Below are 144179 nucleotides of genomic sequence, written 5' to 3'. Positions count from 1 at the left end.
TGAATTCCAGGCAACATTTCCCCTCATGCTTTCAAGATAGTCCTGTCTCTGGAAACACATTAAGTCACAAGGTAAACATTCTTGTCCCTAATTGGTTTTAACAGAGTCAAATATCCATCTCGGAAATTGTATAGATGAAATACACTGAATGACTTACACTGGTTATGTCAACTTGGAAGACGTTTTCGAATGCGATTAATACTTAAATTGGTGAACCTTGAATAAGCAGATTGTCCTCATAATGTAGGTGGGCCTCATCCAATCAGTTGAAGACCTGAATAGAACAAAATAATTGGCCTCTCAGAGCAAGAAAGACTCCTTCAGTTGACTGCCTTTGGTCTTCATCTTCACCATCGGTCTCCTGGGTCTCCAAGCTGCCAGCCCACACTGAAGATTTTGGGCTTCCCAGCCTCCATCATCACATGAGCCAGGCACTTATAATAACCCCATCTATCTATCCATCTATCTATCATCTATCTATCTACATCATCTATCTATCATCTATCACCTATCTGTCTATCTACCTATTTGTCAGCTATCTATCTATCCTACTGTGTCTCTAGAGAACTCTGACTAGTACAACCACTGAGTGGCTCCTTATAAGACAATGAACAAATATCCACTGAGACTTAGCAATTTTCTATGACCTTTGGTCTCATTTCTGAGACCAAGTGACTGGCTTTGAATCTCAGTTCAGCTTTTTGTTAGCCATACAACCAGTAAGTTACCTGACCCCTCTGTTCCTTATTTTCTCCTTCTCTGTTCCTCATTTAAAGATAATAGCGCCTACCTCACAGCGTTGTTGTGGTGATAAGAAAATAAAGAAATACATGTTAAATGATTTAAACAGGGCCAAGAACATAGAAATTATTCTATTATGGTACTAAATATTATTATTATCTTCATCATCATCATCATCACCTCATTTGATCCCTACTTCTTCCTCCCCATTTACTAGGTTTCCAGTTTTTCCATATTATATTATCCAGGACTCTCAACTGAACTTTCCTGGCCTAGTTTTTTCAGGCTCCTTCTGGCTCTTCTATCAGAACTTACTCATGCCAAGAAGTTATTCATCAATGCATTCTTTCTATAATTTACAAAGCTGAACAGACAGCCTAGAATCACAGATTTTTAGAACTCATGGAGATCACCTAGTCCCACAGTTTGCAAAGTAGGGTGTACAGGAACCTTAATATCTTGATTCAATCCTGAGGGGAAAGTATTCAGAGTTATATTTTTAGTGTAAAATTTAAGAAAAAAACAAGCTCATTATTTAATGAATGGATTCACAATAGTATATATATGACTTACCATAAATATGTATTAGGCTGTAAATACTCCAAGATTTTTTTTAACTAATAGAATAGTATAATCAAAAAAGTTGAGAGATCAGTGATCTGACCTATTCCTCTTACTTCACAGAGGAGGCAAGTGACTCCAGAGAATGGAGCAACTTACCCAAGATCTCAACTGTGAGTAGAAAAACCTGGCTGTCCATGGGAGACAGTGTGAGATGCCCAGAGCTAAATTACTTAACCCCACTGGATCTCAGTTTCCTCATCTTTAAAGGGGAAATCATGAACCCTACCGAAGAAAACTGTTACGAGTGTTAAATTGAATGAGAGCATATTTAAAGAGGGTAGTAGAGTGCTCGGTCCAATTTAAAGGCTTGATTAATGTTAGCTCTCCTCCTTCAGTGTCTGAGTAGAGGTATTTCTGTGGGAAACAATAGTGCTTTTCAAAAACTGGAATAAATAGCACTGTGGTATTTGTTGCTAATAAAGATAAATGTCACTAAGTAAAAATTTTCCAATTCAAGGTATTTTTTAAAGGATGCAAAGACTATAATAATAATAATAAACCTATCTACCACAGTAGACTCGTAGCTCAGGGATGTAGGAGTAAGGGGCTCCTTTGCTACCCTCCCTCCAAATCAACCCATATGGGTCAACACCGTTGTTGGTACCAGGATTCTCTATTGAGGAGTCTAAGAACAGTAATCTGTTTGGAAAGGGAAGCCAGGAACTTGACCTAAAGCTGGTTATATAGAAAGCACACTGTTTACTTAATGTGTGTCTATTTGGGGTCGTATTTTAAGGGGGGTTTTCTATTGCTCCACCCCCACCCCAGCCATCACTGGTTGTTGCCACTCATTGTCACACACGCCTGTATTCTTAGCCTGGCAGTCCTCCCATTCCTTCTCAAAATCCTATGCAAAAAATAGTAAATCTCCTTCATATTCCTATGTGCTCTAAATAGCTGCTATACTATGCGAACTCTCCACTTGCAACTTAATAAGTCTTCCCATCCCTAAATCAAAACTAATTAGCTTTGTTTTTCAAATTGCTGACACTGGCGGTCTTCGCTATAACAAACCTCTGTGTGATTAGTGATATAACGGCTGGTGCTGAGCTTGGGCAAATATTTATAGAGTAATCATATTGGATAGGGTTGAATAACCTCTTGGATTAACTGAGAGCTTCTGCCAGGCAGAGCTGCAAAAGTGTGCTAATTTAACGGTACAGTCCGTTGTTCCGTCCGCTGATACAACCTCTACGACAATGATACAAATATAATCAGGGATATTAGGGCGCAGTATGACTCCTTTATTGGCACTCTTGGCAATAATGTGCCAGAAGAATCCAAATATCACTTTGCATATATAAATTATGTGGTAGGTAAATGGAAGTTCATACAGGGAGAAGATTAGACATCTACACACCTAACACCACGATGAGCCTGAGGTAAGTAGTCACTGGATAAATAATAGTACTAATATACATTATTAGTACATGAGATACCAGAGGAACAATTTTGCTTTTATTTACTTTCAGGAACAGTAAACAGGTCCTAATGAGGCAAGCCAGTTTTAATGCTGAAGGTGGATTTCTTCTATATCAAGCTGAATTGATATGAACTCCAACTTCTCACAGACACAGTGAGTAAATCTGAAAATATACAGTTAATTCTTAACATGCAGTCCTTAACCTGCAGTCTGAAAGGAGACTCGGACCTTGGGAAGCGAGAGGTGAAGGCAGTAGTTTTTAAAGGGCATGTGGTTAAGCAGTGGCCAAACAGACTAGAAATCCCATTTTACACACCCTACCCAGTGCTTTCCCAGCCTGGGCATAGAGACCTAGTATAGCAAATTACTGTAATATTGACATCCAAATGACTTTAGGAAGCTGGGTCTTTTTCTTAATTTTTAGTTTAATAAAGATTATATATTTGCTATGTATAGGTACAAAGACACAGAGCTTTTTATTTGCATAGATTAATGGCAATTGCACCATTTTAAAAATACAGCTTAGTTATCTGCCTTAGATACTCCACGTGGTTGGCTACATTTAGATGTGAGGAAGAGGCAGAGTAATTCTTAAAGAGTTCTATGTTTCTTACAACTGACTTGACTGACAGTCCTTAAGTGCTATTTCTTTCAAAGCAAATATGATTCACAGCCCTTAGGTAGAGTGTGTGCACAGGCTGGAAATATTGATCTGTCCACATCCCAGAAACATTAAGACACAATAGAAAGAATTTTTAACTTAATTCTGAATAATGCAATAGGAAAAACATAGGAACAGTACACAATCGACAATGGTAATGTATCTGTAATGTTTTATAATGTCAAGGATTTAATTTAAACTCGAGAAAAAGAAACTGTGTTTCCAGCCCGAACTCACCCCCTTCAGCTTAACTGTGACAGTTCTAAGAACAGCAGGTGCCTAAAGAAACTTATTTAAAGATATAAATCATGTGAATTATTTAGTTATTGAGGACAAGGTACCCACCTTGTAAGTCACTCTAGTCACCAGCTCAAAATTTACAAATGAGAGGCAGTTTGATAAGTCTTCCCTTTGGAGTTTGCTAATAGTGGAACAAAAATATGCTCCCAATTGCTCCACGGCAACACTGGCCAGAGGTAAATAGAGGAAGAGGCAGTTGCGAAAGGCGGCAGGGGACCCAGAGGTCCCATTTGGTAGATGCTCCCTCCCTGGTGCTTCCTGAACTACTTGGAAACCACTTTTGCTATTTTCCCCCTGTCAGCCTTCTTGCTACAATCATTTCTGGTTCCCACAGAAGGCAGCAGAGAAGAATCAATACTGCTGTGGGTTACAAAACATGAAGTTTTCTCAATTTTGGCTTCAATGGCTCTCCCAGCCCCACAGAAGTGCCCACAGCTGGATTCTTCCTTCCAGCAGTGGTTCAATGACAGTGTTGCAGGCTACAATGCTGTCACTACCTGAAGAGTAGCATTTTCAATTTTTTTTTTGAAGTTAAGCTTTCTACAAATAGCTCTGTTTCCATTTAATAAATGTATATAATGCTTTCCTAGGGCAATAACGATTGGCTTCCACAATTACATTATTTGGGGAGCAAATGTCAATGGATGAGAGAAAAATGGGCTAAAGGCAGAGAGAGCTGGTGAGCATGGGAGGAAAAGGACTGACAGGTCTCTGAAGGACATCTCCTGCCTGCTGAGTTCTCCTCTTCTCGCCCCCCACCTCCCACCGCAAATCATCGCCACTGTCTCTCACCCACTCCTTTCTCAGAATCTCTCTGGAGTCTGCAATACTGTGCTTATCTCTTGTCACATAGATCAGAGTTATTGCTTGGAAAATTGTCCACTTAGCCTTCATCTGTAGGCTAAGACTTGCCTCCTACAGTGAAATCAGCCCAGTCCTTAGGCAGAGGGATTTTAAGCATTCATATTTAAGTTTTATCTTGGTGTTAAATCAATTTGTTTGCTATCATGACCCTGTGACTAGTGCAGCCAAGTCTCCCCAGGGCTGGGTTCGGGCCCTGAGCCATCTTTATCGCTAGTCCTTCACCTAATTTGCAGCCCATCCCTGCAACTAGGTTCTTGACATTCACTACCGAATATCTGAATACCTGTCTCTTTAGATTGTTGCCAGTTCTCTCTACAGGGATGGGGTCTCTGTAGACTCTGTAACTACCTGCTCTGTCTCTGCTTAAGGTGATACATGAGGTTTCCTCTAAGCTTGATTCATATCGAAGCTGTTTTTCCCACTTGGAGTCATCTCCCAATTTCAGATTCCCTTTCTATATTCACATTGTTGTCTTCCCAAAGCTAGATCAATAATTTAGTTATAAGACTATAGAAGATCTGAGAGTGTCTGTGGACTCTTGGACCTGACCTTCTCTGGTCTGGTTCAGTTCCACAAGTATAATACATGTAATAAGTAATAAGAAGCATGAATGCTAATAGTAACTTCTATTTGTTGAATTACTTACAAGGTACTTAGCACTGTGATGTTAAGTATTATTTTAATATCCACAACCATCTTTTAATTTATACAGAGCTGCTAGCCTGGTGACAGGCATAAGGACATCTCTTTCCCAATTATGGAAATACTGTAATACTTTCTCATGGGTTAGTAAATAGCCATGGCCTCAGTCTTCCAAGTGCCCCCCCATCAGACTCCCCAGCTCCCAGGTTCTCTTGCCATCAGCTGCCCTCTCCAGGAATGGGAATTAAAAAGTCGATGCCTTGGACATATATACACTACCAAACGTAAGGTAGATAGCTAGTGGGAAGCAGCCGCATAGCACAGGGAGATCAGCTCCAGGTGCTTTGTGACCACCTGGAGGGGTGGGATAGGGAGGGTGGGAGGGAGGGAGACGCAAGAGGGAAGAGATATGGGAACATATGTATATGTATAACTGATTCACTTTGTTATAAAGCAGAAACTAACACACCATTGTAAAATAATTATACTCCAATAAAGATGTAAAAAATAAAAAATAAATAAATAAATAAAAATAAAAGAATGGCAAAATAAATGCTTCATCTGTAACTTAAAAAAAAAACCAAAATTAACAAACCATTATTCATCAATGTGGCAAAGAAAAAGTGTTCTGATTTTTACTTCAGAAATAAAATTGGATAAAGAAAGCAGTTATAAAGTTATCTAAACAGAATACTTCCACCTTGCCATTCATGCTCCTTCTAAAGCAAAAATGAATCAGTCATTTCTTTCTCGGCTCTAAAATTCATATCAAACAAAGGGAGGGCTACTGGATAGTAAGATTGGGAAAAAGCTCAACCAAATCTCTGTATGTTCTCTAAGAAAACTGCTTCATTACCTTATTTTCCTCCTTTCTATGTCAAACATAATCAGACAAACCAATGGCAATTTCTCATTTTTCATTTGTAGCCATGTGGTATAAAAAAAGTGATATATTTTGAGTTGTTCTGCAACAGTTAAATCTTGGGCAAATAAAATATTTTACTGAAAAAAAAATTTTTTTAATTAAAAGTAAATAAATAAAAAGTCGATGCCTGGCATCTCATTGGTGGCTGCCATGCCATCCTGGTTGCCTAATATTTTTAATATCAGTCCCTGTATGTACTGTCCTTAATCTACAAATTAGAAAAATGAGGCTCAGAGAAGTTTGCTTGCCAAGGCCACACAATAAGGAAATGAGAAAGCAGAGACTCAAGTCCATGTCTCTCTGTCTTCATAGACCATTTTCTTCCTCCCATACCCATAGCTCATAGACACAGAGAGATGGTTCTCAAACTTGTCTGATAGTAAAAGTAAGCTTTTGTCAAAGTTATAGATTCCTGGGTTCTTCCCTTTGGAGATTCTGACCCAAATCAACCTAGTGTTGGGCTAGAATCTACACGTTCAAGGTGATTCATATGGTTATTCAAGCTTTGGTAACACTGCACTACAGTATTTTTTCCAGAATACAATTTGAGACGGACTAGAATTATGGTGATATCTGCGTGTCTTAAGTGAGCACATAAAGCCTTTAATACCATTCCTGAATCATAGAAAATGCTTTTGAACAGAACAGGATATGTGTTTCAGGTAGCAGGCTAGTCGCTGCTTGTTTTAGGTAAGGTGGTGCAGTCCAGAAGTACAGTCATTCTTTGTCATCTCTGGAAGCATCATTAGAGATAACCGATAATTAGAATGAAGCAAGATCACAGTTTACCTTCTCCCAAGCGGTTAGTGCTGAGAGTGGGGAGTGTGTGCTCTGGTCTCAGAACACATTTCTCATTAAAAAAATCCAAAAAAAAAAAAAAAATTACAGTTTACAAATAGGTCAAGTGAAAAGGACATAGAAGGAGAGCTAAAACAAAAACAATTCCGTGAAAACTGGAGAGGGGACACTGCGTTTACTAAGAAAAACATCCTGGTTCTAAAAATTATCAATTTACCCCAGTAGCATTCTAAAATCTGCTCCGCATTCACCTGTGAATAAAGAACTTAGGGGAACTTAAATGCATGTGTTTATCTGTGGTGGCCATTGGTGTTTCCCCCCGTGTTTGTCACCGTTCTGTAGCCATGTTTTTTCCGGTAATGTCTGACAATGTGGTTTGTCACGTAAAGCCTCTTCAGTAGCTTCTCCCTCCTGACATCCTGTCTCTCATTTCTGCTGTTAGCAAAAGCTCATCGTGAAACATAAAAAGATGTCCAGAGAAAAGGCAAGAATCACATATTAACTGCACACGGCAGGATTAGGTTGCAATTCTCTTTCTCAGGGAAAGGCTTAGAAAGAAACAGGAAGAAAAAGAGCAAAATAGATGAGCGGTTGTCTCCAGTCTTCTCTTATAATGAGAACTGATTCATTAAATATTTCTGAGGACGGCAGAAATCTAACTCAGTAGAACCTCCTAGATGCTCTTCCTGACATGTAAATCATCGATGATCAGGAGAAACCTACGGTGGAGCTGAAATTTACTACCACAGGACACGGCCCAAGCTGGGTTGGTTCTCTTCCAAGTGACAAACCCTGCCAAACGCTTAAACACCTGCCACAGTTAACAGTACACAAACTCCTTTAGACAACTGAGAAACAGCTCATCGGATAAACCAATAAGTAAAATAAAGTGCAAAATGTACCCTCAGCAGAGGCTGATAAAATAAAACGTTTAAATAAATTTAACTGAATACTTGCAAATGGCACATCCGACAATGAGAAGAATGCACAGTGGTGAAAGCCATGGAGAGAAAAACAATATTGAGCCATTTTTCTATAATTCTAGAAAGCTGAACCCATATCTAACTGCACCCTCATCATCTACAAATAATGTAACTTTCCACTCTAGAGTGAAGAAAAATGAAATAAAATAGAATAACAAAGCTTAAAATTACATGGTACAAGGGACTTGGAATAGGAACCCTGTCTTCCCTTATTTATTTGGGTGAACAATAAAGCTTTTCTTCGTTTACTTGTTAGGTTTTTTTTTTTCCTCCAGTACTTAACACCTGTATGAAAGTTCCTGACTTAAGAGGCAGGGCTTAGCTAATGAGGTGTGTCAACACGACTGGAAGCCCATTTCTAAATGAAAATTGCACTGTGCTGTGAGTACAATCCCTTCGGGTTGAAGAGAGCATTTATAAAGCAGCAGGGGTGGTAGCCCGGGCTTTCTCTGTAAGAAGGGGCTGGTAGGGTTGCCACAGCTAGCGGAGAGAGACGCTGAACTAGAGCTATGGGCTAAAGTGATGATTCTCCTCCAAATGAGTCATATTTCTCCAGGTTACCTTCATAGATAGCGAGCAAAGGCAGATATAATCCCTCTCCTAATTGTAAACCAGCACCAGACTAATTATATTTCCATTTACCCCAGATACTCTAAAATCATAGGCTTTCTGTTTGCTAATTCCTCTTATTCATGGCTTTATGGCTCCAGAGGTGGCTTTGGGGAGTACGAATTGAAAAACAGTGAAGCCAGTTAGTTCCACATAGACATTAACTATGAAAAAGTAATGGAATGAAGGAGAAAAGGGGGAGAGAAGAAAAAGCCTCGTATTTAGTTCAGACTGATTTCAGTCAAGACTGCAGAAGGATTTGAGGCCTTGCCACATATGCATGGGAGTCAAGGTCACAGCTGCAAGAGGACAAAGCAATGTTACAGACACCCAGCCTGTGTTTCTTATCCGGTAAACAGAGCCATTCTGTGATGAGCTCCACTCCCTTTGACTTAGAATGTGTTTTATCTGTATCCTAGTTTTTATTTAACATCTATGTAATTATGAGTATTTTTATGTCAACTCATTAACATTAGCTTGGGAGGGACCCATGCCCCAAAGCTCTTGGGATAATGCAGAAAATCATACAATGTTGGAAGCTGACAAGTAGGATAAATTCCTCTTATTCATGAATAAGAGGAAACAAATTCATTCAAGTCTTTCAATACTGTTACCCCCATGCTCCTTTCCTCAGTACTCACCCTGTATGATGCATGTGGTTCGAGTCTTGGACCTTTTTTAAAAAGTTTATTGTATTGAAGTGTAGTTGATTTATAATGCTGTATTAGTTTCTGCTATACACCAAGTGATTCAGTTTTATATATATATATAAATTTTCATGGTCTTTTCCATTATGGTTTATTACAGGATATTGAATAGAGTTCCCTGTGCTGTACGGTAAGACCTCATTGTTTATCTAGTCTATGTATAATAGTTTGAATCTACTAATCCCAAACTTCCGGTCTATCCCTCCCCCACTCCCCCCACCTTTGACAGCCACAAGTCTGTTCTCTGTCTGTGACCTTAGACCTTTCTTATCTAGGTCAGGAAACATTGAGGAATTGAATTTAAATTCAAAGGTTGCCTGGTAAATGCCGTTGGCCCTCCGTACCCACAGGCTCCACATCCACGGATTCAACTAACTGCAGGTTGAAAATAATTGGAAAAAACTCCAGAAAGTTTTAAAAAGCAAAATTTGAATTTGCTGCGTGCTGGCAACTATTCACATGGCATTTACATTGTATTGACTACTATTTACGTAGCATTTACATTCTATTAGGTTTTATAAGTAATCTAGAGATGATTTAATGTATACAGGAGGATGTGCGTATTATGTGTTAATATTTCACCATTTTATATAAGGGCCTTGAACATGTGGGAGTTTTTGGTATTGCCGGGCTGTCCTGGAACCAGTCTCCCGTGGATACCAAGGAATGACTGCTTGGAATCAGAGAAATGGAAATTGTGTATTCCCAAGAGATGATATTTTCATCAAGCTATGAAGACTCATGAGTCATTCTTCTCCACTGAAGGGTTCTTCTTGCCAATTTTCTCATATATTTGTGTTCTCTAGTCAAGTTACCCTCTTTCTTTTGAATGTCGTTCTTTCCCTGGGAACACATTCATTTATCCTACTTTTTTTTCTGGATGCTATAAAAATCTTATCATTTGTATTTATTATCACCATGTTCCCCATTTTTGTTTAATCATCATTTTTTCCTGCCTATCTCTAGAATATTCTCCCAACTAACTTGTTGTTTTTTTTTTTTTTTTTTTTGCGGTACGCGGGCCTCTCACCGCTGTGGCCTCTCCCATTGCGGAGCACAGGCTCCGGACGTGCAGGCTCAGCGGCCATGGCTCACCAGCCCAGCCGCTCCGCGGCATGTGGGATCTTCCTGGACCGGGGCACAAACCCATGTCCCCTGCATCGGCAGGCGGACTCTCAATCACTGCGCCACCAGGGACGCCCCCTAACTTGTTGATTTTTAAGGTCTAGCTTAAGACCTTTCTTTCTTCACCTACCCTGCTGATATTCTGATTCAGTCTGATACACAACCATCACATGTAAGGCAGTGAATTAACTACTAAGTGGATATGAACGTTTGTGAGATATGGTCCTGGCTTTCATCATTCAGTATCAGTGTCACATTGATGAGCCTGTTATACTACTTTAGAGAATCATAGAGTAGGGTAACCATGTGCACTAGGTTGCTGCATTCACATCCTGCCCTAACATTTGTTAACTGTGTGATCTTGAACATCAATTTACTGAACTCCTTTGTGACTGTTTCCTCATCTATAAAATAGGAATTTTAATAACAGCTTCACTTGGTGGGGTTACAGTGAAAGTTAAATGAATTAACGTGCTTACATTTCTTAGAACAATCACTGGCAAACAAAACACACAAACAAAAACAATGTGTTTGCAATTATTATGCACTACTTTCTCAACTGTTAAAACCTTCATATTTACTTCTTTTCTACTACCCGTAGGCACAGAGACATCTAGTATATTATCATCTTGTGGGTGGTCTTCACCGTCACCTCCTTTTCTGACTCTGTTAGTCATGGAGACATGGATGGTCAATAATACTTCCTCGCGTTCATTCGTTCAGTCATTTGCTCACTAAAAAATATTTATTGAGTCCTTGCTCTATGCCAGGCTCATTTAACTTTGGAGATACAACAATAAACAAGATAGGAATAAGCCACCTGACCTCATGAAGCTCTTATAGAAGAGAGAGGCTTATACAAATGAAATTAAAAAGAAACAAGAAAATTACAAGAAAATTGTGATATAAAGGCTACAAAGAAAATGAAAGGGGTGATTATTTGTGAACACAAACTTGTGATTCATCATGAGCAGGGAGAGAGCATTTCAGGCTAATGAGACCAGTGAAAAGGCCCAAGAAAGAAAACCACCAAGAAAGAAGCGAAAAGCCTTGATATTTTAAGAAGTAGAATAAGATCCTGTGGCTGTTAATGATATGGGAGACGTGACAGAAATCTACTAATGGGAGACGTTGGAAGCCCTGGTTAGGAGTTTGGATTTTACTCTTATCAAAACAAAAATCAACTGAACGGTTCTTTTTTCTTAAAATTAGAGTGGAGTTGATTTACGATCTCTGTGTTGAGGGTAGAACAGATTGTAGGGGGAAAAAATGCAAACTGGAGTCCCATCGGGAGGTCACTGCCATTGTCAAGGCCATGTAGATGGTGAGAGATGGACAATTTAAGGTGTATTTTGGAGGTAAAGCAGACCATCTACCTGCCAAGTAAATGGGTGAGACCTTCACTGGGAAACCACTCTCTCAGGAAGCCAAGAAGCGAAGCAGGTAGATGGCACTTCCACAGGGTGGGTGGGGGGCAGGGGTCATTTGGAATCATTCTGTTTAATTAAATTATAAGAATACAAATTAAGACAAAAAATGTATCCCAAATCTAAATTTACTAACAAATGATCCAAAAGCCCTTTTCCGGACAGAATTATAAAGTAGGTAATGTTTGTCTTTGGCTTTACGATTCATACTTTAAAAAATATTGTTAATAATTTTTGAGAGCTTAGTATAAACGAAATGCCCTTCATTCATTTCTCCATTTAATTCACATAACAACCCTTTAGGCATTTACTATGATTATGTCCAATTTTATAGATGTGGTAAAATTGCATCTCAGTGAAGTAACTTTTCCAAGATGAATGAGCCAGACACAAGACAGCTAGGATTCAACCCAAGTGACTGACACAAGAATCTTAATTGAACCACTATTTTACAACCTTGATGACATCACGTAACTGTCTCACTCTTTTTCTGTCACACACACACACACTCTCTCTCTCTCTCTCTCTCTCTCTCTCTTCCCTCAGAGAGAATCTATTACTTTCAGTCTCTCCAAATCCACTAATGACCTCCGGAGTTTTGATAAATTACACCTTTCATTTCAATAGTAGAACCACTAATTGTGAAAATCAAGCTTGAGCAAGGCAGTAGAAGAGATACTTCCTGAAACAGAGCAGGCTTACGGGGGCCTCTGCTGTGGATAAGTGTGGCCTTAGCACGGAAAGGATAAATGATAGATGATTTGTAAGAAATAAAGGACAGGAGTGTTAAAATGTTTTAGGGCAGGGGACATTCAAATAAATGCTATTGGATGATTTATCTTCCAAAAGGTGTTATATTTACTGCTGAAACATACCTCCATGTCTGCCAGAAATGTGGCCATAAAAAAATCTATGTGGGGCTTCCCTGGTGGCGCAGTGGTTGAGAGTCCACCTGCTGATGCAGGCGACACGGGTTCGTGCCCCGGTCCGGGAGGATCCCACATGCCGCGGAGCGGCTGGGCCTGTGAGCCGTGGCCGCTGAGCCTGCGCGTCCGGAGCCTATACTCCGCAACGGGAGAGGCCACAACAGTGAGAGGCCCGCGTACCGCAAAAAAAAAAAAAAAAAAAAAAATCTATGTGTACAAAAAATTTACACTGTAGCGAGCTGACCTCCACCTTTCATTTACTGAAGCCACCACCTTAGCTGCGAGAACGCATTTCCAACTTCCTCTTAGACTTCAACACCTGGATGTCCCCCAGCACCTCAAGCAGGATTTATTGAAAATTCAGCTCGTTACCTTCTCTCCAGACATTTAATATTTGAAATCTTAGTTAACACGTCATTTCAGCAGTTGCCAATACCATCAACTTCAAAGGTTTCATAATTGACTCCCTTACTCTCCCTCAGCTGTCCAATTCCAATCCAAAGCAATAGCATATACAGACATTTCTTCTCTCAAATTAGCTCACACATCTACACTTCTTTACCATCTGCACTGTGACTCACGTAGTTCAAGTCTTCCACATGCCTCAAGTGCAATATCTCAGACTAGTTTTCTCAAAATCAGAATTGAGGACAAAGCCAAAGTGCTAACACTTAATACTGAGGGGAAAGAAAAAGCGAGGTGGAGAAGAAGGAAAAGGAAGCACAAGGTGATCTGTTTCCGAACTGGCACCGTTTCTCAAGGAAATCCAGGTGCTTCCTCAGTTCCACAGGATAGAATGGAAACACGGTTAGGAAGAATCTATGGGAGAAGAAGTATAAGCAGATTTTCTTCAGATCCTGTCTTCCATCTCTTATTGGTCAAAGTCTCCTCCTCTGGGCTTTAACTTTCTTACACTTCCATCTTGGTTTCTGGGTCCCTCTGGGCAACTACTGAAGAAGCTGGAATCTCCAAGTACCCTCTCAAGTAGGAACTAAGCACTAGAGCTACTCTGGCTCCCCAGTTGCAGCGTGTAGCATGGAGGTTGTGCCGAAGCCCAGCCCTCACCTCCTGGGGAAGGTATAAACAATTGGAGGTTTGGGACCATAAGGTTACTCAGAACGTAGCACGAAATGGTGTGAGCAGTCGCTAGCAGCAATCTGGACAGAAAAGAAGGCAAATCACTGAGACTGGGGTGGAGAGGCAAGTCTGGGATTACACAAACCGAATCTGTTAAAGTTTATTCGGTGATACTCAGTTCTGCTCACAATCTAATAACCTCTAATAAAGTACAGGTCTTAGATGTACAGAAGATGTCCCCACTTCTTCCCCAGAGGGAGGTACAAATCCAGTCATCTAAGATCGTGCTTGTTACCGTCTCCTAAAAGAGCTTAAAGAAGGTTAGCAGCCCAAGCTACATTCCCAGCTGCTTAATGACATTTAACATATATTTCTCTCTTCTATCCATTTTAGATTTTCCTCTCCCTTGGCCAGAACTCCAGCTGGTCTGTATTTCTTACCTAGTGAGTGACCTAGCCCTCCTTTCTGGAAGTGTCTGAGCTATAGCTTCCTTGTCCTTGACAGGCTGCGATCGCTACCATAGTCTGTTCAAAATTATCAGAGGGCACAGAGAACCAAGAGAAGATCCAGTGAATATCGTCCATTCCGGACATGTCCCTTCCTGCCTTACTTCTGTAGTAGAAGCTCTGGCTCCTGAGAGTAAAGAGTACCATTTACCTTGACCTTTAGAGTAACTCCTTTTTGCCTTCGGATTTATTGGCACAGAAACCCCAGAGGGACCAAACAGTATTTACAGCTGCCAGTTCTAACATCATAGAGCCTACATTTTTCTAGGATAAGAGGTAAATGAGAGAAAGAAATGCAGTGCAAATAGATAAATCCTTCTTCTGTCCTTTCATTCTTCATCCTAAACATTCTTGCTGTAAGGGACATGGCTCCATATACTGGTTTTTAACACCTCAAATATACTGCCCTAACCCCTCAAAGATTCCTCTAAGCTGATGCGTTAACTGAGGCTTCAATGGCTGTTCCACATTTTGTCAAGCTGCCTACTTATGCGCCATGGGGAAGACACAAGTATTTCATGGGAATGAGCCCAGCGCTGTGCCTCCTTTGCCCAACAATGGCTCTCTTAGCCCAGGGCAATATTGTGTGTTGACCAGGTCAACGGTCAAGGCTTTCTGTAGAGGATTAAAATGCATGCTGCCATGGGCATTGCAGGCAGGAAAAACAAACCTCTACAGTTGACCATTGAACAGCACAGGTTTGAACCGCATGGGGCCACTGACATGTGGGTTTTTTTTTCAATGAATTCATACTACAGTATTACGTGATGTGAGGTTGTGTAAATCCACAAATATGGAACCACAGATACCAGTGGTTGACTGTAAAGTTATATGTGGATTTTCGACTGCATGGGGGTCAGCACCGTATTGTTCAAGGGTCAACTGTATTAGTTTTCTATTGCAGCTCTAACCAATCATCAGTCACCTAAAACAACACAAATTGTCTTACAGTTCTGTAGATCAGAAATCTGCCGTGGATCTCAGTGGGCTAAGATCAAGGTGTTGGCAGGGTGCATTCCTTTCTGGAGATTCTAGCCGGGGTTGGGGGGCTCTTTCCTTGCCTTTTCCAGTTTCTAGAGGTTACCCACAGTTCATGGCTGCCTTCCTCCATCTTCCAAGCCATCGATGTGGAGCCGAGTCCTTACACCATCATCTCTCTGGTTCTCTCTTCCAATCCTCTCTTCTACTTCTGCGGACTATTAGAATTAACATTGGGTCCACCTAGAAAACCCAGGAAAATCTCTCTATCTTAAGGTCAGCTCATTAGCAACTTTAATTCCACCTGCAGCTTTAATTCTCACTTGCCATGTAACCTAACATATTCAGAGGTTTCAGGGATTAGGGTATAGACATGTTTGGGGGAAGGCATAGCATGGTCCTGCCTCCATACCTACATCCAGAATAATGTACTTGGTTGAACCACATGAAATTGTCATCTATGTAAGACAAAAATGGTCATATATTGACAAATTCATCTGCTTCAATCTATTATCCGTTCTGGTAAGGATAAATTACTGCCTCCTCCAAGATGAAAGATGTTCGATGTCACTGACCTGCCACCATGTGGCTGACTCTTCTCTCCAAAAAAATAGTGGCATACAAGGGCTGTTAGTCATGGCTGCTAGTGGATTGTACATTCAACAGTGCCGGTGCTCAGGTCTGGTCCTGACTGTATCACTTCCATCCTATGACTATTTGCTGCTGTGTCCATTTAACACTTTGAGGCATGAGATCCAGAAACACTCAATTCATGAGAGGTAGCTCTGGTCCCATTCTCATTCGCTGTCCCGTAATCAGCAACTCAGTCTCTATGAGGGCTCTGAAACATCCAGGGAGTTATTTTTAAAAAGAGAGAGTAGCCTCACTCTAGAACCCTAAAGGTCTACACTGCTACTCTTCTCCTGTGGAATCCTTATTCACCATGACGTTTACCTCTAGCACTGTTGAAAATAGTGGGTCAGATGGTCTAAATGGCAGGGTAGCTTGTCTGCAGCCTGCACCTCTGACATGCCATCCTTGCACTGTGCCCAGACAAGAACTGGCAGATTTCCAAATCACCTTGATAAATAAGTAATGCATGCTGCATTCCAAATCCAAAAAGACCCATCAAGTACTGGGCCTCTTTCTTAGCGATAAGAGGTACAAGGTACATTCTTCTTAGTGATAAGAGGTACAAGTCATTTATTAATAGTTTTCCCAACATGTCCCAAACCAGTAGGTCCCTAAATGCTTCAGTGATGTGTCAAGCCCCTGAATCTTCCTGGGGTTTATCTTTTTCCCTTTGTCACATATGTGCTTTATGAAAGCATCCAGGCCACTTGCCACCTCTTGTTCACCAGGTGCAGTTAACATGACATCATCAACATAGATGAGCTGCATGACAGCCTGAAAGAATGTTACAATAATCCAGTTCCCTGTGTTATGACAGAAAGGGCGAGAGTTGTGAAGCCCTGTATTAAACAATGAAGGGTATACATCAGTGGGGATCTAAAAGCATTCATCAAATCAATAGCTGCACGCCACATACCAGAGGCTATGCTGATCTATTGCGGTAAAGAACTTTCATGTGGAGCCACTGCTATTGGGGGTCCCAGTTCATGGTAATCCTGTCATGATCTATATGGTTATTGCAGAAGCCAGATGAGTGAACTGAGCAGGCAGGGGTTAGGACAGAATTCCACTATCCCTGTATCCTTCAACTCTTGAATGAAAGCTCTAAACTCTGCAGTCCCTCCTGGGATGCAACGTTGCTTCTGATTATAGGGACTTCCACTTGGTCCTTCCAATCGTAATGGACCTTACTCCACAGATCAGAGAACCAATGAGAGGGTTCTTCCCACAGCTAAGCATATCTATCCCAACTATACCTTAGCGGGGTGGGGAAACAACCACAGGTTTTATTCACGGACCCACAAAACCGACTAGGAAACCGGCAATTCAATTTTCACCTGCCTTCCATAAACCCCCATTCAAACTAAGGGATTATAATCGAACTTCACATCACATCACATATCTAAGATCCTTGAAAACGTTTTGTATTCCCCTTGCACTGTTCTCTGATAAATGGGCACACGATCTTTTCGGAAGGTTCAGAGGAGTATTTACTGGATATACTCTTGGTGGTGTTGCGAGGTCTTTCCTCAAGGTGATGCAGTCTCCACTTCAATCAATGGGATCTATGTCTATAAAATGACTTAGGTTTGGAAACTGAATGAGGGCTTCAATCTTCCATTATGGCAACTAACTTCTACTTGCCAGCTCTATCTTACTTTTATTTTTTACTACATAAATTGAGCAATACCTCCGTTAGCTGTTCCTATATCTCATTCTCAGGATTACCATGACCTATTTGCCTTTACCACAGATCCCTGCAGGAAAAGGAACCCTGATTGTCATGACTGATTTGCTACATTTACTTCCTATTCTGTAATTAAATTCATCTTATCTCTGATTGTTAAGCGCTGTCACTTGGCTCCTGACATTCTGAAATCGCAGCATCCTTACAGATAGCAGGGAATCTAGTCCCATGGCCTATTTTACTGTCAACCACCAGCTTGCAGAGAACAGCCACCAGTAAGTTTCTCCAAGATTTTGGTGTCCTCTCCAATGAAGTCCTTATTACCTTAGTGAAGGGAATACCCTCATGTTTACTCCCCTGCCCAGTCTTTCCCAGGGACCAAAGTCAAATGGTGGATCTTACCTAACAAAACCACTCTAACAATCCACCTCCCTCAACCTTCCCTCACTTTCCTCAAAATGCCAAGGAAGTTCTGGCCTCTCCACTTCATTTACTATAGTCCATTATCATGTCCAAGCTTCTAGGAGTCATCCTGGTAAAATCCCGGAACCAGCCTCAGGTGGTCTTGATTCAACATTGAATCCTGAGTCACTGCTGAGTGCCCACCAAGTCAATGGATTTTTTTCCATATTCAGATATCTATTCCATATCTCAAGTCATTTATATTATCCTAATCCCTGCTAGATAATAGTAACAAGTTCTTGTGGTCTTTGTCTTTCTGAAATAGGACTCTTACTTCCCCACCGAGGCTGTGTTGAGACTCTATCCGGGTATTGGGCTACCAGCATTAGAGGGGTGGTGATCGCACATCTTGAGAAGAGCAAGCATTCTCTCACATGGCAACCTTTTACCTGAGGTCACTGAATGGTCTTTGGACAAACGGAGGCTGTTCTCTAAAAAAGAAAGAAGGGGCTTCTTCTGCCACCCAGAAGCGTTTACAGGAACTGTTGGGCTTACCGTTCTCAGGCTTGTCTACTCAAATATCTCAGGGGCCCACTCTTTCCCTATCGGACATCTAACTTTGACTAGGACCCCTAACAAGGCTGTTTATTTAGTTGTCTTCTTTGCAGCGCTGCTTTATAATAAGATCTTAGGCCTGATTTACAGCACATTCTGTCATGTGGCTACATGAGGTAAGAATCTCCTTTCAAGCTGCCTGTGGCTTTAACAGTGGGTTTTAGCTTGGCAAGTAGGTGCCCTAAGCCTCTCAAAGGTAGCTGTCCTACACAACAGTCCTTATGATTATCAATGCTCCAGTGTAACAGCCACTTCCTTTCCCAAGACATTGCTTTGCAGATGCATCCTTTTTCCAATTAACTATAGGGGTGTCAATCACTGTGATGCCACTGGATGCTAAGGATCCTTTTACCTTCAGACCAGTGGGCAATTCAACTTCAAAATTCCATTCCAAAAGTCTGCTTTCTGGTATCACTCCTCATAGAGTTGTCTCAGCCTATCCCAGAGATTAAGAAAAAAATATGCATGCTGGTGTTTCATTTTGGTTTTGGGAAGACAAGGCAGGAGAGTCATAAGAAAGTGAAGCAAGAGATGAAACAAAGCAAATATAAGGTGAGCTGTTTACAGTATCTATCACCAACAACAGAAAGTCACAGAAAACCTGCAGCAGGGCTTCCCTGGTGGCGCAGTGGTTGAGAGTCTGCCTGCTAATGCAGGGGACACGGGTTCGAGCCCTGATCTGGGAGGATCCCGCATGCTGCGGAGCGTCTGGGCCCGTGAGCCACAACTACTGAGCCCACGCATCTGGAGCCTGTGCTCCGCAACAAGAGAGACCGCGACAGTCAGAGGCCCGGGCACCGCGATGAAGAGTGGCCCCCGCTTGCCACAACTAGAGAAAGCCCTCGCACAGAAACGAAGACGCAACACAGCCAAAATAAATTAATTAATTTTTTTTAAAAAGTAAAAAAAAAAAACCTGCAGCAAACTTGCAAGATTGAATAATACCTCTGCTCAGAGCCTGTCAAAAAGAGGAAGCAGTGTATCTGCCAACTCCTCCCTGTCTAATGTCTTGAACTGGACAAAACCCTATGTGTTAACTGCCTATCCTTCTGGGTTGTGTTACCTGCCCCACACTGGGCAGCTGCAAGTCAAATCTCCCGGTGTAGTTGGTTCCCATTGCAGTAGGTGCAATGCAGCTTAAGCCAAAAGAACAAGTCCTTGCTCCAGGGGAGGCTGAGCCAACTGGTGGTGTTAGGAAATGAGATGACTGGGGCTGTGGCAGAGGCTCATGAGTCTGATAGCGGCATGGGCGGGGCTGCTAAGGGCCAGGATCTAGCACAACAGCCATTTCAACAGCCTCCTATGACCTCTTCTCAAGTCTATCCTTGAGGTCAGAGTTATTTTTTCTCAAACATAACAATCACCCACAAGTTTTTCTGAAATATTAAAACCTCTTTATGCCTTGCAGCCTGCTCAAGACTTTTTCCTAATCTATCGATTTTCCCCAATCTTTTTGTAATCTACTTTTATTGAGTGCAAGGTGTTGTTCCTTCCACCTGGAATTCCTCCCCGTCACCAACCTGCCTGTATCTGATGGATTCCAACTCTTTGATCAAGGCCTCTTACAAATGATAGCTTCCCAATAAAACCTTCTAGGACACCCAGGCAGAAGACATCATTTCCTATTCTGTGTTTCCTAGTAACTTAGCCTAGACCTTAAGACCCAAGTCAAGTGACATCTATTCAGAAAAAGATAGCTGTGACTTAGTAGAAAGGGCACAGGACCTGGGTGGTCTGGGTTGGAATCTGTATTGGTTTGCCATCAACTGGGTGGCTTAAACAACAGAAATTTGTTGTCTCATAATTCTGGAAGCTAGAAGTCCAAACTCAAGGTGTCCATAGGGCTGGCTCCTGTGACAAAGGCTCTGTGCCATGCCCTCATCTCCATTCTGGTGGTTTGCTGGCAATCTTGGGAATTCCTTGGCTTGTAGAAGCACCACCTCAATCTCTGCCTTCTCCACATGGCATTTTCCCTACGTGTGTGCCTGTCTCTAAATTTCCTTTTTGTAAGGAAACCTATCAGGCTAGATTAAGGGCCCATCCTACTCCAGTATGACCTCATCTTAACTAATTACATTGGACATAATCCTCTTTCCAGAGGGTCATATTCTGAGTTCCTGAGAGTGGGTACTGCAGCATATGACTTTAGGGGGACACAGTTCAACTTGTAACAGAATCCCAGGGACTTTAGGAAAGTCTCATACATTTTCTGGGCCTCATTCTTTTTATTAAAAAAATAGGAATAATGTACAGATATGAGACCTAGATTAAATGAAGACCAATGGCAATATTTAAAAGCTGCTGGGGGCTTCCCTGGTGACGCAGTGGTTAAGAATTCGCCTGCCAATGCAGGGGACACGGGTTCGAGCCCTGGTCCAGGAAGATCCCACATGCTGCCAAGCAACTAAGCCCATAAGTCACCACTACTGAAGCCCTCGTGCCTACAGCCCGTGCTCCATAACAAGAGAATCCACTGCAATGAGAAGCCCACGTACTGCAACGAAGACCCAACACAGCCAAAAATAAATAAGTTTAATTAATTAAAATAAATAAATAAAAGCTGCTAGATGGAATAGCAGAGAAAGAGAAGGGAGCAAAACAGAAGGAATTTTGCTTAATTATTAGAAAAGAGTGTCTGCATCTGGACAACTCACCATTTTAGAGTAGGACGTGGGGTTAAAAGATTAGTCAGCAAAACATAGAGCAAGAGTATGAGATACATGAAGAGTTCAGAGTAATGAGTTCCTCACTCACAAGGAGTGTTTCTTTAAATAGCGAGGGGAGAGAATGCAAAATCTAGAGCAACAAAGTAAGAAAATTAGAGCACATCACATGATCTCTCTGCGTCTCAGTTTCCACATCTGAAAAAATGCTTATCCCCCCACAGATATGAGAAGAGCACCTTGAGAGGGAAACGATTGCTGGAAATATGTCAGCGAATGTAGATTAGCACCATTTATTCAAATGCACGTGCTGTTCCTTTCATACTCATCTATTTTCTTCATACTTATTTTTCACTATACAAGTACTGACTTCAAACTTTCTACCTGTATCCACAGATATTCTTCTCTACTCCTAAATAATTTTCTTTTTAAAAAAACAGACAGTATTTCTTTGTAAAATTTGTATTATGGAAGTAGGAGACAAAAATCTTGAGAGTCAAATTCGTTCTCAGAAATCGCTGGCATTGAAAATACTTTGTATTCATTCATTGAAACTGTTGGAAAAATTGTACATTGGAATCCCCAACAAAGGCATTTTGCACTATTCACAATGTTTAAATGAGGCTGTCAATCTCATCACACAATAAATAAGGAGGTTGTAATGGTTTTGTACAGTCGCAGCTACTAATGCTTTTGGCAGAGATTTCCTAATCTTGATTTAAATATTTAGAAGACCCTCAAACGTGCGCATGCGTGTACACACACACACACACACACACACACACACACACACACACACACGCACACACACACATACACACACGACAGAGAGAATAAGAGAGAGAGATTCTTCCAACAGTCCTCCAAGGGATCACAACTCAACATCTCTCTACACTTCACTTGCCCCTTGGATTTTCAAGTCTCTCACAATCAACTCCACGAAGCACTCAGTTTTGTTCTTTGTCATCATTATTTATGGTCTTAGATTATGCTAGTTGCTGTAAGAGGAGTGAGAGACCAAAAGTTGAATACAATAAGAATTGCTTGAATCTCTTACAATCAAAGAGATTGAAAATATATATGTACATAAATAATTATAAGACAGAAGACACCATAGAGAGAAATAAATTAAGATGTGTATTCAGATGAGTGAAGGAGGGCGAGGAACACCTTCATAGAGGAGCAGCATTCGGAAAGGGCTTTTAGCAGTGAGCAGTATTTTTAGAAAAGATACAGAGACAATAAAGAAGTCAAGCTTGATTAAGTTGAGTATATTTGTGGAGTAGGAAGAGGTGAAGTTATGTGGTTGAAACACATAAAATGCTATTTTTATAAGTCAAAATTTTATGTTGGGGCCAAGCTATAGAAGATCTCAAATGTCAAAATAAGGAGTCTGAGTTTATTTTCTCAAAAAATTGGGAGACTTTGGGAGGAGAGCATAAATGTGCATTATTTTTTAAAAGATTTGCTTGATAATTTCAGCTTAAGCTGAAAATAGGAAGAGCAGTTGTGAAGCTCTGCAGTACTGGGTACCAACTAAGCCAAAGTTCCACCAGAATTCATGCCATTCAACAAATATCTCCTCTTTCCTGCACCTACTTTCTATCCCCTGTACATTCCTATTTAGTCAACATCCTTCACCAATTCCTTTGGCCTCACCTTCTCTCCCTGTCCAGTCATAAGTCTTCTTGCCTCTTCACCTGGTTAGGCAAAGCCCAGCTCAGCAGGGAGATAGGGTCCATCTGTCTGAACTTGCAGTAACAGCTATCATGATGCTTATTCCATTCTACCAGCATATCTGTTTGCATGTCTCTCACTTTCCCATTTCATCACGCTCATCTGAAGGGCAATCGTAATGCATTATGTATGTACCTAGGGCAAAGCAGGGCAGCTGGCACATACCAGATGCTCCATAAATATAGTTCAGTGAATACATTTCCCACCATATCAACTTAGGGAAAAAAAATTGGTCGCTATATTAAAACCTTCCAAGACCTACTACTCAACATTCTGGATAGCGTGCCAATAGTTTGTGAGCCTTATGGTCTGGGTTTTCTGGGCTATCCTCAAACCAAAATAGTTTATAATTTTCTGAAAAACTTTAATCCCTATGATATCATTTCATAGAGCCATATTTAATGCATTTTTTCAATTTTCCTTAGGGCTTATCAAATGCAATTCTGGTCACATATAGGTGCCCAATAATATGTTTATTGATTGATTAGATAAACATTTCAGGAATTTTAATTACCAATCAACCAAATAAGTACGTTATATTTTTCAAACCATGTGTCCTACTTTCGTGTCAAAAACAACTACTGTATTTATAATTTATTCTAGATAAATAAGCACTTAGATACCAAGTGTTATGTTTCTTTCAACGTTCTTGAGATGTGAATGCAACTAGTTCTAGCTCTAAAGACCAGTCTAAGCCCCGTTTGCAAACCTCCCAACAAATTTGACTCTAAAAGCTTTGAAGAGAGATATTTTTACTGAAGGTTTGTTGGCAAAACAAGGAGATTTGTTACCTTACACATTACAGAGCACGAGTTTCTGAAAAATTTATTGTTTCTTTTCCACCCCAAAGATCCACCCCTTAGAGCAACTTCTCTCTTTTCTACCCCACCCACAACCCTCTCATATGAGACTCAGTCATTTTGGGTTTTCTCACTCCATTCTCTGACCATTTTTCCCAGCCTCCTACCCCTTGTTTAGAAAGTTTTCCTACAGGGGTTTTCCCCTCTTCTTAAGTAAAGTAATTCAGCCTCTCTTGGCTTATTCAATATTCCTCTCCAAAACCAACTAAGCAGCAAAGATGCTTCTTCCTGGTGTGGATGGGGATAAAAACAAGAATTTCAGAGACGTATTTAATATTTCCCTTATAATATTGTCTCCTAGAAGCACATTTAATACCTCTTTTAAATTTTCCTTAGGGCTGGTCAGACACAGTCCTGGGCACATTTAGGTAATCAATAAATATGTGTTTATTGATTTGTTAAATACACATTCCAGAAATTTGAATTATCGGTCCCTCAGAAGCATTTTACAATATTAATCTAACAGATAGTCCTTGGACACCTACTATGTGTGACACCATACTGGGTGCCAAGGGAGCCTCGGATGGCATGAGGAGAGTGCCAGAATCCCAGAAGAAGTTCCCACCACGTCAGCCTATTTAACCCACTAACAAAATAAACTTGGAAATTGACCTGAAGAAGTGATCTACAAGTCTCTTTAGGCTCATAATCTTCCAAGGCTCATTATACAATTTCACATTAGAGTTTTCAGCTCTTTAGATCAAAAAGTAATAGACCCACCCAAAACAAGCTAAGAACATAAGCAATATTTCGACCACTGTAGGAAGACTCACGCCCCTCTCAGCTCTCTGACTGAACCAGAAAGCCTAACCTGCTTGCATCCTTTCACACTGGAAAGCGTCCTCTGTACATTAGGACAACCTAATGTTAACCAACATTGTCCATTAAACCTAGTTCATGTTCACTAGCAAGGAAATCATTTTTAATGGAAAGAATTCCATTATAATGTTTTGTAATGGGCCATTTATTAGTATACAAGAGGGTCAGAAGAACTGATTAGAGACTATTTGAGCAAGTGTAAGTAACATGGTTTTCCCAGGTTGCCAATTGGGACTCCAAATCCCAGAGCAGAATACTTGGCTGCAGATATAGTATCCGATTTTACATACCTGTGGGATTATTTGAGTGCCCCCCAGCTCAATTTAAATGTCAGGTTGTGGAAATTTGCTTCAGTAAAGCAAGTTTAAGTCATATCCGTCCTTTTGATTTTTATAGGATCTGAGCATCTAAAAGCCTGCTTCGCTTTGTTTTTTTAAATTAGCTCCATGGCATTCTTTTTTTCATTTTATGTACTTCAGTATAAACACTGAAAAGCAGAAACTTTTCTTTTTTATACAGTCCTGCATTCAGGACAGTAATTATCTGAATTGTTTAATTCCCGCTCCCTTCCTGTATGCATGTAACACAGTTTACCAAAATTTCCTCAATATGAGATCTTCCTAACAGTTTCTTTTTTCAGCAGTTGTGAGGGAAGCTGTCTGGGGAGAGGGAGTAGTTTTGGAATCTGATAGCAAAGTCCCTGAGGATATGAAAACTTGCTCAAAATGCATTGTACAACCGCCTCAGGCAAGGAAGGTATACCCAAGCTCTGAACATCTGGCTTGCAACTATTATTTACATAATGAACTCATTCTTTCCCACCCTCAATATTTACCTCTGGATCCTCTGCTCTCTCCCTCAGGGAACACTCCAGAAAGCAGCTGAGCCATCCTAAGCCAACGTGGGCCAGCTGGTAGCCAGCCTGGCCTCCACTTACCCACTTCACTCTTCAAGTTCAGGTACAAGCTTTGCTTCCTACCTTTATCTTTTATGACTTCCACTTTCATCGTTTCCATCTAAGGTATTCTTTTTTCTGAATGTATTAATTTTTCCTTCAAGCCACAACAAAAACTCTCTTCTTTTCTTCTTTTTTTAAACAATTCTTTAACTAGGATATTTACTGTCTCTGTTTAATTTTGAACCAGAACTTCAACTCATAGAAAACAAGTTTAAAAGTCATGCTTATGAGAAACTTACATAAAAGAAATGTTTAAGTCAACTTAAAAACAAATAAAGAAATAAAGCCAAAATTTTCTCCCAGATTAATCTATAAAAACAATGGAATACACAAACACAGTGGAACAACATGACAACCTGATTCTGAAGTTAAGACATGTTAGCAAAGAAACAGGACTCTCCAAGATAATCTTGGTTAAAAAGAGCAAGGAGGAGTGGGAGATTTGTGTCCTACCTGCCACCATCATTTTTATTAAAGCTCTAATAAGACAATGTGGCATGTGAATTGGGTTAGGTAGACAGAATAATGAAAAGAATAGAGAGGTCTAAATTAATCTCACACAAATAATATGAAGCAGAAATTTGAGATCAGTGTGGGGAGTAATGATTATTCAATTAATGGGTCTGAGACAATTGGTTATCTACCAGAAAATTGAATGTTTGCTTTTTAACCCAGGTCATATCCAAAAATTAGTTATCAGTTATAGATTTAAAATAAATGTGAAAGGTAAAAACTATAGATATTATAGAATAAAATTTAGAATATCTTTACAAAGTCAGACTACAGAGGCTTTCTTAAGCAGTAATAAAACTGGCAAACCATAAAGTAAAAGGTAGATATATCATTACATTGAAACTAAAAACTTGCATTCATCAAAAGGTATAAGAAGTTAAAAAGACGAATCACAAATCACAAATCACTGATGTAGAATCGATAAGAAAAAGATAACCCAATAGAAAAATGAGCAAAAATGTAAATGGGCATTTCACAGCAAAGGCAACACAAATAGCCCTAAGCATATGAAAAGATGCCTATCCTTACTGGCAATCAGAAAAATACAAAATAAAGCCACAGTGAGAAATGATTACAGTAAGTTCCCTACATATGAACAAGTTCTGTTCCGAGAGAGAGCTCGTAAGTCCAATTTGTTCATAAGTCCAACAAAGTTAGCCTAGATACCCAACTAACACAATTGGCTATATTGTACTGTACTGTAGTAGGTTTATAATACTTTTCACACAAATAATACATAAAAAACAGACACAAAAAATAAAGAAAACATTTTTAATCTTCCAGTACAGTACCTTGAAAAGCACACTAGTACAGTCCAACAGCTGGCATACAGGGGCACATCCGCATCTTTGAAAGTTTGCAACTTGAAGGTTTGTATGTAGGCGATTTACTGTAATTAATTTTGTTAAAAATTAAAACGATGATACATTTAAAAATTTAAATTAAATTTAAATTACATTTAAAAATTTAAATTAAAATTAAATTACATTTAAAAATTAAAATTCAATCAAAACAAGGTGAAATTTTAACATACAGGTGGTGATGATTTCAAGTGTAACAGCCACCTGGAAAAAAGTTTATCCAGACAATAGTAAGAAAAATTGAACATAGACATATCCTATGACTCAGCAATTCCATTCTTATGCTACAGGCTGAATGTTTGTGTCTACCCCCAAATTCATATGTTGAAACCTAACCCCCAAGGTGATGATATTAAAAGGTGGTGGGGGGGCTCTTTGGGAGATGATTAGGTCATGAGGGTGGAGCCCTCAGGGATTAGTGCCTTTATAAAAGCAGCCTGAAAAACCTCCCTTTATCCCTTCTGCCATGTGAGGACATGGAGAAAAAGTGGTCATCTGGGAGGTGAGTCCTCATTAGATACCTCATCAGGTATAAGCTGGTGCTTGATCTCGGGCTTCAGAACAGTGAGAAATAAATGTTTGTTCATAAGCCAGTCAGTTTATTGTATTTTTTGTTATAGTGGCCCAAAGAGACTAAGACAGAAAATACCATAGGGAAACTCTAATCTATGAGGCAAGGAGAACTGTATAAGAATATTCTTAATAGCCCCAAACAGGAAGTGACCTTAATGTCCATCAGTAAGACCATGGATAAACCATCCTGTATTCACACAATAAAATAAGACATAGGAGTGAAAGTTATGAATTACTATTACATGCATCACACGAGGCTACTGGCCCAAAGAGCATGACACGTGCCCCAGAGTACTGTGTATGTCCTCCAGGTTAAGACTGGATTAACAGTATTACAACCATATTCCAGCACGTGGGAAAGGGGAAGGACAAGATGAAAAGACAAGCAATTTCCTCAAGGAAGTGACAAAGAAGTCGCACCCATCACTTCTAATCATACTACCTTGGCAAGAATTTAGTCACATGACTATACAGTAGCTGCAAGGGAGACTGGAAAACATAATCTCTAGCTAGGCATCCATGTGCCCTTTTGAACTCAGGTGAAAGTTCTCTTCCTACAGAAAAGGAGTAATATGATATTGTAGGTAGAGGTGTAGCCCCCTGTATCAATATCTACCCAATTTCATTCCCTTCACTCTCTCCCTGGAGATAACTTCTATCCTGAATTTGCTGTTTATCATCCCCATTCATATGTGTGTACCCACGACAATTATTGACTTTTTAGTTTTTAACCCTTAGAGGCAAGGTATCATCCTGGATGTATCATTTTGCATGTTTTTCTCATACGTCCTTATATTTCTGAGATCTTTCCTTGTTAATACGTGTAGCTCTAGTTCACCCAGCTTGCCCACTATATAGTGATCACATGTGAATGTAATCCAAGCTACTTACTAATTCTCCTGTTGGTGAAAATTAGGTTGCTTTCAATTTTTCTCCAAAGTCCAAAGCTCAGAGAAAGGTGTGAGTGATAGTCCAGGTTGGAGATACCCATGTCCTGAGCTATGTGTTGTGTCTGTACTATGAAAATTAAGAAGACAGGGGAGTCAAGATGGCCACGTGGGAAGACACGGAGTTAGCATCTCCCCACAACTAGGGCTCCTTCCAGCCACTTGTGGGGAACTATGACACCCAAAGAGAAGGGAGGAACCCCAAAGTGAACTGGTAGGACATAGGAGGACTGAGTGGGGAGGAGAGGTGGAAACCAGACAGGATCAGTGCCCCCGAGGCCAGGGAGATCAGGAGAGGCAGGTGGGAGGGACTCTCTGGGAAGAGCAGGAGAGGAGCAGAGGGCAATTGCCTGGCCCACTCGGGCCGGGAAGCCTGCTGAGCTCCCAAGCCAGTACCCCCGCCACAAAGGCCCATCCAGGCCACGTGGGTCCTGGGGGCATAGGAGGGAGGCCAGGGAGATCAGGAGAGGGAGAGAAGCAGAGAGGGCGATTGCCCACCCACTCGGGCATGGGGAGTCTGCTGAGCTCTCAGGCTGGTCCCATGCCCTCCAAAGCCCCCTGCAGGCCACATAGGTCCTTGGGGGCATAGGAGGGAGGCCGTGGAGATCAGGAGATGCAGGCAGGAGGGGCCCTCCCAGACGGGAGGAGCATTTTCCCCACCCAGTCAAGTCCAGGAAACCTAATGGGCTCCCAGGTCCCCTGCCCTCTGAGACCAGGGGTGGGGGGCACGCCTGGGCCCCTTCTGTTCCTGGAGCCTAAGGGCCACAGCCCCCAGGGCCTTTTCCACCCCTGTGGGTCCTAAGCATTGGCCCAACCCACCACCCAAACCTCGCCCTTGCTTAGGCCCTGCCCTCCACAGCCAAGGCCTTCCCCCCTCCCCCCACCATTTGTTTCTTTTCCCGCCTCCTCTTTTCTACTATTGTGGTACTGATGTACCTTCCGTTTGTTGATTCATCTATATATTTTTTTTTTTTTTTGCAGTATGCGGGCCTCTCACTGTTGTGGCCCCTCCCGTTGCGGAGCACAGGCTCCGGACGCGCAGGCTCAGCGGCCATGGCTCACGGGCCCAGCCGCTCCGCGGCATGTGGGATCTTCCCGGACCGGGGCACGAACCCGCGTCCCCTGCATCGGCAGGCGGACTTTCAACCACTGCGCCACCAGGGAAGCCCTATATTTTTATTTTTATATTCCTCCTAATATATCTGTTAGTTTCCTAGTCTAATTTTATTTTTTACTTTGTTATTGATGTGTTTTTGTTTTTTGGGGTTTTTTTTGCCACCCCCAGGTGGCTTGCAGGATCTTGGTTCATGAGCCCCAGGTCAGGCTGAAGCTCCTGCAGTGGGAGCTGCCAGTCTGGACCATTAGACTAACAGAGAACCTCAGATCCCAGGGAATATTCATCAGAGTGAGGTCTCACAGAGTTCCTCATCTCAGCACCAAGACCCAGCTCTACCCAAACCTCAGTGTTAGAAACCTCAGGACAAGCAACCAGTAAGACAGGAACACAATCCCACTCATTAAAAAAAGAAAAAAAATGAGACAGCAAAAAAATATATCACAGATGAAGGAGCAAGGTAAACCTACAAGACCAAATAAATGAAAAGTAAATAGGTAATCTACCTGAAAAAGAATTCAGAGTAATGATAGTAAAGATGATCCAGAATCTCAGAAATAGAATGGAGGCAAAGATTGAGAAAATACAAGAAATGTTTAACAAAGATATAGAAGAACTAAAGAACAACACACGTATGAACAACACAATAACTGAAATGAAAATTACACTAGAATGAATCAATAACAGAATAACTCACGCAGAAGAACGAATACGCAAGCTAGAAGACAAAATGGTGGAAATAACTGCCAAGGAGCAGAATAAAGAAAAAAGAATGAAAAGAATTGAAGACAATCTCAGAGACTTCTGGGACACTAAATGCACCAACATTCAAATTACAGGGGCCCCAGAAGAAGAAGAGAAAAAGAAAGGGTCTGAGAAAACATTTGAAGAGATTATAGTAGAAAACTTACCTGAGAAAGTAAATAGTCACCCAAGTCCAGGAAGCACAGAGAGTCCCATACAGGATAAACCCTAGGGAAAACACACAAAGATACATATTAATCAACCTAACAAAAATTAAATTCAAAGAAAAAATATTAAAAGCAGCAAGGGAAAAACAAAAATTAACATATAAAGGATCCCCATAAGGTTATCAGCTGATTTTTCAGCAGAAACTATGCAGGCCAGAAGGCAGTGGCGGGACATATTTAAAGCGATGAAAGAGAAAAACCTACAACCAAGATTACTCTACCTAGCAAGGATCTCATTCAGATTCGATGGAGAAGTCAAACGCTTTTCAGACAAGCAAAAGCTAAGAGAATTCAGTACCACCAAACCAGCTTTACAACAAATGTTAAAGAAACTTCTCCAACTGGGAAACACAAAAGAAGAAAAGGACACACAAAAATAAACCCAAAACAATTAACAAAATGGTAATAGGAACATACATATCGATAATAACCTTGAATGTAAATGGATTAAGTGTCCTAACCAAAGGACACAGATGGGCTGAATGGATACAAAAGCAAGACCCATATACAAGCTGTCTACAAGAGACCCACTTCAGACCTAGGGACACATACACACTGAAAGTGAAGGGATGGAAAAAGATATTCCATTCCAATGGAAATCAAAAGAAAGCTGGAGTAGCAATACTTGTATCAGATAAAATAGACTTTAAAACAAAGACTCTTACAAGAGATAAGGAGGGACACTACATAATGATTGAAGGATCAATCCAAGAAGAAGATAAAACAATTATAAATGTTTATGCACCCAAGATAGAGTACCTCAACACATAAGGCAAATGCTAACAACCATGAAAGGAGAAATCGACAGTAACACAATAATAATAGGAGACTTTCACACCCCATTTACACCAATGGACAGATGATCCAAACAGAAAATAAATAAGGAAACACAAGCTTTAAATGACACAATAGACCAGATAGATCTAATTGATGTTTATAGAACATTCCACCCAAAAGTGGCAGAATACACTTTCTTCTCAATTGCACATGGAACATTCTCCAGGATAGGTCACGTCTTGGGTCATGAATCAAGCCTCGGAAAATTTTTAAAAATTGAAATCTTGTCAAGCATCTTTTCTGACCACAACGCTATGAGATTGGAAATAAAATACAGGAAAAAAAGACTGCAAAAAACACAAATATATGGAGGCTAAACAGTACACTACTAAATAACCAAGAGATCACGGCAGAAATCAAAGAAGAAATTTAAAAATACGTAGAAACAAATGACAACAAAAACATGATGACCCAAAACCTATGGAATGCAGCAAAAGAAGTTCTAAGAGGGAAGTTTATAGCAATACAATCTCACCTCAAGAAACAAGAAAAATCTCAAATAAACTATACAATACTACACTTAAAACAACTAAAGAAAGAAGAACAAAGAAAACCCAAAGTCAGTAGAAGGAAAGAAATCATAAAGACTGGAGCAGAAATAAATGAAATAGAAATGAAGAAAACAACAGCAAAGATCAATAAAACTAAAAGCTGCTTCTTTGAGAAGATAAACGAAATTGATAAACCCTTAGCCAGACTCATCAAGAAAAAAAGGGAGAAGATACAAATCAATAAAATTAGAAGTGAAAAAGGAGAAATCACAACTGACACTGCAGAAATAGAAAGGATTATAAGAGACTACTACAAACAACTATATGCCAAGAAAATGGACAACCATGAAGAAATGGACAAATTCTTGGAAAGGTACAATTTTCCAAGACTGAACCAGGAAGAATTAGAAAATATAAACAGACCTATCACAACTAGTGAAATTGAAACCATAATGAAAAATCTTCCAACAAACAAAAGTCCAGGACCAGACGGCTTCACAGGCAAATTCTATCAAACATTTAGAGAAGAGCTAACACCTACCCTTCTCAAACTCTTCCAAAAAATTGCAGAGGGAGAAACACTCCCGATATTCATTCTACAAAGCCACCATCACCCTGATACCGAAACCAGAAAAAGATATCACAAAAGAAGAAAATTATAGACCAATATAACTGATGAACATAGATGCAAAAATCCTGAAAAGAATGCTAGCAAACAGAATCCAACAGCACATTAAAAGGATCGTACACCATGATCAAGTGGGATGTATCCCAGGGATGCAAGGATTCTTCAATATATGCAAATCAATCAATGTGTCACATCATATTAACAAATTGAAGAATAAAAACCATATGATCATCTCAATAGATGCAGAGAAAACTTTTGACAAAATTCAACACTCATTCATGAAAAAAACTCCCAGAAAATGGCATAGAGGGAACCTACCTAAACATAATAAAGGCCATATATGACAAACCCACAACCAACATCGTTCTCGATGGTGAAAAACTAAAAGCATTTCCACTAAGATCAGGAACAACACAAGGATGTCCACTCTCGCCCCTCTTATTCAACATAGTTTTGGAACTCCTAGCCATAGCAATCAGAGAAGAAAAAGAAATAAAAGGAATACAAATTGGAAAATAAGAAGTAAAGCTGACACTGCTTGCCAATGACATGATACTATACATGGAAAGTCCTAAAGATGCCACCAGAAAACTACTAGAACTAACCAATGAATTTGGTAAGGATACAAATTTAATGCACAGAAATTTTTTGCATTCCTATACATTAACAATGAAAGATCAGAAAGAGAAATTAAGGAAACATTCCCATTCACCATTACAACAAAAAGAATAAAATACCTAGGAATAAACATACCTGAGGAGGTAAAATACCTGTACTCAGAAAAACTGTAAGACACTGATGAAAGAAATCAAAGATGATACCAACAGATGGAGAGATATACCATGTTCTTGGATTGGAAGAATCAATATTGTGAATTGACTATACTACCCAAAGCAATCTACAGATTCAGTGCAATCCCTAGGAAATTACCAGTGACATTTTTTACAGAACTAGAACAATCTTAAAATTTGTATGGAGACACAAAAGACCCCAAATAGCCAAAGCAATCTTGAAGGAAAAAAATGGAGCTGGAGGAATCAGACACCCTGACTTCAGACTATACTACAAACCTACAGTAATCAAGACAATATGGTACCAGCACAAAAACCGAAATAAAAATCAATGGAACAGGATCGAAAGCCCAGAGATAAACCCATGCACCTATGGTCAACTAGTCTATGACAAAGGAGGCAAGGATACACAGTGGAGAAAAGACAGCCTCTTCAGTAAGTGGTGCTGTGAAAACTGGACAGCTACATGTAAAAGAATGAAATTAGAACACTCCCTAACACCATACACAAAAATAAACTCAAAATGGATTAAAGACCTAAATGTAAGACTGGACACTATAAAACTCTTAGAGGAAAACACAGGCAGAACACTCTATGACATAAATCACAACAAGATCCTTTTTGACTTACCTCCTAGAGAAATGGAAATAAAAACAAAAATAAACAAATGGGACCTAATGAAACTTCAAAGCTTTTGCACAGCAAAGGAAACCATAAACAAGACGAAAAGACAACCCTCAGAATGGGAGAAAATATTTGCAAATGAAACAACAGACAAAGGATTAATCTCCAAAATATACAAACAGCCCATGGAGCCCAATATCAAAATAACAAACAATCCAGTTAAAAAATGGGCGGAAGACCTAAATAGAAATTTCACCAAGGAAGATATACAGATGGCCAAGAGGCACATGAAAAGATGCTCAACATCACTAATTATTAGAGAAATGCAAATCAAAACTACAATGAGGTATCACTTCACAGTGGTCAGAATGGTCATTATCAAAAAATCTAGAAACAATAAATGCTGGAAAGGGTGTGGTGAAAAGGGAACCCTCCCGCACTGTTGGTGGGAATGTAAATTGATACAACCACTATGGAAAACAGTATGGAGGTTCCTTAAAAAACTAAAAATAGAACTACCATATTACCCAGCAATCCCACTACTGGGCATATACCCTGAGAAAACAATAATTCAAAAAGAGACGTACCACAGTGTTCATCGCAGCACTATTTACAATGGCCAGGACATGGAACCTAAGTAAATATCCATTGACAGATGAATGGATAAAGAATATGTAGCACATATATACAATGGAATGTTACTCAGCCATAAAAAGAAATGAAATTGAGTTATTAGTAGTGAGGTGGATGGACCCAGAGTCTGTCTTACAAAGTGAAGTAAGTCAGAAAGAGAAAAACAAATACCATACGCTAACGCATACATATGGAATCTAAAAAAAAAAATTTAAATGGTACTGATGAACCTAGTTGCAGGGCAGGAATAAAGAGGCAGACATAGAAAATGGGCTTGAGGACATGGTGTGGGAGGGCAAAGCTGGGACGAAGTGAGAGTAGCATCGACATATATACACTACGGAATGTAAAATAGTTGGCTGGTGGGAAGCAGCAGCATAGCACAGGGAGATCTGCTCGGTGCTTTGTGATGACCCAGAGGGGTGGGATAGGGAGGATGGGAGGGAGGGCATATGGGGACATGTGTGTGCATATGGCTGATTCGCTTTGTCGTGCAACAGAAACTAACAGTATTGTGAAGCAATTACACTCCAATAAAGATCTATTTAAAAAAAAAAGAAGAGCCGATCTGGGAGATTTTTTTTTTGTCTCCTCCAAGCATGAATCAGCACTGATTGGTTTAAATACCTGTTGTGCTTTCCAGCCACTTCCTGCTTTGAATCTTGGGCTTGAATATAGTTGACAAAGGTAGCACTAATTAATTAATGCTACTTTATTTTGCACACCTGGAGTAGGGTCTCTTGGATATTAATGCAGATTTATGTAAAAATAACCAAATTAATACTGCTCTGGCACTTCTTTTAATGGGACTAGAGCCTAGTTCTAGATAGAAATAAGTTAACCATCTGCCTTTAGGAACTATTTTTTTCAACCACATTTGATTTTGATCTGTCTCATAAAGTTATTTTTAAAAATTAGAAAATCTCTCAAAACATAATATACAGCTCAAATGCTAAGGCAACAAAGAACATATTTTTGGAAAAACAAATCAGACAGTAAAAAAAGATTGGATTATTTTTACTGAATCATAACATAGCTTGAAACACAATCTAGAAATCCTTGTCAACACCAACTTTTTTATAGCCAATCTGTTCAAGACTGCAATTCTTGTAGCACCTCATCTTCTCCTGGGTTCCTACAGGACCTCGATCAAGCTGGCTTCCTGTAGGTTTAGCCAGGACTAGCAAGAAACCACTCATGAGGCTGGCACCCTCCTGTTCAACCTTCATATCACATCTACATCCTGAATCCAAAGTCTCCACTGCCTTTGTTACTTAGGCAACAAAGTAAGATGTACAGTAATACAAGACAAATGATAAAGCTTTGGGACCTCAAAAGTTAGCCCGGAAAATGATGGAAGCTTGGGAGACTGGATCCATTCAAATGGCATAAAGCTCCTTTCACTTTTCGCTCAATACTTCTGCCCACACATAACACACACACACACACACACACACATCACACTTTGCTTGCTCTAAGAACTTCAAGAATATTATTGACCAATTGATTGTAAACAAGAGGGAGAAAAAAGGCTTCCAGAATATATGAAATAACTTTTTCGTATGATACATTTGTATACTATTGACACAAACAGACAAGATTGAGGTGCCCCAAATAATATTTGAGGATATAGAAAGACACTTTGGAAAAAAAGTTTAAAGCATTTTATAGGTCAAGGGAGAGCTCTTAAGGGATGTGACCAATCACTAAGTGGATAAAAATATTAGTGGCAGTAGCATCTTGAACTTACATAGAACTTTTTATTTATTGTCATTTATGGTATTTTATTAATAATTAAGCATACAGTATACCTTGATTTCCTATCTCCATAAAATGCATGTTAAATTCATACCAGATGCTCACCTACATTTTCCAACACACCCTCAATGATTTGTGTAGTAGAATAGTCTTCTTCAGAAAAGAGAAGGGGAGACATAAACCAAAATTTTATTGAGTGTCTACCATATGCCAACTCATACTACATGCATTATTTCATTTAATCCCCACAGCAGTCATATGAGTATCATATTATTATTCCCAATTTATAAATGAGAAATCAGGGATTTAGAAAGGCAAATAACTTTTTAAATGTTTCACAGCTACAAGGGAGAAGAATCGGTATTTGAATGGAAGTCCATCTGGCTTCAAATCCCAGCAAGTTTTCTTTCCCCTGTGTTAAATCCTCCCTAATCAATGTAGTATGTAACTGTGAAAAAGTAGAATAGGAAAATTCTCCCCTCTCCCCACTGTAGGGGATGAAATTTTGGCAACCCAAATTGTGTTTCTTTGGCATGAGGATTAATTTAGGCCGATTATTTTTAAGGCCCAAAAGACTCAGGAAGAAATGTTGACCTTCCCTCTAACTGCCTAAAAGAATGCAAACAGAGGACCTGTTACAGGAAGGGAGATGTCACCGCGGATAACGATAGTATGAACTAGGTGCATAGACAGGGAGGAATCTAGCAAAGCCTGTTTGTTAAAATTCCTCTCTGTGTCCCATGATCTCTGCATGGCCCATGGAACATTTGAAAACACCTGCTTTTCCATCTCCATGTGAATTGCCTTCCTCCCCTTTGAGGTCCCAAACCACTGCCCCCAACATCCTCTTCTGTCTTTAGCTGAAAATGGTACTCAAGGTGAAGTCTTCTGCCACTCTGGTGAGTTAGTTTTCTTGGGTCGGTCTCAGGTATACATGTTATTAAACCTTTGATTTTCTCTTGTTAATCTGTCTCATATCAATTTAATCTTTAGACCAATCAGAAGAACCTAGAGAGGCAGAGTAAAATTCTTCCTCCCTGACACCATAATCTAATATCAAGGATGATCTTAATGGAGAAACTGACATCAAGCCACAGTAAAGCCTGTCAGTAGTGAAAGCCTTTTGGAAAACTTCTTGGAATACCAATCCCTAGGGGTAGTCAGGCAACATGGCTTTTGCCTCCTCCTTCTAAGTCATTGACAGCTTATGTCTTTCACTAAAATGCTGCTGATTGCAAGTGACTTCCAAATCCAAACAAGCATTTTAGGTCTGTTTAATAGATCAATACAGTAATTCACTCCTGGGCCCCTGAAATCATTTGTTTGGACCTGATGTCTATGTCATCAGATTGAGGTGTATACATTAGCACGTGCAGGGATTACACAAATAACTTGCATTGAAAGATGTTAAACCAATTTAGATTGTGTGAAGGAGGTAGGATTTAACTCATTTCCAAGTGACTGGGATTAAATGGATCATTATAAAGGCAATGCCTTCAACGAGAATCACAGAGGAAAATAAACCTTTTGGCCAAAGAATACACTCCATCATGTATAGATGCTTCAGAATTCCACTGAGCAGAGGCTAGAAAGAAAACAGTCAAGAAAACCTAATATAGGTTGAAGAGGCTTTTTTCTTCTCTTTTTTTCTTCTTTTTTTTAATCACTTCTATTTGACAGTGAAAGAATCTCCCAAGGGAAATAGTAGACGACCTGTTGCTTGATTCACTTAAAACTCAGTGGACAAAACACCAGAGGGGAGCAATTTTGCCTCAACTCCCCAGAGGAACAGGGTCTATGTGGAACTAATAATAATTTTCCATCTCTAATTTTGATGACACGAAAAACACAGTATGTGCTTATTTGATCCAGTGTTGGGTTGGATTCTAGCAGCAACATTTCATATCAACTGAAGTCTGTTAATTACGTGTGCTGGGACACCAGCCAAAAGACCATTACAATAGTCCAAAGGGAATAAAATAAAAAGTTTTAACATGGATCCTTCTATCAGGAACAGAGGATTGGCAGTGGAAGGAAAATTTCATTACAGCTGAGGTGTGACTCATTTGTCAGATGTTGAAGTAAAAGAGGATTCTCCATGACAGAAACAAAAGAGATACCTTGAAAAGAGTTAAAGGAAGTTGTTTGCTGATCAGTAAATGACTTGGGTATGTCCATTGGTACAATGCTGGTAACAGTGAGGTCATATAAGCATTTGTTCATTCATTTATTCAATCATTCAAAAAATAGTTTTATCACCAAGTACTTTGCCAGATGCTATCAGTTTGAAAAAGAATAATACTCCATCCATGTCTGCAAGATAGAAGGACAAAGTGGGGAAAATAGATATAAATAGAAATGATAAGTGATATTTGAAGCACAGTGTTACAGAAGCACAGAGAAAAAGCATGTCACTTTCCATGGACTGAAGTGTAGGGACATCTTCCTAGAGGTCAGGAAACCTGACATAATCTTGAAATATGAATAAAACTTAGCCAACTGGAGAAGATAGTATTCATGAAAGAGGAGACAGCATGGGCCAGAGGAAAGAAACTAAGGCCAGAGTTGTGGTGGGAACTGTAAGTAATTTGGTGTTGATGAAGCAGAGAGAGTTGCTGAAGGATGAGAAACAGAGAGAGGCCAGATTACGGTGAGCACTGTGTCTTCTCAAGGAGCAAGGGCTTCATTCTGGGGAGTGACACAGTAAACAGAGGATCACGGCAGCTGAACAGAGAGGGGATCACGGCAGCTGAACAGAGAGGGGATTATAACGTCACCAAAGTGGAGACAGGATGACCTGTGGGAAGTCTCTTACAGTAATTACAGCTAGGCATCGCGAGGGAACACTGAATAAGGAACACTAAGGGTAGAAAAGAGGAGACAATCTGAAAAATATCTGAAAGCAAAGTGGGTACAGCCATTGACTGGATGTGAAGGCTAGTGAAAGAAGCCTCAGAAGCTTAAATGAGAAAGGGGAAGGCAGGATAATGAAAGGTAACAAGAGACTTAGCCAGGACAGAGGCTGAAAGAAACCATCATAAAGAGCTGTAGGGAGTCATCCTGAGTTCCTAAGTAATCCTGGTAAACCACGCCACCTTCCTGGGCTCGCATCCTTATTTCTACTTGTAGTACTTGCTTTGATGTCATTTAATAACACATCCAGATCTATCACATTTGGTTTTCCGTTTTTGTTTTTTTTTTTTTACTAGATAACATATATCTGTATGCTACACGTGGAAGTGCCTACACACATTTTGGTTGATTGAATTTGAATCTAAATGTTCTAGTACCCCCTGTGCCTTGCCTTCTTCCAAATAAGATGCCAAGCTCGTTTCAGAATGCCCTGTTAGGCCCATCGTTTCTTCCTCTTTTCTTTATTTTTCTATTAGTGTCTCTAACAGACTGAAGCATGACTGAAAGTTACTATCCAATCTGACCATCCGGCAGCACAATTCTGATATGAATCAGCATTTTCATTATATAAATCTCAATTTTCCGTTCAAATGACCAGTATATAAGGCATTACGCTTCCTGCCATTTGGAATCTCTGACTCATTCAGCGCTTACCTGTATGAGCGAGAAAAATGATAAAAATCAAAACATCATTTTGGTAACTGTTCAGACAGATGAGACTCTAACGTGGCCTTTCTATTTCTAATTTTTACTAATCTGCCCTGACACATAATTTTTTTCATTCATTTAATAAGTATTTATTGAGCACTATTTTGAGGCCCTTGAATGTTTCTGTGGGGCGGGGGAGGGGAAGAGCAAAATCCTGCTGTTATAAAATTCAGTTCTACTATAGGGAAACGTTCAATTAAATGTGTGTGTGTGTGTGTGTGTGTGTGTGTGTGTGTGTGTGTGTGTGGTGTATATGAAGAGGAGTGGGTAGATGGATAGAGAGATAGATAAATTAACAACTTGAGCAGAGTAAGGCATATTAGATGAAGGGGTGCCTAGGATGTGGGACTTGCAATGTTAAAACCAGGAAGGTTCCAGGCAAACCAGGACAAGTTGGTCCCCAGAGTGTAGAGTGGGGACCAGTAAGCAATTTTAAAGAGGAAGCTCAGCGTAGGCCTAATTGAGAAGATGGTATCAGAGCAAAGCCCTGATGGAGGTGAGGAAGGTGGATCCGTGGTTATCTGGGGGAAAAGCATTCTAGACAGAGGAAAGGGCTGAGGAAAAGGCCCTACGATGAGGACATGTTTGGTGTGTATGGATATAGTGGAAATATGTACCCCAGACAGCAAAATTAAAAGAGTGAAGTTGTAATCCAACGAGCAGTCCTCAAATGCAGTATCTTCTACTTCTTAGCTCTGATATTGACCTCTCCAAACTCTCAAGGGGCATACTTTCACATTATTGGAAATATAAAAACAATAAGTTTAAATAGCTAGAGAATGGATAACATTACGTTTGTGCTGAATCAACAAACCAGAAGAACTTGAACCCCCAATTCATTGTAGCCGTTCTTTAATATCCTTTGAGTCATTTAGACTTTGTCAATATAAACAAGCCCAACATGAAACCAATCAATATAATTTTTCTTCTGCATATTTCTGCCTTTGCCTTAATAATAAAACATGAGTGTGGGACTCCTAAAACATTCCATAAGTATTTGGTACAACCATAGTAACCCCAGCCTTTCTCCGTACCAAGACTAAGTCAGTATTTCACAAGAAAGACAGGAACTTGCACGTTCACTTTATTTTAGTTCTTGTTGACAGCGTAACTGGATAATTCACACTGAAGAACATCTTTAGCTGAGAAGGACTTTATATGGATTTGTTAGAGCTCCTGTTTCAGCAAACCATGCAATTGCATTAAATTTCATATTCATTTTGCATGTCGTGGGCAGAGTTTACCTGTTCAGCTAGAGTGGACCCTTCAAATAAAACTGGATTTACAGACCCCAAGTCTTTCCCCGCTGGTCATTTTCTACTCAAGGATACATTTTGGCCTAACATGTACCACATCACAACAGAAGCCCCTTTCTTTTCATTTTTTACTACATCCTAAGCAATTTCTCCAACGATTTCCTCAGAGTTATCTGCAGATGGGAAAGGCAATTCACAATGCAATAAAATTTATAGCTCATAAAATTATGAATAAGCCAAACGTTAAAAAAGAAAAGTTAAACTAGGTTTAAAATGATTTTTATAATATCCACCACATGAATTGACACAGAGAATGAACTGCAAATGTAAGGGAAGGCAACAACTGAATGTTCTGTGCTATCTGGGTGTTAAATGAGGACTGTTGGCACAACACAAAGAGATTCAGGAAATAGTCACTGATTTCTCTCAGTAGAGGTGGCCAAAGTAAGGTACAAAGTAGGTTTTTAAAAAAAAAAAAAGATTAACTGGGTATGACTATAAGCAAAAGCCCCAAAAGGAGGAATTTGGAAATTAGATGATGAAATGAAGTGAGTCAACCCAAATCATCAGTGTGGTTTTTGTTGTGGTTAAAAAGAATAAAAATGCAAAAGGAAACAAAGAATTAAACCATCCAAACTCTTTTTTCTCTGAGTAGTAGAAGTTCTTTTTAAAAAGAAGTATTAGAAGACTTACTAATATTCAGAATAAGCTCAGTTTTCCACTTCACTTGCCTACCTAACATAGATACCCTTGGAGAAAATGGCATTAGAATTTAGATTGAGGAAAACAGATATGATCAATATCTAATCCAGAATTGTCAAGTCCCCACAGGGTTGAGTCTTTGGTGGTCTTCTCTTCCCACTATACACACCTTTTCTGGATGACCTCATCTATTCTGTTGGCTCCAATGATTATACACACATTGATGATTCCCAGGTCACCATCATTATGGCTCATATTCTCATGTCCATATTTCTGCATCTGAATATCTGAATGTTTCTTGGTAACTTCAACCATATGCCCCAATTCAAGCTAAATGTACTTTTTCTTCCGTATTTTCCATCCCAGTTAAATGTCATTCACCCAAGTGTGTGTGGGGACCCGGGGAGGGAGGGGATGAAGTTACCTTCCATACATCCCTCTGGGGCCAGCATCCGTGGCCCATTCCATCCAATTAGCACACTTAGGCATCAATATCTAGGACATGTCTATTCGTTTATCTCTTCCTATCCATTTCCAGTATTACTTTTTCTTAGGTTCATTCGGGCCTTTTGCCTACTTTGCTCTGTATCACTGGAGATTGACCTCTGAAAACTCTGTTTCTGAAGCTCCCTTACCAATTGGATTCTACTTCAGTTTGATCAGTTGGGGGACGGGGGTTGTGCACATGTGGAGAAATGGAGGCCTGAGAAGGGTGACAGTCCAGGAATACCCAGCCACACAGGGACCAAAATACTCCATGTTTACCAGGCTGCAGGGTTTTGCTCACACTGTTTCTCTACGTAGAGTTCACTTTTTCACCTTTTCCACAAGGCAAATTCCCACTTTCTTCACAGCCAACTCAAATACCATCTGATTGTCCCCTCACCTCAGGGGAATAAATCCCTCCTCTTATACAGCTGTCTTATATAGGCATTAAGGAACATGCTCTGAGCCCTTTGAAAACACGTTCAGTACAGCACTTAATGTGCCAATGAAACTGGTTCCTCATCAAAAATACCACTACCTTGTTTATTATTAAATTACATAGGTACAGTTTATTTCTTATCTAACTTGACATTTGACTCTTCAGTTCTTCCAAAATCTCCTGGGCAATCCCACCCCGGCTGCCACTCCCATTTCCTTCCTACATTCCCACATAAGCAACTCTTTTTCTGACTTAAATATTGAAATCCGTCTACCTGCCTTGTTTTGCCTTTGTTTTACTCTCCCCACCCTCCCTGAATGGCTTCAACCACTCTTATGTTTCCTTTTAGCCTCGGTAAATACATGACTCTTAATCTATAGCTCTGGTCCAGGTTTGTCTCCTCCGCTTCAGATACGAATACACTGGACGTCTATTTCAGTATGTCCCTCAGGCTTCTCAAAAGCAATGTATCAAAACTTAGTCCATTATCTTCTTCATTCCCACATAACCCTCCCGCTACAGAACCCTTCCACTCATCTGTGTCTCAGCAAATAGCACTGTGGAATTTCTCCAGCCAGAAACCTGAGAGTCAAGATTGATTTTCCCTCCCCTAGCACAGATATTTAAATCCATCAGAAATTTTTGTAATGTTTTCCTCCTCCATGACTCACTAATCCGTACCCTGCCTTCTACCCTCATTAAAACACCCATAAATAGGCTGTCATCATTTATCACACGGATCACGCCTTTACTAGCCGGTTTCTATGGCCTCCTATTCATTCTTCCCATGGCTGCTGGAAAGATGCCCTTTGTGGCTCTTTAGAATATAGTTCTGACTCCATCAACCCACAGCTGGAAATTCTGATGGCTTTCTCCTGAGTTCAGCGTAAAATCTAAGCTCCATATCATGACACAAGACCCTCCACGATTTTGCCCCATCTCACTCATCTCTCACCCCTCCTTCTCTTCACACTGTGCCCTCGTACTATCAAAATATCTGCAGTTCTCAGACTCTCAATCTGGTTTCACACTGGACTGCTGTGGCCCACTCCACCCTCTTCCCAGAATGTACTTCCCTTCCTTCTTGACCTGGATTACCCTTTGCACCTCGAGATTCCACAGAGGCATTACCTCTTCCAGGAAGTCTCTTCTGTACAATCTCCTTCAGGTGCAATTCACCTGTTATTCCATGATGCCCTGTGCATATTTCTATGAAAATAACTGTCACTGTCTCCTAATTGTATTTTTATTTGGTCTCTACCATCAGACTATGAATTTCTTGAAGGCCAAATCTCTGTCTTTTTCTCTGGGCTCCCCCTACTTATTACAGCTTTCTAGCACACAACAGATATAAAATAAATATTTTTTGAATGAAGGAGGTAATCTTACCATAGTTTATGTATATGTATAAAGCATATCTATAATATTTATTTCTATGAAAATAACTGTCACTGTCTCCTAATTGTATTTTTATTTGGTCTCTACCATCAGACTATGAATTTCTTGAAGGCCAAATCTCTGTCTTTTTCTCTGGGCTCCCCCTACTTATTACAGTTTTCTAAATATTTTTTGAATGAAGGAGGTAATCTTACCATAGTTATATGTATATGTATAAAGCATATCTATAATACACTTACTGGAGGAAATTGAAAATTAAAGATGACTTTATTCACCTTTGAATCCCTAGCATTCTAGCAGAGTGCCTGACACACAACATGTGCCTAATAAGTGTTGAATTTTCATTGGTCTTAAATGGCCTAGATGGATTGATTTCGGTGCCTCAGTTCATTGGAAAATCATGCCAACCCTCTGCTCTCTTTTCCTATGCACATTACTGAGTAGGTAAGTTGTCAGTCTGTCATTTGAGGATGTATATTGGGCAAAGCACTGTGAAAAGCTTAAAAGGTTTGGTCTTTGTTCTCTTGAGATTTTTACAATGTAAATACATACATAGATGCATATATAAGCTTTGTATCAGAGTCCATCACATGGACAAGATAGACAGGATCTTACTAGCCCTGTAAAATATTACACCACAGCCCCTGTGCTCCATGGATTCAGAGATAACATTGTTCCCATTTGTATATGCTGCTTTGCAATTCAAAAACTCTCTAAAATCCAATATCAAGAGCTAGGAAAAGAGTCAGAAAAAGACATCTCACTCTATGAGATAACTCGCTCTAATTTCCTCATTAGTGAACACGACATCGTCATAAAGAATATCTGCCAACAATCTGATATAAAAACGTACATGCATCATGAAAAATAATTGCTGTTCAATTACTACTGAATTATAAAGCCGTCATACAGGTGCAATAATGCAAGAGCTTTGAAAGTATGAAAAACTGCTTAGCTTAGGTAATTACATGTGTTTGAATAAAGTCCTCAGAATAAAATTTGCAGAGCTTGAAGAAACAAATCAGAATCAAAGTGCCATTTATAATTATATATTTTTAAATTTTCTCTTTTTTCTCCTGCATAAATTTTGAAAGGACAGGGATAATTTTTTAACTCTTGGGTCCAGGGAGTGAGAGAGAGATAAGTAGCTCTTCCTTTGCTTTTTACCTTCCCACCTCTCAAATTGGATCCACAGGGACAGTACTACCAAGATAGAAATCTAGCTATAACCATGGTTATTGCATCTTTTAAAATAGTTAAATCTTACTTATGCCCTGTGCAGTTTACATATATGAAAAGTAAAATTTATAGAAAGGCAATTCTATTACTACTGTGAAAAGGATATATTTCTTGTAAACTTCCAGGGTTTTCAGCAAGGGAAATTAGAATCAGAAAACTAGACAGCGCCTTAAGTATCATGTAATCCAAAGCCGTTGGTCACTATATAAGGAAACTGAGGTCCTGAGAAGATAAGTTTATTGTACAAATGTGTGTAGTGAGTAGGAGAACTGGGTCTAAAAGCATTTCTACAATATTATGGACTTCATTAAGCACAAACTTTACAGGTCCAGGTCAATTTCTAATTTTCAAGATACTCAACCTTCAGAGCTCTAAGACAGATTTTTTACCCAATTACAATGCTATAGAAATAAAATTGGACTGGCAACAAAGGGGCATGAATTTTATTGCAGGACAGGCTGTTAATTAGTTAAGTTAGCTTAGGCAAATCACTTCACCTCTCAGACCTTCAGGTGTAAAACACTGTAAAACAAGGAGCTTGGCCAAAATGTCCTCTTCCGGATTTAAAATTGTATAATTTTGACATTAGGTGCTAGTTGATCTAAAATGATGAATTTTAAAAATTAGAGGCCACCAGTCCTACCCGTGTACCCACATCTCCAATCCTCCCTCACCCTACGGTAAGATGCCTTCCTTAAGCAAGCCATCATTCTTTCAAAACACATCTGTTAGTTTATGACCAAGCTCATATTCTAAGGGAATGATTGGTTTAAAAGTGGGTGCTTTAACATTCATCAACATTTTAAGTTTTCAAGGCCAGTACTATAGAGGTTAATGATTTCCTTCTACGTATCTTCCCTAAAATTGGTGCAGGCAAAACCCCAAACTGAGGTGAGTGACAAGAAATTAGTTTTACCTTCACACTGATTAACATAGTATGTGATTCATCTGCTTACTTTTTTCTTTTAGTGAAGATATAATCTAGTGTTAAAAATAACAGCCAAATTGTTTAGTTTACTCCAAGAAATAAAAAAAGTGATTCAAAACATTAAAATTAAAATCAAAATACGTGGATGGACCTAGAGACTGTCATACAGAGTGAAGTAAGTCAGAAAGAGAAAAACAACTATCGTATGTTAACACATATATGTGGTATCTAAAAAAATGGTATAGATGATCTTATTTGCAAAGCAGGAATAGAGACACAGATGTAGAGAACAAATGTATGGATACCAAGGAGGAAAGCAGGGGGGTAGGATAAATTGGGACATGGGGATTGACATATATACACTATTGATACTATGTATAAAATAGATAACTAATGAGAACTTACTGTAAAGTACAAGGAACTCTATTTAATGCTCTGTGGTGACCTAAATGGGAAGGAAATCCAAAAAAGAGGAGATATATGTATACGTATAGTTGATTCACATTTCTGTACAGTAGAAACTAACACAACATTGTAAAACAACTATACTCCAATAAAATTTTTTTAAATAAAATAAAATAAAAGGATATGGAGCGAGTAGAACAAATACAAAAATAAAATAACATAAAGGCTATTCAGCTATTTAAAAAAACCAAAATAGGGCTTCCCTGGTGGCACAGTGGTTGAGAGTCCGCCTGCCGATTCAGAGGACACGGGTTTGTGCCCCGGTCCGGGAGGAGCCCACATGCCACGGAGCGGCTGGGCCCGTGAGCCATAAAAAAAAAAAAAAAAAAAAAAAAAAAAAAAAAAATCAAAATAGATTACTGTTTTGTGATTAATTTCAAAACAACTAAAACAAATCCATTTTGTTACCTTCATAAAAACTTTAAGCTTTTCTGAAGGTTATTGTTCTGGGGTATGTTTAGCAGAGACTATGGTCTCCTATAGTCTTCTCTAGGTGTTTTTCAAAGGTATTAGATAGCGCCCCATAAATTCTCATGAAATCCACATGGTATTCAGTGGAGCCGATTAAATAGTAACGTTTTAAGATGCTTTTGCCTTGGAATGTTTAACATCATTACAGAAAGTGTCATTGGGGTTGTTTCACTTCCACTCAAAGCAGGAAGTAACTCTTCCCACGTACACTCAAAGGGTTTTTGATTCACCTCTTTCATCACCGATTGGATATTCCACAGGTGCCTCAAATTCAATATGTCAAATGGTAAAGATGACTTCGCCCCAGCTCTGTTCCTTAGTGTTGAATAGCACCTCTATCCACTGCAACGTCTCTTCTAGGTCCTACTCATCATCCTTGATACTCTTACTTCTTTATACCACACATCCAATTAGTCCTAAGGACTCGGCCTCCAATTTCCTAGCAAATCCTAACATTTCTTTTTTCCATTCATTCTTTCCTAGATTACTACACTAGTACTTTGGGTAGTGGTGGTAGTAAAAGAAGTAGCTAGGAATTATTGAGTCTTGTCAATACCTCTTAATTTGTGCCCACACTTCTGATCATGAGTGGAAAAAAATGATTTCGTATGAAAGACTTTAGTCCTTTATACCCTGCTTTATAGTAGAAATTCATTCTATTTGACAGGTCCAACATATAAAAGAGGAATGACTTCAGGACTCAGTTAAATTTTCCATCTTATAAAGCCATTTATGATCTAGGTTTTTTCTTATCTCTTTAGCTTCCTCACTCTTTTCTCCCACACCCCTGGAGCTCCCCAACCCAGGCCTTTTGAATCTGCTTCTGCCTTGAACCATTAAAAACAACTTCTTTTGGTCCTTAAAGAGTAAAGTGCTCTGTATTATGGAGCGCATGCCCTCTGTTAGGAAGAAGCCTCACCTTATACATTTTCCCAGGGCTGAATTCTGTCCCTCTAAGGGATCCAAGCATGGGTATTGCTTCCATGGAAATCTTTCTGTAGACTACTGAGGTTGGGAAACAGGCACTGCTATAGGCTCTGCTGCACTTTCTTCTTCCTCCACCATAGCATGTAACTCACTGGACTGTAGGTCTTGCTTAATTGTTGCTATTTCTCACTATGTGGTAAGCCCCATCCAGCCAAGGTTGCTATTTTGTCATCATGGGCTCCCCAGGGCCTGGCTGCTACTAGGTGCTCAACAAATACTGTTAGTACTCAGATAGGGTCCACTGGTGCATAATAATGCTGTTGTTTCCTTCACAATACCCTGAGAACATCTAATCCTAAACTAATCTTTCATTTATTCACTCAAGAAGTCAATTAGTCATTTATTCATTCAAAATGTTTTCATATATAGGCATCAAGTGGCTTCTACCCAAGTATTAGAGTCAACATCCTGGTAGCAGATTTAAAAACAAAAAACAAACTGGGCTTCCCTGGTGGCGCAGTGGTTGAGAGTCCGCCTGCCGATGGAGGCGACACGGGTTCGTGCCCCGGTCTGGGAAGATCCCACGTGCCGCGGAGCGGCTGGGCCCGTGAGCCATGGCTGCTGAGCCTGCGCGTCCGGAGCCTGTGCTCCGCAACGGGAGAGGCCACAACAGTGAGAGGCCCGCATACCACACACACACACACACAAAACTAAATGAGAAACACTTCTTGTAGAGCTCTGTGCGAGTGAATGTTATTTGTGTCTGGGTATATCACAGCCACCCTCAGACACTAGACACAAACTGAAATAACATTCCAGGCACTGTTCTAGGCAGTGGGGTATAAAGATAAATGTGAAACCGCCCCTACTCTCAACACATGGTCAGTGAAGAAAATGCAAACTAATTGAAAATTATGTATTAAGAGAGATGTACACAATGTCTTAAGAACACAGAGAAGACTATCTTTGAGAAACAAAAACTTTGAAAAATTTGTTTTTACTGCAGTATAGTTGATTCACAATGTTGTGTCAGTTTCTGGTATACAGCAAACTGATTCAGTTATACATACAAATATTCTTTTTCATATTCTTTTCCATTATGGTTTATTATAGGATATTAAATATAGTTCCCTGTGCTATACAGTAGGACTTTGTTGTTTATCCATTTTATATAGAGTAGTTTGTGTCTGTTAATCCAAAACTCCTAATTTATCCCTCCCCCTTTTCCCTTTGGTAACCATAAGTTTGTTTTCTATGTCTATGAATCTGTTTCTGTTTTGTAAATAAATTCATTTGTATCATATTTTAGATTCCACATATAAGTGATATCATATGGTATTTGTCTTTCTCTTTCTGACTTAACTTCACTTAGTATGATAATCTCTAGGTCCATCCATGTTGCTGCAAATGGCATTATTACATTCTTTTTTATGGCTGAGTAGTATTCCATTGTATATATATACCACATCTTTATTCATCTGTCTGTAAATGGACATTTAGTTTATTTCCATATCTTGGCTACTGTAAACAGTGCTGCTATGAACATTGGGGTGCATGTATCTTTTCATATTAGAATTTTGTCTGGATATGTATTTTTTCTGCCCAGGAGTGAGACTGCTGGATCAGATGGTAGTTCTATTTTTAGTTTTTAAAGAAACCTCCATACTGTTCTCCACAGTGGCTGCACTAATTTACATTCCCACCAGCAGTGTAGGAGGGTTCCCTTTTCTCCACACCCACTCCAGCATTTGTTATTTGTAGACATTTTAATGACGGCCAGAGAATCAAAAGAACTTTTACTGGGAGTGTGATACTTATGCTGGAGCTTAAAAAATGAAGAGGTTCCCTGAGTGAATGGAAAATGAAAGTATTCCAGGCAAAAGAGACAGCATGTGAAAAAGCATGAAGAGATAAAAGAGCACACCACAGCTGTGCAACTGTGAGTATGTGATCCCGCTCCGTGGCAGAACTGCAAGGGGAGATTCTTGTTACAAGTCAGGAACTTGATCATAAAGGACTCTGTGCCAGCAAAGAATTTGTAATGGGATTCCACAGTCTAAAGGAGTTGTTCTCAAACCTTAAGCAGAAGATCAAATTGATCAAATTCAGATTAAAAAAAATCTCCAGGGCCTTTATGGAGATTTAAATACAGAAGTGTTTTCCAATATCTTGGAATTGGAAACGATTTTAGGTGATATGTGGATTGAGCATTAAATAACATGGAATCCTGTGAAAAGTGGTTGCTTATGCATTATCTTCCAATCTTTTTTTATCACATGAAAGAAAAAGCATCTTATGACTGTAGGCTCCGGAGTCAGGTCACATAGGTTCAAGTCCCTGCTCTCCTATATATTAATTATCTTGAATAAGTTATTTACATTCTGTGCCTTAGTTTCCATTACTATAATAGAGGTTTCATAAAAATAGTATTTACCGCCTAAGATGGTTTCAAAGATAAGTGAATGAATGCTTAGAACAGAGCATGACCCAAAAAGCACTTAATAAATGTTAACTGTTATTTTTAATTAGCATTATAATATTTACTTTTACCTTCTATTTATGGCAAGTGATTCCATTTACGGTAATCATTTTAAATTTCCTTGTTAAACAGGCTTACTTTATTTTTGAAAGTAAATCATTTTAAATGACTATTAAGTAATTAGTATCAATATGGCAAAACTCAGGACAGTCAGAGGGGCAAGAGAGTACACAAACTGATGACAGTGATGTACAAATGACTGAGGTTTGACGTAGAAGGAGGCAATGTTGGAGCAGTGGTGCAAGGAGAAAGGTTAAGAGCTCAAGCTAACATAAAGTAGAAATGGTGAAGGAAAAACAAGGATTTGTGAAATATTTAACAGGTTGGATTGACAGCACTCCCTGCCCCCAAAGTCGAGGATAGTACCTGCCACATGGTAGGTACTCAATAAAAACTTTCTGGGAAAAGGTAGATAAGGAAGAAATAAAGAGTCGAAGACATAGTCTAGTTTGAATATTTGAGTCATGAACTAGAAAGTCGAGCAAGAGACCAAGGATCTGGAAAGAAGATAATGAGTTAAGCTTAGAATGGGACGAGTTTGCCTTTTCAGTAGAAATCTAGATGGAGAGGTCCATGCATTTACCAGGAACCCAGGAGAATGTCTCAGTTAAACATACAGAACTGAGAGCTATCGATTCCCTATTCTTAAGCTTGTCTTTCTCTTTCGTTCTTGTTCAAAGCAGGAAGAAAAACAGGGGCACTATGGGTGGTGTCTGTAGAAGTCAGGATTCTCCAGAGAAAGAGAACCAATAGGAAGTGCAAATATATAGTAAGAGTCTCATTTCAAGGAATTGGCTCACATGATTATGGAGATTTGTTGGGTCTAAAATCTGATCGAGGGGGCTGGCGGGCTGGAGACTCAGAAAAGATTTAGAGTTCGAGTCCATAGGTAGTCTGCTGGAAAATCTGGAAGAGCTGATGCTGCAGGTGAAGTTCAAAGGCAATCTGCTAGAGAATTCTTCTTCCTCCGGGGGAATTAGCCTTTTGCTCTACTCAGATCTTCAGTTGACTGGATGAAGCAAGCTGCTTTACTCAAAGTTACTGATTTAAATGTATTAATAAATCACATCCAAAAACATTGTCACACAAACATCCAGAATAATGTTTGACCAAATATCTGGGTACAGTGGCTCAGCCAAGTTGGCACAGAAGATTAACTACTACAGTGTACATGCTATAACTCATTCCCACCTTACTTACTTTATACAAATACACCTTCTATGTAGACTTCAACGCAACAGCAAGATTGATAATAATCATTGCACAGAAGAGGGAAAACCCCTTAGGAGTGCAATGGCCTTCGTTCTTAGTTATCCTGAGAGAAAGGAGAATGATGGTACATTTTCTATGTTCTTGAGACTGTATGAGTAATGATCTGTGGGGGGCGGAAGTAAATCTCCTCCACACTTGACAGAAGGATCGAGGTATAGATATTATACAACTGCCGGAGCCTCTTTATAATAGAGGAGTAGGGGTTAACACAGAATGTCGTTTCCCAAAACGAATCCATAGCCCAATGTGTACATTTCCAGTTCCACTTTACAACCAGACGACAAAGCACAAATTGCCCTCCAAGTCTTTGATGCACAGTTTTTAATAGTTAAATTATAGTAAGACCAACCCCCATGTTCTTGACATTGTTTTCAAATCAGCTACGAAACCTCATAGTCAATGGAATTAAATGGAATCGATAGGCCTAAAAGAACAAATATCTTCCACTGACCTTTGTGCATAACATTTACGGAGAATTATTGAGCTAGAAAAATCTTCCCTTAAAAACACTTACTAAGGGACTTCCCTGGTGGCGCAGTGGTTAAGAATCCGCCTGCCAATGCAGGGACACGGGTTTGAGCCCTTGTCCAGGATCCCACATACCGCAGAGCAACTAAGCCCGTGTGCCACAACTAATGAGCCTGCACTCGAGAGCCCACGAGCCATAACTACTGAAGCCCGTCTCCCTAGAGTCCGTGCTCCGCCACAAGAGAAGCCACTGCAGTGAGAAGCCCGCGCACCGCAACAAAGAGTAGTCACCGCTCTCTGCAACTAGAGAGAAAGCCCATGCACAGCAACGAAGACCCAATGCAGCCAAAATAAATAAATAAATAAATAAATCTATTTGAAAAACATTGTCTAAAGAAAAACAACATTTATTAAGTGTTTAGAGGACCTATGAAAAGTTATCCTGTAAGTACATATAAAATTTGAAAGTATTACAGCAACACGCTGTAAAATCATTTTGGAAGACACTACAGTTTTCTCAAAATTCATAATCAACTTGGAGATATTTTATAGAAATGCTTTTTAATCCTGCATTGTTAAAAATAGCCTCCTTAAAAGCAAGGCTTGGGCTTCCCTGGTGGCGCAGCGGTTGAGAGTCCGCCTGCCGATGCAGGGGACGTGGGTTCGTGCCCCGGACCAGGAAGATCCCACACGGAGCGGCTGGGCCCATGAGCCATGGCTGCTGAGCCTGCGCATCCAGAGCCTGTGCTTCGCAACGGGAGAGGCCACAACAGTGAGAGGCCCACGTACCGCAAAAAAAAAAAAAAAAAAAAAAAAAAAAAAAGCAGGGCTTACATTTCTGGTATGTTCCCAATGCAACCCTTATGGGATCAGAAGCATTCAGGTTCTGGGTGCTCAGTAAAAGTCATGGGTAGTCATTAGGTCATCAAATAAGCTTCTGACTAATTTTTTCTAATAAATAAGATACATATTTCAATGCCTACAAGTATGGTCAACATCATTACCCCATATGTTGACATGACTTTTGTCTTTCCAATGAAAAATTCTAGTGATAAGTATAGTTTTTACATTCCAAAAATAATACAGGCTTTTTAATTTTAAAAAATGCCTGAAATTTGCATTGTAATTTGACATTATATATCAAGATGTCTAAAAACTTTCCCACACTTTAACCCAGTAATATTGTTTCTGAAAAACTAGCCTAAAGATATAATCTGGGAATGGGAAGCTTTAAGCACAAATATTCATTAAAGTATTGCTGATAAAGTTGTCTTTTCTTTTAAATGTGGTTTCATGGTCCAAAGTTAAAGAAAGACTGACTTATAACTGATCTGAGACAAATGTAACTAACCCAAAATGGAGGAATAGTTAAGTGAGCCATGTATCTATCTATTAAAGCAACCACAAAAATTCATGTTTATAAAAAGTTCACAATGGCATGTTAAAGTGCTTATAACATTACTTACAAAAGGAGTAGAAAACATATTATACAGTAATTTTATACAATTTAAATATTTAAAGCCTACTAATAAAAACTAGCCATGAGGGGACAACATCAAAAGAAATGCTTCAAAAACATTCAGTTTGTTTTTTTCTTCTATTTTGAGACATTTTCCAGATTGTATCTAATGTGCATACCTGTTTCTATAATGGAGGGAAAATATCACTTTATTAAGGATGGCACGGAGTGGGAGGGGCAGAGAACAAGCCCGAGGGTGTTGGGGGTAGGATAGGGTTGCATAAAGCTAAAGTATGCCTAAGTTCTCACTTAAGGGCTCATGTGTGTTAATAAAGGTGGTATGCAGTATATCCTGCCAAGTGTTATTCTCAAGTGAAGTTGGAACTTGTCCTTTAAGCTCATTCTGAGCTTGGTATTGAGAAATACCAATAAGAAAGAGGTGCTTTGCTATTGTTTCAACACTACTCAGCAAATACTGTTGCTGTCCCAGAATAACCACCCTCACACGACAGGTCCCCACCACGTGTGTCACGTTCTTGGGCAAGGATGCACAGAAGTCAAACACAATCATCACCAGGCCCCAGGAAGAGGCGGTGCTGCCCTGCTTGGGAAATCACACTGCAGGAGACCTTTGTCAGATACTGGCTAAATATATCAGCTAGTGGCTGGGGACCAACTTTCCCTTCCATTTGCAGCAAATAAAAACAAAGTATCACTGAAGACTCTTTGTAAGTCACAGAAACCTAATGGGGATAAGTTAAACCAAAATTGATTGGAAATTGAGTCCTTTATAGAAGGAAAAACTAATCATGTGTCCTTAAAGGATAAGGACCATGGTGGCACTGAGTTCTCCATCAGGGCCACGTGGGCGATCCCTTTTTGGTAAGGCCATCTGACTCAGCTTCTACCATTTCTAATCTTGTCATTCCACTTATGATAAAAATTCCTGTGGAGAAACAGCAAAAGTACTATCTTAGACCATGTGCTGATCCCCTTGGCCAGAAGAAAGCCCCACCAAGATCTCAAGTATAGATGGATGTCATTCCCCAAAGGTAGGATGACTACAGGTTGGGGTTTGCCCTAGACCATCCCAGTGTGTATCTGTTTTTTAGGAATAACTATAAGTAGCATCACTTTCACTCACAAACGTGTCCAAGTTTCGATAATAAATTGCATGATCACTCTATACAAAGGAAAAACAGGGCATTGTTACCAAAGGGGGGAGAAGTGATGCTGAATGGATGAAAATAGCCGCCATTATGAGACTCTTAGAAGAGGTCAACACAAAGTGTTTTGCACCCAATCTCTCAGGTTAAAGATAAGAATTAGCATCAAAAGCTTTTATCAGTCTTTTGCTTTCGACTCCAACATGAAAATAACATTCCTATACTCCCCCCCATGTTTTGAATTATGACTTTGACCCAATAATTCCATTCCGTTGTCCTTGCTGCTAAACACCTAACTGTTAAAATGTTCCCTTTTACGGCTGCTTTTTTTTTTTATTTTAGTATATATATTTTATAATATTGTGTTTCAGGTGTACAGCAAAGTTATTCAGTTATACATATATATTTTTACAGATTCTTTTCCATTATAGGTTATTACAAGCTATTGAATATAGCTGTGCTATACAGCAAAACCTTGCTGTTTATTTTATATATAGTAGTGTGTATCTGTTAATCCTAAGCTCCTAATTTATCCCTTTGGTAAATTTATCTCTTATTTCCCCTTTGGTAACCATAAGTTTGTTCCTATGTGAGTGTATTTCTGTTTTGTGAATAAATTCATTTGTATTATTTTTTTAGATTCCACATATAAGTGATATCATATAATTGTCTTTCTCTGACTTGGGCAGAAGATCTAAATAGACATTTTCCCAAAGAAGACATACAGATAGCCAAAACGCACATGAAAAGATGTTCAACACTGCTAATTATTAGAGAACTGCAAATCAAAACTACAATGAGCTATCACCTCACACTGGTCAGAATGACCATCACCAAAAAGTCTACAAATATTAAATGCTGGAGAGGGTATGAGGAAAAGGAACTGCTACACTGTTGGTGGGAATGAAAATTGGTGCAGCCACTATGGAAAACAATATGGGTTCCTTAAAAAAGTAAAATAGAGTTACCATATGATCCAGCAACCCCACTCCTTGGTGTATGTTCAGAAATGACAAAAACCCTATTTGAAAAGATACCTGCATCCCAATGTTCATGGAAGCACTATTTACAATAGACAAGACACGGAAGCAACCTAAGTGTCCATCGACAGATGAATGGATAAAGAAGATGTGGTATATATAATATATACACAATGGAAATTAGTCAGTCATAAAAAAGAATGAATTATCATACGGCTGCTTTTTCAGCTTAATTTGTGCTCTTCTGCTTTCCGAAACAGAATGTTAACATCCCTTCACCCAGCTGAAGGGTCAGGGTGATACCAGATCCAATATTGCCCAAAGCATGTGTGGGATAGTTGCTGTACCGCTGTTGCTGACTAATAAAGAGTCAAATAGTGCCTTTCACTCTGATTTCCTCCGAGAGGCTGTTCTACAAGCCTGGGGTCAACTTAAAGGAAGACGGGTTTTGTTTAATATTTTCTCTTTTCATTAGTGCACTTAAATTACTTTCTTGCAAACTCTGCTTGTTACCTAAATGTACTAGCACTTTTGTTACCTAATTAGCTTTCTTATCAGAATTCCAACCAAAAATAACAAGAAATTTAATAATGATAAGATATCCTGCCCCCTCAAAACAGATTTCCTTTCACGCTTTATCTCTTGATACTGTTCTGGCTTGTTTAATTAAAGTATCAGAAATTATTAGACTCAAATTATTTCTTGATCTAGTGCTCAAATTCTCCTGAAAAACTGCTTCTTCTGCCTCCGTATTTAAACTTTATCAGTGTGAGGCAGATGAGTTTCCACACGTATGCAACTGGATTCATGTAATTCAATATAAATTTGGAGGAAGAGCCTAATTTAGCCTCTAAGTAATTAGACGAACAAATCAGATTTGGCTACACTGAGCTACCATGGTTTAAATACTCATGTCTCTTTTCTTGTGCTCTTCGATCATCAAAATGACCAACACTAACGTGCAAAAAAAACGTATGAAACTTAGCATGGAGTTGTGAAATTCAAAGCAAAGATCTTATTTATTTTTTCATTAGAGGAGTGGGGGAAAAATCACCAAGTTCAAACCACGAGCATAAGTAGTCTTCAAGGAGGGTAGTCATGTCTGTTACAGGCTTTAAAAACACCGATGAGAAAGTACCCTTAAATCACAGCATTGAGAAGGAGAAAACTATAAGACATATTGGTTATTTGTCTTCATCATACTCTGTGAAAAAATTTCAAGTTGGAACCTGTTTGCTTCTGGTGGAGCTGTGTGAGAGGTTCACTTTCTTTGAAGTCGTCTGCAATATGATCCCCTTTTGCACCGTCAAGCTTGGCTATCACAATTACCAGGCCGCCATTTTGAACTTGTGTTTTATTGGAACGTCAATCCTTACCCCGGTGTTTGCAGGATGGCTTGCTGATGTATGTCTAGGAAGAAACAAACTGGTACAGGTTTGCTTATTTCTGCATTTTCTAGGTGAGTGTCCACTTCTGACTGGATTGTTTTACAACTTATTTTAGTGGATTTTTATTAGAACGTTTGATTTATGCTATACCCGCTTTGGTTTTAGCATAAGATGTAATAAATGAGCTAAGAATGTTGCTTCAATTTAGTTTATTCTCTGTATTATTTGAGGGATACTACTAAGTGTGTGTGTGTGTGTGTGTGTGTGTGTGTTAGAGGATGCTTTGATACTACTATCATTGCACTGATTATATTTTATAATTATCTCTTCAAATGTCTGTTTTCTATACTCTGCAGAATTCCCTCCTTTCCCCCCTTCCTACCACAAGCCAAAATTTGTGACAAATTCTATGTGAAATATGAAGTTCATTTGCTTCACAACTAAAGTGAAGTGTGCTAAAAAGTTGTTTTGAAGTACATGTAGAAACGTTTTCATCAAAAGGTGGTCTTTTAATTAGTCATATAATAATTAAGATTGCACTTGAAGACATGATTTCCATATTATGAAGTATGGCTACATGCTAAAAAATGAATGAATTTAACGCTACACTGTGCTTCTTTACATAACAAAAAAGAAATAGATCTACAAAAGTTTGGGAGTGACGTGATTGCAAGCAATGTTGGGGAAATATCAAATTTGTTTGATATGGAATAGAGATCAAGTTGATGAACAGTCTAGAAATTTAGGCTGGGAAGTTCAGGTTGCTCTTCTAGACAAGAAGGAGTTACTGAAGATATGAACACATTTGTGAAATGCTTCAATAAACAGGACTGACAATCACAGTGAGAGGTTAGAGAGAGAACAGAAAATCTCAGGATGTTGGTCTAGGTGATGGAGAACTGTCAATCCAGGAAAGAACATAAAACCATAAAAACTCGTCAACTATGTAAGGTCACAAATATGATGGAAGGACAGAAATTAACTCCAAGTTCTGAGCTGAGGAACTTAGGTAGGCAGTTCATCAAAACTGACCAGTGCAGCAGAAAGGCAGTTTTGGGGGACAGGGGAGGTGAATGAGGAAGTGATGGGTATCAGCTACTCAACCTACACACAATTCCAATCAGATGGTAAAGTACCATTCACTGAATCGATCAGAGCATGATTCAAACTTGTAAGCTTCTTCATTGTTTCAGTTCCATGAAATAAAAACTAAGTCACTGCATGGCAAATATTTGTTCACCATTCCATAAGTGTTTCTCATTGACTACTCTGTGCTAGACATTGTTCCAGGATCTGGAACCCAACACAGGAGAAAGCAGTCTCTTTTCTTATGAAGTTGACTTTCTGATGTGGGGAGAGGGAAAATCAAGTAATAAATAGCTATCATGTTGGGTGGTAATGTGTGATAATGAAAAAAAAGCTGGGGAAGGGGACAGGATGGACTAGAGAGTGACAAGGTGGCTCTTCTGTGTCAGGGAATGTTTTCTGATGAGAAGACATTTAAGCATGATTTACTCTTCTTCACTTGGTAGCAAGCCATGTCAGTAGCATTAGGTAACTTCTTGTTTAACGTGGTGATTCCCATCAGTCTAAATTCCTGTGTGAGTCATCAGACTAGGACTGAAGTCCCAACTTAGAATTTGGCAAACAGAAGGCAAGTCAATTCCATGACCATTCAGTTTCCTACTCAAAGTTGTTTCCTGGTGTCCCCCACTCATGGATGTCATAAAATTCCAACCAGTCACTAAGTATCAGAGGTTCCATCAAAAAATGTGTCTTCTGTCTGTATTGCTACAACCTTAGCTCAAAAATGCAGCCTTCATCTTCTTGACCATTACAGTGGCCTGCTTACTGGCTGTCAGTCATCAGTGTGACCCCAATGCTGCTTCTACCAAAAAACACTGACTTCCTAAAAGAATAAATCTATACATTGGCTCTATTATCTAAAATGTAAAAGCCAATTTTATAAGAACCTGTCCCACATTTACCTCTCCAAACTTCTGTCTCAGTACACGACCCCAATCAGGCGGAACTTCTCCTCACGGGCTTCCCTACTTTTCTAATGTTACATCTGCTCTTTTCTCTGCCTGAAATTGTCATTTTCCTTTATCTTTCCATCCCATATCCGAGACATGAAAACTCCTGGCCCTTCCTTCAAGATTCATGTAGTGGGAGGCTTCCGGGAAGATGGCGGAAGAGTAAAACGCGGAGATCACCTTCCTCCCCACAGATACACCAGAAATACATCTACACGTGGAACTACTCCTACAGAACACCTACTGAACGCTGGCAGAAGCCCTCAGGCCTCCCAAAAGGCAAGAAACCCCCCACGTACCTGGGTAGGGCAAAAGAAAAAACAGAGACAAAAGAATAGGGACGGGACCTGCACCAGTGGGAGGGAGCCGTGAAGGAGGAAAGGTTTCCATACACTAGGAAGCCCCTTCACGGGCGGAGACTGCGAGCCGCGGAGGCGAGCACAGCAACAGGGGTGCGGAGGGGAAAGCGGAGAGATTCCCGCACAGAGGATCATGGCCGACCGGCACTCGCCAGCCCGAGAGACTTGCCTGCTCACCCGCCGGGGCAGGCGGGGCTGGGAGCTGAGGGTCGGGCTTTGGTCGGAGGACCGGCGTTGGCGGCATGAACACAGCCTGCAGGGTATTAGTGCGCCACGGCTAGCCGGGAGGGAGTCCGGGGAAAAGTCTGGACCTGCCGAAGAGGCAAGAGACTTTTTCTTACCTCTTTGTTTCCTGGTGCGCGAGGAGAGGGGATTAAGAGCGCTGCTTAAAGGAGCTCCAGTAAGCAATTATACTCCAATAAAGACGTAAAAAAAAAAAAAACAAGATTCATGTAGTGTTCGTTGCCAGCTCCTCTGTGCTCAGCCACACTCTGATCATACCCAAGTGATTGCATTTGCCCCATTATAATTGTCCACCTGCATGTGTGCCTTCTCCGATGGATGCATTCGCTCCTGATGGGAGGAACCAGCAGACCCCCACCACCTAGCAAGAGATACGACACATCACGGTGCTTTATACAGAGCTACCAAGTACAGGTGTGCGGACTGCGCACTGCACAATAGCACACATCAACAAGGAATCTTCTTATCTCATATGTCAATGACTTGTATTTTTATTACATCAATTTTACAGTAGATAGAAATAAAGTTTTGACCTATTGCAATCAGTGTATTATGACATTTTTCAAAAGATGGAAGTAAAGTGCCTTTCAAATTTACACAAAGGTACCACTAAAAGAATTTGTCTTTAAATAGATGGCTGCTGCAAGAAGCAGTTCTTCTGTCCATCCTCTTTGGATAACCTTAGCCTAGCCAGGCCTCACGTGACACTTCCAGAGATAAAAACTGAGTGGCAGAGAGAGAGAGAGAGAAGTTAGCTGCACATCTGGCTCACCTTAACAGGAAACATTTCAAACTCAGTAAAGGGCCCACCCGCATGGTAAATCAGTCTGTTACCAAACAACTATTAAGGGCATGCATTCTTCACATTGCAAAAGCCACTGTATGGGAGATGGAAACATTAGGCCCAATTTTTGCCTTTAATACCCTTATAGTCTAATTGAGAAAACTAACCACATAAAATGACTATATAAAAATTTATACCAAAAAGTGTGAATGCCAAGTTAATAAAACGGAGTTGAAAACTAACATGGAGAAGCCATTTTTCCCTAATCAAATTGACCCCCCGAAAAAACTGATTTGATCATGTGATAACAGGAATTTCAAGAAGACGGAGATCACAACTGGGTTACTCCGTAACACTGGGTCACTTAGCCTCAACAAACTTGTTTCTTTTTCTTTTTTTTTGAAAAATCAGAATTAAAAAAAAAAATCTGTCCTCTGTCATCACAAAGTTTTTCCAAGATCAAACAATGTAGTACACAGAAATGTTTTGCAAACTATAAATAGCTTAGCAAAAGTATGGAATTGAGTGGTAATTATTAGACAAGGAAAGTCTTCAAGTTTGGTCCCTGCAAGATGGAAGTGAGAAGTCAGCTTAACCTTCTTTTTGTTGGTTTGTTTTTGGGTTTGATTGAAGTCTGGTTGATTTACAATGTCGTGTTAGTTTCAGGTGTACAGCAAAGTGATTTCAACCTTCCTTTGTCATTCTCTCCTCCCTCCTTCCCACCTGTACTGCATTGCTCACCTCACACCCGTCCCCAGCCTTCTCACCTACGTGTGTGGCAAAGGAGTCTCCACGCCACTGCAGGAGAAATAAAAGGGATTTAAAAGGAAAAAGCGAAGTAGAAAAGGAAAAGAGAGGCTACGTTCTGCTCTAACTACAATAACGTTCTTCTTAAAACGTTCTCTTTAACAGGCTTCCGAGATGTCTGAGATCATCGCGGTTTCTCGCACTCTGTTGATTAAGAACAAATAACCCTTGTGAATGGTGGTTTTTCTCTGGGGGTGGGACTGCAAACATCTTTAGTGTCTCACATCAGGTATTTCTGAATTGTTTTAACTTTGTTAAAATGGACACGATTTGCTTGTCTGTTCTCTGAGAGATAGTTCAAGTCTGAGGGGAAAAAAACTAGGCCTTTGGATTCATTAAAAACATATACTGAGGGAAATATTTACATTTAGGAAAATCGTATTACCTCCAGAATTGCCATGATTAATATTTTAATAAGACAATTGCATAACGAGGCAACGTTCAGAGGAAAAACCTTATTTCTGATGTGATTTGGTGAGTCAGTGGTCTATACATATTTATTCCTTTTTTTTTTTTTCTCTGTCTGTAGGCTCTGCTTTATTATCTGTGGCTGCTTTTCCCTTGGAGGGTTTCTACATGGGCACTCACCGTATGATTAACAACACACCAAAAAAGGAACAGACCAGGCTGTTTCACGTAGCACTGGTGGCCATCTGCCTCGGCACAGGAGGAATAAGGACCATTGTCTGTCCACTGGGCGCTTACAGCCTTCAGGAGTATGGATCCCAGAAACAAATGTCCTTTTTTAACTGGTAAGTAGCACTGGCTAGGAGAGAAAACAGGCATTCTCGGGAACAGACATTTCTCTCGCTTTGGGCATTTCTTGTTGCTTGCTCTCTGGTCCTGTTTTGATGATGGTTGTTCAGCCTTTGTCATTGATTGGGCTGGGTGACAAGGGGACAATACCTTTAACAATGACTCAGCCAGTAGTCTGGGAGCCTATGAGTCAGGTATAGACCAAAACAGTTTACCAGCACCTTCTTGAAGCACACTGATGACTTTATCCTTCAAGTAAACAAGTGTGAGATGGCATGTCCTACTGAACAGAATGTGGCTTTGGAGCCAAACAGGCCTTGGTGGAAATCTCAATTCTACTTCACACAGTTGCCTGACCTTGGTCAAGTCATTTCTTCTCTGAGTTTAACCATTTCTGAAGGGTTATAATAATACCTCTTCCTGCGTTTTATTAGAGGTAATAATATGTGTATTACTGGCATAGAATGTGGCACATAGTGGTAATCAATAAGCAGGAGATATTATTAGTTACGTCTACATTGTAATAGACTAACACGGCAGAGATTATAAATTCAGAAAGATGAAAAGGATGGAAGAAGTATTTTACAATTCATTAAAACATCAACCAGCATCTCTATTTAACATCCACTTCACCCCCAGCACCTGAAAGAATTTGTATTCCATGGAAATCAAACTACATTTCTATACATCTTTGTCTCTCTTAGTGAGTTCTTGTACAGTTTTATGTGTTTTCAAGGAACCAATTTTTATTATCAAATGCAAATTCAAGGAAAAATTGAGATTTTGATCTCAAGGTAGAGTATTTCAGCATTTAGTAGAGAATTCTGTTGTTCTTATTGGCATTCACCAGTTGATGTCAAATATATTGGAGATATATTGTCTTTTGCTTCCTCTTCTCTGTGAAATGGGTTAGTATCATTTTTCTAAAATATTTTGCCATTCCATCAATGTTAGCGATGGATAAAAGCAATGCACAGACAGCATCAGACAAAATGTTTAAAGAAAATTCATATTAAAAGCATTAAATGAAAAAAATTTAGAATAAATATTATCTAGGTATACATATAGCTATCTAAGACAGTTCCTTTTTCTTTGTTTTTCTTTCTGCTTTCTTTTGTTTCCTTCTTTCTTTCCTTCTTTCCCCCCCATCCTCCGACTATATTAATATTACAAAGCACTCAGGCCTATTTTGGATTAAGTCCAAACGTCAGAGAATAATGCAGTTTTACCAAAGGTGGAAGGGACTTTTTACTTCCTTACAGCAAATTCTGCCTCCTTGACCTGCCCAAAGGAGAAAGAAAAATCCTTCTTTTTTATTCTATTCGGAGGTTTTAATCCTTAATTAGCAACATCATTTTGATTAAATAAGACTCTGGAGGATTAAGACTAAAGAGCAATCAGTTGTTCTGAAAGATAGCTCTGGAGAATTTATTGTACTGTCGTCTTAGTCATTCAGAGTTGTGTTTAATCAAAGTGACATTTCTCAGTGTTGATTACAAAGGAGACATTATATGAATGAAATATTTCCTTGGGGAAACGGAGGGAACACCCAATGGGTTCGTGCTTTAGGACATTGGAAAGGCAGGGATGAGGAATGAGGTGAAAATGAATTTCTGTAGCCAGGCCAAATTTAGGATGAACACATTTCGATTGGGTTACTTATTATTTCCTGATTTCATTAAAATCTCTGATAAAGGAATCATGCAATATTTTTTAAAGTTAAGCACCGAGAAATGTGTATAAAGAACCAGGGTGTTATTCTTTAATGTGATAAGAGACTGTAGAAATAATAAGCCCCTTGAAGGTGGAATATGGTTGTTGTTTTCTCAGTTCAAATACTAAACTTTTATGAACAGCTGCTTGTTGCACTTTATAGAAATGACTGTTCATTCTATTCTTGTACATAACGCAGGGGTTGGTGGCAAGATGAACAGAGTCCCTGCTGGGCAGCCAGATAGCTGGCAGGATCGTGGCTCTGTCACTTAAGAGTCTTATGGTTTTCGGCAAGTTCCTTCACCTCTCAAAAGCACAGAATGGGGATACCTTGGAGGGCTGTTGTGGAGTTTTTACACAAAGTATCCTAGCACATTATAGGCATTCAAATCAGGGTAACTATGACTGTTATTATTAAATGACGAATAAATAAGTCATCAGCTAAAATCATTGTCCAACTTCTGGGAAAGAGGAAGGCCATTTAGGAGAAGGCCATCTTTAAAATGAGCAGCCCACTGATTTATAATCTATTTCTCCAAGTCAAAAATGCCTCTAGAAATTACAAGCTTGGTTAATATAATGAATTTCAGCAGTGTCTTTAAGAAAGCGACACAGCTAACTTTTGACCACTAATCTCTCCCTACAGAAAGACTTACTACTTTTCAAATTTTTGAATTCAAGTCTTTAGTAATATATTCTTTTTTTTTTAGGCTCCGGACGCGCAGTCTCAGCGGCCATGGCTCACAGGCCCAGCTGCTCCGCAGCATGTAGGATCCTCCCGGACCGGGGCACGAACCTGTGTCCCCTGCATCGGCAGGCGGACCCCCAACCACTGCGCCACCAGGGAAGCCCTAGTAATATATTCTAATTCAAGTCTCTACTACATATATTTTTCTGGTTTAACGACAGCAGTGCTATGCTTATTAAATCACTTATAAACTGAAAAAAAAAAAAAAAAGCAACACAGCACTTGAACCTATAACCACTTGAAGGCTGCATCCAGTTCTGTTTTCAGCACAGATGTCAGCTGTTCATAGTTACGGGACGCTTAATGAGATGTGTCATTGCATCTCTACCACCTAAAGCTTCCCAATGATCATGTGAAATAGTATAGACTGGAAGTCTAAAGCACTGAAAGCACCACTTCCGAGTAGAGCTGCCAAATGTAGGTGAGAAAACCCCTCCCAGCCAACATCACCATCTGGTACTGGATCTTCCTCGACTATGTACCTAACTGAAAGAATAAAGCTAAACTCCCTGAAATCAAGAGGCATAATAATCTGCCAACATCTCCTTGTGCCATCGTCCAGATCGGAACCCGGCTCTTTCAGCATTTTCCAAAATCTGACATGTACAATAAGAGTTACCATACTGGCGATCATCTAGGTAAATACACCTGTGCAGAATCTTTTCTGGAAACAAAATGAATGGTGAACAATTAAGTCTGTTCATGACCATAATTTTAAATCCTACCACAATTAACCTTAAATCTCGCTTCCTCATGTCTCTACTTATTTCACCTGATAATTTGCATGCCATCTGCATATCAGAGTCTGTCGCTAACCAGTTACCAGAGTGAATTATACATTATTTAAAAGCTCAAATAGTAGATTGGCATAAATTTCTTGAAAAAGTCTAGAGACTGACTTATTCCATCCCAGAAATTTTGAATATCTGGTACTCAGTTTGACTCTACATAATATCTGTCTCATACTAAAGTGTTCTGATTTTTAAAAACTTGCTCAAATTTAGTATCTTTTATCTTGGGAAAACACTAGAAGTAAAAAAATTATTATCCCACAGCCTTTTTTTCAAAGCTGTTTTAATATTTACTTGAGTGCTGTTTGACAGCAGCGATTCTCAATCCTAGATGTCCAAGGAAGCCACATGAGGACCCTTAAAAATACTGATGCCTGGGCCCTACCACCAGAAGTTCTGATTATGTTGATTTGAGGTGGGCACCAGAGACTAGGATTTTTTTTTAAGCTGCCTAAGTAGTAAGGTTTGAGAACCACTGCTCTCAAGCAGCATTGCATGATTTTAAGAATCACTTGAGGGCTTTGTTAAAAAATGTTTCCCATGCCCTACCCCCAACCTCCTAGATCAGAATTTCCTGGGAGCATAGCTGGGGAACAAACGTGCATTTTTAGCAAGTGCTTCAGAATTTTGAAAACAGTTCCAGAGACATAAGGAAAGTGGATTCCATACGTGGTCTAGAAATATTCTTGAAAAGGAATGGAGCTAAACATTGAGGGAAGCACCTATTTCATACCAGGATGCTTCAGAAATTTTTGATGATTCCTCACAATTTTTACCATACTTAGAAATCTACCTGTTTGAGAAATTCTACCTACTCCTTGAGAAGAGAAATAAAATATGAATTTACATAATTCTGCAATAGTAAAATCATAATTTCAGCTAACGAAATCAAAACAGTTCATGGAACAGTCTTACTAGTACCCATTAATACAGGCATATCTTGTTAAATTGCTTTGCTTTCTTGTGCTTCACAGTGACAAAGTTTTTAATTTTATAAACTTTTATAAATTTTAAATTTTGTAACATTTACAGGAAGTTTGCGGCAACTCCATGTCCAGCAAGTCTGTCAGTGGCATTTTCCCAAAAGCATTTGCTCACTTCCTGTCTCTGTGAAGCATCTGGTAATTCTCACACTATGCAAACTTCATTATTATTATATTTATCATGGTGATCTGTGATCAGTGATCTTTGATGTTACCACCACCATGCGCTGAAGGCTCAGAGGATGGTTAGCATTTTTTGCAATAAAGTATTTTTAATTAAGACATGCACGTTATCTTTTTAGACATAATGCTATTGCACATTTAGCCCATTACAACAGAGTGTAAACATAACTTTTATATATACTGGGAAACCGAAAACTTTGTGCAACCTGTTATACCTCGGGGGCCTAGAACCGGACCCATAGTATCTCTGAGGTATGCTTGCACTCAGAATATCCTCTAAGTTGCATATACTGAGGAATAGCTTGTAAGTAGCTTTCTAAAAAATCACTAGACCTTCCAAAGTTCTATTTTCATGGGCTCTAGCCAAGTTTAACAAATGCTACCCACTCACCCCAATTACAACAGGCACCTCCTTCATTATCTTGGCCAGAATTGTAAACTTTCAGAAAATACACTCAGAATACCTCTCCAACATATAACCATGTAAACTAAAAAGTACTGGGGAAAGAAAAAAAAAAGAAGAAATTTCTTACATCTCTTACTGATCCTGCAGCCTGCTGCTTTGTTTTAAGCCCTGCTTGGTAGCTTTTAAGCTTGGTAGGTGCATCAGCAGGGACTTATTTATATCAATAAACACGCAGTGGTTCAAAGATCTTAAACTCAGGAAATGAGAAAATGATACACATTGTTAAAAAGAACAAAATTCAACGGCAGAAATTTGAAGACCTAATGGGCTTTATTAGGCGATTCATGAATTGGACAGCATCCCATCCAGCAACTACAAGGGTGCTCTGAAGGGTTGTACAAAATGGAAAGTTTTTATAGGAAGAAGGGTAGGGCAAGGGAGCTATTCACAAAAGAAAAGGAAGCATTATTTTTAGGCCAGGGTATCTTCTTTTTGGGGAGGTGGGGTGGGGAGGGAAAGGCAAGGGTTTTACCACGTAGATTGCCTCTTCTTCTGGGGGATGGAGAGGGCCCACATGACAGATGACCTCATTGATGCCGACCAGAAAATTCCAGACTGGTTGATTAAGATTACATTTCTGGAGAAGCTCGAAACTGCAATTAAGTCCTGTATCTAAGCCTAGGTTTGGTATCATAGGCTTTAGCACAAGTGATGCCATTTGGGGCCTGTGGTTTTCTCTTCAACAACATAAACAACTGTCAAAATTGGGATTTGGCAGAAGACAGGGGAAGAAAGACAGAAAGGGAACGAGAGCAAGTTAAAGGAGTGACACAGGCAGGGAGGGCAGGAGAAAGAGAGTGAAGCATTCCCCCCCAATATCTTAATTAAAAGTAAACCTTTTACTTTAATCATGCTGTCGATTCACCAAAATCAATTATCTTCCTTTATTAAGCCGTCTTTTCTTTAATAGCATTGTTGAAAAATATTTATAGATAAAAAGTAGGAAAAAATGATATAAATGACCTGATTTACAAAACGGAAACAGACTCACAGATTTCGAAAACAAACTTACGGTTGCCAAAGGGGAAATGTGGAAGGAGGGATAAATTAGGAGCTTGGGAGTAACATACACACACTACTATATATAAAATCATCAACAAGGGCCTACTGTATAGCACAGGGAACTCTACTCAGTACTCTGTAATAACCTATATGGGAAAAGACTCTCAAAAAGAATGAGTATATGCACATGTATAACTGAATCACCATGCTGTACACCTGAAACTAACGCAATCATTATACTCCAATAATTTTTTTTAAAAAAAGTAGGAAATGCAAAATTTCCTTCTGGTCCTTCTTTCTCCAAATTCATGTCAGCTAGAATATTCTTTGAAGTACTTCAGTGGGCCAGTGGTTATGCTAAAAGAAGCAATGATTGACAATAGCCATCCACCATGAAATCAGCGCCCCAGTGTTTCATTGACTCTTCTAAACAGTTCAATTTTGGCCCATTGAAGAACCACAAATCCCCTGGTGAATTATCTCAATATTTTTCAAGGCAGAATAAAATATTCTGTTTTAACTCTTTTTTTTTTTTTCGGTACGTGGGCCTCTGACTGCTGTGGCCTCTCCCGTTGCGGAGCACAGGCTCCGGACGCGGCACGTGGGACCCTCCTGGACCGGAGCACGAACCTGAGTCCACTGCATCAGCAGGCGGACTCTCAACCACTGTGCCACCAGGGAAGCCCTGTTTGAACTCTTAAAATTGTCCACTAAGGCTATGAAGACCCAGAAGTTTTTCTCCCCTCTTCAATACCTTCTCAAGTAGGTTGGAAAGCCCATTTCAAACTATTTCTCTTATAATCACTTAAAATAAGTGAAGCATGTCAAAATTGGTCAGTCTAAGAAGTGACAGAATATTTGAGTGACTTTAAAAACTATTACTAAATAAATTAAGGTGAATGTTTAAAATAAATAATCTCAAAAGGTTTTCTGAATTTTGCAGCAATAGGATTTTTCCCCCTTATTTGTATTCAACACCATAGAATCATGAAGACCAAAAAAAAAAAAAAATTACCACTTATATATACCCCCAATTATTTGCAGTTCCCAGTCTGTATTTAAAAGTAAACTAAAGAAACATATTTTTACTGCTGCTTTCAATATTCCTTAATCACTGGTATTTGTTTTGCTTTAGTGCTTTGCTCTCTGACTTTCTGTGTGAGAGGTGCTTTATATATTCAATTTGCTGGTGAGCTATGAGATGAAAGGAGTCTTAATGGTGAGTTTGAAGACTGTGGATTTTTATTTCTTTTATTTTTTTACAGTTGGGACATATACAGTTTCACCCTTAATTATCTATGGCTTGTCCTGTCCATGGATCAGCAAAGATTATATAAAACATGATTGTACTAGGTAATTCTTCCAGAAAATTACACAATCAAATAGGTTGGGTGGCATTTGTTAAAACACATTTAGTACTTTATGTGAAATCTCTCCCTATACAGAGAAATTCAGCACTATAATTCTTTGGTTTATAACTATATTTCACAAGATGTAAGTCTTGGAAGAATTGTAATTTTCCTTGACCCTCTTTAGAGCAATTCCGTTTACATCCCCCTGTGGTGTACTGAAGAGTCACACAGTGTCCTCTTGGATTTTTTCTCAGCAACACTTAGCATTTGAAAAAAGGGTTTCGTAAAGATGGAAAGGACCGTAACATTGCTCTGCAATTCCAGCCTCCCTTGGTTGTTACAGCCACAGTTCAAGCGTGCAGCTTGCAACTGCACGAAAGGATGACCTGAGGCTGAGCCTAGGGACTCTACCGCATTGTCCTAGAAAATTCTAACTTTGTACCCACGCTGCACTGTGATAAATAAATTGCTATCAGTGGATTACAGTCAATCAGCTTGCTCAGCATGGCCATGTTTGACATTTGATTACTTTTCTAGGTCAGTTATGGAGAGTGGATGTTCACGATTTTGAAAGGGGTGATCGCTTATTGGGTGCATACATATTCAAACGTAAATTGTACATTTTAAGCACATGCAGTTTATTGTATCTCACTTATATCTCAATAAAATTGTTTTAAAAAACAAGAGAAAAAGCAACAGTAATAAAGATAGTACGGTTTTGGCATAAGGATAGATTAGTAGAACAGAATTGAAATTCAGAAAAAAGAACCACGTTTATAAGGTCAATTGATTTTCAACAAAGGTGCCAAAAAATTCAATGGGGAAAGGATCATCTTTTCAATAAATTGTGCTAGAATAACTGGATATCAAATAGAAAAAGTTACTCATGACACTTGACTAGAAATTTAATTAAAAGCCAATCATTGACCTAACATAGAGATCTAAAGGCATAAAACTGCTTTTTAAAAAAGGAAAAAATACTTGTGACCTACATATAGGAAGTATTCTTTACATAGGACACAAGAAGCATGAACCAATTAAAAACAATGATGAAATTTATTAAAATTAAAAACAGTTGCTGTTATCAAAAGATTTAACTAAGAAAATGATGAGGCAAACCACAGATTGGGAGAAAACATTTGTTGAACATATATCTGACAAAAGACATGCAGCCTGAATATATAAAGAACTTTTACAAATCAATAATAGGAAGATTAAACTACCCAGTTGAAAAATCATAGAGGAATTCAAGGACAGACCATGACAGTAGCCCCATTCCTTCCAGGTCCTCCTTTTTTTACATCTAAAAAACCCTGGACATAACACAACAAACAAACATAGGAAGATTCTGAAAGGTGGAAAGATAACAGACTCTAGCTAGAGATCTTGGAACTTGAGAGAGGAGAGCAATGAGTTTTCTGGGTTTTCTTTTTGCCAACAGTGGAGAAGCCTGGAACTGCCCACAGGCATGGTGGGGAGAGGGCAGCTCCAAGAAAAGCCTGCTGCCCTTAGGTAAAGTACCAGGGAAAGGGTAGCCTAACATAAAATATCTTTTTGATAATACCTGCCCTACTTCAGGCAAACACTGTGGAAAAACTGCCCCACCCTCCTACTCTGGCTCCATAGTTTCGCCAGGAAAGAGGAATCTAATGTACGTACACACACACGTGCACACACACACACCTACACACATACAAAGCAGGCGGGGACACTCTGATTCCCCAGCTTGAGTGGTATGTTGGTGGGACCAAGTAAGGAACTGGTCTTCAATCCTCTGCCCAGCAGAAGCAGGTCAGGCACCAATCCACCCTCCTGGGTAATGTCAGCTGAGCACAGCAAGGAGCCAATCCCCACCGTAAATCAGCAAGTGGAATTAGCAGAGTTAGGAGGCTGGTCTTCAATTAACAATCTAATTCCACATCCACTATTCCTCTCTCTCTTTCCCCACACTTAGCAGTACTCCCCTGAGGAATGAAGGAAGCAATCCTGGTTAAAATTCAACTCTTTACTTGTTCTATTACTGTACTTACAGAGCCAAACAGGTCTGGAGAAAAATGTAAAATCATGCTATGCTGGCACTAAATACATGGCCAACTTCAAGTGAACCCTTACCATCATCCTTCAGGTGTACAATATGCAATCATCCTCTCTCCTCCTCCTTCATATGACTGCTTCTAACCTTCTCCTTTCTTCTCAAACCTTCAATACACCCTTCTCATAGCCAGTCTTACCTGTTCACTATGCTTCTTTTACTTAAAGGAAGAAAGAAAGAAAAAGAGAGAGAGAGAGAGAAAGAAAGAAAGAAAGAAAGAAAGAGAGAAAGAAAGAAAAAGAAAGAAGGGAGGGAGGAATGGAGGGAGGGAAGGAAGGAAGGAAAGAAGGGAGAGAGGGAGGGAGGGAGGGAGATGTATGGGAAATGCCACAGGATGACCCCCGGTGGGTCACACTCTTGGCAGATCCATGTCCCTGAGTATGGGAACAACCTGTGACCTGTCTCTACTGAATAGAACATGGAAAAGATGATAGGATATCACCCCCTCCTTATGTTATATGGCAAAGGTGAAGGGATTTTGCAATGTAATTAAGTTCTCTAATCAGTTGCTTTTGAGTTAATCAAAGGGGAGATTATCCTGGTATCCTGGGTGGGCCTGATCTAATTAGGTAAGCCCTTCATATTTTAGTGATAAGTGTTCTAATGTAGATCTATTAGTGTTTGTACAACTAAAACATGGACCAAAACTCATAAAACCATATTTTAAAAATTTTTATTTGATTTTAATTTTTATTTTACATTGGAGCATAGTTGATTAACAGTGTTGTGTTAGTTTCAGGTGTACAGCAAAGTGATTCGGTTATGCATATATATGTATCTATTCTTTTTCAAATTCTTTTCCCATTTAGGTTATCACAGAATATTGAGCAGAGTTCCCTGTGCTATACAGGAGGTCCTTGTTGGTTATCTATTTTAAATATAGTAGTCCATAAAACCATATTTTTAAATGGGTAAATTTTATTATATTCAATATTACTTCAATAATTTTTTAAGCTAATGTTAATGAAATGGAATAGGACCCTTTGGTCCTTGTCCCCCATGTCCTCTGCCTGCCCTTTGTCTGTGGAAAAACTTTAGCCAAAGAATGAATTTAATCAGAGAAGTAAGAAAATGCAGAAGCAAAGAAAATCAGTCAAACAGGACAAAACAATAATCGTTTAGTCCCTAAGCATAGTCAAGGGCCTTTAGTTCCTTCTCAAGGGCTGTAGATAATATTCTAAGCCACATCCTGTGAGCTGTCTTGTAGATACTGAAACCTGTGCCAGGTGGAAGAAGTTAACTACACGATGACCAGACTGTAGCCGTGATATAAGCTGCCACAATTCCAAGAATTGGCCTCAAGGAAATGGGAACAAACTGACCCCGGAACTGAAGATTAACTGTACTTAGGACAATCAAGATGATGCTCGTCAGACCGCTGTATGACCAATTTCAAGATGACTGTCAGAACTAACTGTACTGTTTCTACATGTAGTCCCCTCCTTCCGCCAATAAGAGCTCTTGCCCACCGGCTGTCAGTGGAGGGGAGTAAGCCTTTGGACGGGAGTCCGCCCTCCCCCTGCCCCAGTTTCAGGCATCCAAATTAAAGCAAACTTTCCTTTCCACCAAACTTGCCTCTTTATTGGCTTTTGAGCGGTGAGCAGCCAGACCCCACTTTCAGTAGCTGTAAGACACCCCCTTTGCAATGGGACTCCAGCAGCAGAATTTAGACCCAGTGAAAGGTTGAGAAGTAGAGATTATTCCTCCAGAACTTGCAAACCGTACTACTGGGATAGGTACTTATTTTTAATATTGTTTCTTAGGAGGAGACACTGGAAGCTTTATTCAAATGACACTAATTTCTTTGGTTTACCCATGCCATGGTCTAGGTATAACCTGGGTATTCCTGAGTTTTCCCATACTTTGAAAAGTGGAATAAATAAGTTTCAACTCTTTAACCGTGTAATCTTTTCCAGGTTCATTAGGCATATTCAGTGAGGTATTATTTATGGCTTCTCTAGAGTCACAACAGAGTTGACTTGTTGCTGTAGAGACCATATGATTTGTAAAGCCTAAAATATTATCAGACGCTTTACAGAAAAGTTTGTCAACTTCTGCTTTAGAGAAAAGAGAACACATTCTTCCTATATCTATTCTAAATAGAAAGGAAACATAGATAACGAAACTGATAAGACATAGCTGATGTGTATGCGCTTATTAAGAAAGATAAAAACAGAAATGTAGATGGCTAACAGGCATATGAAAAGATGCTCAACATCGCTAATCATCAAGGAAATGCAAATCAAAACTACAATGAGATATCACCTCACACCTGTCAGAATGGCTATCATCAAACAGAACACAAATAAATGTTGGTGAGGGTGTGGAGAAAAGGGAACCCTTGTGCACTGCACATGGGAATGTAAGTTGGTACAGCCACTGTAGAAAACAGTATGGAGGTTTCTCAAAAAACTAAAAATAGAACTACCATATGACCCAGCAATCCCACTCCTGAGTATATACCTGAAAAAAAAAAAAAAACGACTAATTTGAAAAGATTCATGTACCCCCATATTCATGGCAGCATTATTTACAGTTGTCAAGATATGGAAACAACCTAAGTGTCCATCAACAGAGGAATGAATAAGGGAGATGTGATACACACACACACACACACACACACACACACACACACAATGGAATACTACTCAGCCATAAAAAAGAATGAAACTTTGCCATTTGCAGCAACATGGATGGACTTGGAGGGTGTTTTGTCAAGTGAAATAAGTCAGATACAGGAACACAAATACTGTATGATATCACTTATATGTAGAATCTAAAAAATACAGCAAACTAATGAATATGACAGAAAAGAAGCAGACTCACAGATATAGAGAACAAACTAGTGCTTGTGGGGTTGGGGGAATATAGGGGTAGGGGAGTGGGAGGTATAAACTACTGAGTGTAAGATAGGCTCAAGGATGAGTTGTACAACTTGGGGAACATAGCCAATATTTTGCAATAACTATAAATGGAGAGTAACCTTTCAAGATTGTATAAAAAATTTTAAAATGAAATTTAAAAAAAGAAAGCTGATAAACATTTGCAAAATCTAGTTCGGCTAACATGCTGCTAAGTTGTAGCTTATATTTATTAAAATCATTAAAATTAGCAATTGTTATATTAAGTAACTCAATGGTAATTTTATTTTTGTTTTGGTATCCCAGGTTTTATTGGATCATGAGCCTAAATGCAACTGTTGTCTTTCTGGGACTGTCTTATATCCAGCACTCGGCGTCCTGGGCCCTGGTCTTACTTACTCCTTTTATGTCTACACTTATGGCTCTGATAACCCTTTGTATGATGCACTATAACCTGATTTATCAGCCAGGAAAATGTAAGCAAATCACACTTTACATTGGTTTATTTGGTTCTTATGGTTTTCTCAACACATCTTCTTCCTCTTGGATCCCCTATAACTTCTCTTTCAACTCAGAAAATTTGCAGAGTCTGTCAGTTATTATACTTGAGAGCAACAGATTCTTCAAGAATATCAATAATCTCTATCTTCTTTGATCAAATTGTTCCATGTTTGGGCAGTGAGGTACTCTTCATGCTGGGCCTGAGTCCTTCAGACAAGCCTGTGTTGTCTTTGAATGCTTCCTTGCTTTCTGGTATGCCAAGATATTCTATGGTCATCATTCTCTTCCCTGAACTTTGAATCATCTCTTTCTTAAAGAACTGTTTCCTTTTCTTGTATATATACTGGTATTTAGAGACTACAGTCTTGGTGATGGAGATGCTCATCGCTACTTAGTCCATCATGGTTTCTAGGTCTTTTCAATGCACAGACCTAGAAAATGTCCTTTTTTTTCCTCTAAGATAACATACATTTTGAACTATAGAATACCATAATCAAAAATGGAACTACAGGATTTTTACTTAAACTTGTCAAACTCAAGTCTTTTTCTACTTCTTCCCATGCCAAAATCCCAGTTCACAATGATTATTGACAGTCTCAAAATTCTTCTTAGTTGTTTTCTTTATGTTATAATCCCTGGGAATGTACACTAAGATGATTATGTTTTAAAGTCACTTGGTGTAGTTCCTCTCTGTTTGGTTATGCCACTAACTTTAAATACAATTAAGTGCATCTGTTCCATTTGTGAGGTTAGTTTTTTTTTAGTTGTTGATAGAGTGTAATATGATTCTTATTTTGTGTTAAGCACTTTACATCCTGTATCTCATTTAATACTGTATCAACAATAGGAAATAGTGTTAAAATTCACTTTTTGCATGTAAAGATTTAGACAATAGTTACTAAAATCTGGGCCCAGACCATTCCTAATAAATTGGGAAAAAGCACAGAATCTTAGTAGCTCTGAACCCACAAGTCTCCTATCCAAAGTATTTCTATATCATATTATGCTCAGTCTAGCCCACTCAAAGCTAAATGTGAAAACTGTTAAATAGCTCATATAACCCTGTCATAAGCATATATTGTTTAACATCCAGCACTGATCCCCCTTAAATCACAGTAACAATACTTCCTATATCTTTGAAGGACCCACAGGTCTTTGGAGACCTTATTGAGCTACACTGTGAAGCCTTGCCTGTTGGACTTTTTAATTACATATCTGCATACATCAGGTTTTTCTTTCTTCCAGTTTTAGTGAGATATAATTGGCATACAGCATTATATAAATTTAAAGTACACAACATAATGTGTTGTTATCCATGCACAACACTTATTGTTTATTTGTTTTGTCTTTTGTGTGGTTTTTGTTTGTAATCAAATGACTTCCATACGTTATGAAATGATCACCGCAAGTTTAGTGACGGTCCATGACCTCATACAGATACAAACTACAAGAAAAAATTAAAAAAATGTTTTCCTTGTGATGAGAACTCTTAGGATTGACTCTCTTAACAACTTTCGTCTATAACATACAGTTGTGTTCATTATATTAATCATGCTGTACATTACATCCCTTGTACTTATTTATCTTATAACTGGAAGTTTATACCTTTTGACCGTTTCTGTCACCATACAAAGATATTACATTGCTACTGACTACATTGTCCACACTGTATATTTCATCCCTGTGACTCATTTATTTTGTAACTGGAAGTTTATACCTCTTAATTTCCTTCATCTATTTCATTCATCCTTTAAAAATCCTGAGGTATTTTTAAATTTTGAAAATTTTAAATACTTGGAAGCATTTAAAAATTTTTTTTTTTGTTTTAAATCTTAAATAATTTTATGGATCTAAAATTCATGTACAAACAAGGTCTACTTATATTCCTATATCCCCTCTATTCCTTTAGGTGTCCATTTACATATTTTTAAAGAATCATCCTTTCATTTTTTAAATAAAGGAAAATACTAAAATTGTATATATGTGTATGTATCTCTATGTATATGTATGTATTTCCCCCCTTCTCCTATAAACAGTAGCATTTTATTCACACTTTTCTCACCTGCTTTTTTCATTTAATATAACCTAGGAATTGCTTCATAACTGTATATAACAATATTCCTCATTCTTTTTCTAGCTGGATAGTACTCCATTGTTTATTTTACCAGTCTTATATTGATGGATGTTTGGTTCATTTCTTTACTTCTGCCACATTAAATAGGTTCTAAAGAATAGCTTGGTGCATACCTCTCTTAGCATTTTTTCCCCAGCAGATCTTTAGGATAGATTCCTACAAATTGGATTACTAAATCAAAAAGTAAATCCACAGATAATTTTGCTATATATCGCCAAATTCCCTTCTGTAGTGGTTGTACCATATTGTATTTCCACCAAAAATGTATGGCAATGACTATTTCCCTACAATCTCTCCAATTTTTTTCAATTTTTAGATTTCTATACACTGAAGATATTAATTCTTTGTTTACGATAAAAGTTGCGAATATTATTCCCATTTGTCATATATCTTTTAATTTTGCTTCTTGTGTTGTTATCCATGCACAACACTTATTGTTTGTTTATTTGTTTTGTCTTTTGTGTGGTTTTTGTTTGTAATCAAATTTATCAGTCTTCTCCCGTATTGCTTCTAGATTTTGATTCATGGTGAAAAAGTTTTCCTCATTCCCAGATTATAAAGGAATTCATTCATATTTTCTTTTGGTATATATATATATACCTTTACATCTGTGACCCATTTGGAAATTATATTAGAATAAGTTTTATGAGTGAACTCAATTTTATCTTTTTCCCATATGACTGTCACATTATCCAACCTCACTCATTAAAAAGTCTGTATTTTCCCCACTAATCTGAGATGCCACCTCCCTTGTATATGGCCACTTGCATTTCTAGAGTTTCTATTCTGTCCCTTTGGTTAGTCAGTCTACCTGTATTCATATTCATCTATTTTGTTTAACTCTGACCTTAATTTCTAAATAACACATTTTACTTTTAGTAGTACTTTGACTGCTACCACTGTTTCTACCACTTACCTATACAACTACCAGTAACAGCAGTGCAATAAGTTATATTTTTAAAAATTCACTGTTGTTACTTCATTTCTCCACATACCAGTGAGGTAGGCAAGAAGGGCCCCATATTTCCTTTTACAGACTAGACTCCATGTCCTATGCCCCTGCTCCTGTACCATCCTGAGCTATTTTTTTTTTTTTGCGGTACGCGGGCCTCTCACTGTTGTGGCCTCTCCCGTTGCGGAGCACAGGTTCCAGACGCGCAGGCTCAGCGGCCATGGCTCACAGGCCCAGTCGCTCCGCAGCATGTGGGATCTTTCCGGACCGGGGCACGAACCCGTGTCCCCTGCATCGGCAGGCGGACTCTCAACCACTGCGCCACCAGGGAAGCCCTCTGAGCTATCTTTACCATTTCACCTACCGTGTTGTGCTGAACTATTTCTGAATATAGTTAGAAATCCCTGTGTTGTGTACATACTTGGAATATGGTAAATGCTCAGTGTTTGTTATTGTTAAACTGAGTACAAAAAATGAGACATACTTGAATTAAATGACTTGCCCAAGATGTCACAGGCAGTGGCTGAAGTGGAACCAGAACCCAGGCCTACCTTTTCTCAGGCTAGAGCTCGTTTTATTACACCACATACTGAAGCAGTGAAACAGGGAAAACATCATCCCCAGAAGCCTCTGCCTTGTTCCTCAGAGCTCTGTGCTCTGTGGATCACAGCCAGGCAGTACACAGCCTCCTGGTAGTCTGTGGAATGGGTTCATTATGCAAAAACGGTCTGGGAGATCCTCTCTGTCAGCCCCAAAAAGGCAAAAAAGAGGAAACTGTAAAGGAAGTATAAACTTTTATCAAAAGACCACTTTGACGTATTCTAAAGTGTGTAATTATCAAATAATTCTGATTTTTTGTGACTAATTATGTATACATAATTTTCATATTCGAATTTTCTAAATAACTATTTGGCATCCAACCATTTGCTTCCTAATCTCCTATTTGAAAATATATTCATCTGAATAAAGAACTACAATTCTTCAAGTCATACAAATCTATCTGAACACCTCTGTTTACTGCCAGCCTACTTTAGTCCATATGTTACATATTTTAACATGTGATAAGGTAACCTTCCTTTGGACATTTACAAGAAAGAAACTGTATTAGCTGCTAGTAAAATTATAATATAAAATGTTCACCCGTGGTTTACTTTACACAATACTATATCAAATGAATATTTTGGAGTTGTTTTGCTTTGTTTTGTTTTCTATTTCCAAGTTATACGATCACCCAATTATGATGAAGTAAAACTCTGTCTTGCCTCTAGAAAAGTATATAATCCTTATTTTGGCTTCTTCCTCTCTGATGACTAAATTGGAAATTCCTCAAAGCTGTAATTCAAAGCCATAGGTGACCTTAAAGAAATGATTTTTTATATGCTACCTTTTATTTTAAGGTAACTTTTCAAATGTGGACCATGCGTTCCATTATGTTTAGCTGTCAAGCATGGCCTTCATTTGCATTTCTTCCCACTGCTATAATTTTGAGAACTGGCAGGTGACCAAAGAAGAAAAAAATGGGCATCTACCATCTACAGTGCAATGTAGGCTTTTTAAATTATAATTAGGTAGCATAGATATTCATGATTAGATCAAGGTCAGAGGAGCAGAACGTCAGAGCTAAGAACTTAAAGGTACAAAGAATAGAAATATTGCTTTCTAAAGTTTTTCTTTTTTAAATAGTAATGGCTACAATCTTTAAGTTTTTCAACAAAGCATTTAAAATAGCTCATCTGTTTTATTTTAAAATGTGCACGCCTGGTGTGTTTGCCATGCACGTTTAAACTGGAGCTTGAAGTTTCGGTTGCATTTTCACTTCAGGTTTTTTTTTCAGCTTCCCATTTCTGCTCCTGGTGCAGAAAACCAATCTGGGGATTATAATGACAATGGATTTTTCTTTTTAAGGCTGAGTCTACAAGACACACAAAATTATTTGTACAGAAGGCATGAGTTTTCTATTAAGTCTAATAGATTAATCCAGGAAGGTGGTGTGATGTTTAGATGTAGAGGTTTTCACGGGGACATCCCTCCTAACACTCGGGATAACTACCTTTGGATGGGACAATGGGCGCTCCCTTTGGGTAGACAGATTACCATATAGCTCCTTTTCTTGACCGCTCTAACTTACTGGCTCCCTCTCAGTCCATCTGATCAATTTAGGTTTATTACTTCCTCTTGTCTCTTGACTTACAACCCATGTAGTTCATTGTCCGCTCTCGGGTACCTTTTCTCCTCTCACAGTCTCCTAATGGGGAGCCCTCCAATTTATTCTAGGGACCCCACTCTTCTCACCCTCTTTCCTTAAGTAACCTCTAGTCCCACAGCTTTTAATGCCAACTATACACCAAACGCTCAATTTCATTTGACCTCTCTCCTCACCTTGAAACTCATATATCCGACTTCCTATTCAACATTTTGATTTTGTTACCTAGCAGTCATCTCAAATTTAACCTGACCAAAACTCAACTCTTGATTCACCCAACTGCAAACGGATTCCATTCTTGTCTTCTCCATCTTCATGTAAGTCACCGAAACCCAGTGGTTTAAGGGGAAGGAAAGTAGCATCCTCAAATCTTCTCATTTCTTCAACCTCTCCCCACATTGGAAGATCCTATTGATTCTCTAACAACACATCCCATTCTGTTCACTTCTCTTCTTGCTGTTTTATGTCCAAGTCATCACGATTTCTTACCTGTATTCCAGCTTCCTCTCTTGTTCCTTAAAATCCATTATGCATACAACTACTAGAGTTCCAGAGTAACTTTTTAAAAATATACATCATATGTCCACTCTGCATAAAATTTCTTAATGGTTTCCCATAACATGGAGAATAAACTCCAAGCTCCTTACTTTTGGCCTGAACAGTCTGACCCTAATCAAATCTTAGACCTCATCTCCTTCCAACATTCTACCTGAGCTACTGCCTCATTGGCCTTTCCTGTTCCTGAGCTTCTCCCTTCTCATTTCTACTTCATGACATGCCTGATATATGCTTCCTCCAGGTCTTTTTGCCTATTTCCAGTCTATTCAATCCTCAGTTCAAATTTCAACTCTCTAGGTGTCCTCTACACCCTACCCACAATCAGTCTCTATCTTATCACCTCATTTTGTTTTCATCATTGAACTCACCTAATATTTCCCTGCTTGTTTAGTGTCTTCTCAGGGATCTCTAGATCTTGTTCACTACTATATTGTTAAGGCCTAGAAAAGTCCCTGACACATAGTAGGTACGTACTAAATATGTTAAATGAATGAATGATTGCATTCACATTTGTTTGGCATCAATTATGCACACTTGGAGGGCTAAAATTTTAGACCTCATTCATACCTAATCATTTCTTGTTCTTAACCATTTTGGTTTTGCTGCTTCATATCACCATATCAGGTACAAATTTACTTTTTAAATAAATTAGTTTTTCAAAGTGTGTATTCAAGGCAGTGCTACTCAAAACTTGGTCCATGGGGTGGTGTGCAACACAGAAGATAAAGACACTGAGAGAAAACATGTGGAAATATTATGGAAAGTTACCCCATATGTCTGTTGAATCTAATAATCAAAAGATCAGGTTTTATATTTTGTATCTTTGTTTTTATTTTATTTTTTAGGTATTCCATTTTATCGTATTTCACAAATGTATTGACCATGATAGTTGAGAATTCTTTTTTAAAAACTTATCTTTTAACACAGCTAGTTTCAGAAGCGCTAATCCAAACTACCTTTGATATGATATTACCTACCGTGATAGTGGTATTTAACTACTTAATAAGACTGGAGGTATCAATTTATCATGCATAAAAGCAGATCCAAATTTATCTTGTGACAAAGAGCGATTTGTTTATATGGAAAAGAACTAGTGAGTTTAAAACATATTACATTCAATAAAGTCCTGAATTTAAAACATAGGAAGGAAATTGGGGAGAATACCTCTTGAAAGAACCCTTCATCCTGAAAATAGTTATTGTTTAATAATGAAGTCTTTTTGAAAGCACAGAGTAAGTCGGATCAATGCCAGTAATGACCCTCCTGTCTACGTGGTATTGTTTCGCAAGAGTTGAGCAGAGAACAGGTTGACGAGCAACAGAGATAAGACGAGAAGGAAATGTCAGGAAGTTAAGCCTCCTAGCCCAGACCTGTTCAAATTCAGTCTCTAGACTTTCATCAAGACATTCTCAGTTTTCATCTTACCAAAATCTTAAGTAAACTAATTGCAACAGCTGGGAATAGTCTCCTAATAGAGAAGTTCTTTCTCCAATAGTAAAGAGATGTCCCAATGACTTCCTTGTTAAGAGACACAGACCTTGGTCACTCACAGGTGCTTCTGTTCTCTTGGCCTTCTCAGTTCTGGTCTGGCCACAGTGACTAAGAGGCAGTAGTGACTGTAGATATGAGCCTATCTCCTGCCAGCAATTATCCCGACCTACTTCCACTTGACCTCAACGCACTTCACAGAGGCCTCTGCTGTAATCACTCTTGGTCACTACCAATTTGGGCTGGATTGGATTCAGTGACTTAGAGGTAAAAGGCTCCATATTCCACTACCAGGCTCCCAGCTTCCTCAATTAATCAAAGACTGACATAATAGGTCTATTACAACTCTTAAAGAAAAGACCAGATCAAATCACTATCATCACTCTATAACCATAAAAAGAAATATTAATAAATACCCTTTATTTAAATATAAAAACCAATACTCTTTGGCATTTAAATGAACTTGGTTAGAAGGCATTTCACCTAGCATTTTACTATAGGAAACTTGAACATAATTAAAATGATGATCAAACTATTATCTGAGTTTCTACAGCAGCTTTCTTTGGAGAAACTCCAACATTTTTATATTTACTTTATCGTTTATCCTGCAACCATGGTTTGGTGTCTTGGTAATTTGTGAAAGGGTTTATCTGGTCAAAAGGAGTGCTATGAAAAGTTGTATCATGATGGCACAGCTGAACTGCTAACCAAACCGGGATCTCTTATCTGTCATTGTATCAGGAAGTCCTAATGGAGTCAAAGAAAAGGTGAAATCTGAAAGATCATAAAAGAAGCAACGATGAGATTGCAAATCACTAGCAGTAAGTGATTGCAAACATCTAAAGCAATAAAATACTTCTGATGCTAAAGCAACAGCCATATAAACCCAGAGGAAACTACTAGAAAAGTCAAAAGCCAACTAATCTAATCTGAACTTTTAGTGACACTATCAACATACATAAAGTCATTTGAAGAGTTCAAAGTTTAACCTTATGTCTGAAATTCAAGGATAAAGTCAAAGCAGAGAAAATATTTCCTTTCATCTACATGTCAAAATAAGAGACCGCCTCCTACCTAACAAGGAAAGTGCGGATTATTTATATGGCAATTTATATTAAAAAATAGTACTAGTTCTTTGTGTTAAGGCTGTAAATGAAACTTCAGGTTGTCTTATTCATTAATGTGTTCAAGTTAGAGGCTTCTGAGAGATTCTGAAATCTTTTACTTTGGTGCTTTATTTTGTCACCTTTCTTCCCTTTTTAATATGCTTCCACTGATCTTAGCTTTTCCATTTTTTACATCATCTGTCAGGCACCACCTTGGGCTGGTCACCAGGATGCCAGAACCCTTGTCAGAAGCTTACTCCTTTGAATTCAACCCCTTGGGTGCTAAAATCATCTCAGTCACTTTACTGCCTTTCATCCTTACAATTGCCATCTTTCTGATTGACAATTTGGAAACTTGAAGAACAGTTCCTTTACTAATATGTAATATTTCCAATTGCTTGCAGGTTGCTCCCTCCTGACAACCTTTGGGGTGTTTGTTAATGCACTAAAAACATGCTGTCTGCAGTATTGCCACCTTGGCAGAGGTGTGACAAGCTGGTTAGACCATGCCAAGGAAAAAAATGGCGGCCGCTACAGCGAGCTCCATGTGGAAGACACAAAATTTTTCTTCACCCTTCTCTCTCTCTTCATTTTTCAGCTCCTCTACAGAATGTGCCTTATGCAGGTGAGGAAAGGTAATTAATACTACCCCTAGCAACAACCAAATGACTGCATGTTAACATAACAAGTGAACATTTCTTTTCACCCCAACAAGTGCTTTCCATATACTTCATTAGGCTGTTATCATATAAGTACATTACAGGCTCTAATTTTAAAAGCTAAGTGGGGTCAGACAGAGGCATACCTGAGGAGGACCTGGGTGTAATGTTTCTCCTATAGAACTACGAATGTCTGTCAGTAGGTGCAGACAATACTTCAAAGAATTTGTCATAAGGCCTAAGAGTAATGCACAAATATGAGATCTAAGGATAATTACCCAACTACTCCCTTCCAAAGGTTTTGCCTTCCTCCTTGACCAAGCCTTTAAAAACTGGTACTAACAAGTAGCTAAGATGGCTGATTTGAGTACCACCCCCCACTGTACTCTTAAGTATAAATACTAATCAGCAAATGATTCTTTCCCTACCAATTCTTAGTTCCCTTGGTGAATCAGTCCCTATGCTATGAGGAAATCAAGGGGAAAATACTAAGTCCAAAGTACTGTTTGTAAGTATATGTGATTTTAATACAATTTTAATGTAGTAATGGTCAAAGAGTCACTTACTTATGAAGAAATATAAATGATTATAAAAGTCTTTGAAGAAATTTGGGACTCTGCATTACTAACCTCTACCTTGGAATTAGATGGCTAATGAGTGAGCTATATTCTTAAATCATAGAATAATAGAGCTGGGAAAAAACTTAGAGGTTAACTTATTCAACTACTTCATTTGTTGAAGAGGAAACTGAGGCTCAGAAAAATTAAGTGATTTTGAAGGGGACAAGGAGGTCATACAGTGAATAGTAGTGAAGGAAAAGCAGAATCTACCTTCTTATTCTTAGTACATTGAGAATTAGTACATCTTATTCTTAGCTTCTCTAAACCAGGGATCAGCAAATTATTACCTGCAGGCCAAATCAGCCCACTGCCTTTTTCATATGTCCTGCAAGGTAAGAAGGTTTTTATGTTTTTCTATGGTTTAAAAAAATCAAAAGAAGAAAAATGTTTTGTAGCAAAAGACAATTATATGAAATTCAAAATTCAGTGTCCGTACCCACAGACATAGAAAACAAATTTATGATTACCAAAGGGGAAGGTGGGGGGTGGGGAGGATAAATTAGGAGTTTGGTATACACACTACTATATATAAAATAGGTAACCAACAAGGACCTACTGTATAGCACAAGGAACTATACTCAATATTTTGTAATAGCTTTAAGGGAAAAGAATCCAAAAAAGAATATATATATATATATATACACACATATATATATGAATCACTTTGTGGCACACCTGAAACTAACACAACAATGTAAATCAACTATACTTCAATTAAGAAAAAGAAAGTAGCCCGTGCACAGCAACAAAGACCCAGTGCAGCCAGAAATAAATAAAATTAAATTCAAAAAAAAAAGGAAGAAAGTACAATTGTTAGAAAAGGATAAGTATAGAACTTCTGTTTGGTTAGAAGGATCCTGTCCTTCTAACCAAACAGAATAAAAACTTCTTCTTTAAAAGAAAAAAAATTCAGAATCCATAAATAAACTTTTATTGGAACACAACCACTCCTGTTTGTTTGTCATAGTATGTCTGCTTATGCATGAAAACAGCAGAGCTGAGTACTTGCAACAGAATCCACATGTGGAAATATTGTCTATCTGGCCTTTTACACAAAAGTTTGCTGACCCTTGTTCTAAACAATGCATGAAAGCTAGGCTGACTTAGCAGATTCAACCTCTCTCTTGACTCCACAATAGTAGATGGAACAAAAACACAAAATTACTACCTGTACATATGTCATTAATAGCATGAAAACACACTCCCTCTTGCAAGAGCATCAGAATCACAACTAACTGCTGAGTAATCATCAACAGGAAGACACTGGGACTCACCAATAAAGATACCCCACATCCAAAGATAAAGGAGAAGTCTCAATGAGATGGTAGGAGGGGCTCAATCACAATAAGATCAAATCCCATAACTGCTGGGTGGGTGACTCACAAACTGGAGAACACTTATACCACAGAAGTCCACCCGCTGGAGTGAAGGTTCTGAGCCCCACATCAGGCTTCCCAACCTGGGGGTCTGGCAACAGGAAGAATTCCCAGAGAATCAGACTTTGAAGGCTAGTGGGATTTGATGGCAGGACTTTCACAGGACTAGGGGAAACAGAGGTTCCACTCTTGGAGGGCACACACAAAATAGTGTGTGCATCAGGACCCAGGGGGAAGGAGCAGTGACCCCATAGGAGACTGAACCAGACCTACCTGCTAGTGTTGGATGGTCTCCTGAAGAGGCGGGGGTGGCTGTGACTAACTGAGGGGACAGGGACACCGGCAGCAGAAGTTCTGGGACGTACTCCTCGGCGTGAGCCCTCCCAGAGGCCACCATTAGCCCCACCAAAGAAACTGTAAGCCTGAGTGCCGGGTTGCCTCAGGCCAAACAACCAACAGGGAGTGAACTCAGCCCCACCCATCAGCAGACAAGTGGATTAAAGTTTTACTGAGCTCTGCCCACCACAGCAACACCCAGGTATACCCACCACCAATCCCTCCAGTCAGGAAGCTTGCACAAGCCTCTTAGATAGACTCATCCACCAGAGGGCAGAGAGCAGAAGCATGAAAAACTACAGTCCTGAAACCTGTGGAACAAAAACCACATTCACAGAAAGATAGACAAAATGAAAAGGCAGAGGACTATGTACAAGATGAAGGAACATGATAAAACCCCAGAAAAACAACTAAATAAAGTGGAGACAGGCAAACGTTAAGAAAAAGAATTCAGAATAATGATAGTGAAGATGATCCAGGACTTCAGAAAAAGAATGGAGGCAAAGATCGAGAAGATGCAAGAAATGTTTAACAAAGACCTAGAAGAATTAAAGAACAAACATCTAGAAGAATTAAAGAACAAACAAACAGAAATGAACAATACAATAACTGAATTGAAAAATACACTGGAAGGAATCAATAGCAGAATAACTGAGGCAGAAGAATGGATAAGTGACCTGGAAGACAGAATGGTAGAATTCACTGCTGCCAAACAGAATAAAGAAAAAAGAATGAAAGAAATTAAGACAGCCTAAGAGACCTCTGGGACAACATTAAACACAACAACATTCGCATTATAGGGGTCCCAGAAGGAGAAGAGAGAGAGAAAGGACCCAAGAAAATGTTTGAAGAGATTATAGTCGAAAATTTCCCTAACATGGGAAAGGAAATAGCCACCCAAGTCCAGGATGTGCAAAGAGTCCCAGGCAGGATAAACCCAAGGAGAAACATGCCGAAACACACAGTAATCAAATTGACAAAAGTTAAAGATGAAGAAAAATTATTAAAAGAAACAAGAGAAAAACGACAAATACAAGGGAACTCCCATAAGGTTAAGAGCTGATTTCTCAGCAGAAACTCTACAAGCCAGGAGACAGTGGCACGATATACTTAAAGTGATGAAAGGGAAGAACCTACAACCAAGATTACTCTACCCCGCAAGGATCTCATTCAGATTCCACTGAGAAATCAGAAGCTTTACAGACAAGCAAAAGCTAAGAAAATTCAGCACCACCAAACCACCTCTACAACAAATGCTAAAGGAATGTCTCTAAATGGGAAACACAAGAGAAGAAAAGGACCTACAAAAACAAACCCAAAACAGTTAAGAAAATGGTAATAGGAACATACATATCAATAATTACCTTAAATGTGAATGGATTAAGTGCTCCAACCAAAAGACACAGGCTTGCTTAATGGATACAAAAACAAGATCCATATACAAGCTGTCTACAAGAGGCCCACTTTAGACCTAGGGACACATACAGACTGAAAGTGAGGGGGTGGAAAAAGATTCATGAGAGACTACTACAAGCAACTCTGTGCTAATAAAATGGACAACCTGGAAGAAATGGACACAGTCTTATAAAGGTATAACCTTCCAAGACTGAACCAAGAAGAAACAGAAAATATAACAGACCAATCACAAGTAATGAAGTTGAAACTGTGATTAAAAATCTTCCAACAAACAAAAGTCCAGGACCCCGATGGCTTCACAGGTGAATTCTATCAAACATTTAGAGAAGAGCTAGCACCCATCCTTCTCAAACTCTTCTAAAAGATTGCAGAGAAAGGAACACTCCCAAACTCATTCTATAAGGCCACCACCACCCTGATAACAAAATCAGACAAAGATACTACAAAAAAAGAAAATTACAGACCTATATCACTGATGAATATAGATGCAAAAATCCTCAACAAAATACTAGCAAACAGAATCCAACAACACGTTAAAAGGATCACACACCATGATCAAGTGGGATTTATCCCAGGGATGCAAGGATTCTTCAATATACACAAATCAATCAATGTGGTACACCATATTAACAAATTGAAGAATAAAAACCATATGATCATCTCAATAGATGCAGAAAAAGCTTTTGACAAAATTCAACACCCATTTATGATAAAAACTCTCCAGAAAGTGGGCATAGAGGGAACCTACCTCCGCATAATAACCATATATGACAAATCATAAAAGACAAACCCACAGCAAACATCACTCTCAATGGTGAAAAACTGAAAGCATTCCCTCTAAGATCAGGAACAAGACAAGGATGTCCACACTTGCCACTATTATTCAACACAGTTTTGGAAGTCATAGCCACGGCAATCACAAAAGAAAAGGAAATGAAAGGAATACAAATTGGAAAAGAAGAAGTAAAACTGTCACTGTTTGCACATGACATAATAGTATACATAGATAAGCCTAAAGATGTGAGCAGAAATTACTAGAGGTAATCAATGAATTTTGTAAAGTTGCAGGATACAAAATTAGTGCACAGAAATCTCTTGCATTCCTGTACACTAACAATGAAAGATCAGAAAGAGAAATTAAGGAAACAATCCCATTCACCATTACAACAAAAAGAATAAAATACCTAGGAATAAACATACCTAAGGAGGTAAAATACCTGTACTCAGAAAAACTGTAAGACACTGATGAAACAAATCAAAGATGACACAGATGGAGAGATATACCATGTTCTTGGATTGGAAGAGTCAATATCATGAAAATGACTATACTACCCAAAGCAATCTACAGACTCAGTGCAATCCCTAGGAAATTACCAGTGACATTTTTTATAGAACTAAAACAAACAATCTTAAATTTTGTATGGAGACACAAAAGAACCCAAATATCCAAAGCAATCTTGAGGGGAAAAAATGGAGCTGGAGGAATCAGAGTCCCTGACTTCAGACTATACTATAAAGCTACAGTAATCAAGACAATATGGTACCAGCACAAAAACTGAAATATAAATCAATGGAACAGGATAGAAAGCCCAGAGATAAACCCACGCACCTGTGGTCAACTAGTCTATGACAAAGGAGGCAAGGATACACAGTGGAGAAAAGACAGCCTCTTCAGTAAGTGCTACTGGAAAAACTGGACAGCTACATGTAAAAGAATGAAATTAGAACACTCCCTAACACCATACACAAAAATAAACTCAAAATGGATTAACAACCTAAATGTAAGACAGGACACTATAAAATTCTTAGAGGAAAACATAGGAAGAACACTCTTTGACATTAATCACAGCAAGATCTTTTTTGACCCACCTCCTAGAGTAATGGAAATAAAAACGAAAATTAAAAAATGGGCCTAATGAAACTTAAAAGTTTTTGCACAGCAAAGGCAACTGTATACAAGATGAAAAGACAACCCTCAGTATAGGAGAAAATATTTGCAAAGGAATGAATGGACAAAGGATTAATCTCCAAATATATAAACAGCTCATGCAGCTCAATATTAAAACAAACAACCCAATCAAAAAATGGGCAGAAGAAGACCTAAATAGACATTTCTCCAAGGAAGACATACAAATGGCCAAGAGGCACATGAAAAGCTGCTCAACATCACTAATTATTAGAGAAATGCAAATCAAAACTACCATGAGGTATCACCTCACACCAGTTAGAATGGGCATCATCAGAAAATCTACAAACAACAAATGCTGGAGAGGGTGTGGAGAAAAGGGAATCCTCTTGCACTGTTGGTGGGAATGTAAATTGATACAGCCACTATGGAGAACAGTATGGAGGTTCCTTAAAAAACTAAAAATAGAACTACCATATGACCCAGCAATCCCACTACTGGGCATATACCCAAAGAAAACCATTATTCAAAAAGACACATGCACCCCAATGTTCATTGAAGCACTACTTACAAGAGCCAGGTCATGGAAGCAACCTAAGTGTCCATCAACAGACGAATGGATAAAGAAGATGTGGTACATATATACAATGGAATATTACTCAGCCATGAAAAGGAACGAAATTGGGTAATTTGTAGAGACATGGATGGATCTAGAGACTGTCATACAGGGTGAAGTAAGTCAGAAAGAGAAAAACAAATATTGTATATTAACGCATACATGTGGAATCTAGAAAAATGGTACAGATGAACCTGTTTGCAAGGTAGAAATAGAGACACAGATGTAGAGGACAAACGTACGAAATCAAGGGGGGAAAGCGGCGGGTTGGTGGTGGTGGTGGTGGTGTGATGAATTGGGAGATTGGGATTGACATGTAGACACTGATGTGTATAAAACTGATGACTAATAAGAACCTGCTGTATAAAAAAAATAAAAATCTAGAGGGGCTACATCCAAGATTCTGAAAGAAACTGGGGATGTGCTCCTCTGACTTCTTCCAAGTACGCAGTCTGATTCACGTGCTGGAGATTGGTTTGTCACCCATGCTAGAGACCAACACCCATCCTCTTCTACTAAGTGGGTTTTCAGATTCTTAAAAAGGCCGCAGAAAATATTACATTATATTCACACAGAAAATATAAGTAAAGCCAAGCCCAATGAATCAGCTTTTTCTAAAACCTCAACTCCAAAAACTCTTTCTTCACAGGAGTTAATATTTCACTTCATGTTGCCAAAAAAACACAAACTTTCAGCAATGGTATCAGAGAGACTTGGTGTTGGGAAATACTTTCACTGAGGCTGAAGTCTGATCTGGTAGACTCTATTCTCATGTTAACTTCCCCCTTCCATTCCAAGAAACTCATTTGAACATATTTATCACTACAGGGTAGAAACAGTTTGTAAATCCAGGTTAGCTGTTTCTAACATATGCCAGCAGTATTCAAACACAGTTTCAGACGATAGAGTAACTGCTTGAAAACTATTTGGATTATTTTAACATAACTGAACTAAGAGAATCCACGTTACACTTTGGGTGCTTGTTCCTGCAATAAGTAAATGTAACAACTGCTATTTATTAGCTTCTACATAATGCTGGAGTTGTGATGGGCTTCCCTAACTTTTAATCATAAGAGTCCTCAACCAGCTAAGGTCTTTTGCTAACTGTTGATGGTTAGACTTCAAGCTTTGGTAGTGGGTGTATTCTTTTAACCTCAGAAGGGGAGGAGAAAGATGGTAGTTTTGTAAGCTTGGATAGACACTCTAAGCCACAGCTTTGACACACAAGTAAAAGCATGATGCCTATTTAGTTCTAGGGTAACGTAGGTGAGCAGATAAGACGTGCATGCTACAGGTGAACTTTTAAAACATATCACCATTTGCATCCCACACACTTTAATCACTGTCTCCCATATTGTTCTAGAACTGTACTGTTCAATATGGTGGCCACTTGTTGCTCTTGAGCACTTGGAATGTGCCTTGTCCAAAATGAAACATACTATACGTGTAAAAGACCAGATTTTGAAGGCTCAGTATGAAAAAAGAACAATGTAAATATCTCATTAATAATTTCTATATTGATCGTGCTAAAATATTTTTACTTTATTGGGTTAAATAAATGTATTAAAATTTAAAAAAATATCATGAAAACATCTTAGAATGGAGAAATTAATCATGAGTACAAAACTACTGATGGTTCCATGGGATGCCTTGAACCTTCTGTGCAAATAGCACAAATTACTGATTCTTACCTTCATAATGTAGTGACACCTGATTTTTTTTTTTTACTAAGTTCGAGTCTTCTCTGCAAACTGTTACATATTTTAAAATTTAACATAAATTAGAATAAATTTTGATAAGCTAATTTTTAAGCATATCACCAAATCTAGATGCCTAGTTTATTGCAAAGAACAAATACTAATACTTATTGATCACCTATATGTGTCAGAGCCTCTAAAAGATGACTTCACAGTGTCTAATTTAACCCCCAAAGCAAGCCTACAGGGCAGATTTTACCATTCTAAATCTGAGTCTCAGAGACATTAAATGACTTGCAATTGGTTCTTGGTTACCCTACTAGCATATGGCAGAGTGGCTATCCCTACCCCAGGCTGGTATCAATGCCCACACTTTGCTGTTACCCACTATGCCTCTCTTGCAGCTGGGTTAAAAATCCCTGGTACAGACTATACAGGTTCCAAAATCATATACACTAATGTTATACCAGAAACTTCAAAGAAAATGTTTAGAATGTACTTCTCAAGGGAGGCAGAGGTAACTTCCATTGGGATAGGCTGGAATAAGATTTTTGCCTCCAGATGAAATAATCACCAGTATAAAGGCGATCAAAATACCAAGAATAAAACATCATCGAATTCCATATTTTAAATTTAGTAGCCATTATTGACCTTCAGTTCCAAGACATACATTTAAAATATGTTGATATTAAGGCCAATGATGTCGCCATTTGACATTACTGGCCATTCAAAGGTGAAAATGAATCTTTATTGACAGCAGTTATTCCTGAATTCTCAGAGGCTTGTATGAAATAAAAGTATTGAAAATTTTTAAAGGAGATGATTTCAGAACTTGAGGCAGAAGCAGAAGTGAGTTCAAGCTTTCAAGATATCGGGGCCTTTTTTTAGATTATGCAATATATTAATACTGCTTCACTAAAGACTAATAGTACATTTGCCACATTATTAAGTTAACAGGTTTCTGTGTCTGTGATTCATGCCGATAATAACTTTCTTCCTGTTAACAATAATTCTCACTTGAAATCAGTAACAGAAACTTTCAAGTTGTGCCGAGATCCTTTCAGTCTTAGAGTAGTTCTGCTGCCAGCACTATTTTAAAAACCATCATTCATTTGCCTCTGACTGGGGATACATGCTTAATATTTTGATTGAACTAGGGCAGAACTAGCTAATACTCCCTTCCCTCTTGCCATCTGTACCCAACCAAAACAATCCTGTTTACAGTCCCAAGGGTCAAATTAAAGATTGGAAGATAAATTGTCACCAGGACATATTTTATACAGATAGAAAGAATCTCAGTGAAAATGTGGTCCATTCCCGGATTTAGGCAGTTAACATAGCAATAGGCTCATTTTACAACTGGTGGGCTGGTTAGCAGCTGTACTGACTCATGACTCTGCTTCTCCTTATACCTTCTCGAATTGCACAATTGGTAATAGAGAAGGAGTTAGTGAAGGTTTCAGACAAGAAGCTGTCATCTGGATGTCTGAGCCGGGTTGCTCTCCCAGGATGGAGGTAAGGCAGGACTCCTAATGTAGTTCACACACTGTAAGAAAAAATGGAGAATCCACTCCTCAAGGACAAGACTTGGGTTGACTTTCTCGCCAAGACACTCAGTAGCTTTCTGTGCCTCTGGGAATGAAAGAAATACTCTGTGCTACTAATGATAAGGACAAAGATGTGATTATTGCAACACAGCTCATGAACTATAAAAGTGAGGAGATGCCCCTTTTCCTGTGACACTGTACTTTAGTTCTGATGTTGTGACCTAATGAGAGGTTAGGGATACTTGAAGAGACTCCAAGTTAATGTTAGAGTTTTAGTTAGTATTAGGTTTTTTTTTAAAAAATGAAGAAATTCTAACACTACCTTGACGGTTTCCAGTGAGGTAGAGGTGTTGTTAGTGTTTTGTTTTCATTTCTGCTACTTTATTGTGTAACTTTTTTCTTGGAGTTCCCTTTCTGGTCCTCTAGTGCCACACAATTAGTTTAAAAGGAGAGTATAGACACAAGTGTGCTTTCTCTCCCTTTTCTCGTTTTACTTGGCTTATGTTAAAAACAAGGCCAATCCAGGTAGCCTATAAAGACAGCCTACAACAAGTAATATGTTTCCTCACTGGGTCCCCTCTTAGGGAAAAATCATTCTTACCTATTTCGCCATCAAACTCGATGGTATTTAAAGGATCTAGCCTAGCCCCAAACTATTTTTTAATTAATCCAGGTGAAAATGAAAGTCTTAATACTTTCTACTGGCTTTTGCTTTATTGTTGGGAAAAACAAAAAGCTTATTTGCTTATATGCAAAATTTATTACTTGATTTCTTATGTGTCATCCCAAGCACAAAATTAGGGTCACTTTTACTTTTCCAAGGAAAATTAAGAAGATAGACTAGATGACAAAATTCGTCCATAAAGAATCAGTAGAATTGTCAATAGACTAGACACAGTTCCTACTCTCCTTTGTCAGTTCATAATCATGACCTTGGAGACCCGGGGAACATCCAGCTCATCTGTCACAGAGTACTGGCAAGGGACAAGAAATCTGCCACAGGACACTTCCTCCAAAGTTACTTTAACCACTGTCTTACTGAATGGCTCTTTCCCCCTTCAAATACAGATTCCTTCAGGATATTATCTGCAGACCATGAATTCCAACCTGAATTTGGGTGGATTTCTTCTGCCAGTTGCAGTAATGAATGTCGTCAGCATCCTACCACTACTACTTTTAGCTCCTTTAATGGAGTATTTCAGCACCTGCCTATTTCCCTCTAAGAGAGATGGCCCATTTCTGTTGGCATGCATTAGTAAGTACAACTTACCGTTTCAAGTGAATGGTTTACAACTTTTAAAATAAAAAAACACTGTACTAGGATCTAAGCTAGCTATATGCTCTGGAGTAGTCTGATTTTGACAAATTGGGAAGAAGGTGAATTTGAGAGTGATTATGTCCAGCTTCTCAAATCTCTACATAGACATCAGTGTCCCATTTTCTTTTCATCCTTTTATGCTTCCTCAGAAGACACACATAAAGACTTGGTGCAACTTCCAATGCCACCAAATGGCCTCTTCTTCTTCAAGTAAAGCAGTCTCTACTCTTAAGTCGATGCTGAGAATGTTCTTAAAAATTAACACAGGTAATGGACCTAAAAAATAATGCTGAGCTACATTTGGGAGGCTTTAACTTCTGAACCAGCAGAAAAATTTATTAAAAGTCGTATTCACAGCTTTAATATAGCACTTCTTCCAATAGTAAAGTGTAAAACAGTAATTTTCAAACATTTTTTCCAGCTTTATTGAGATATAATTGACATACTGTATAAGGCGCACAGTGTCATGAATTGATGCAAGTCTATACTGCAAAATATTTATCACAATAAGGTTAGTTAACACTTCCATTACCTCACATAATTACAGCCTTGCTGTTGTTATGGTCTACTCCTATTTTTAATAATTATTTTATTTTATTTATTTTTGGCTACATTGTTTTCATTGCTGCGCGTGGGCTTTCTCTAGTTGCAGCGAGCGGGGGCTACTCTTCGTTGCTGTACGCGGGCTTCTCATTGCGGTGGCTTCTCTTGTTGTGGAGCACGGGCTCTAGAAGCGCGGGCCTCAGTACTTGTGGCACATGGGATTAGTTGCTCCGCAGCACGCGGGATCTTCCTGGACCAGGGGTCAAACCCGTGTCCCCTGCATTGGCAGGTGGATTCTTTGGTCTACTCCCATTTTTTTAAGTGAAAAAAAATGTAGGACTTCTTACTCAGAACACAATCAATAGACTGTAAAATAAAATTTCTGCCAATGAAATGGGAGAGGAGGAGCATTCTGGTCACACTCTCCTCTGCCTCGCTGTGGTCCCTCAGGTGCTGCCGTGGAACAAGACGACAAACGATGGTACAGGAAAACCAGGCTCAATCTAACGACCAGAAATGGAGGTCTCAGCCCCTGCTCTGCTACTGAGCTGCTCCTGAGTGAATTGGAAAAGCCACTTAACCTTTCTTGTCTTCTAGTTCACTTATTTTTTTTATTGAGGGGCATGCCTGAGATAAATTTTGGGTCCCTTTGTTCTGTAAGACTTTTGAAATCATTCAGGGTGACATCAGTACCTGGAGCCCAATTGGGACACAGAGTGAAAGCTCTATAAATGTTAACTAATATTGAGTCATCATTTGCAAGGGGCAGGTCTCATTGTTTGGTGAGTATAAACACAAAACAAAGGGAGTTTGAAACGCTTAAGAAATAGCATGGGGCTTCCCTGGTGGCGCAGTGGTTGAGAGTCCGCCTGCCGATGCAGGGGACACGGGTTCGTGCCCTGGTCCGGGAAGATCCCACATGCCGCGGAGCGGCTGGGCCCGTGAGCCATGGCCGCTGAACCTAAGCGTCCGGAGCCTGTGCTCCGCAACGGGAGAGGCCACAACAGTGAGAGGCCCGCGTACCGAAAAAAAAAAAAAAAAAAAAAGAAATAGCATGCAATGGCAACTTTATGTGTTATCATCTACTTGAGAAATAACTTCATTGAAATAGCCAAGGTCAAGCAACTGATTCTTTTCTCTTGGCTAACCAGTTGTTCTTCTTAATTCCTCCTTTGTAGAGATCTGTGAAGACCAAACAGTCTTCTAGTAACCCATTATTATATATTTTGCTGTTCCTCTGTTTATAAATTAAATTTTAGGGTATGTGCTTCCTATTTACCAAAGCCATCAACAAGATCACATCACAAAGTAGATTTGTTTTTGGAAAGAACTCAAGTGACTAAACTCTCCCTAGTTTATTTTATCTTCAACTGTAGAGGTCTTTAGTGCATATTCTGTTTTGATTTATTCCATAAGCCAGTAACCCTGACATTCTTTATTGTCATAGGTTTAGGCAAACTATAAATCTTAATAGGTTTTGACAGTCCTTAAATCTTAAAAAGTGCTTTTTTTTGTCTGCCAGTGAAATCCAAAACAGTATTAGTGAATGCCCGACACTATTTGAGGATACAAAAGAAAAGACATCGTACCTACCCACAGCCAGTGTACTATTAATATATTGAATGCAGAAGAAAATGGGGGTAAATTTACATTGCAAAATACCAGACACTTTGGCAGTCCTGTACAGAATCATGAAAATTGAGTCTATGCTTCCAAATTATGCTTTAGTACTAAAAAATTTTTTTAATTGGGCTACTTTAGAGAAATATGGTATACAACATGACTGAAAGAACTACTTTAAAAATCCTTCCTGGGGGCTTCCCTGGTGGCACAGTGGTTGAGAGTCTGCCTGCCGATGCAGGGGACACGGGTTCGTGCCCCGGTCCGGGAAGATCCCACATGCAGCGGAGCGGCTGGGCCCGTGAGCCATGGCCGCTGAGCCTGCGCGTCCGGAGCCTGTGCTCCGCAACGGGAGAGGCCACAACAGTGAGAGGCCTGTGTACCGCCAAAAAAAAAAAAAAAAAAAAAAATCCTTCCTGGGAATTCCCTGGCAGTTCAGTGGTTAGGACTCCACACTTTCACTGCTGACCAGGCGAGGGCTCAGGTGCAATCCCTGGTTGGAGAACTAAGATCCCAAAAGCAATGCTGTGCAGCCAAAAAAAAAAAAAAAAAAATCCTGAGAATAAGAAATCTTAAATTCACTTGAAATATGAGCAACTTTCTCTTGGACAATTCTCCACTCTTGCATATTTGAAATCATGTCTATTCTTAAAGAAGTGTGTGTGTGCTTTTCTGGATAGAGGAAAGTTAGACAGAGTTATCTAACATATTGTTTGATGTTAATGAACTAAATATTCCCTATGAAGAGTGGTAACAGACTTATTGGGCAGGAAAAAGAAAGAAACTAGATTCATCTAAAAAAACTGAGTTATATTCTTCTGCATACAGAATACTGAATTCAGTTGTTTCTAAGCCAGACTCCATTCATTTGTTCATTTACATACTTGTTCACTTATTTGCATAATATTTTGCTATGGGAATATAAAGAGGTATGCATCTTTTTAACTAAATGTTTGCTTAAGTTTTCCATATTCTGCCTGTGATTATGGAAGATGAATAAGTTTTATCAGGACATATAAACATAAACCTAGGGTACTTTTTGACAGTAATCTACGTAACTGAATTAATCTAACATTAAAATTTACCTTCACTTTGAACCCAAGTACCTTGAAAATTGAGTGAAGTATATAAGTATATAAATTATGAACATACAAATATTTATGAATTCCTAATTGGAACCTAGGCACCTTCATATACATACCCCACTTAACTTCACGATAATTCATCATTTACTAGGTCAAGGGTCTCAAAGATAATGTCTTATTTGAATTCAGACCTGATTCTAAGCCCACTGCATCATCATCATCACCATCATCATCATCATTATTCCACTTACCAGCCATACAGAGTTCTTAGATTACAGAAGTTATCAGTGTTAATTTGGAATCCTGACTGCGATTTCCAATTAAGGCTACGAAGTGAATGAAAAATTTTGTCATCACAATGAGTAGCTGCTCCTGGAGTCCCCCACTCCCTTTCACATTCAGTCGTTCCCCATCACGTTTAAGGAGGCAGATGGTATAGACAATGACGATGCCTAGTGTTTGACATGGATAATCACAGCCCCGGCCAAGAGTGAGGGATAGAGAAATCTCATTCAGTTGGTCAAACTAGAAATTTAATAAAGGGAAAAAAATGAGCTCACTTTCCTTCATCTAGCTCATAAACAGTGCAACGAAAGAGGAGTTTCTTATTCAAGATAGGACATTCTTGAGTTTATCAGCTAAAGAAAACAACAAGTGTACCAAAGTACCAACAATAAAAAAGTCTCCAAACCTTCCAGAACTGTGAAAGGCAAAGGTTTGATACGCTCAGAGTGTTTCATCAAGACTGTATTTTCCTAACGTTACATGTGACAGATTTGTCTGTTTAAAAGTCAATCTTAGTACACTAAAAATCTAGAATCAGTGATACTGTGATTTATCCTCTGTCATCGTTGGATATCCTTTGTTTTAGCCTTTTTCGGTTCAAAAATGTTTACACCATGAGTATCTCCTTTCCTTACCATTAGCTAAAGCCCTGCAGTCTGTGGCTTTAGTAGCTAGCGCTGACACACACAAGTATTGATCTGACTAAAATCAGCCTAATTAAGATTGTTATTAAGCCTTATACAAAGCAGATGTGTACAACACAGCAGGTAGCAATTATCTGGGCTTTTAAGTAGCATTGATATTGAAATGCAGATGAAGTATATTCAAATATCTGCCAGACCTTCCTCTTTAAAATAAAACTTGAAAATTCAAATTCTAACTTAAAGTCTTTTATGATATAGGTATAGCCGAGGTGTTGTTTCCTTCTTGTGTAACCACTAACTTCTACGAGTCCTAATAATTGGCAGTGATATAAAATTTCTTTTTGGTTGGAATCAAAATGCTTGATAAATTAAAAACCAAGTCAGAGATCCAATCACCTTCATTGAAAGTAGGATTATTTCATCAAAACTACTTTTTCTCTATTATAGTTTTTAGAACTGTGACATTTTTCCAAGAAACATCACAGTGTATACCCATCGCAAAATACCTGGCGAGAGGAAGTATATAAACGCTAAAAGAAGTAACGTGCAAATATCTAGCCTGAATAACTCGTTCTTTCGGTTGTTCACGTGTTTAATAAAAGCACGTTAATGTTCTCAGGTTCTTACTTTTAAAGTTGACATGAACACTGGAATTAAATTGGAGGCCGACCATCTAGTAAACCATCTGAAGCAATAATTTATACCTTACAGATACACTTGTATAACTGATCTCCATGTAAATGAGTTACCTGTTCCAGGTTCAGAAGGTTAAACGCAAACTGAAGCCGAATCTCCTGAAATGAGTTTCGAGTGGTCTAAAGAGAAACGAAAGACAGAATATGGATAGCTCAATTCAAATACAGGAACATACCACTAGCAGGAGAAACAATAAAGCCAAAAACGTATGCCATTCTAATAGTGGGTGAGAAGGATCTTCCACAAAGGCAGCAGACGTGTATGATGATAAAATCACAGCTGTCTCTATAAGAGTGTTTTATGGACACCAGTATATTCTTACATCAGCTAATTTCATATCCTCAGAATTTTCCAAAATCATGGATCCAAGGGCAATTTCTCAAGGATTCAGTAGAATTCCATACTTACTGTTGTGTTACACATCAGAGACTCATACATCAAACTACACATAAAAAAACCCATAGTTTTCTCAGTGAGGTAAATTTAACCAATAATGGAAGAATCTTAACATATCTATATTGTAGTATTAGATTCTGCTTCAATAGGAAATGGCAAGTACAACCGAAATGTTTGAATAAATTCTGACTTTTAAAAATTTCGTTGTGGTCTAGGTTGGAAAATTATTACATGGTGGGATAATAGAACAAACTATAAGAGCTTTAAGACTTTTATAGACCTGTCTACAATCACACAGCCAATATTAAAACATACATTATTTATCTGAATATAATATCTCCTTTGGAACCATGTGCTTTATCTTGTAAATACAGATCTGCTAGAGGTGTAAAATGTGTACATTCTGATAAACAGCACTCTGCTTTGGACGAGTTATGATCTAATAGAAGTTAGGAATAAAAATGGAGCAGATTAAATTTAGGTTGGAATCCAACTTTGTTATGAATTTTTAAAAAGCCATTTTTCACTTGCACTGGAGTGCAGCAGCAAATAAAAAGCAAATGTAGTTACCTAGATGCTTCAGGTAAAATACACTTTGCCCTAAAATATCTAGGCAAATGAGTTAAATGTTCGTGCTTTGCTTGAAATTGGAGAACTATCTTTCATTGGGCTTTCCTAGACCTGGTCTCAGAGCGCTCTATGCTAGAGAAGTTTAACGTGTGTAGAAATCTTCTTGGATCTTGTTGAATGCAGATCTGATTCAGTCTTTCTAGGATGAAGCTTGAGATTCTGTATGTCTAGCAAGCTTCCAGGTGATCCCTAAGCTGTTGATCAGGGACTATACTTTGAGTTTCAAGGACAGAGCAAGAGGCCAAGAGACTTCTCTCTCACGTTTCATGCCTATGTACAGGAAACAGAGGCCCAGGTAAAAATGCCACAATTCCGCATCAAGTCAGAGCTAAAATTCATCAGTAAGCCATAAAACCCGATGACTAAACCAAGGTTTGGCCAACCATTACACTCATGGGCCAAATCTGGCCCCAACTGCCCTAGCAAACTGCTTTACATATAGCGGTAACAGAGTAAATATTAAATTGAATTGACATTTCAGGTCTCTTTCTGGTGAGTCTTAACGTGCCAAGTAACCTAGATAAATCCTGTGATGAATTTTATCTTAAAGGTAGATAATATTAAAATTCCTTTTTTAAATATGAACTGTTAACAGAACCAAAATCTCTACTTCATTATGAATAGGCCTTCGTGGAACCTGATTTAAAGTAATAATAAATTTTAAAATTCCTCAAATTTTCTCTTATTCAGATTTCCTCCCTTTTTACACCTTCTATTTCTTGAGGTCTCAGTAAAGAGCAGATTTTATGGATACATTTAAATGCTGAGATACAATCAAAAAATTTACCTACCAGTTTCTCTATCAACCAAAACAAACACTAAGCTATTTAAACATCAGATTGATTTTTCGGAATTGAAAGCTTTGCCTTATCTGAAATTTTATGCAAGTTAGCGAAAGGTGACTATCTCTAAATTTCAAGTAAATTCCATCAAGCTAAAGTTTGCCTCTGCTCTAACAATGGGATTAAGTCCAGTAATAGGAATGATAAATTGAGAAATGGAATGGTTGCGGTAGATATAAACCGTACCAAAACTGTAACAAAATCTCTACTCATTTTCAACCAAAAATTCCTAGATAATTCCTTAAAAGTAAAAGAGAAAAGCTGAACCACTATCTGAATAATTGCTTCCATTTATGTCTGTTTCCTAGTTAATTCACCTTTAATATTTTTTTCCTAAGCCAAAGTTTCTAGTCTTTAATTCGGTAACAGCTGCTTTACTTTTTCTGAAAAGATTAGAGAAATGTCAGAAAACTGAGGACTGATGATGCTTACAGGTTATTTCAAAACTGTTTTTCAATAATAATTAAAATCTTATAAAGAGATCATTTTATTTAAAATTTTCCCAAATCATTTTTGATTCAGATATATCTAAAAAAGTTATCGGAATAATATAACTTATCTGAGGATAAAAGTTCAAAACCATTGCTTTAGCTTCAATAATAATTGCTACTAATTGCTACCAGGAACCGTGACAATAATAACTGTACATTGTCTTTAAATCTCACAGCCATCCTACAAAGGGTCTTTAACCCCATCTTAGAGCTGAGGAAAGAGATAATGAGGTTAAATAACTGAGGCCATGTAACCAGTAAGTCAGGAAATAGGGAACTCATGTAGCCATTTCTGAGAGACCAGAGCCCGAGCACAGGAAAATCACACAACACAGTTAGCTGGCATCTGGATATCCTTGGAACATCAGCAAAAACAACAGATGTTGAGGATACATCCTCTACTGTCCATGTGTAAGAAATGCTATAGCCTATTACACTGATTCGGAGGCTCTTTAAAATTTTGTTTTCTTTTTCACTTCTTCTTCAGTTGCTGGCAATCTTTCTGCTGCATTTTCTGTGATGGTAGCTGGCTTCTTTGAAATACACAGAAAGCACTTCCATCCAGTCAAGCAGTCTTTCAGGCAAAGTTGCCACCATTTCCTCCATGCCCTGTTTCCACCTGGTTCTTCAATACATTTTACTTGGAGGGGCTGAAACTCTGGTCAACCCAGCCTGTGAGTAACAATTTTTTCACCACCTGTTAGAACACACTGAGTCTTCACACAGAACACATCACCTCAAGCAGCTGGAGATCTAGTCCCACCCTGGAGATTTCCCACAATGCTTCAGAACAAGCCTATGCATCACCCTCATTTTAAAAAAATGTATAATTACTCTTTCTTCCTTTACTACATACAGACTATCATTAATTCTACCTGAATATAGATAGAATGGAACGTAAGATTTACTAACTTGGTTAAAGGCAGTGATCATTTGGTCAGATACAAGACAGGAGGAAAAAACTTTGCTAAAATCTAGAAGACACCGCTGACATATGCAGACGAAAACTCTCCTCTTCTCCCTTCCCTCTTCCCACCCCGCTCCCTCTCATTCATAGATAAACTCACATATATACTCCCTCCAAGAATGACATTTCTAATGTACTTTCAGAGTATATAAGTATGCAAAGCAATGAAAATTTGAGTCAATTTTCCAGACAACTCAATGTCTTTAAATTAAATTACACTAAATTAAGTGGGATCACTAGTGTTTCATAAGACAGGTTCAAAGTAACTTTATTAAAAATCAAGCATTTTCTGGCATAGCTAGATGGCTGATATTAATTAAACTAGCCACTTTAAAATTCATCAAAATATTTCTATGACTTCTTGCACAGAAATGTGTGTGTGTGTGTGAGTGTGTGTGTGTATTTACCAGTGTGATCTATTGCATCCTATATTTCTATCTTCCTTATTGTTCCCTGTATGGGGAATCCTGATTGTAACTCAAGCACCAATTATACTTTACCAAGATTATTTTTATAACTTCCTAACTCTTCCTACCTTTAACATCTCTCCTGTTCTAGCTACTCAATTCACAACCTTTTGAATAATTATCCTAAATGACAATTCTACCATCTCCCTTGTTTAAAATCTTCAATGATTCTATTATCTTCAGTTATTCTTAAATTCCTTAAAGAAATATATATTTTATATATACATACGTGCACACATACACATACATATATATGATACTGAAGCAGTTCTTTGAAAAAAGTCAAAATAAAATTGTGTCATTACAGTCATATATATGTTAGACTTCTTTTTTATAATTTTAAATCATTTCATTCCACATGAAATAAAAGGTTTTATGAGATTCTAAAATGTGGCTATCACTGTTTAACACTACAAGGAATACAACAGAAGTATAAAAGAATGCCACCACACAAATATTTGTGACTTCCCTGATGTTTCCAGAAAACTGTTGGATGTAGTCAGCCAGAATTTTATAGGTTAGATGTGAAGAAAGGTAATGTATGAAGGTGATGAGTGAATGCAGTCAGGAAATGCCCAGCCAGCTAAGCAATTGTGGTTCAACACACAAAAGCCAGAGAGGCACTTACACACATAGACTTCAAAAGGCAGATCATGTAGTATAAATCATTTAGTCCACCCATCCCTGATTTACCCATCTGGAAGCTGAGGTCAAACTAAGTCAACTGACTTTTCCTCTATAGAGCTCATGGGGTAGGGACCAGAGACTTTGTTTTGACTTACAGCTTTGTCACTTACTACATGTGTGACCTTAAAAATTCATTTAACCACTAAGCTTCACCTTTTAGATCTTTAAAATGGAAATAATTATAATCCTTCCTTATATCACAGCATCAGTGTAACAGTCAATGGGAATGAAGCCTACTTCTTGAGAATTAAATGACATAAAATGTGAAAGGGTGTTTGGAACTGTAAAATCAAGAATCACTCTTCTGGAAGGCAGTACAGCATAGCCGTTAATATCCATGGTCTTAAAGTCAGGCAGATCTGAATTCAAACCCACTTCAGCCACTGACTGGTTGTGTGACCTTGGCAAAATTATTCTGCATTTCTGAGCCTTTCTCATCATCTATAAAAAATGGGGAAGGGATATTGTAAGGACTAAGTGAAATATTTCACGTAAAGGAAAAAAGCAGAGTGTCGAATATATAGACAGCACTCAGTATTAGCAGCAGTAATGTATGCTGTTATTTTTGTTACTATCTTTCACATAAATTAATAGTCCAAGACTCAGGGCTCAAGCACAGATGTCCGGCTCATAACTCTTTCTACCACACCTACCACAATGTGAGCACCAGGAGACTTGGCAGTGTGGGCAGAATCGTGTCTTTCTCACCAGTCGTCCTAGGTCCCTTTTCTCTCCTTACTTCTCACCTCCAATCCAACAGCAAGTCTTTGTCTTTACTCTGAAATATAATCTAAATCTGGCCCTGTCTCCAAATGAATTGATCTATGAAACACAAACAGACTCAGAGACCTAGAGAACAGATTTGTGGTTGCCAGAGGGGAGGGGGTGGGGGAGGGAAGGACTGGAAGTTTGGGGTTAGCAGATGTAAATTATTACATATAGGATGGATAAACAACAAGGTCCTACTGTATAGCACAGGCAACTATATTCAATATCCTGAGATAAACCATAATGGAAAAAAAACCATTAAGAAATGTCTTTATATGTATAACCGAATAAACTTTGCTGTATGGCAGAAATTAATACAACATTGTAAATCAACTGTACTTCACTAAAAATAAAACTTGTAAAAATGAAAAAATGACAAATAAATCTGGCTCTGTCTCACTATGTCCTTTGCTATCCACCTGGTCTCTAATCCCAATTCCTTTTTTTTTTGGCCATGCTACAAGGCATGCAAGTTCTTTCCCAACCAGGGATTGAACCCTTGCCCCCTGCATTGGGAGCATGCAATCTTAACCACTGGACCGCCAGGGAAGTCCTCTAATCTCAATTCTTTCTGAGCCTCCTAACTTGTCTCCCTGCTTCCTCTCCTGCCTGAGACCATTCTCTTAACAGCTATCCTGCTCTTTCTAAAACATCAGTCCTGTCGTTCCCCTGCTTAAAATTCCACAGTAGGGATTTGGAGATAAATTTCTTAAATGGTGAGTAAGACTCCACATGATTCGGCCTCCGTGTACTGCTCCAACCACATTCTAGAACATTCTTTCCCCTGACCGCTTCACTAGAAATTTGATGATCTTCATTCTGTGTTTCTAAGGTGTCAAACTTATTTTTGCCCCAAGGCCTTTGAACTTCTTCTGTCTAGAATCTCTTTTCTTTCCTCTTCAAGCAGCTGGCTTCTCCTCATTATTGAGTTTTCTCAAAGATCATCTCGTCAGAGAGGATTCCCTGGTCATCCCATCATCTTCCAGTCCATTACCCTGTTCCACTTTTTTTAAAATAACACTTGTGAGAATCAAAAATTTTCTTATTTATAAGTGTATGTTTATTGCCTGCCTCTCACCATGAGAATGTACAGTCTTGAAGTACATTTTCTGATCTTTCTTTTTCATCTCTGTATTCTTCCGTGTTCTGAAAAGTACACATATATGGTAGGTGATAAATAAGTATATTTTACATACTAGATTGAATAAACTAATGAATGGATGAACTCTATAGCCATTTCTATTTGAGTATAATAAAAATATACTATTCAAATTACTGACAGTGTCCTACATTGTTAGCACTGAGAAAGCAAGCACAGTGGATCACTTCCCAAATTTCAGTGGACGTTTTTTACCCCGTTAAGTCATGGTGGACATTGAAGGTGATCCGCAAGAAAAAAAAAAAAAAGAAAACACTTCAAATTACGTCTTAATCATGGCAGTGTATACCCCAGCTATCTCATAACTTGTTTTTGTTTATTCAAATAATACTGTGTGGGTGTCTACAATATGCCTGACACTGCTCCAGGAACTTAAGACACATCAGCTTAAAAAAAAGAAAGAAAATATTTCTGCCATTGTAGGACTTATATTCTACCAAGGGGAGAAAGGTAATACACAATAAATGTAATAAATCACAGAGCATGTTAGAAGTTGATGAGTGCTAAAGAAGAAAAGATAGAAAGGATAAGGGGAATCAGAAATGCCAAGTAGGGAGAGAACAGGTTGCAGCATTAAGAGATTGGTCAGGATAGACCCCAGTGAGAGGTGACATTTGAGCAGAGACTTGAAAGAGTTGAGGGAGTCATCCACATGGATATATGTAAAGAATATCATTGCTGGAAAAGCAGTCAGTAAATGCAAAGATGGGAGGTGTGTCTGGCAAGAAAGTGCAAGGAGTCTCATGCAGTTGGAGGAGTGAGGAAGAGAGAAACTGGTAAGAGATGAGTAAAAGTGGCCATTGTAAAGACTACAACTTGGGGCTTCCCTGCTGGTGCAGTGGTTGAGAGTCCGCCTGCCCATGCAGGGGACACGGGTTCGTGTCCGGGTCCGGGAGGATCCCACATGCCGCGGAGCGGCTGGGCCCGTGAGCCATGGCCGCTGAGCCTGCGCGTCCGGAGCCTGTGCCCTGTGGGGGGAGAGGCCACATCAGTGAGAGGCCCGCGTACCACAAAAAAAAAAAAAAAAAAAAAGACTACAACTTGGGCTCTGAGTGACATGGGAAAAGGAGTGACATGATATTACTCACACTTAAAAAAAAAAGAAAAACCCTCTCTCTGCTGTAGAGAATATACTATAGTGAGGAAAAGGATAGATACATGGAGGTACTAATCTAAGGAAGACCAATGAGTGTCTCAGAACAGGAAGAAGCAGTATAGGTAGTGAGAAATAGTCAAAGTTTAGTCATATTTGAAGACAGACCACTAGAGTGAAAGAGGGGAGTTAGCGATGACATCAAAGTTGTTGACCTGAGCAATTGGAAGGATGGAGTTGACATCTATAGAGAGATAACAGGCTACCGGTGCAGCAAGCCTTGAGGAGAAGATCACGAGTTTCATGTTGGACATGTTGAGGATGAGCTGTCAAACAGAGATATCAAAAAGGGCATTGGATATCCAAGCCTATGATTTGGTACTGAAGTAGGGGACAGATGCAATTTGACAGTCATAAGCATTTCAGTGGTATTTAAAGTAATGGGACTAGTTGAGATCACCAAGGGAGTCAGGGTACATAGGAAGTCGGTGTAGACAGAGAAGAGGATTCAAGAACTGAGAGCCCTGAGGCACTCCATTATGAAGACATTCAGGAGATGAGAAATTTGCAAAGGAGACAGAAAAGAACCTGAGAAAAGAAGAAAACCAAGAATGCAACATCTTAAAAGTCAAATGAAGAAAAGGTATCCAGGAGGAGGGAATGATCAACTGTGTCAAATGCTGATGGATCAAACAAGCTGAGGACTGAGAATTGACTATTGAATTAAACAATCTATGGGCTATGGGTGATTTTGGCAAGAGTTTTTTGTACGCCCAGAATGGGAACGTTCAAAAGCCTGACCAGAATACGTTTAAGGGATAACGGGACAAGAAGAATTGAAGACGATTCATTTGAAAAACTTTGCTACAAAGGGAAACAGGGGAATGAAACAGTAGCTGACAAGGAACGGGGTTAAGAAAGGGTTTTTTATTTGTATTGCTTTTAAGGAAGAAAAATGATGGCATCACAGATTATTCTGGTGGGAATGATTCAACAGAGAGGGAAAGTTGATGGTGTCAGGAAAATACAAGTTGAGAATTTGGCTTACACAGTAGCAAGCATAGTTCATCAATGGGGACAGTTTGGAAGTCAGAGTGTGTAGATGCAGAAACTCATGGTGTGGAGATTCTATGGAAATTCTCTTCCAGCTAATTCGATATCTTTAGTGAAGCAGGATGCCAAGCCATGAGCTGAGGATGAAGGAGGACATGTTGGGGGTTGGAAGAGAGGGGAAAGGCGTGTAGTCGTTGTCTAGAACAATGGGGAGTGAAGGAACCAGGGAGATAATATAGAAGTTACCACAGAGCATAAGGAGGCCATTTGAGGTTTGTGGGCAGGAATTTAAAATGGATTGGTCAACGGAGTTATAAGGTTTTCTCCAGCCACATTAGACTGCATGGATATAGGAGCAGAGATAGCAGGTAAAGAATTGTTTTGCCAATCAATTTCCAGAAAGCAAGAGACAGGCAAAGAAATGAGGGAATGTGTTAGAATATGACTCTGACAGTTGAACTTAACTCATCCAGTGGAACTTAACTTGAGTAAAAAGAGTAGTGAGAACATGAAGGGCATGAAAGAGGTGAAAATAATAAAAGGAGTAATGGAGTGGAGGCCCTGAAGGAGGACAAGCATTCTGGTGGTTGAGTAGTCAAGAATAAGCTGGGGAGATGGAAGGTGGTAGTCAGAGGGGAAGGCACAAAGTTGAGATTATGGAGTGGTGACAATTATTACTCTAGGGCATGGGTTGGCAAACATTTTCTTAAAAGTGTCACATAGTAAATGGTTAAGTTTTACACTCTACTCTCTGTTACAACTACTCAACTCTGTCATTGTGGTGTATAAGCAATCAGAGACAATATACAGTGAATGGGTGTGGCTCTGTTCCAATAAAACTTTATTTATAAATAGGTGGCAGGCTGGACCTTACCTGACTGTAGTTCAACAACCCTGGTCTGGGGTGCAAGATTCAGGGTGTGACCATGGGTGTGAGTGGCTGATGTCAAGTGGAGGACAAGGACATTGGAAAGGAGGTCAGGAACTGGGAAACCAAGAGATGGCAGGATGGAAGGTTGGGAGGATGATCTATATGTATGTGTTCGTTAAAATTGCCGAGGATTAAGGCAGAAGTGGAACTGGAGAGTGTGACCATTAGAGGGGAGCTGATGACTTTGAAAAATAGAGGAAAATGTCTTAGCGATTGGTGGCTGACGGCACAAAAGAGAAATATTAGGTGATATAATTGGGTAACATGAGATTCAAAGCTGAAGCTTTTTAGGGATGAGGAAGGAAAAATGACCTGAAAATTGAAATAGTATAAAGTTCCATTTTCTAGTTCTGTGGTGCTTCTCCACATGTTCAAAATAACCCCTCACCAAATGCAATAAACACATTTTAACTGTTTAAGAACAACTGGAGTAAAAGAAATTTCCGGCAACGAGTTCCTAGCACCAGGTGCGTCAGGAAGGCAGTTCTGGCCCTATAGTTTGTAGATCCCGCATATGCTGTGATGGGGCATCTTTGCAAAACACTAACCACCCTCCACCTGGAGACACATTTCAGCTCTCTTTGGCAAGAAGACCAGCTTTCCCGTACACTGAATATTTTCTACAGTGTCTTCACAGTAAAATGAGAATTTTAGAATAGTGGCAGACTTGTTGATCATATCTATACTACAACATGCCAAAAGAAGTATCATGGAGCCTAAAAAATCAAGCTGGTGATCACCAAAGTCGAAAAAGATCAGAACATGCAAGTAGACGCCTGGAATTGGAGATCAGAGGACTAGAAGTGCTAAGTCCTATAAAAGGGAACCGGAGGCTTTCAAAACGATGGAAATGACATCAAAGAGAGGTTCACCAGCAGGCAGAGAGCTGGCAAAGTGTGTTCATGAATTATATACCGCACCAGAAGTTCTAGCAAGAGAAAAGCACAGGATTAATAATTAACTAGCAAAGTAATACTGGGCTTGTAGAGTTTCTGCTTTTTCTCAGTGAAAGAAATCGGCCTACTTCGTCTTTCTGCCCATTGTTTGTCTCCTCATATTTATAAAGAGGAAAGTTCATAAGCCACATCCTTTTTATAGCCATGAATCATTTCTTCCCAAAGCCTCTTCAGCATTTTCCTCGTACTCTCCTTTGGATCTTTCTGAACAAACCTTGCGAGCTTGGCCTCGGGCTCCTGCTGGTGGTTTGCACTGCACAAGAGAGCTCTGGTACCCACGGCCTCCTGGTGCCGATATTTGAAGCCCTTCTTCACAGCATTTTATTTCTCACCATCATTACCTTCATCTCCAGTAACTATGTGTGGTATTAAGTGCGCAGTTAGCACCGCCGTTAGTATTGTGCATATCTCTGCTTTCCGCCCTCCCAGAGTTTAAAATCCAGGAAAGATGTACTGATGCTTTTTTCCCACCCTCGGCCCCAGAACTCAGCACATCTGGAGCACAGAGACTCCTTTAAATGTTTATCAAATGATAAATAAAAACACGTGGAGAACACACAGAAAGCAAAACAGAAATGTTAATTGAAAACAGGAAGGAACATGAATACATTGACATTAGGTGTTAGTAAGTTCATTTAAAAGTGCTGGACAGGACTTCCCTGGTGGCGCAGGGGTTGAGGGTCTGCCTGCTGATGCAAGCGACACGGGTTCGTGCCCCAGTCCGGGAAGATCCCCCATGCCGCCGAGCGGCTGCGCCCGTGAGCCATTACCCCCAAAAAAAAAAAAAAAAAAAAAAAAAAGTGCTGGACAAATGCAGTTTTACTGGGGTAAAAGTACAGAGAAACCAGGGGTGAAGTCTTCCTGAGAGGGAAGGGAGAAGGTAATAAAATCTCATTCTTCTTAGAGAGAGGGAAACTAAAAGTTTAGTGCTTACAGTATATCAGTTTTCTATCACCACATTTCTTTTTTAAAAGAGCTTTAGTGTTTATCTACTAGCTCTCATTGTAGAAAAATTTGCAAAGTTCAAAAGAGTAAAAATCCAATAATTCAGCCAGTCAAAGCTAAAACTGTTCATGCCATTTAATGTGTTTACTTACAATATTTTGCCACTCATATACAAAAGAGAGAGATGAGTACAATAAACTCCCATGTATTCATGTTCCAGCTTCATATTTTAGCTTTATCCCTTAGATTGCCATGCATATTTTAACATAGTTATGTTGATATGGAATGTACAAAATTATATATACTTATTTTGTTTATTTCTGATATTGAAAAAATTATTTTTAAGCGAAAATTAAAAAGAACTTTGCTCCGTGATTTTCTTTCAACCTCTTACCACCATCATTACTATTACTCCAACGATGACTTGGGGGGGAAAAGATAACCGTTTTGGAGACCCAATGCTTAAGCTACTGTCTCTTCTTAACTGGGATAATTTAAATGCATATAAAGGGCTTTGCACAGTGCCTTACACAAGTAGTTAGGGGCTATTTGATTTGGTAAAATTAATACTGTTAAAAATAGCTAAACTTATTCAGCATTGTAATAAACACTTTACATATATTATAGCAAGTAACAGTCACAGCACCTCAGCAAGTGAGTAATGGTCTTACTCTCATTTTATAGACAAGAACACTGAGGCTTAGGAAGTTTAAGTAACATACTTAAAATCACAGGGGTAGTAAACAGTTGACCCGAGATTTTAGTATAAGCTTATCTAACTCCAGAGCCCATGCTGTTAACCTCCATGCTAGTTTTCTATGATAAATTCAAGATCTCTATAGGGAACCTAATGATGTATATGGAAGTACAGAATCATAGACCTTATTGATAGATTGCCATGATATTAACCAGTACAAGCCTTAGCTCAATCCAAAATTCATAAGAAATATTCCAATTGAGGTGAAATTTGGGTGAATATATTGGGACACTCAACCACCAGTAATCAAATTTTCCTTGTACCATTACAGCAATATATTTTGCCATTTTTTATTCCTTGTAGACATCTGTAAATTGTAACATCATAATATAGCTTACTATAGTAACTTTAACAAAGTCCAACAGAAATTTTGCCTGTTTTGGTAAACTTTCTTTGAGGTATGATCAATACTAATTTGAAGAATATCTGTGAAAGTATTTTAAAATTTAAAGAATTCTAAATTCTGACCTTTTTTCTTCTCAGTCTCTGTAATATCATACAGATTTGTTCCAAGTACCATCAGAGGAAACTTTATGAATTGTTTGACGCTGTTCAATGGTTTTGGTTGTTTCATGGGGGCACTGATGGTGGAGCTGGTCTACCTCATCTCAGAAGGTAAAAACAGTTTCATGGTATGCTTATATATATATTGATTTGATGACTAGAGAATTGAGGGACAAAACCTTAAGAGAGGGGTTTTGCTAGCGTAGTCTTTTTTTAAATTGATCCACTTTTGCAATTAAGAGAGTTAAGATAGGAAATAGACTCTTGCTGTATTCATTAATTTCTAGGAATTGTTTTTCTTTTGATAGGGGGAGGTAATTACAGAATGTCACTTCTCATGAGACCCTGTCTGCTGTCTTTCTTTCGTGTATTTTAAAACAAACTGGTCATTATATTCTTACTGGGTCTTTCAACAGGGCTGTATTCCATAATGTGTCATAGCTGGCACAGGTGACCCTCAGAAAAGGTAAGTCCTGTGTAAATATAAAAGGACAGGGTATCTGGATGATCCTTTAGCCAGAAATAGTGTCTGTGCAACCAAAGAGAAATTGTGAGTTGAATGACAACTGATCTTGGAAATTTTTCCCTATAGATATTTTGGTAAGGAGAAACAATCAATCTGAAAAATTCACATGCAACATAAAAAGTACTACACTTATATGGGCTGGTAGAAAAATCAAACAGGATAACATTAAAGATTAGCTGTCACAGTGAAATGTCTTTGGCTGTTTTTTAAATCTACAGACTTTTTCCTTTATTTGTTCTGAGAGGTTAATACAGCTTAAAATTTATTAAATTTGCTTGTGCTTATTTTATGGGAAATACTGCATGCCTATTCTCTGCTTTCAAAAATACTTAGTTATACTTTTAAAATAATGTAAAGAAACATTCATTTGTATTCTCTACAAATAAATTTTACTTGCCTACGTTCACACTATGGAAAACATAAATTCTATGAATGAGAAACTCCTTTTAACACTAGGGTATCCATTCAAAAAATATTTATGGAGGATCCACTCTGTTCCAATTACCATACTGGGCGCTAGAAACACCATGGCAAGCAAAATAAACTTCCAAACCATCACAAAATTTCCAGGGGTGTAGGGAAGCAATAAAATTGAGTGATGAATTAAATGATAGGTATAGTAGAGTTCTAGGGAACAAATCTACAATCCTTGATTGTTAAGATCAAACCCTGTTCTTTTCTTAGTTGACTGAGAAAGTTAAGTCAAAGTTTATATTGAATACTTACCATGTGCCAGGCCCTGTGCTACATGGAATTATGCGAGATGTGGTTCCAGTTTTCAAAGGGCTCAAATCCAAACTGTCACAGTTAAGTGTGAACTACAGGAGTTGTTGACATCTCTGATGATTAGATTCTTTAAATGCAAACAAAGAACAAAGCACTGGTATTAGGATTTTATAAGATAACTTGGAAAATTCTAACCTACATCTCTACCTCAACATCTTAGTTGTTGAACATATTTATTTTCTTCAACATTACTCAATGAAGATGTTTCTGAAAATTTGCTAAAAGAAGGTCTATAATCAAATTACATTTGACATATTCTAGAAAGACTGCAAAGTCAAACATTACTATCAGTTTACCTTTTATATAAGTCTAAATTTTTCATATACATGCTTAAGCAACTGACCCAGAGTCTGGCCAAACTTCAAGTTAAGTTCTCCACAAGGCAGTTCTCACTTTAGTCATCAGCCACAAGTTTGGAGGTCCCCAGGGCTGCCATCACTTCTGATAAGCTGGCTATAAATATGGAGATTCCCCACAGACTCCCCCTCAGAACTGACGATTTGCTAGAAAGCACAATACTTAGGATTACAGCTTTATTATAGCAAAAGAATACAAATGGGAATGTGATAAAGGGAGAGAGGCATAAAACAAGGTCTGGGCGGGTCCCAAAAGTGAAGCTTCTTTCACCCTGAGAGATGTGGTACCCAACTGGCACATCAGTGTGTGACAATACGCAGAGTATTATCACCCAGGGAAGCTTACCTGAGCTTTGGTGTGCAGACTTTTTCTTGAGGCTTTATTATGTAGGCAGATTGACTGAAACATTGGCCATGTAGTTTAACTCAATCTCCAGCCTCTTTTCTCTCTTAAGAGATCGGGCTGATATCTTGTGGCTCAAAACCCCAACCCTCTAATCATCTGGTTGGTCTTCCTGGCTGGCCAGCTCCCATTCTGAGTCATGCCATTAACATAACCCATCAGGTGGGGCTTAAGAGGCCAATCATGAATAACAAACATACTTCAATCACTTCGGAAATTCAATGGTTTTAGAGTTTATCTCCCAGGAACCAGGAAGAAAGACCAGGCAATTTCTCTATCATGCACAACTATTCCTGCAAATACATTTCACTGAAAACCTACATTTTTATTGAGAATCTGCATAGTGTGGTAGGACCTGTTATATACATTACTGGGTTTATTACAGCAATCTTATAAAGTTGATATTACTATCCTCATTTTTGAAACTTAATAATTAAGACAGAAAGAAGAAAATGAAGTGCTTCAGTCACCACCACTAGTATCTGACAGAGCTCTGACCCTCCCAGCATTCTGAAACCAATGCCAGTGTTTTTCTTCAATATTTATTTACTTATTTAAGTTGACTTTGGCTATGCCAGGTCTCAGTTGTGGCACATGGGATCTTTGTTGCGGCATGTAGGATCTTTATTTGCAGCCAATGTTGATTTTAATACATCAAACAGCTACTAAGGGTCACACAATGTAAGGGCTTTTTACTTCTGCAATACAATCTCCTTGGATGGAGGTCTGCATATAGGATATTATTGATCATATTCTAGACATAGTAAAAGATACATTTTTAAAAGTTTATATAATTTTGGCAGAGTTTGGTGCCCATGAAAGGAGGTTTACTAAGAACACATGGTAAGGACATCTTAGCAACATGGGATGTGCAGGGGAGATTCTCTAAACTTATGTTCAAAAGAACACCATTTAAATTACTGATGATTGATTTGATTTACTTCTGAAAACTTTTTTTTCTGTTCATAGTAATACCGTGTTACATCAAATCACATCCCAATAAATTAGAATCTTACAGCTGGATGTCACCTTAGAGGTAATCTAGTCTAACATTGTACCAAAAACTAGAAGATGTACCATCATCTTCCAGTGCCCAGAAAAATTCTCTACTTTGAGAAGTAACCTAAGTCTACCCATCTGTTGATAACTGTATTCCACAGGATAAGCTTAGTTTTCTATCCACATATCAACTCTTCAAACAGTTGATAAATATTTGGAGAAGTAATGTGGTACAATGTTTAAAAGAGTAGGTCCTGTAGTCAAACGATACGAATTCCAATCCAGGTAGTCTAGCTGTGTGTCCTCAGTTTTCATGCCAGAAACAACAACAGTAAATAATTCATCATGTTGCTGAGAGGATTAAGTAATTAATATGCACAATAAGTGCTCAATAAAGACAGCTGTTACGATCCCCTTCTATTTTATAGACAAACCACTCCAGTTTTTTTCATGTTACATGATTCCCTGATTTTTCACTATCAAAACCCCTCCATCCATTAAACAAACAACTTGTCAGTATCTTTCTTAAAATATGGTTTCCAGAATCAATAGCAATACTCAGAATGGGTACATCAAGATAGATATGTTACTTTTATCAACCTTCTCTCTCTCTCTCTTAATGCCAACAGCGACTGTGGTGACTTTTTCAGTAATTGCATCACACCTATGGTAAATTAAAACCTGAGGCTTTTTTTTATTTTTGGCAGCTTTTCTCAATTCAGTTCCAGTCATCTTATCACAATTTCTTTTCCTAATTAAATGGGGGACTTTATCTCTATCCTTAATAAATGTCAACCCATCATTCTAAATAATAGACATTTAAAAACCTTGATTCTGTCATCCAGTGAATTACTAATCTTTACTTCTTTACCAGCTTTGTGTCATCTGCAAATTTAGTAAGCAAGTTCCTTGACTTCTTCCAGGTAATTGATAAAATTGTTGAACTGGACAGGACCAAAACCAAAGCCTTGTGGAAAATTCCTAGAGATCTCACTGCAAGTTAATGACAATCAACTAATCCTCCCCCTTTTGGATATCATCATCTCCCACTTCACCTAATTACTATCATTCAGCCCACACACTTCTCCATCATTCCCAGAATGACATCACAGGAGACTTTTGTCACGTTTTTCTAGGAATAGGATGTATCTGAGTTTGTGACAGTCCCTTTAACCATCAGATTAGCATTCGTCAGGAAAGGAAATGAAGTTCATTTAGATGATTTGGTTTTAGTGACCGTAAACTGGCGTATGGTGACTAATTAGGGCCCCTAAGAGAGGGTGATCCTTTGACTTTTTGCATGACTTTGGGTGGGTCATCATCACTCTGTTTCCTCTTACGTAAACAAAGAGAATGCTGCACTTCAGTTTTCTCAGAGATGATGGGAGGATAAAATTAAGTAATGTATTTGAAATTTTAATGCCAGAGATTATTTTAAATATAAAATAAAGCCATAGTGGCACATTTGGTTAGAAATAAGATGGGTCTATTAAATCAAACAACCAGACCAATTTCTTTGACAGAACCGACCGTAGTGAAAAGAACATTATAGCTGTATGCTTAAGCATCTCACAAGCCTCCACATTCCATTCAGCATATAGGATATTTTAAACCTTTAAGGATTTATGTCAGCAGAGCATGTGTGTATGTGAGTGCGTGTGTGAGTGTTAGTGTATGATTGGAAAAGATGATCAGCTATCACAGTCTCCAAGCAGCATTAGTCATTTTTAGCACCATGATGGAGAATGGTGTGAATGCGGTAAATTCAAAAGATTTCTCAAAACTTGACTGTGCAGACAGATAACTGTTAGAATGACATTTTCAGTACAAGTGAGAAAACTGATCCTTCTGGGATCTCTAACTCTGAGTGCTTTAAAGAAGATACAAGACTAAACCCATCCTCCTACACTAATCATTTCAGGAATAGTTTATCTAAAAGTAGCAATGCTAATAAAAGGGAGTGAAGTCAGTCAAACTGCTTATTTCGACTCTATGCCATTAGCAACCAGATCAATTTTCTCACACACATGAGTGCGAGCTTACCTTTTGACAAAAATAACGAAATAGAATTCAGTGAAAAGTGACATCTTAGTTATGGATGTGTAGGTGATTGAAAGATCCAAAGCAAAATGTCTCAGAGAAACTGGATAATTGGGCAGAATCAAGGGGTCAAGGTATACATCTTCTTGTCCCCGTTAGTCCTTCCTCTTCAGAGTCCAGGAAAGAAGCAGAGAATTTAGCTATTTAATTCCCACCAAGAGCATTTTAAATTAGAACAGTGATCTTTTAAAATTCTCATTTAAATATCTATGATTACTGAGACCACTGACAGCCCTCTCAGCATGAATCAAGGAGTCGGTCTTGAAACAGGAATTTGCAGTTGCAGTAAACTTGAAAGAAGAAAGTACTTACGCATCTGGAAGGCTATTCAACTGGATGTCACAGGTCCGTGCCTACTCTCTTAGAGATGTGTTTCTTCCAATTCACATCAACGCCTCAGGTCTAACTACAAATGGCTTTCGAGATGACAGATTTTTAGACCCGGAAGGGAAAAGAAGTGGGCCGCTACCCCGTGATTCACCTTTAGCCAGGCCATATTCTACTAGACCGCCCACTGGTTTTGTGCCGCTCTTCCCGTGGCTAACATGGCATTGCCCCCAATGCTCCACGGGCAAACCTGCTATCGATCCTCCATCAGAATCAGGTGCAGAGACCTCCTTGTCCAATGGGGCACTTAAATATCCCAGAAACAACTTATTCTACACCCTGAACCTTTGGCTCCAGAGAGACCCTTAGAGCTGCCTGGAGGTCTTAGGGTTCATAACAGTATCAGGACAAAGCCCCAAATACTTTTTACATGTGGACAGGAGCATCCATTGCTGTTGGCTCATGAGAGGTAGAAACGGAGGAACTTGGAGTCAGACCAACCTGAGTTCAAACTCAACTCAGCCCTTGATAAACTGTGAGGTCTTGAGCACTAGGGGTTCAGAACAGCCCTCCCCAAGATGTGCCAGTTTGGCATATTATTCATTTGAGCTAAAGTTTGGATTATTTTGAGCTAAAGTCAGCGGAGGCTTTACTGCCCCTCCCTTAACTTCCCAGAAAAAGAGTTTTCACCAGAGGTAAATTTTACCTAAGTGGGCCCCATCTATATGGCAGGGCAAACATCTAATTACGAAACATCTGCTCTTTTTCTTATTATCCTGTGAATTCCCCTCTTTCTTTGGAAGCTCCAGGCCCCTATCCCATTTCTTACATCAGGTTGGCATATATAGCTCATGTTATCTTTCTGTCTTTGAACCTCTCATGTGTGTGGGGTTCCCCGTAAGTACAAAATTAAATTTGATTTTCTCCTCTCAATCTGTTTCGTGTCAATTTCATTCTTAGACCAGCCAGAAGAACCTAGAAGGACAGAAGGAAGTTTTTTTCACCCCTGCCTGACTGCACATGACTTAACCTGAGTCTCAATTTCTCCTTCTCTAAAATGGTATCACTAACAATTTCCAAGGTATCTATGAGGACCAGAGGAAATAGATATAAAGCACCAGATCAGTAAAGGTGTACAAAAATGATTCGTATTGTTATTGTAATTTGAGTGGGGTCTCAACATTTTCCAAGTGAGCTAGGATTACCTGATGTTCAGGTTTGGCATTTTTATAATTCTTCAGAAAAGAATATGTCCCATAAATGCTGAGCTCAGGTGTCCTATCAGCTTCAATTCCGGGACCAGATTGGGATTAGATGAAATAAAGCCACGTTCTGAGATCCTTCTTGGCCTCATGGACCCACGCCATTAGCGTTGCTCCCTTTGCATGGCAAACTTACACATCTAGATAGAGTTAGATTCACATCCGTGTTCATACTAAGAGTGCCTGCAAACGGTGTTGAAGTTGACACTAGAAAGATGAGTGGTATTTGGCTTGTTGAGCATAATAGTGAAGAATTTCTGGTAGAAAGAACATATAACAAAGCCTGGAAGTAAGGAGTCACCTGGTGCATCAGAGGAACTCAGAGATCAGTAACCTGAAAATATTCAGGGAGTATCCCATGAAGTCAGGTTGAGAAAGTAGAATTAAAATCATGCAGGACCTTTGGCTTACAGGGATTTTTTTTTAACCTGTATGCAATAAGAAATTATAAAGGCATCAAGCAAGTGACATGAGCTATTTGTGTTTTAAGATCACTGTGGATGCAATGTAATTTGAAAAGGAAAGAAGAATGGCTTGGGAGAAGCAGGAAGGGTTCAAATGAAGTAACTCAGGCAAGTCTGGTGGTGATGAACTAGTGAGGAAGTAGGCAGATGGAGAGAAATGGATAGATGTAAGCTTGATTTCAGAGGTAGGATCAGTAGTGCTTAGTGATGGTTTTGACAGAGTCAGGAGGCGGTAGGATGCAGAAGAGAGGAGTGGTATCAAGGAAGCATCCCAGATTCTGCCAAAAGCAACTGGGTGGGCAGAGATTCTATTTACTAAATGGAGAACACTAGAAGACAAAGAGGTTGAAAAACTTTTCAGCCATTCATTTTTTAACACACTAAGTTTGACCTACCTGTGAGACATCAGAATGGAAACAGCTGGATCTCAGAAAAAGGATCTGGGTTAGATATATAAATATGAGAATCTTTGGCACAAAAATAGCGTTTGAATCCATGGAGGTGAATAAAATTATGTAGTGTGAATATTAAGAACGAGGAGAAGAAGGACCCCGGGAACTAGACCTGAAAAGCCTCAATAGTAGAGGTTAAATGGAGGAGAAATGGCCAGCCGGAGAAGGAAAAGGCCAGCCAGAGGGTGGAGGGAAACATATACATACATACATGTGTGGATGCGCGCGCACGCGCGCGCGTGTGTGTGTGTGTGCTGAAGAGAGAGGACTGATTCAAACAGGAGATGATACATTGTGTTAAATGCTACTGTGAGATCAAGTAGAGTGAGGAATGGAAAGTATCCATAGATTCAGCAACATGAACATCACTGGTAACTTTAGCAAGAGTCATTTCAGCAGTGAGGAGGGAAAGAAAACCAGATTGGAGTAGGGTCAAAAATATCTAGTAAGTGAGGAAATAAGGGCATCACATCTAAACAACGCTTTTGAAGAACTTTCTCTGAAGATTTAAGAAATAAAGTGGTGGTTTGGAGGAAGCTGTGGGTAGATTCACCAGATTTAGCACTTAAAAATGTAAGACACCCAATTATGTTTGAATTTCAGGTAAACTAAAAATTTTTCTAGAATAAGTATGTCCCATGCAATATTATGGATGTACTTTGCATAAATTATACTTTACAAAATTATGTGGGCGATATTTAGGACATGCTTATTCTAAAAAGTAATTCATGGTTGTTCTGAAACTCAAATTTAACTGTGAGCCCTGTGTTTTACCTGGGAAACTGAGATGTGGGTTCGAGATACATTTTTTTTCATTTTGAGAGATACTTGATCACATTTAACTGATGAAATTACCTGGCACAAATGGAGCAGTTAAAAATGCAAGAGACAAAGGGAGGTTGACTTCTTATCAGAGGGTGGATACTTCTTTCCTGCACTGAAATAGAAGAAAGGAGAGCGTGGGTGCAGGTGCAGATGTGTAGTTCTGGTGTTAGAAATATTCTGGAGCCTTCCTTTCAAGGTTCCCAACTTCCTTTAAAAAGTAGGCAGCAAACCATTCATGAAAGCAAAGGTGGCTTAGGATGAGAATAAAGAGTAGGAAAGACAGGGGGATAGGAATTTGTTATTTCGAGAGCTAGAAAAGATGACTTAGAAGAGAAATGTTAAGAAGGGTGGCAGTGTTGAGGACCCAGTTGACACTGGTGATCATGAAGGGTGATTTCAAACCACCTAAAGCATGATTTTGCCCAGTGCTATTCAGGTGCTCAAGGCAGGCATGAAACTGTCTGGTAGATTTTAAAATGGTCTAAAGACCATAAGTCACAAGAAGAAAGGCACAAACTCTATTCTTGATTTTAAGTAATTCAGGGTAAACCTTATATTTCCCTATAAATATGCAAAAAATGAGAAAAGCTTTCTTCTCAAATTTTGATATTAATAAATCTACACCATTAGCTAGTTGCAGGTGCAAATGAAAGGATAGACTGTACAAGCAAGCAGATTTGGGGCAAAAATCAGTTTCTGCTATATCGACGATGTTATTTAAATTCAATATTTCACTCTTTGAAATAGCTCCACTTAGAGCTTGATTTATTAATTCAGTCCACAAAAACACATTAGGTTCCTACTATGTGCAAGAACTGGCTAGATACTGAATTAATAATACCACAGCTGATGTTTAATTAACAAGAAGAACCTTACAGAAATATCTGACACTCAAATTAATATCAGATCTATTCATTTGACTAATGCCATTACAATTACAGTTCAGAGCTGATGGCATTATCGGGCTATTATCACAAAGCATCGCCTCTCTTCTAAAACTCATTTCCATGATGATTCATTGAAATCATCATGAGAACACACTATCTTGATGGGTTTTTACCTCCCAATGCTCTTCAAGAGAATGAAATCACCCTTATAAGAAAGCTTGTTATCCCAAATATCAGCCAGGCCCGTTCTCCTGCAGTTCAGGTGAACAATGCAGAGAGATTTCTCAACAATTTTGAAAGACACTGTGTCCCTTCCTGGAAACAGCAAGTTGATTTCATTTTTATCCACAATTCCCAAGAAGTAGAAATGCAAATTTTAGTCTCGATGCAGACATTGTTATGAGAACAAAGTATTGAGCATGTGCAGATCCGGGGCCCAATCTCCAATCACCCATTCATTCAACAAATATTCATTCTGTCTCCTTTACATGACTTCAGGCGAACAGTTCAGCCTCTCTGTGCCTCTGTTTCCTTGTCTGTAATTTGAGGGTAATAATAATTTGAGTAGTTATTAGATAAATATGAAAAAGTGGTAGAAAAGACAAAGTTAGAATATAGTTGTTAGGTATTTTTTCCTTCAGGTATCATGAAAATTAATGTGTTTTAAAAATTAACTCAGGTAGTAGAGCTATGAATCTCAAACGAAGCATTTAAATCAGGTTAGTGAAAGGAGGAAGGAGAGAAATTAACATTTATTAAGTGTCAGTTATATGCAGACCTTGCTGTATGCATTTCACAAAGATATTATTTCATTAAATCTTCACAACAATTCTTTGGGGGTAGATATTTGTAGCCCCACCATGAATAAGAAGAAAGTGAGCTCAGAAAACTATACAAGCTGCCCAAATCATACGGCCAAGGTGGATCCCTGATTCCAAAGCTCTTTTCACTGCACAGGGTTTATTTCCCTGGACACAGAAGCACGTCCACGCTGGAAAATGATGGTTACATCTTTTCAGTTGCATGCTTCTTGGCTCCCAAGCAAAAAGCACATAGTGAAGTGATAGATGTGCCTAAAGTAAAGTAAGGTGTGAAACCCATTTCAGTTTTGTCTCAACAATTTTGGATGTTTGCTAGATGACCCCCATTGTAAAATAACTTTTAAAAAAGTCTAACAAAGTTTGAGATAAATAATTGCTCCCTGTGTCCAACTATCATTTGAAAAATTTCAAAAGGCACATTTTAAGATTTTCAAAGTTTCAATAAAAACAAAAATAAACAAATGGGACCTAATCAAACTTAGCTTTTGCACAGCAAAGGAAACCATAAACAAAATGAAAAGACAACCTGCAGAATGGGAGAAAATATTTGCAAATGATGTGACTGACAAGGGCTTAATTTACAAAATATACAAAGCTCATACAACTCAAGAACGAAAAAACAAACAACCCAATTGAAAAATGGGCAGAAGACCTAAACAGACATTTCTCCAAAGAAGACATACAGATGGCCAATAGGCACATGAAAAGTTGATCAACATCACTAATTATCAGAGAAATGCAAATCAGAACTACAATGAGGTATCACCTCACACAGGTCAGAATGGCCATCATTAAAAAGTCTACAAATAATAAATACTGCAGGGGGTGTAGAGAAAAGGGAACCCTCCTACACTGTTGGTGGGAATGTAAGTTGGTGCAGCCACTTTGGAAAACAGTGTGGAGGTTCCTCAGAAAACTAAAAATAGAATTACCGTATGATCCAGCAATCCCACTCCTGGGCATATATCCAGACAAAACTATAATTCAAAAAGATACATGCACGTCTATGTTCATAGCAGCACTACTCACAATAGCCAAGACATGGAAACAACCTAAATGTCCATCGACAGATGAATGGATAAAGAAGATGTGATACATATACACAATGGAATACTACTCAGCCATAAAAAAGAATGAAATAATGCCATTTGCAGCAACATGGATGCAACTAGAGATTATCATACTAAGTGAAGTAAGTCAGAAGGAGAAAGACAAATACCATATAACTTACATGTGGAAGCTAAAATATGACACACATGAACCTATCTATGAAACAGAAACAGAATCATGGACATTGAGAACAGACATATGGTTGCCAAAGGGGAGGGTGGTGGGGGAGGGATGGAGTGGGAGGCTGGGGTGAGCAGATGTAGGCTTTTATATAGAGAATGGATAAACAACAAGGTCCTACTGTAGAGCACAGGGAACTATGTTCAATATCCTATGATAAACCATAATGGAAAAGAATATTAAAAGAATGTATACATATGTATAACTGAATCACTTTTCTGTACAGCAGTCATTAACACAACATTGTAAATCAATTATACTTCAATAAAAAAATTTAAAAATAAAAAAATAAAGATTTTTCACAGTTCCATTACCTTCAGCATAAAACAGTAGTTAGTAAAAAGGGGCAATAATGCCTCTTCCTCCAAAAAGAGATAGCCAAAGTCTGCCTTGAATCAAAAACAATATGCTTTAGCACTTAAAATAATGCCATGTATACTTGAGGTATTGGGTAAATCTAGGATTTCAATAGAGAATACAGTGAAATGTCACTGAAGGGTTCAGAATCAACCAGTTTTTGTCACTTGGGGTATTATAATTTCCAAAATAAAATCTTAGGACAGGTTTGTAAATAGCACGTAACTTGTTACAATATTGAGGCTGTTATCCTGTACTTTGCTGAAGAAGAGTTAGTTGTGATTGAAAACCAGCCAATTCTGATCTTTTATAATAAACCAGAAATGATTTTTAGAAATCAAATTTTTTCAAAAGTATGCTTGATTAAGTGGTTTTAAAATAGTAATTTTCTGCCATAAAGGTAATATATGATGAAATAAATCCAAAGTATAAAAGAAGGGAGAAAAAAAGACTTTGAAAAGATAATAGCAATTATTATTTGGGTAAATTTTCTTCCAAATTTTTTTTATTTGTGTGTGTAGGTATTAAATTTATATGGGTATATATTTTAAGCAAAATTAGTGTCCGAATTAATCCTGCTGAAAGCTCAATAAATAAATTTGTATCAAGTACCCACCTTTTGTTCTTTCCTTAAAAATATTGAGAGCATATTTCCATGTCTCTCCAAAAGAATTAAAGCTCACTTTTAACAATTACTTGATATATTTCATTGCATGGATGAATATATATCTTAATTTAACTTGCCTTTCCCTTCTTGAGGAATGTTTATGTTGTTTCCCATTTTCTAATGCTACAAATAGTACTAAGGTGAGCACGTTTTATATAATATTAAAGTACATCAACTTATTGTCTCTGTGGAATAGAATTCTGGATATGTGATTGCTTTCAATGAAGTTAAATATTTTAAAGACTCTTGAGAAGTAAAGCCAAATTGTTTTCTAAAAGGCTACATCAATTATGCTGCCAGTGTGGTAGGATAATACTTGTCTCAATGTATTAATTTCAGCCCTGAGAATATTACTATTTTAATCTTTGTTAATCTGATTAGCAAAAATTATATTCCATTGTTAGTTTGATTTGTGTTTTTAAGAACAGGAAATTGAAATTTTTAATGTTATGAACATTGCTATCTTTTTTTTCATTCATAAAATGACATATCATATTCTTTGTCCATTCTTCTTTTGGTCTATTTGTGTTTTTTCTTATTGCTTTCTATGTCCTTGAAACTTTAGAGATATTATCATCATTTATTGCTAATATTTTCCCAGTTTTAACTAAACATTTAATTTTATAGATGAGTTTTTTTACATGTGTTTTGCTAATATATGTAATCAATTCTATCAACCTTTATCACTGTGATTAATTTCATTGCATCTATCTGTAGTTATGGAATTTTAGTAGATTAATAGTTTGAATAGAATTTTCTCATTCATGTGGACTTAATTTTCATGTTAAGATAACACTTATTTGATTCAAATTAAAAAGTTGCACAACATAGTTTGATATATGTTGAGAAAGGTTAGCTAAACCAAAAATATTCCACAACCATAGGATAAATGAAATGAATCTGACTAGTCAATGATGTGTACTTTATTTTTATTTATTTATTTTTTTAAGATATTTTTTGATGTGGACCATTTTTAAAGTCTGTATTGAATTTCTGTTACAATATTGCTTGTGTTTTATGTTTTGGTTTTTTGGCCACGAGGCATGTGGGATCTTAGCTCCCCAACCAGGGATCAAAGCCGCACCCCCTACATTGGAAGGCGAAGTCTTAACCACTGGACCGCCAGGGAAGTCCCGTGATGTGTACTTTAATATAGCCTTAGTGCTCAGGTGATCTTAGGACTGTTTCAGGGCTATCTTTGCATCTTGTTCCTTTCAGATGCCTCTTGATTTTAGATTAGTATCACCCTCTTTTTAATTACTACAGTTTTATGATATATAATACATATCCGGTATTACTAATCATACTTCTTATGGTCATTCTTCATTTGTAAAAGTATAATGAATATAAGAATCATATTCCCTATGGTTTATACCTCCATATGAATTTCAAAATCATTCTTTTAGCTTTCCCCAAATCCTGTTTTTATTTAATAAAATAAGTAGAAGTTGTTAGCTTTTAGGAAAAAAAATAAAAGCTTTTACAATAGTGTTCCGTCTAAGTGTATAACATTTTTAATTTATTCAATGTTTAAAAATTTAGTTCAGTAAGGTTCTTTTCTTCATATATATCCTTAACATTTCTTGTTAGAGTTATTGTAGGCATTTAATGCTCTTTTTCTTTTTGCTATTATGAACTGAATCATTTTCCCTCATTACAACTCAATGAGATAATCACTATTATATAGGGAGATTATTAATGTTTATGTCTTCATCTTGCATCCAACTTCTTAAACTTTCTTAGTAAATTTATGCGAATATTTTAGTTGATCCTTTTAAGTTTATAGCAGTATTCTCTAATCTTAAGATACATATAATTTTTATCCTTATTTTCAGTATTAACTCCTATGCTTTGCATCCTCATCAGTACACGGCACTTCCAGGGCAATGTTAATACCAGAAGACAGTCACATTTTATCTTGCTCATGATCTTAATATGAATTTTTCTCAGCTTTCTATTAAGCATATTTGTAGGTTTATAAAGATAATCTTAAATGATGTTCTTTACCATAAGAAAATGAAAGTTTCTATTTCTTGTTCTCTAAGATTTAAATAAATCAGGTTAAATTTTATTGAATGCTTGTTAAACAGCTCTTGAGATCACCTTTTGATTTTTCTTACTGCTCCTGACATTATGCTGTATTTAATTAATAGATTTTTCAATATGAAGTCATCTTAACATACATGGGATAAACAATCCTCAGTAGCATCAATACTGAATGATCTTTTGCTCTGGAAGATCCAGGGGAAAGATTCACTTCTTCCACGAAAATTAAAAGGTGCATTCAGGACCTAATATCTCTTTTGAGACTCATTCTTTGTAACGTTTTCCTGCTATTTGCCGCCATTAAGATTTTTCATCTCTTCTTAGTTCTATTCTGGCAATTAATGTTTTCCCAGATAATCACCCTCCTTGCATAAGATTTTTTGACACTAACATAGCATACTCATAACTAAACATTGTTATCTCTTTTGATTCTTTTGTTGTGTATTTTGATTGGATTTGTCAGGGTTTTTGTTGTTACTGTTGTTACATTTTCCTGCAATGAATCAGCTCTTAGAACTATTTAATATACTTTAAGATATTGACTTTCTGTTCTATTTCCTTCCTCTTACTTTCCGTAGATTTTTTAAAAGTTATTTTCTGATTTTTTTTGTGTTGAATGTTTAATTCATGTATGCTCGTTCTTACTCTAAAAATGAAAACAGTGTGCCTTTAAATCTGTCTCTTAACAGGATTTAAATCTGTATGCCTAAATTTGTAAATGCAATTTTCTCATTTTCTTTATTTTCTAAATACATTGTGATTGTGGTTTTCATTTCCTCTTTGACCAGCTAGTTATTTAGCAGCAGAATCTTCAATTTATAGGAATTTGGTTTGTCGTTGATATTACCTGAACTTCTATAAGTTCTATAACTTTTTTCTTTCTACTAAACAATGTGGTGGTCTTAATTAAATTCTTACCGATTGTATTCTTCTTTTTTTATTGAAGTATAGTTGATTTGCAATATTGTGTTAGTTTTGGGTGTACAGCAAAGTGCCAATCACATTATTCTAATTCTCTACATTATTTTCCTTTTTGCCTATTCTATCAAAAATTGATCAAAGTGTGATGTATGTAATCATTCACAAGAATTATCTACCTGTTATTTATTTCTGTGTTTCCAACAGATTTTGTTATGTTTCATTACCTAAGGGATATTCATTGACATATCTTCAATTTGAATTGTGCTTTTTACCAATATAAAAAGATGCTTGATGTCTCTTTGACATAGTTTTTCCTTTGAATTCAATTTTTCCTGAAATCAGTATTTTCTGCTATTTTATTTTCATCTTTGCCTTATGAGGCAAAGTTTCTCATTTTTATGAGTTTCTCATTTTTATTATTATTTTATGAGTTTCTCATTTTTGTTATGAGTTTCTCATTTTTATTATTATGAGTTTCTCATTTTTATTATTATTATTATTTTAACCTTTGTCATTTTGTGTTGGGGTGTTTTGTAAGCAACAGTAATAATATATATTATCATCACATTTCCTCCTTCATATGGATTTTTTTTTTTCTATTTACTTATCTTCAAGGTAGAGATTTACTGAGAGGCAGTATCTACTAACTGAGAATGTATACGGATTTCCTTACCTCTGGTCACATTCCATATTTTTGCCAAAATCTTCTGTTAAGGTGCCCCATTAAAACCCAAGTTACTGCAACAAGCAGACTGCTGAGATAAAGTGAGAACGTTATCTATAGCATTTTCTGGTTCTCCAACACTCTGATCAGACAGTGTGATTATAATTTGCAGTCTCAAGCATACTTGGCTCTCGCTCACATTCAACTGTAATGCTTTCCTTCTGAGAACTACAATGCTGTGCTCCCATTACTTCTTGTCTCAGGGTTAATGGAAGTTCCACTCCCCCATGTATCAATAGTTTAGCAGCAGAGGTACTTGGTGCTGGGTACTGTTTAGAGGGATGTAGGGGAGGACTTCTCCTCCCCAAAACAGTAACTATGCATTAGATCAACATCAAATACTATAATTCTGTCTAGAATTGACCTTGATTTCTGTGGTAGGGGCACTTCCTGATCACCTCCTATTCACCCCATTGGGGAGGGAAGAATCCTCGCCCTAAATAGCATAAGAAGGCTGAATACGTGGGCAGATGAGACTGACAGCAGTTTATTCATCACCTGTGCTCACAGCCCAGGGGACCAGAGCATGCCATGCCTGGCCCTGTGGGGTTGCACTGAGGAAGAGAGGGAACAAGCAGGGTCTGTAGCAACAAAGCAGTGAGGTGATCTACAGGAGGATGTGATTACTGGTCTGAATAATGTTGAAAGCTGGTAAGGAAGTGAAATCTGTTAGGCTGAGGACCGAGTGGAGTGCAGCTGGTCTGGCTAATAGGGAACTAGCCAGGAGGGGACGATATCCCGGTGTGGGGAGCATATCTGACAAAGGAAGCAGGGAAATGTGCGGTCAGGCCTTTGGGGCCCTGTGACACTCAAGACGGAAAGGCAGCACACGAAATGTTAGGCCTTATAATACAGGGCATAAGATGGGACAGGAATAAAGTATGTTCCTCTTTCACATCAGCAGCTTTGCGCTGTTTATAGCCTCATAGCATGTGTGGGTCACCGTATGTATTTTTTCAATCCTGTTCCAAAAGCCTTAAATTTAGTGTAAATTACCCCAAGAGTCTCACGATAGGTTGAGTCTCACGATAGGTCAATCCCAGGATTTAGGTGGAAATGTCATCTTAGGTATTTTAAACGGTATGTGGGGTAAGCTATGTCAAAAACTGCTGTCCAGACGTTTTTAAACTGTTGAAATGCTAAGGAAAGTCATAAAATTAGTAGTTCTGTTAGCGCCAGTAGGGGGCTGTATTCGTGCAGTGGTGAGGGTAAGAAGTGAGGGTTCTGCTGAGCGATGATTCCCTTTACCTCTCTGTGTCTTCACCCTTTAGTAAATAACATACAAGAACTAGCTTAGATAAGTCTATAGTCTGTCTCTAAAGTGACCATGATCATTTAAGATAAATAGAAACATTTTATTTAGTATCTATAAAGTCTAATGCTTGAGAGTAATTACAGACATACCTCGGAGACACTGCAGGTTCGTAAAACAAATAAAGCAATAACACGTCACGTGAATTCTTTTGGTTTTGAGCGCATATAAAAGTTTTGTTTACACTGTACATTCCTTTTGCTGTAGTCTATTAAGTGTGAAATAGCATTATGTCTAAAAAACAATGTACATACGGTAATTGAAAATAATTCCTTTGGGAAAAGGGCACTGATAGACTTGCTTGACAAGAGTGGCCACAAACCTTCAGTTTGTGAAACGTGAAGTATCTGCGAAGTACAATAAAACGAGGTGTGCGTGTCTCCCTTACTAACCCATGAGCTCCTTTTCTTAAGCAACTTGGAATGCCCATTTCCTGGCACATAAAAATTTCTTAACAAATGATTTTCAAATGAACAAATAAATCTAGCTGAGCAAGAGATATTTGAGGAAACTGTGAGCAATGCCAAATATTTTGTGAGTGCTCTATTACGTCAACAGCCTAACACTCATTACTAACTAGCTGGTTATTCAATTAAAGTACTTAACTGGGGCTCACTGTCAGCATTAACGAATAGCACTTTGTCATTCCTTGGACTCTTTACGTGGCTATTTTCTTCTCATGTTGATAACCTGCCTGTCCACCCCAGCTAAAATCTAGAGAAGTCTAGTTAGTCCCATTCGAGACCTAAAGTCTTCACTTTGTCTCCTTTTGCAAGGATACTCCCGATTTCAATCAGGTACTAGAAATGTCAGATGAAAAATGGCACAAATGTGAATTATGACAATAAAAGTTTATAAGCTACTAAAATAAAGTTATAGTACCTAAGAGCTGAGTCAACTGACAATGTTAAATGGAACATTTTACAACCAGTCCTGGGATAATGATAAAAAAAAAAAAGAAAAGGCACACAGAACATGAAGAAGTATCCAACAGGAAATGGGCCCAAGATCAAGCTGAGGCTACATGATTTTATATGAGCATCTCTAAAGAGGGGAGAGGTGATAGCCTAATTCTTATGGGTGCCTAACCCTTGACCTCTATTATCTCTTTTACTTCTCTTAACAGCTCAGTGAGAGAGGTACTGCTGTCATTTTAGAGAGGAGAAACCAAGGTTGAAGGGGTCCAGTTGAGCAAATGCCCAACAACAAAGCTATTAAATAACAGAGACATCAAAAGTCTCTCTGATTCCAGAGCCCATACTATTTCCATTGGGTATATCTTTTTACAACCAATGCTATCTCTTTACATAGACACAATAGCTCTATACATATAAAACAAATTTAAGCTTCATGAAGAATCTCTCTCTCCAACTTGATGCTAGTGTTTGTTCCATGTTATCAATTCTGGTGACGGTTCTCTTTACCACAAAGCTCACCATGTAAATTAGCTATACAGTCAATGTTAAATTGTAGCTAAAGAAGGCCAAAATATGGTGCTAGAATGAGCTCAGCCTTAGGAAGAAAGCTGAACACGAAAATGGTATTTAAGAAAGAATACTAGGGCTTCCCTGGTGGCGCAGTGGCTGAGAGTCCGCCTGCCGGTGCAGGGGACACGGGTTCGTGCCCCAGTTCGGGAAGATCCCACATGCCACGGAGCGGCTGGGCCCGTGAGCCATGGCCGCTGAGCCTGCGCGTCCGGAGCCTGTGCTCCGCAAACGGGAGAGGCCACAACAGTGAGAGGCTCGCGCACCGCAAAAAAAAAAAGAAAGAATACTGCTCTATATAAAATAGATAACTAATAATGATCTACTGTATAGCACAGGGAATTTTACTCGATACTCTGTAATGGCCTATATGGGAAAAGAATCTAAAAAAGAGTGGCTGTATGTATAACATTCACTTTGCTGTACACCTGAAACTAACGCAACACTGTAAATCAACTATACCCCAATAAAAAATTTTTTTAAAGAAATAAAGAAACAATAGAGGAGTATTATCAGGAGTCTGAACAGGTGGTACGGCACTCTTTCGTTTTATTTTTAAAATAATTCCGCTCACAAAATATCCTGTTACTCGTAAATTTCCACTGCCTTTAACTTTCCTAGTATGACATCCTCCTGTCACCCCACATGCACATAATGCCAAGTCACAGTGATTCTCATGCGTGCCCACCCCGGCATCCCCAGTGACAGAGACGCAAGCACACTGGCATGCCCAGGGGATCTAGCGCCATCTCCTGATAGGCTGGTATTCGCTGTAATTGCACAATTTCTTGGAAATATTATGTTTGACCTTTAAAGATCTTACAAAATTGATATTCTTCTCCCTCAGCTGACTTTGTTATAGAATAAAGATAGACTTTCCAATTACTTGTTATGGACCAAAATGCATGCTCCGGGAAGAATTAATGCCATGTTAATTCTGAGGCTTTGCATACTCTGTGCAAACTCCTTTTACTCTAGCCAGAGAAACACAATGATAAAATGGTATAGGGCTTCCCTGGTGGCGCAGTGGTTGAGAGTCCGCCTGCCGATGCAGGGGACACGGGTTCGTGCCCCGGTCCGGGGTGGGGGCGGGCCGTGAGCCATGGCCGCTGAGCCTGTGCGTCCGGAGCCTGTGCTCCGCAACGGGAGAGGCCACAACAGTGAGAGGGCCGCATACCACAAAAAAAAAATAAAAAAATAAAATGGTATAATCGCATGACATGCAAAGTGCTTATGTGAAATGAAAAGGACAAAAATATGAGTGGGATATTAATTCAAGAGAAATAAGGAAACAGGACTGTTTGAATAGGCTTAGCAGGATGGCTTAGTTCTCCCTGACAATAAGTGTGATGCTATCTCACCATACCTTGACCTCTCTACCCTGACTCCCCCATGCAAGTACAATCAAATGTTTAGTTTCTGTACACACACACACACACACACACACACACATTAAGAGGGTTACACAATACCCGACAGACAGACATAGAGGGAAACATTCAGGGAAATTTCTCCTAAATATCAGATAAAGGCAGCATGTCAATATAGCAATAAAACCATACATTTCTATTGTAACGGAACACAAGTTAATAAAATGGGGAAGTAGAACTTACAAAATAGCTTTAAACTCAGTACCAGATTTCATTATAGGTCCTAGACTATAGTGGACACAAGCTAATTTTCATGGTTGTCCATAATAATAGTCATTGGGAAGTTAAATGACAGAAGAGAAGCAGCTTTAAATGGGAAATGGCACAATTATTCACAGCTGTCATGCTTATGCACTTGCTGACTATCAACCTTGAACAGAGCATTTAATTCAAACCCCATTTAAAAGTATACACTGTCAAGGGAGAGGCCAAGAACCATATTCTAGTTCAGGAAGCAACCCATAACCCATGTGCGAAAGATGACACTGAAGATCAAGTCTACTGGGACGTAGACGGATTGCTCACAACCCAATGTAGGAGCTGCTCCTGTAAAAAAGCAAGGAAATGCCAAGAACCTTGGCATCTGACTGTTCACAGATGATCCGTTCCTGCTCTCATAATGCATAACATTTTGAGGGGAAATATTCTGCCCATTCAGAACAGCAATTGAATTTAAGTTCTCTCTCTGAAGATAGATTTCACCTTTTAATCAATCTTTTAAACTTCTGTAATGCTATATATGTGTGATATATTTGTTAATACTAAGATTCCATTCCTGTTTTTAAAGTATTGCATAAAAATAAGTGCTGCATGTATAATATATATGATATAATACATCATATTTCATATAATGTATTTGATAATATCTCAAAACCAACTGAAGAAAAATTGAATGTGTGTGTAAGACATAGAGATAATATGGATATAGATACACAGGTGTAGATATGAAAAGAGAGTTCTAGCAAAGATCAAAGCAAACGTCACAACTTAGGAGCAAAGTAAAAGAAATTACCTGAATCCTAATTAGTTTCATATATACTCAGTTGGACATCAAAAGGAAGTGAGGCTTCCTTACTTAGGGGTATTAAACTGAAGGAATTACTCATCAGGTTAAAAGAAAATCTTCACACCAACCAGAGACTGCAAGTATTTGACCGATAGGGTCTGTGATATTATAACAAGGTAACACTGGATTATCTTATCTAAGTTGTCAAAATAAAGTAATATCTGACATCTACATATATTATCTCACTAGCCTTACAATTAGCACATGCAACCAGCTATCTGGTGATGGTAAATATTTTTCATACATTCAATGTATATTTACCAAACAATCCCTATGGGGGTGCCAAGCACTGTTCTAGATATTAGACATATAAGGATGAAAAAGACAAATGTGGTTCCTGCAAATTAATAGCATAATCAGGGTTACCTGATTATAGCATAATCAGGGTTACCCAGTTACCCAGAAGAACCCAGCTCTTCTGACACCTATATTGTGTTATGCAAATCAAGTTTTTTTGACCTTCAAAACATTTGGCCTGCCTTGTTTATTATTTTACTGTTAATTACAGAATTAAATGAATTTTAACTCTGAGTTTCAGATGTGCTTTTTTGCTTTGTAGATATTATTCAAGCGAATAAAGCTCTATGAATTATGGCATGATAAAATATTCACAGAAACTTACAACTCCACAGTTGAATAACAATTACATTTGTTCCAAACAGGCAATTGGTTTCCAAACACATTAAACAAAGGCAATTTAGAAAGCTTCTTCTTCTTCTTGGCATCATTAACGTTGTTGAACGTCCTGGGATTCTGGAGTGTTTCACAAAGGTAAGTAAGTGTGTGGTAAGATGAACAATTTCTGAGTCCATGAAAGAGTGATCTGGGAGCCATCACTGAGCCAATGGGAATCCTGCATTCCATGACTGGACCAGTTAGCATATTAGAGAAATTTAACAGATATTCGGAGCAAGAAATTTCCATTTAGACTTCACTTTTTCTTTTCTCTCTTTTTTTTAACATCTTTATTGGAGTATAATTGCTTTACAATGTTTAGTTTCTGCTGTATAGCAAAGTGAATCAGCTATACGTATATATATATCCGTATATCTCCTCCTTCTTGCGTCTCCCCCCCACCTGCCCTATCCCACCCCTCGAGGTACCCAAAAAGCACTGAGCGGATCTCCCTGTGCTATGCAGCTGCTTCCCACTAGATATTTTACATTCAGTGGTATATATATGTCCATGTCACTCTCTCACTTCATCCCAGCTTACCCTTCCTCCTCCCCGTGTCCTTAAGTCCATTCTCTACGTCTGGTTTTTTGTGTATGGTGTTAGGGAGTGTTCTAATTTCATTCTTTTATATATAGCTGTCCAGTTTTCCCAGCACCACTTATTGAAGAGGCTGTCTTTTCTCCATTGTATATTCTTGCCTCCTTTATAAAAATAAGGTGACCATATGTGCATGGGTTTATCTCTGGGCTTTCTATCCTGTTCCATTGATCTATATTTCTGTTTTTGTGCCAGTATAGACTTCACTTTTTCCATTGGTCCTTATAATAAAATAGTTCTTTGCTCAATTCTAAAACAAGATTTTTTTCTCCACCATTTTAGAGTTAGAAATAACCATATCGATAATAAGAATGAATGAGTCATTATCATTAAAAGCAAATATCATTAAACAAATAGCTTGAAATCTAATGATGCTTAAGATTTGGATTCCATTCAGGCCTTTAAATCAGCAGTGACCATTTCAAGGTCAATAACAAACTGTGCAAAATCATTTAGCCAGTCAGTCACCTGAGACCATTCAGTGGCTTAATATGTATTATCTACCATCCATCCATTGCCATCCTCCCTCCCTCTCACTGACATATTCTTGGATGGCTGTGTTCTTTTGAGATCCTCTAACCTCTCTGAGTCTCTGTTGATAAAGGACCAAGTGCGATGTCTGCCACATAGCAGGAACTAAACAGATTTTTATTTTCCTCACTTCTTTTCATTCATTCACCTATTTAGTATCTCATCTATCGCCACTTATTTCCTGCCTGAATTCTTCTTTTGTTCATCTAATAAATCTCTTTTGGAACATCAGTCATGTGACAGGCACTGTAAGAAGTTAGAAGGACATAAAGTCAGTATCAGTATATGTTTAGTGTCACCTATGTCCCTGCTCTCATGGAGCTTACGGTCCAGTAAAAGAGAGGCACTTAAACCTCATTCAAGACAGAATTAATGACAAAAAAAAAGTTTTAATGGCTCCCTGAATTTTAAAATTTCTTACCTTCCAAAGTGTATATTATCGAAGTAATCCTCCAGGATGCATAATTTCCCTAAAATGCCTGTCTCATTCTTAGATTGAAAACCAAATTAGAAAGTCAGATTCTTGCAGAAGGATTCAACAGAAATGTCCCCAGCTTTGCAGCAAAATGTGTTGGCATCAAAAACTGAAATTGAAGGCAAGAGCTTTCTCCCCTCTGTCCATCACCTCCAAACACGAGTGGTGCCCATCCACTAATTCTCACAAACCTGCATTGTTTCTCAATTTCAGTTACTCTCCCACTGTAAGAGTTGACCCTGTCTTTCATGAAGTAGTTTAAAAGGCAGTCTCTAGAGGCAGCCCAGTTGAATCCAGTCCCACAACTTAGCTGCACAAACTTTAAGCTGTTTAACTTTGCTAAGCTTCAATTTCTACTTTGTAAAAAGGAAATAATAAGAATGGTGACTGTGTCAGAAAGTTGCTGTGAGGATGAGTAAATTGCCAAAGTGTTAGCAGTAATAATAATGGCTTCATATGTTGCCTTATGCTCCCTTCTTTTTATTCTTTACCTAGACTCATGCTGAGATATGGTTAAGATGACCATGATTGTGGGCTAAATTCAGGTAGAACTAGCGCTGGAACCAAATACCTACTAGCTCAGGGACTGATTCATTTATCCATTCATTTAACCAACTTGTTAAGCATTGTTCCAAGCACTAGAAAAATAAAACCAAAGAAAACAAGGTACTGGTCTACAAGGAGCTGGCATCTAGTACTCAAAATATTTAAGTATGATTCTTCTGTGATTGTCGAGCAAGTGAGTTACTGTAAAGTGAGAGATGGTAGAGTTGGGGTTCAGAGAAGGAGGCGAGAATAAAAAATACAAAGAACCAGAGATTGGAGGAACCAAAGATGAACGGAACTAAGGGATAATGTAGGGCTTATTCAGAAAGAAATTGGAGTCTTACCAAATCTTCTCCATCTCCTGTATACTTTCTTTTCTCCTGCATACTTTTTGAGGGAAGGTAAAAAAGAGAGGGTGAAACAAAGCAGGAAGGAAAGAAATTAATTTTCCATGTGTTGAGCATTTCTGTCTTAAGCAGCAGGTTTGTCCCCCTCCCTGTTATGGAGATCATACCATTCCACTTTATAAGTAAGAAAACCAAAGTGAAAATCTAACCAAGTAAATTGACTAAGTTCACACAAGTAGGATTCAAACCCTAGTTTGTCTCCAAAGCCCATACACTTTCTCCTAGACTCTGCTGCCTCTAAGTGCCATAGAAGAGCCCTTTTCCTGCTCCCTGACGGCCCCTTAACTCTCGTGGGGGAGGAAACCAGTCCCTTCAGTTCAACTAACTATACCCACCATCACCTGTTGATCAGCCTCCACAAGAAAAGAATGTGTGTCATGTTTCACAAGAAAGGAGAATCTGAAAAATTTGCCTGCAGAGATTAAGTAGCTAGAACCAACTACATTAGTTCAAAGGCACACATTGCCTTGGGTATCTATTTTCCACTGGGATCCAAGGGGCCAAACCAAAAGAGTTAACCAAAAAACTATCGGGAATCCAAGGCATCGGATCACTGTCTGCAGTGAGAAGTGCATGATTCCAGCTTATTTCTATACTGATCGTTTCTGTCAAACCCTAACGAACAATAAGGATGCAAAGAAACAGGGGAAAACACAGACGTTCCAGGGACAGCATTATTGAAACATATTATTTATAAGTCAGATGGTGTTTGATCTTAATATACTTCCAATCACAATCCAATTTTTACCAAACCCAAAGGTGTATTTGTTCAGAGCCAGATACTGGTGACAAATCTATCAAGAATAGGACAGTGCCAAGTTATTCTTGTCCCCAAGATCTTGAGACCAGTGGATTAATGATGAAACAGCAGCCTCGCTAATATACAGGTGGAATTGGGTTTGTGTTAGCACCTGTGGGCACCCTACCATCAAGTTTATATCAGTGTGCAAGAATCCTGGTGTAAGTCCTAGAACCAAACTAATCTTGTAGGGGTCAGTAGGAGGTCACTTAACTGAGTATAATTAGGACTATTCCATGAATGGCAGTCCAGATGTACCTTCCATTACTACAAAAAAAAAAAAAAAAAAAGGCAAACAATCCCCTGCCTCTGCCTCTGTCTGTATTAGAGTCCCCCTCAATCAAATCTGAAATAGGGCAATGGTGACATGACACACCTGAGGCTCTCCAGGTTGGGGGTGGAGGAAGTAGGTGGATGAAATGTCTTCCCTTGCTGAAAAGTATTATACAAACAGCTCTACAGTCCTTACTATAACTATGTATCTTACATCAAATGCTAAAATAAAGGATATTACGGACGTTTATGGGGGGAGAGAGCAGAAGCGCATTTGTTATTACAACTTGATACATAGGATATTACAGACATTTATGGGGGGAGAGAGCAGAAGCGCATTTGTTATTACAACTTGACACCACCGTCCCTCCAATGTTGTAAGACACATCTTATGAAGTTGATATCATTGTGCTTATTTTGTTAATGATACCAGTAATCTTTTGTGCATAACCTGCAATGATTATTGAAAGAGACATAAATCAGAGAAAAATGACCAGTCATTCAAGCATATCCTTTTCTTACCATTTCCTTGCTGAAAAGTATTATACAAACAGCTCTACAGTCCTTACTATATGTATCTTACATCAAATGCTAAAATAAAGGATATTACAGACATTTATGGGGGGAGAGAGCAGAAGCGCATTTGTTATTACAACTTGACACCACCGTCCCTCCAATGTTGTAAGACACATCTTATGAAGTTGATATCATTGTGCTTATTTTGTTAATGATACCAGTAATCTTTTGTGCATAACCTGCAATGATTATTGAAAGACATAAATCAGAGAAAAATGACCAGTCATTCATTCATTTTCTTACAGTTCATTCATTCATTTTCTTACAGTTCATTCATTTGTATGAATGAACTGACACTTACATCAATTCATTCATTTTCTTACAGTTATCGCTAGCAATATATTAAGAAGGAAAAGAAGGTAAAACTCTCTAGCGTTGGAAACTTTCACAAATCAAAAAAAGAAGAAATGTCTGACCTCAAAGACTTAGGTGCATTTGATAAAATTGAACTTATGGCCCTTGACCATTTGTTCATTCAACCAATATTTATTGTACATCTGCTATGTACCAGGCACTGATCAAGGTACTAGGAATACAGCAGTGACTAAAGCAGTCTGAAATTCCTCTCCTCCTGGAACTTCTTCAAAAATGTTTAAGAAGTAAGTTGCCTTTACAGGCAGTGTGCCATAGAGGGAAAAGGCCAGGACTCTGAATAAGAGACTTCTGGTTTCAAACCCAGGCTCTGCCAACTATTACTCATACAAACCCTAAGCAAGTTATTTAACCTCCTAGAAGTTCAGTATTTCTGTCTGTGAAATGGGGATGGCTCCACCCTTCCAGGGTTATAGTGAGAATTCGGTACGTTAGGGTGAGCACTGGACCCTAGCACGCTGCCTGGCACTTAGAAGATTTTTCTTGAGTCATGGACAGAGGGCACACATTTTTAGAAATATGTTCATGGATTTTTTTCTTTGACAGTGGTGTTTTCCACACAGTCTCAGCACCGAATTTACAAGCCCTCAGTGCATCTGATAAATCTTTCGAGTCCTGCCGCCATGAAATCTACAAGGTTGATAATTCCAGACTTTCCAGTTCTCTCACTGTCAGACTCACTGCAGGTTGTAAAAGAGTGCCATCTAAAGGTCCTCGTGAGGCACCTTAATATGTCCTAAAACTCCTTTTGTCATTTTATAAAGACTGTTCTGGTGAGCGGTGCTCTTAAATAACCATCACTGTGGTGCCAGTATCTATGGGCCTATAATAAAAGTAAGACAAGCACAGGGGGAAGGCAAATGATTTATCAGGTCCTCTACATCTGGTCCTAAAAAAAGCTTTCTTTCTTTCTTTTTTAGATATTGTAATCTAAATCATTTTAATGCCCAGAACATCAGCGGAAGTCATCTTGAAGAAACACTTCCCCTCCATGAAAAGTCTCTGAAATTTTACGGCAGTACACAGGAATTTTCTTCGAGTATTGATCTTTGGGAAACAGCCCTGTGAAACTCTGTTGTTTGACTCAATCTGTCTTATGAGCAGAGTATTCACTGTTTTCTTCGGCTAGACACTATGCGTTTTTGTTCTAGAGCTAATATGTGTGAGGGTGGCCTTATGAATATTATCTGTGTACTTTACAAAGACTAATTATGACTCCTCTAGTCATAATTATGACTATTACGCTTTTGCATTAACATGTTATGCCTTTGAATTAATGAAGTAATTTCAAAGTCTAAGTAATTACTCTATGACAACAAAAGTTAGTATTTCCCATGCATCACGATATTTTAAAACTTTTTACAATGGTTTGGCCATTATAAGCAACCTATATGACATTTTTTAGTTTTCATGTGTCCTTAGAATCAAAATAACAGTATGTTAACATTCTTTCTTTCAATGCATTAATTGAGTACTTACTGCATGCCAGGCATAGTGATCATATACTGTCTACGTCAGAGTAAATAATAAACCTATACACAATTTCACTATACTTCATCTTGCTATTACACTATCAAGTTATGAATTAAGGAAATATTCTCTGAATCAAAGAGCAACATTACTAAAATAGAGGTCCTTAACAAAAAGAGAATATTCACATACTGAAGAAACTGTAAAATAAATGGAAATGATGGAATTATTGCGATTGAAGGAAAGAAGAAAATTAAGGAAGGTTAAATGAGTGTTGGGGGAAGGGCAAGTGATCGAATCAATCAGGGATGCTTAAAGAGATTCCCTAGTCCAAAGGATGTCTTTTAGTCTCCACTGCTACCAGTTCAGACGCAGTCAGAAAATTATCTTCTAAAAGAGATTTTTCCCGTATAAGCAAAGAAATGTGAAAAAAACTCATTTAAGCCAAAAAAAAAGCAAATACAACTAGTGTCCCAAATCTTTGTAGCAGTGCTTGTCAAAGTTTTGTTAAGAACCCCCTGCTTCAGGTACCTCTTTCTGGCCCCTACCATAGACTGCTTTAACCCAAACCTTTTTCCAAGACTTCCCAAGTCTTCTTACGCTCCCTGAAATCTGAGCACCACTGCTTTAAGGGACAGTTCAAGCTGGATAGGAGAGGGGACTGCAAATGATTCTGCAGTTAAGCACCTCCCTTGTGACCTAAAATAGTTTAGATCTGTAGAATAAAAGATTTACACATCTTGATTAGGTGTGATATGCATTTTTCATTGCAAAAGAACAGCTGTAAAGCACCAGGTGTTTCTCTTACTCAAACTATGTTTTGTTTGTTTGTTCTGAGGACAAATGAAAAGACAAACTCTTACAGACAAAAATTCTTGCCCTGTAACTTTTTCAAATCCTTCTTTTTTCAGCATTTGTTCTCTGACGAAACACTGAGGCCGGTCCTTGATCTTCCTTAGAATCTTTCTTTGCTGCAAAACGTTAAATGCCAAGTTTGCGATTTGGGTTTAATGAACACCGCAAAGATCAAGAAACCTTTAAACATCTCGTCTCAGTACAAGTCAGAAGCTCTAACAGTCCCTCTCACCATTAGAAAAAGGGTTTGCCTTATTTTGTTGTTCCCCCTCCCCACCGCTCCAAATTTGCCTTCCTCTCCTTAATTTCTACATCATAATAGAAAAAGGTGCTCATTATGCTTTCACTCATCCTTAGAGATGAAAAGGGAGCTACAGAATTGTAAAGATGACCCTAAGCGAACACCAGAAGAGCTTAGAATTCTCACATCGGGGCTGACACTCACGATTAGCTAAATTGCAAGAACTACACACGCTTCCATTGGAAACAGGATGCATTCATGCACTAGTTTCTTGTCTAGTGCTTAGCAACATTATCACCGAGCACCTGGAATAGTTTAGGCATTAAGTGTAATTGGTTTTGCTTTACATAAATCTGTAGCTTTGTAAATAAGCGGAGCATTTCAGCTTCTCTGTAACACCAATTAACTTAAAGGGATGCGTTGTCTGTAGGAGACTGCTGGGTTCTGTACTGTATTTCTCCCGTGATGTGCTCATTGGCTGGCAAAGTTCTGTGTCCCTGCAGTGTTGCATTGACTCCCAGTCACTTGGTGCCAAGGGTCTGTACCCAGCCACTCATTTGCTCCATTTTTCAGTTGTAAAAGATTGGGAAAATGGAGTCTTCCCTAAGAAGCATCTTCGGTGCTCTATTTCTGTTCACGAGGGAGACCTGAAAGGCAAGGTACTTGAAAGTGTTTTCTGTGACCTGCAGAGCACAGATCTGACCCCAGCTGATTCTATCCATAACTGACGTCTACATCTCTTTCCTCTTTCTTTTTTTCTTGTAACGTTTCAATCCAATGCAGCCAAAAGTCACTGCATTGAGCCTGTATACAAAATTAAGAAAACCATATTCTTATTATGTACATTTGCTAGTGAAAATGTTTCCATCAGAGGGACTTTTTTTAATAACACTCAGAAATCTGCTCCTGGGAGTTGGTACATTTTTTCAGGCTTCTGGGATATTACCCCTCATCTCTTTACTCGGTTTAATCCCTTCTCTCTCATATCCCCTTCAGGTAATCTTGATATATAGCATTCATTCCATAGCATTCATTCCACTCTGGCCAACCTCTAATTCTCTTGGTTTCTGAAAGTGTTTTGTCGACTATCAGAGTAACAGTATCATCAAAATACAGCTCAGGATTCCAAAAAGTTTCCTACTAATATTATGTGATTTACAAATTGAAGGAGGGAGAGTCACCCCTTCTGAAAACTGTCAGGATCCCTTGTTGGATGAGAAAAGAGCTTCAGCATTAGGACCGTGAACCAGTCCGGCAGTGGGCATAGCCCATCGCCACTGCTAGAGAAGCTGACATACAATTACCGGTCACAGGCTTATGGGTAAGGTTCTTAAATGAAATCAACAGCCAAGTGATGACAGCACACAGGTGCTGCTAACATTCAGGTCTGCTTGTAGAGAACAGGGAAATGAAAGGACCCACCCATAATAACAACCCGATACAGTTTACAAGTTGCTGTCACATGTATCGTCACATTTGGTTGGCACCACTCCTGGGAAGTAGGCACATTTTGGCATGCCCATTTTGTACATGAGACATTGCAGCTCTGAGACATTATCAAGAGTCACAGAGATACTGGATGCCACAGGACTAGAACCTTGGTCCCTCTGTCTCTAAAGAGCCAGCCCCTTCTACAAATGACACTCATAATGTCACCAACACTGGATCATCCCCAGCCACTCGGGTGAAACACTCTCTAAACAATCCAAAAGGGAACAAGAATGAAAAGAAAGACCACATTGGGGTCAGAGACTCTGACAAAATGGTTACCCAAAACAGCATGTTTCTAATGGTTACCCAAAACAGCATGTTTCTAACATCTCTTTCCCTGCCCTCAGCTTCCTCTGTGGAGCCAGGACTTTAGGCTGCTAGAAGCACCGCACTGAAAAGACCTGCCCAGACTGACCACACTGGGGTTGGGAAAGAGGGTCTTGGGCTCAAAAGCATCCTTTCCTTCCCCTTTCAACAAAATGCCCTCAGATGCGCTATAGTCAATTCCAAACTGCTTAGGAAAGAACGGGTTAAGAAAAACAAATTCACCCCCCAAAATGTGATTAAGGTTTGTGAAGACTCCTGCAGTACTTGCTGAGTACAA

At 38.6% G+C, this 144179-nt stretch overlaps 1 protein-coding gene across 1 annotated transcript; it reads left to right on the top strand.

Moving 5' to 3' along the window:
* Positions 1-57344: 57344 nt before the first annotated feature.
* SLC15A5 (solute carrier family 15 member 5) lies at positions 57345-140586 on the top strand. The gene is given in 10 exon segments (XM_024733010.1): positions 57345-57705; positions 62393-62615; positions 75117-75286; positions 84157-84377; positions 94994-95180; positions 102963-103047; positions 103049-103149; positions 112742-112873; positions 134930-135038; positions 140439-140586. Coding segments are annotated over 10 exon segments (1737 nt in total).
* Positions 140587-144179: the final 3593 nt, after the last annotated feature.

This window comes from Neophocaena asiaeorientalis, unplaced genomic scaffold (genome assembly GCF_003031525.2).
Source record: "Neophocaena asiaeorientalis asiaeorientalis breed wild unplaced genomic scaffold, Neophocaena_asiaeorientalis_V1.1 scaffold150, whole genome shotgun sequence".
Classification (NCBI taxonomy): Eukaryota; Metazoa; Chordata; class Mammalia; order Artiodactyla; family Phocoenidae; genus Neophocaena; species Neophocaena asiaeorientalis.
This window is presented reverse-complemented; position numbering and strand designations above follow the sequence as displayed.